The 144,179-nt window shown below is 45.1% G+C and overlaps 4 protein-coding genes and 2 non-coding genes across 9 annotated transcripts; 4 read left to right on the forward strand and 2 right to left on the reverse strand.

The window, feature by feature from the left end:
- The first annotated feature begins 11,639 nt into the window (after window positions 1-11,639).
- Window positions 11,640-45,239, forward strand: LOC130291101 (putative defense protein 3). The gene is made up of 6 exons (XM_056539507.1): window positions 11,640-11,741; window positions 25,815-26,055; window positions 38,036-38,148; window positions 39,398-39,513; window positions 42,821-42,885; window positions 44,787-45,239. The coding sequence occupies exons 2-6, from the start codon at window positions 25,857-25,859 to the stop codon at window positions 44,894-44,896; spliced, it is 603 nt and encodes a 200-aa protein (XP_056395482.1). The 5' UTR covers window positions 11,640-11,741; window positions 25,815-25,856; the 3' UTR covers window positions 44,897-45,239.
- A 6,821-nt stretch (window positions 45,240-52,060) lies between these two features.
- On the reverse strand, window positions 52,061-60,384 carry NDUFA1 (NADH:ubiquinone oxidoreductase subunit A1). Its single transcript, XM_056538271.1, has 3 exons — window positions 60,172-60,384; window positions 53,966-54,055; window positions 52,061-52,177 (listed from the first exon to the last, which is right to left on the reverse strand). Exons 1-3 carry the CDS (start codon window positions 60,271-60,273, stop codon window positions 52,157-52,159), a joined length of 213 nt encoding a protein of 70 aa, XP_056394246.1. The 5' UTR covers window positions 60,274-60,384; the 3' UTR covers window positions 52,061-52,156.
- A 239-nt stretch (window positions 60,385-60,623) lies between these two features.
- On the forward strand, window positions 60,624-92,989 carry UPF3B (UPF3B regulator of nonsense mediated mRNA decay). 4 transcript variants are annotated; one of them, XM_056538267.1, is made up of 11 exons: window positions 60,624-61,173; window positions 68,645-68,751; window positions 68,857-68,963; window positions 69,509-69,607; window positions 70,278-70,388; window positions 71,210-71,253; window positions 72,279-72,467; window positions 75,444-75,589; window positions 88,891-89,206; window positions 91,881-91,910; window positions 92,058-92,989. In XM_056538267.1, the coding sequence occupies exons 1-11, from the start codon at window positions 61,060-61,062 to the stop codon at window positions 92,202-92,204; spliced, it is 1,410 nt and encodes a 469-aa protein (XP_056394242.1). In that variant the 5' UTR covers window positions 60,624-61,059; the 3' UTR covers window positions 92,205-92,989. The 4 variants fall into 4 exon arrangements, with proteins under 4 accessions (XP_056394242.1, XP_056394244.1, XP_056394245.1 ...); XM_056538269.1 differs by having other exon boundaries at window positions 88,891-89,110; XM_056538270.1 differs by lacking the exon at window positions 91,881-91,910 and having other exon boundaries at window positions 60,625-61,173; window positions 88,891-89,110.
- On the reverse strand, window positions 77,817-78,008 carry LOC130292120 (U2 spliceosomal RNA). Its single transcript, XR_008848083.1, has one exon. It is a non-coding gene; the product is annotated as a U2 spliceosomal RNA (small nuclear RNA).
- A 14,661-nt stretch (window positions 92,990-107,650) lies between the features above and the next one.
- RPL39 (ribosomal protein L39) lies at window positions 107,651-117,601 on the forward strand. The gene is made up of 3 exons (XM_056540024.1): window positions 107,651-107,784; window positions 116,296-116,399; window positions 117,427-117,601. Exons 1-3 carry the CDS (start codon window positions 107,782-107,784, stop codon window positions 117,473-117,475), a joined length of 156 nt encoding a protein of 51 aa, XP_056395999.1. The 5' UTR covers window positions 107,651-107,781; the 3' UTR covers window positions 117,476-117,601.
- Window positions 117,221-117,350, forward strand: LOC130292201 (small nucleolar RNA SNORA69). The gene has a single exon (XR_008848109.1). It is a non-coding gene; the product is annotated as a small nucleolar RNA SNORA69 (small nucleolar RNA).
- Window positions 117,602-144,179: the final 26,578 nt, after the last annotated feature.

The following is a 144,179-nucleotide window of genomic DNA, read 5'->3' on the forward strand; positions in this document are numbered from 1 at the left end:
TTCCACCTTTTAGAGGTCTTTGCATCACATCAATACAGTGCATAGTGAAAGTATTCTGCCCCCTTGAACTTTTCGACCTTTTGCCACATTTCAGGCTTCAAACATAAAGATATAATACTGTAATTTTTTGTGAAGAATCAACAACAAGTGGGACACAATCATGAAGTGGAACAAAATTTATTGGATATTTCAAACTTTGTTAACAAATAAAAAACTGAAAAATTGGGCATGCAAAATTATTCAGCCCCTTTACTTTCAGTGCAGCAAACTCTCTCCAGAAGTTCAGTGAGAATCTCTGAATAATCCAATGTTGACCTAAATGACTAATGAGGATAAATAGAATCCACCTGTGTGTAATCAAGTCTCCGTATAAATGCACCTTCACTGTGATAGTCTCAGAGGTCCGTTTAAAGCACAGAGAGCATCATGAAGAACAAGGAACACACCAGGTAGGTCCGAGATAATGTTGTGGAGAAGTTTAAAGCCGGATTTGGATACAAAAAGATTTACCAAGCTTTAAACATCCCAAGGAGCACTGTGCAAGCGATAATATTGAAATGGAAGGAGTATCAGACCACTGCAAATCTACGAAGACCTGGCCGTCCCTCTAAACTTTCAGCTCCTACAAGGAGACTGATCAGAGATGCAGCCAAGAGGCCCATGATCACTCTGGATGAACTGCAGAGATCTACAGCTGAGGTGGGAGACTGTCTATAGGACAACAGTCGTATACTGCACAAATCTGGCCTTTATGGAAGAGTGGCAAGAAGAAAGCTATTTCTTAAAGATATCCATAAAAAGTGTTGTTTAAAGTTTGCCACAAGCCACCTGGGAGACACACCAAACATGTGGAAGAAGGTGCTCTGGTCAGATGAAACCAAAATCGACCTTTTTGGCAACAATGCAAAACGTTATGTTTGGCGTAAAAGCAATACAGCTCATCACCCTGAACACACCATCCCCACTGTCAAACATGGTGGTGGCAGCATCATGGGTTGAGCCTGCTTTTCTTCGGCAGGGACAGGGAAGATGGTTAAAATTGATGGGAAGATGGATGGAGCCAAATACAGGACCATTCTGGAAGAAAACCTGATGGAGTCTGCAAAAGACCTGAGACTGGGACGGAGATTTGTCTTCCAACAAGACAATAATCCAAAACATAAAGCAAAATCTACAATGGAATGGTTCACAAATAAACATATCCAGGTGTTAGAATGGCCAAGTCAAAGTCCAGACCTGAATCCAATCGAGAATCTGTGGAAAGAACTGAAAACTGCTGTTCACAAACGCTCTCAATCCAACCTCACTGAGCTCCAGCTGTTTTGCAAGGAGGAATGGGCAAAAATTTCAGTCTCTCGGTGTGCAAAACTGATAGAGACATACCCCAAGTGACTTACAGCTGTAATCACAGCAAAAGGTGGTGCTACAAAGTATTAACTTAAGGGGGCTGAATAATTTTGCACGTCCAATTTTTCAGTTTTTTATTTGTTAAAAAAGTTTGAAATTTCCAAAAAATGTCGTTCCACTTCATGATTGTGTCCCACTTGTTGTTGATTCTTTACAAAAAATTACAGTTTTATATCTTTATGTTTGAAGCCAGAAATGTGGCAAAAGGTCGAAAAGTTCAAGGGGGCCGAATACTTTCGCTATGCACTGTACTTGGTGTAGGTGGCACATTGAGTTTTTTGCACACCATTCATTTTGTTTGATTAAAAAAAAATTTGGGGTACACTTATTTTATCCTAAGCATATTATTAACCCCTTAAGGACCAGAGCATTTTTTGCACATCAGACCACTGTCACTTTAAGCATTAATAACTCTGGGATGCTTTTACTTTTCATTCTGATTCCGAGACTGTTTTTTCGTTACATATTCTACTTTATGTTAGTGGTAAATTTTCGACGATACTTGCATAATTTCTTGGTAAAAATTCCAAAATTTTATGAAAAAAATTGAAAATTTTACATTTTATTTTACTTTGAAGCTCTCTGCTTAGGAAAGCAGAGCTCTCTGATAAGGAAAATGGACATTCCAAATAAATTATAAATTGATTCACATATACAACATGTTTACTTTATGATTGCATCATAAAGTTGATATGTTTTTACTTTTGGAAGACATCAGAGGGCTTCAAAGTTCAGCAGCAATTCTCCAATTTTTCACAAAATTTTAAAAATCGGAATTTTTCAGGGACCAGTTCAGATTTGAAGTGGATTTGAAGGGCCTTCATATTAGAAATACCCCACAAATTACCCTATTATAAAAACTGCACCCCTCAAAGTATTCAAAATGACATTCAGTAAGTGTGTTAACCCTTTAGGTGTTTCACAGGAATAGCAGCAAAGTGAAGGAGAAAATTCAAAATCTTCATTTTTTACACTCGCATGTTCTTGTAGACCCAGTTTTTTTTATTTTTACAAGGGGTAAAAGGAGAAAAATTTCTCTCGAGTAAGGAAATACCTCATATGTGTATGTCAAGTGTTCAGTGGGCGCAGTAGAGGTGTTACGCCAAGCGCTCCGGGTCCCTGCTCCTCCCCGGAGCGCTGCACTGTTACTGCCGGCGGGGATGCGATTCGCATAGCGGGACGCGCCCGCTCATGGGTCGCATCCCAATCTACTTACCTGTCCCGTTCCCCGGCTGTCACGCTCCACTCTCTAGGGCACGCGCGCGCCAGCTCTCTAAGATTTAAAGGGCCAGTGCACCACTAATTGGTGCCTGGCCCAATCAGTGTAATTGCTCCCATCTGCTCCATACCTATAATACCTCACTTCCCCTTCCCAGCATTGCCGGATCTTGTTGCCTTGTGCCTAGTGAAAGCGTTTCTGTGTTTGCCTTACCAGTGTTATTAGACCTTCTGCCTTTGACCTTGACTACGGACCTTGCCGCCTGCCTTGACCTTCTGCTACGTCTGATCTCGCCTCTGTCTAGTCCTCCTGTCCCACGCCACTCTCAGCAGTCAGTGAGGTTGAGCCGTTACTGGTGGACACGACCTGGTTGCTACCGCCGCAGCAAGACCATCCCGCTTTGCGGCAGGCTCTGGTGAATACCAGTAGCAACTTAGAACCGGTCCACCGGTACGGTCCACGCCAATCCCTCTCTGACATCATGCCGAATCCTACAAGAGGGCTAAGAAGGGAAGGAGGGACAATGGGATTTTGGAGAGTGAGTTTTTCTGAAATGGTTTTTGGGGGGCATGTCACATTTAGGAAGCCCCTATGGTGCTAAAACAGAAGAAACCCCCCCACATGGCGTACCATTTTGGAAACTACACCCCTCAAGGCACGTAACAAGGGGTCCAGTGAGCCTCAACACCCCACCGGTGTTTAACGACTTTTCGTTAAAGTCGGATGTGTAAACAAAAAAAAAAATTGGGGGGCTTTTTTCCTATTTTCCCTTGTGAAAATGAAAAATTTAGGATAACACCAGCATTTTAGTGACATTTTTTTTTTTTTTCATTTTCCCATCCAACTTTAAAGAAAATTCTTCAAACACCTGTGGGGCGTTACGGTTCACTATACCCCTTGTTACGTTCCGTGAGGGGTGTAGTTTCCAAAATGGGGTCACATGTGAGTATTAATTTTTTTGCGTTTATGTCAGAACCGCTGTAAAATCAGCCACCCCTGTGCAAATCACCAACTTAGGCCTCAAATGTACATAGTGCGCTCTCATTCCTGAACCTCGTTGTGCGCCCGCAGAGCATTTTACACCCACATATGGGGTATTTTCGTACTCAGGAGAAATTTTGGGGGTCTTTTTTTCCTTTTACTGCTTGTGAAAATAAAAAGTATGGGACAACACCCGCATGTTAGTGTAAAATGTTTTATTTTTTTTACACTAACAGGCTGGTGTAGCCCCCAACTTTTCCTTTTCATAAGGGGTAAAAGAGAAAAAGACCTCCCCCCCCCCCCAAAAAAAAAAAAAATTGTAGTGCAATTTCTCCCGAGTACGGAAATACCCCATATGTGGCCCTAAACTTTTTCCTTGAAATACGACAGGGCTCCGAAGTGAGAGAGTGCCATGCGCATTTTGAGGACTAAATTAGGGATTGCATTGGGGTGGACATAGGTGTATTCTATGCCAGTGATTCCCAAACAGGGTGCCTCCAGCTGTTTCTAAACTCCCAGCATGCCTGGACAGTCAGTGGCTGTCCAGAAATGCTGGGAGTTGTTGTTTTGCAACAGCTGGAGGCTCCGTTTTGGAAACACTGCCGTGCAAGACATTTTTCATTTTTATTTGGGGGGGGGGGACAGTGTAAGGGGGGTAAATTTAGTGTTTCACCCTTTATTATGCGTTAGTGTAGTGTAGTGTTTTTAGTGTACATTCACACGGGCGGAGGTTTACAGTGAGTTTCCCGCTAGCAGTTTGGGCTGCGGAAAATGTTTTCTCACAGCTCATATTTGAAGCAGCTAACTCACTGTATACCCGACCATGTGAATGTGCCCTGTACATTCACATGGGGGGGGGGGGGGCAAACCTCCAGCTTTTTCAAAACTACAACTCCCAGCATGTACTGACAGACCATCCATGCTGGGAGTTGTACTTTAGCAACAGCTGGAGGCACACTGGTTGGAAAACCTTCAGTTAGGTTCTGTTACCTAACTCAGTATTTTCCAACCAGTGTGCCTCCAGCTGTTGCAAAACTACAACTCCCAGCATGTACTGATCGCCAAAGGGCATGCTGGGAGATGTAGTTATGCAACAGCTGTAGGTACGCAACTAAAACTCCCAGCATGCTGTTTGGGCATGCTGGGATTTGCAGTTTTGCAACATCTGGAAGGCTACAGTTTAGAGACCACTGCACAGTGATCTCCAAACTGTAGCCCTCCAGCTGTTGCAAAACTGCAAATGCCAGCATGCCCAAACAGCTGTCTGAGCATGCTGGGAGTTGTAGTTTTGCAATATCTGGAGGGCTACAGTTTAGAGATAGTGGTCTGTCTCAAACTGTAGCCCTCCAGATGTTGCTAGGCAACTCACTGGCTTCCGTAGGATCCAGGGAGCAGCATCGTCATCCTCTTCTTCCGCTGATCGCTGCCGCCGCCGATGGGTAAGTGGACTTCGGTGTCGGTCCCCTTCGGTTTCCCTGTTCTACCCCGCCTATTGTGGGTGGGCAGAAAGGGGAAACCGAAAGATAACCACCACCCCCCCGTCCCGTCCCCGATCTGCTATTGGTCGTTACTTCTGGACGACCAATAGCAGGGATAGGAGGGGTAACACCCCTGCCACCTCATTCCTATCCATTCAGGTGGATCGTGGTTGTCTTGGACAACCCCGATCCCCCTTATTTTCCGGGTCATCGGGTCACCATAGACCCGTATGACCCGGGATCGGCGCAAATCGCTGGTGTGAATTCACACCCATGGTCCAGGGGTTAAAAGTTAAAGGGGTACTCCGGTGGAAAACATTTTCTTTTTTTAAATCAACTGGTGCCAGATAGTTAAACAGATTTGTAAATGACTTCTATTAAAAAATCTTCACCCTTCCAGTACTTTTTAGCAACTGTATATGTTACAGAGGAAATTCTTTTCTTTTTGATTTTCTTTTTTGTCTTGTCCCCAGTGCTCTCTGCTGACACCTCTGTCCCTGTCAGGAACTGTCCAGAGCAGCATAGGTTTGCAATGGGGGTTTTCTCCTGCTCTGGACAGTTCCTGATACAGGCATCAGAAAAAATATAAATTAAAAAAGAAAAGAATTTTCTCTGTAGTATACAGCTGCTAAAAAGTACTGGAAGGGTTTTTTAATAGAAGTCATTTACAAATCTGTTTAACTTTTCTGGCACCAGTTGATTTAAAAAAATATGTTTTCCACTGGAGAACCCCTTTAAAGGGGTTTTCCAGGAAAAAACTTTTTTTTAATATATCAACTGGCTACAGAAAGTTAAACAGATTTGTAAATTACTTCTATTAAAAAATCTTAATCCTTTCAGTACTTATGAGCTTCTGAAGTTAAGGTTGTTCTTTTCTGTCTAAGTGCTCTCTGATGACACGTGTCTCGGGAACCGCCCAGTTTAGAAGCAAATCCCCATAGCAAACCTCTTCTAAACTGGGCGGTTCCCGAGACATATGTGTCATCAGAGAGCACTTAGACAGAAAAAGAACAACATTAACTTCAGAAGCTCATAAGTACAGAAAGGATTAAGTTTTTTTAATAGAAGTAATTTACAAATCTGTTTAACTTTCTGGAGCTAGCTGATATATAAAAAATTTTTTTTTCCTGGATAACCCCTTTAAGTATTACGTAATGTATATCCTCAATACTTACTTGTGCGCACGAACACTTTTACAAAAGAGACCGTTTTCTTATGCCTACCTGCCTCAGCTACTATTCTGATCCTGCCACCTGCCTGATGCCACACATCTGATGCCAAGTTCTCAGTTTTTCACCTACCTTCGTCACCGGGTATTGGTATTGCCACCAACCACACCGGGTCACTTTCAGGACTCCTGATGCTGCTGCTGACACCTCCAGGCAGTCTCATTCTGCCACCATATATTCTCCTCGTGCTGATGCCACCTCCACGCTGTCTCATTCTGCCACCGTACGTTCTCCTCGTGCTGATGCCACCTCCAGGCTGTGTCATTCTGCCACCATATATTTTCCTCATGCTGATGCCAGCTCCAGGCTGTCTTATTCTGCCACCATATGTTCTCCTCATGCTGATGCATGCTCCAAGCTGTCTCATTCAGCCATTGTATGGTCTCCTCATGCTGCTGCCACCTCCAGGCTTTTTGATTCAGCCACTATATGTTCCCCTTATGCTGCCGCCACCTCCACGCTGGGTCATTCAGCCACTATATGGTCTCCTAATGCTGCAGCCAACTCCAGGCTGTGTCATTCAGCCACTATATGGTCTCCTCATGCTGCCGCCAACTACAGGCTTTGTCATTCAGCCACTATATGGTCTCCTCATGCTTCCGCCACCTCCAGGCTGTGTCATTCAACCACTATATGTTTTCCTCATGCTGCCACCACCTCAACACTTTGTCATTCAGGCACTATATGTTCTACTCATGCTGCCACCACCTCCACTCTGTGTCATTCAGCTACTATGTGGTCTCCTCATGCTGTCACCACCTCCATGCTGTGTCATTCAGCCACTATATGTTCTCCTCATGCTGCCGCCAACTCCAGGCTGTGTCATTAAGCCACTATATGGTCTCCTCAGGCTCCTGCCACCTCCAGGCTGTGTCATTCAGCCACTATATGGTCTCATCATGTTGCCACCACCACCACGCTGTGTCATTCAGCCACTATATGTTCTCCTCATGCTGCCGCCAACTCCAGGCTGTGTCATTAAGCCACTATATGGTCTCCGCAGGCTCCTGCCACCTCCAGGCTGTGTCATTCAGCCACTATATGGTCTCATCATGTTGCCACCACCACCACCACGCTGTGTCATTAAGACACTATATGGTCTCCTTATGCCTCCAGGCTCTGTCATTGTGCAGCTCTGCAACAGTGATTCTAATAGCGACACCTCTGATCTGCATGTCATACTGAATAACAGTATTATTTCACTAACCCAGCACACACCCTATGCGTGTTACAGCAAGGCAACGTGTTCTACACCCCTATTGAGCCTTTCTGTAGTCCAGAAATGGCCATTTTTAATAGCAGTTCGTCACAAATAAATTCGTAGCTAAACAAATTTTGGGGGGAAATTCGGTTAATCGACTTGTACAAAAATTTGCTCATTTCTAATTATTATTAGTACATGATCACTGTGTTTATTGTTATTACTATCATTATTATTATTACCATACGCCAAACAACAGGCGCAATTACAATGATAAATTTGCTCCTAAGGCTAGGTTCACGGTGCCGTTGGGCTCTGAATAATTCGGGGTCTTTTTTTTTATTTTTTTTATTTTTTTAGCTGAACGGGTTGGAGCACGACAGACACCTCAGGGTCCTTACTGAATGCATTGAATCCATTGACTGAATCCATTTTAACCTCTTAAGGACCCAGGACGTACGGGGACGTCCCCGAACCCTGGGCTTTAAGGACCCAGGACGTCCCCTTACGTCCTGGCGTTTTCCGGTCCCTGCCGTGCGCCGGGCAGAGATCGGAAGCGGATGCCTGCTGAAATGCTTCAGCAGGCATCCAGGGCAAATGCCGAGGGGGGCCATGTAGGGAGGGGAATCGCCCTTGCGATCTGCGGCGATACCGGGCTGATCGGGTCTCTGGGACCCGACTGCCCGGTAATTTTGCATGATCCCGGTTGTCACAGACAGCCAGGTCCATGCTGAAGTACAGGAGCGAGGTGGCAAGCCTGCCACCTCCTCCTATCCCCTGCGATCCGTTGGTTAGCTAACTGGCTAACCGACCAAACGCAGGGTGGGGGCGGTTACTTCCTCCCGCCCTGCCCTGCCCCTGGAAGTCCGGAGAGGACGGGAGGCAGACCGGAGGATGCGGCGGGGGACGGGGGAGTGCTGGGGCCCGGCCCCGGTACTTACCTCGTCCCTGAAGACCCGGATCCCGGCGATGAAGACAGCGGCGGCGACAAGTGAGTTCCTCTTCAGCCGCGGTCGGGCCCTTTACAGCAATGCACGTTTCCGTAAAGCGACATGCATTGCTGTATTGGGACCCTGTATACTACAACTCCCAGCATGCCCAGACAGCCCTTGGTGTCTGGGCATGCTGGGAGTTGCAGTTTTGCAACTTCTGGAGGTCCACAGTTTTGGGACCACTGTGCCCTTCCAGATGTTGCAAAACTACACATCCTCAGCATGCCCTTACTTTCCAGGCATGCTGGGAGTTGTAGTTCTGTAACATCTGGCCCTTCAGATGTTGCAGAACTACAACTCCCAGCATGCCTGGACAGTTTTGGCATACTGGGAGTTGTAGTTTTGCAACATCTGGAAGGGCACAGATTGAAAACCACTGTATTAGTGGTCTGCAAACTGTAGTCCTCCAGATGTTGCAAAACTACAACTCCAAGCATGCTGGGAGTTGGATTTCGGCAACATCTGGCTCTAAAGATGTTGCCAAACTACTACTTCCAGCATGCCTGAGAATGTTTGGGAGTTGTGGTTTTGCAACAACTGGAGGCACACTGGTTGGGAAACATTGTCTGTTTCCTAACTCAGTGTTTCCCAACCAGTGTGCCTCCAGCTGTTGCAAAACTATAACTACCAGCATGCACTGATAGACTTTGCATGCAGGGAGTTGTAGTTTTGCAACAGCTGGAGGTCCCCCCCCCCCCCCCCTGTGAATGTACAGGGTACATTCACATGGTCAGGGGGCTTACAGTGAGTATCAGGCTGCAAGTTTGCAATGCAGCAAATTTTGCGCGGCAGCTCAAACTCGCAGCGGGAAACTCGCTGTAATCCCCCGCCCGTGTGACTGTACCCTAAAAATACTACACTACACTACACTAACACAAGATAAAATAAAAAGTAAAAAACACTACATATACACATACCCCTACACAGCCCCCTCCCCAATAAAAAAATGTCTGGTACGCCACTCTTTCCAAAATGGAGCCTCCAGCTGTTGCAAAACAACAACTTGCCGTTGACTGTCCAAGCATGCTAGGAGTTTTGCAACAGCTGGAGGCACCCTGTTTGGGAATCACTGGCGTAGAATACCCCTATGTTCACCCCTATGCAAATCCCTAATTCAGGCCTCAAATGCACATGGCGCTCTCACTTCGGAGCCCTGTCGTATTTCAAGGCAACAGTTTAGGGCCACATATGGGGTATTGCCGAACTCGGGAGAAATTGCCTAACAAACTTTGGGGGTCTTTTTCTCCTTCCACCCCTTATGAAAAGGTGAAGTTGGGGTCTAGACCAGCATGTTAGTGTAAAAAAATTAATTTTTTACACTAACATGCTGGTGTTGCCCTATACTTTTCATTTTGACAAGAGGTAAAAGGGAAAAAAGCCCCCCAAAATTTGTACTGCAATTTCTCCCGACTACGGAGATACTCCATATGTGGGCACAAAGTGCTCTGGGGGCGCACAACAAGGCCTAGAAGGGAGAGTGCACCATGTACATTTGAGGTGATTTGCACAGGGGTGGCTGATTTTTACAGCGGTTTTGACAAACGCAAAAAAAAAAAAACCCCACATGTGACCCCATTTCGGAAACTACACCCCTCACGGAATGTAATGAGGGGTGCAGTGAGAATTTACACCCCACTGGTGTCTGACAGATCTCTGGCTGTGCAAATTAAAAATTTTGTACAGCCCACTGTTCCAAAGATCTGACAGACACCAGTGAGGGGTAAATGCTCACTTTACGCCTTGTTACGTTCCACATGGGGTCTAGTTTCCAAAATGGTATGCCGTGTGGGGGTTATTTTGCTGTCCTGGCACCATAGGGACTTCCTAAATGCGACATGCCCCCCGAGCAAAATTTGCTCTCAAAAAGCCAAATATGACTCCTTCTCTTCTGAGCATTGTAGTTTGCCCGTAGTACACTTCAGGTCAACTTATGGGGTACCTTCATACTCAGAAAAGATGGGGTTACAAATTTTGGGGGGTATTTTCTGCTATTAACCATTGCAAAAATGTGAAATTTGGGGGGGCTTCCTAAATGCAACATGCCCCCCAAAAACCATTTCAGAAAAACGTACTCTCCAAAATCCCCCTGTCGCTCCTTCGCTTCTGAGCCCTCTACTGCGCCCACCGAACACTTTACATAGACATATGAGGTATGTGCTTACTCGAGAGAAATTGGGCTACAAATATAAGTATAAATTTTACCCCTTGTAAAAATGCAAAAATTGGGTCTACAAGAACATGCGAGTGTAAAAAATGGAGATCGTGAATTTTCTCCTTCACTTTGCTGCTATTCCTGTGAAACACCTAAAGGGTTAAAATGCTGACTGAATGTCATTTTGAATACTTTGGGGGGGTGCAGTTTTTATAATGGGGTCATTTGTGGGGTATTTCTAATATGAAGACCCTTCAAATCCACTTCAAACCTGAACTGGTCCCTGAAAAATTGTGAGTTTGGAAATTTTGTGAAAAATTGGAAAATAGCTGCTGAACTTTGAAGCCCTCTGATGTCTTCCAAAAGTAAAAACATATCAATTTTATGATGCAAACATAAAGTAGACATATTGTATATGTGAATAAAAAAAACATTATTTGGAATATCCATTTTCCTTACAAGCAGAGAGCTTCAAAGTTAGAAAAATGCTAAATTTTCAAATTTTTCATCAAATTTTGGGATTTTTCACCAAGAAAGGATGCAAGATACCACAAAATTTTACCACTATGTTAAAGTAGAATATGTCACGAAAAAACCATCTCGGAATCAGAATGATAACTAAAAGCATTCCAGAGTTATTAATGTTTAAAGTGACAGTGGTCAGATGTGCAAAAAATGGCCGGGTCCTAAGGTGTAAAATGGCTGGGTCCTTAAGGGGTTAAAGAATTTGAGCGGAGAATAAAAAAATAGGACATTGTTTTTTCTCTGGTCAACTACCGTCCTTCCGATGGACTCACTGATGCATCTCCTTTTACCATAGCACAGCTGCTGTGTGAATGAGCACTATGGGAGAGATTTATCAAAACCTGTCCAGAGGAAAAGTTGCCCATAGCAACCAATCAGATCACTTCTTTTATTTTGCAGAGGCCTTGTTAAAAATGAAAGAATCAATCTGATTGGTTGCTATGGGCAACTCAGCAACTTTTCCTCTGGACAGGTTTTGATAAATCTCTCCCTTAGTCCCCAGTATGATAAATATACTGGTGAAGTCAATGGCCCTCATTTACTTAGAAAATCGGGTTGTAAGTCTATCTTGCTTCCTTACCCAACTGCTTTTTTCCCCTGGTATTTATTATTATGTCGCATCCTGTTTGTCGCACTGGGTTTTGTTGGTTTTGGTTTCCAACGCCTCTGAGTTGTCGGGAAAAAATCCACAACAATTCAACAAATTCGGGTTGGAAACCTTTATAAATACGTGGGAAAGCTCAGAAATGTCGGGTTACGCCCCTTTTTCGGGTTTGGGAGAATCCACATCGGGTCTGTCGGGAAAAAATGTCGCATCGTGTCGCAGACTGGCGCACGATGTCTGCGACATGTCGCAGACAAAGATGCGCCAAAAAAACCTGACAAAAGAAGTCGGGTTTAGAATAGTAAATGAGCGCCAATCTGTTACCAGGTTTATGATGTCCTATCTAAGTAGTTTAGACCCTTATGCTTATACATATGCACACACAGTTTAGGCGAGCATGCATGTACGCGGGGTTCGCTGCCCTCCTTAGTACACCACATGGTTCTACGATGTCCCCCTTCACCAGTACCTTAAACTAAACACCAAGTCCCTTAACTCAGTATTTGTGTCCCCTTTGTGTTCCCCCCACTTAGGAAAGGTACATTCTTAATGTCAACATTTAGGTATGGTGTCCCCAGTCTCTATTGTTGCTTCTTTGTGCCCCCCCCCCCCCCAGTTAGTAGTGCTGCCCTGAGTGCTCTTCTGTGTTGCTGCCCCATTAGTGTCCCACAGTCAGTAGTGCTGCCATGTTTAGTGCCCCATTCTGTAGTGCTGTTGCCATTCAGTATTCTGGTACCAAAGTGCCCCTCAGTCAGTAGTTGGGCCCACTCAGTACTTCACAGTCAGTTGTGCTCCACAAATTTATAGTTATGAGCCTTTAGTGCCCCCAATCAGTAGTGCTGTCCCACAAGCGCCCCCATTTGGTATTGGCGACCACAATCAGTGGTGCTTCCCCCTTAATGTCCCCAGTCACTAGTGCTGCCTGTTAGTGCCCATAGTCTGTAGTGCTGCCCCTTAGTGCCCCCATTCAGTAGTGGTAACCCCAGTCTGTAGTGCTCTTCCCATGTAGTGCTGCTACCTTAGTGCCCCCAGACAGTAGGGCTGTCCCCTTATTGCCCCCAGTCAGTAGTACTGCTGTTATTGCTTTCCAGTTCAGTAGTGCTGTGCCTTTAGCACCCCCCAAGTCTGTAGTTCTTCCACCATATTGCTCCAGTCAGAAGTGCGGCCAATTGGGGATCACAATCAATAGTGCTACCACCTGTGTCCCCAGTCTATACTCGTCCCTCCATAGTGCAGTGCGGCGCACTATGCTCAGCCAGATCAGAGGGTAACTGAGTGAATACAACTTAAAATAGTACTCTAAAAAGATGCCCAAAGAATCTTTCAGTGCAGAGAAAAATTGTCCAGCCTAATGGTCCTGCGGGATTTGTGCCAAAATAGTGTGGGCTTTATGGGGGGAGATTTATGAAAACCTATGAAAAGGAAAAGTTGCCCAAAGCAACTAATCAGATCCCTTCTTATATTTTTTTAAAAGGCCTCTGCAAAATGAAAGAAGGGATCTGATTCTGTAACTTTTCCTCTGGACAGGTTTTGATAAATCTCCCCCATATGTCTTTTCTCATAGAAACACAGTAGAGAAGGAGCAGCTCCACCTTACAAATAGTAAATCCTTCAAATGTGCTCTAGTTGTAACAAACTGTCTCAAAACTGAAAAAGTCGCCTCTAATTTCTAAATCTACGCCAAAGTGTCCCGAGACAGAGTCACAGCATGTTTCTTAAGTTTTGAGGTCAGAGCAATGATGTTAATGAAGACACTTAGCCCTAATTCTCAATAAAATATTGGTCAAGGCAAAGCTGTACAGATCATTTAGTCTCCAATGACATGTCGGATTGGAGACAAGAATTAAGAAATGGAGGCTTTAAGAGGGCATATGACCACTACACAAACATATGAGTGTGATGAGCTTGTGACAGGAAAGATACCAACGTCTATGATTGATTATAACAGCTTCAGAGCATTCATAGACTATGTCTTATATTGTTTAGTCACACACTAGAGAAGTCTGTCTGCTGATAGCATTAGATAAGTGAGGGGTTAACCCCTTAAGGACCCGGGCTTTTTCCGTTTTTTCATTTTCAATTTTTCCTCCTTAACTTTAAAAAATCTTAACTCTTTAAAATTTTCACCTAAAATTCTATATGATGGCTTATTTTTTGTGTCACTAATTCTACTTTGTAATGACATTAGTCATTTTACCCAAAAATCTACGGTGAAACGGGAAAAAAAATCAATGTGTGACAAAATTGATGAAAAAACACTATTTTGTACGTTTTGGGGGGCTTCCATTTTTACGCAGTACATTTTTCGGCAAAAATGATACCTTATCTTTATTCTGTAGGTCCATACAGTTAAAATGATACCCTACTTGTATAGGTTTGATTTTGTATTTTGTTCAGAAAAAAATCATGAATACATGCAGGAAAATGTATACGTTTAAAATGGTCATCTTCTGACCCCCTTTTTTATTTTTCTGTGTTCAGGGCGCTATGAAGCGAATTTTTTTGCGCCGTGATCTGAATTTTTTAGCGGTACCATTTTTGTTCTGAGCAGACTTTTTGATCACTTTTTATTCACTTTTTTGTGGTATAAAAAGTGATCAAAAATGCGCTATTTTGGACTTTGGAATTTTTTTTGCACATACGCCATTGAACGTGCGGTTTAAAAAGCAGTATATTTTTATAATTCAGACATTTCCGCACGCGGGGATACCACATTTGTTTATTTTTATTTTTATTTACACTGTTTTTTTTTAATTCTTGGAAATGCCGGGTGATTCAAACTTTTATTAGGGGAAGGGATAATTGAAAGGGTTAATGATTTTTTTACACTTTTTTAATGCAATATTATAGCTCCTATAGGGGGCTATAACATTGCATTAACTGATCTTTTACACTGATTGATTCATCACCATAGGACTGGATCAATCAGTGTTTTCGGCGATTGAATGCTCAAGCCTGGATCTCAGGCTTGAAGCATTCAATCGGCGATCGGACTGCAGGAAGGAAGGTAAGAGACCTCCTCCTGTGCTACAGCTGTTCGGGATGCCGCGATTATACCGCGGTGATCCCGAACAGCTCCCTGAGCTAACCGGCACTTTTAGGGTTAATAGCTCGCGGCACCGCGATCAGTGCCGCGCGCTATTAGAGGCGGGTCCCGGCGTCACTATGACGCCGGGCCCGCCGCGATATGATGCGGGGTACCGTGTGACCCCACGTTATATCGCAGGACCGGGATCCAGGATGTACTCATACGTCCTGGGTCCTTAAGAGGTTAAAGCAGGTTTATCATACCTTGGTGGATGGCCCTGCTATTTCCAGAAAAAAAACAAGTTTCAAGGTCAACACTGCCAGCAGACCTCATTTAATAATACTGTAGATCAGAGGTGTACATATGCTTTGGCGAAAATGGCCACCACCCAATGGGGGAGGTTCGCAGACTGCCAAATGTAGACGTTTGCTCGCTAATGGGGATTCAGGACACTTGTCCCAGACCCCCAGATGAGCAAGTGCCACTTTCAGCTGTATGCGCACATCTACCTTAGGATGTATTTACCTACCTGCCAATATACCTGCCTATCAGGTAGGGGGCTACCTAATAAGGGAACTAACTGCTGTGTGACATACCTACCTGCCTACATAGTAACATAGTTCATAAGGTTGAAAAAAGACCAAAGTCCATCAAGTTCAACCTATACCATCAAGTTCAACCTCCCTCACCTACTGTGAGGGAGATATACTTACTTAAAGGGGTTGTGCACTGCCCTGACTTTCGGAGCTCCGCTCGCAGCGTCCGGAAGTTCATTACTCCAAACGCTGTGTGCAAATATATATACTATACTATACTGCCAACCTAATGTGGGGGAACTATACAGCCAAACTAATGTGGGGGTAACTGTGCTGCCAACTTAATATGGGGGGGAACTATGCTGCGTACTTAAAGGGGTAGTCCACTGCCCCAGTGTTCGGAACATTTTCAGCAGGCCAGGGGCGGGCGAGGCAGAGGAAAGGGGTGGCAACAGCTGGAGGCACAAAATGGGTCGGGTCACCGGCGGATCCACAGATGTTTCCAGCATGGAAATTCCATTTTCTGTGTCCGCACAGAATGCATGGCTGTCTATGAGACGCTGCATTCCTGTGCAGTCCTAGTACCAGCATATTATGTCGGTGTCCTGCAGTTTACGGAATATCTGCACAGAGATTCTCCATGTGGACATTCTGTCTGTGAACTTAGCCTTATAGTATGTGTGGATGCTATTACTGATAGGTAGCATTGAGATCACTGTTTATCTTTGTGCGGTGACTATTACTGTATAAAGAACAAGGTTACAATATAAGGTTAGGGCTACATGGCAAAAATGGGTCGCACAGTCAAAGATCGCCATGTTGTTCTCCTTGAATTGTGCTTAATCTCAACTAATGTAAGTAAATGTGGTGACACATAGAGAAATCCAGCACAAATCACTTCTTGCTCTTTAGGTGGTTTATTAAACACATAAAACAGCATCATAAAATGTATGGCTTTCTGTGACCCTGCGGTTTCCTGTGACCATACATTTTACAATGCTGTTTTGCACTGGATTTCTTGTCCTTACAAGTTGCTGTTGCTCTACAGCTGTCCGTGCACTTCGCTCTTGCAAAGGGGGGAGCTGAGCTGATCTGCACTAAATGGGGTCACATTGCGACCCCAAATTACCACAGCCACAAATTCATCCTGGATGGAATTATTAAGTTTCTCATGTTGTAGTCACAGCCATTTGTGGTTTGCAGCACAGTCTCATTTACTCGCATTAGCCGAGATGCAGCACAATTCAGGGAGCGCAACATAGTGATCTTTGATCACGCAATCGGGGGGCCCCATTTTTCATTTTTGCCCAGAGCCACACTTAGTCTAAAACCGGTCCTGCTAGGAGGTACCAGTGACTTATGGCCTAAGAGTGACCTATGGGCTCCCTGCTAGTCTACCCCATATGAGCCCTGGGTGGAGCTATCTTCTCTCTTCTTGCTCTCTTGGGGGGACATTTATCAATGTTTGCTTATGTATTCCTTTTTTTAGTAATTTTTTTCTTACAATTTTTTTGCTTATGTGCGACGAATTTATCAACTGGTTTCAGCCTGTTGATAAATTTCTTTCACATAAGCATTTTTTTTTTTTTTGCTTTGGTAGTGGCTTTTTCTGCTCCATGTCTTAGCTGGAGTAAATTTAGTACGTTTTTTCATGACATGCGACTTTTTTGCGACTTTCGCACTTGATAAATCTCTGACCACTGCAAGTCAAAAATCCCTTTTTGCTTTGGTAAGCAACATTTACATTTTTTGCTTAGGACACTGCACAATCAAAAAGTCGCAGAAAAAAGAGTGTAGTCGCACTTGCAACTTTTTGGCGACAATTTTAAGCAAAAAAAATCTACTAAATGCTTTGATAAATCTCCCCCCTTGAGCTTTGCTCTTGCTTCCTGCTGAGGTCTAGTGCAGTAGTGTGTGTGTGTCCACAGTTTTGAGCACCTCAAAGTCAAGTCCTGCAGCCACCATCAATTCAAGTAAGCTAAAGTCACAGCTTTATGAGTCAGTGTGGTCTGCATTCAATTGTCCAGTCCTACTACAAGTCCCAGCAAGCCTTTAAGGTCTCTGCATCACTGGTCACCTCCTTGGGCCCTGGCTGAACTGTATAGACTTTACCAACTGTCTACCCTGATTAAAGCTACCGATATCCGTAACTTGGTGTTGGAGTCTTTATTGCCTCCGTGCCTAGCCCAGGATCCTGCGGTATACCTTTGGGTGGTTTTAGGCCAAACCACACCCTGGCATCATGAATACAAGGGGTTAATGCCATCTGCCCCTGGGGTAACAACATCTGCCCTCATCCCCCCCCTGCTACCACAACTTTTGGTATCCTACGAACAGGATACGGATGTGCGCCTTATACTACAAGTACTGGAGATCTGTAATAAAACAGTCCACTGTTCTACAGGGTACACCTCTTTCTACTTAATGATGTGGCAACATGGACAGCTGCCTAAAGACCGAACATTTGGGCTCCAAGTCCCGTTCAACAACTCTCCACAAGCCTCCCTGGAGTGGGTCTCTGACTACTAGAGAAGAATCCAAGAAGCCAAAGAAATCATCCTCAAGAAGATGGGCGAGGCTCAGCAAAGACAATGACAGGACTATAATCGTTATGCCTCTGCCAAAGCACTTCAATTGGCGACAAATTGTGGCTGCGGAAGTTTCCAAGAACCTATAAGTTAGACTATATCTGGGAGACAGAACCGTACACAGTGACTGCCATACCCTATCCAGATTCTGATGTGTACGAAGTACAAAAGCATGGGTATGAGCCGCAAGTTGTTCACCGGAACCGGATTAAGTTGTGTCTAAAAGAAGATCTGCCAGTGCTCCCAGCACCATCTCTTCCAGCCGTCAGACCTATGAGAGAGTCTCAGGCAAAGGGATCCATCCATCTATGGATTTCCCCATGTTTTCTCTGAGTCAGCCTGCAATCTTCTTTGTCTCACCAACCCCAGGGCCGATCCAACCGACACTAATCTCCACACCAGTCCCAGTCTTGTCACCGTTGACTCCAGCTTATGCCCCCATCTCTAGAGTTCCGACCCTGTCACCAGTCTCTCCACCACTGTTACCAGTGACTCCGAATCCAACTAGTCCTGGACTTATACCAGCTCAAGAGTTCGCTGAGGAAGAGCCAGCTGCCATTCCAGAGGTTCCCACAGGGTCAACACAAGGACAAATTCCCGCAAGGTACAAAGATTAACTCACAATATAGTGTACAAGGTTATGTACCACACATAGTCAGTTCATATGTAAACACTTAAGTTAGGACTGTAACATTACTTGTAGTCCCAGTCCACAAATGTCCAATGCATATATCTGTCTAACATTTTTCTGTCATCGTGTACAGGGTACTCTACTGGTCAGGGTTCCCCTGAAACTAAAAGTAAGACACGTGTAGAGGCAGAGTACATTATGCAGAGGTAAAATTGTTATACAGTATAGTATCACACTACTTGTTGAGTTCTGGGGAGAAGTGTTAAGAACTGAGGGGCCCCAGCAGCCAAAGCATTGGGTAGATGCTCCTCCGGAAGCCCAATCTGCAAACCTGTGTGTATTATGGTCTAAAATGTGTTCCTAGAGCAGTTACAAAGCTCATTAAACCCACATGTTTACCAAAGAGCATGTATGAACATTTACAATGGTACATGGACTCGTTTCTACCTAGTTCTTTAACCAGACTTGTGAAGGACATTTTGCATAATGCCCCAGGAATTGTCACTAGGCCCCAGTGGCCACTTCAGTCCTTCGCCCTCCAGGATTGGGCATAGAGGACAACTGTATTTAAGAGGGGAAGTTTGTGGTGGCCCAGTATGGTAGATGTTGCCCTGTACCCTTGCTGCCCTGTTAGGCAGCCTCCTTCAGTGTCCCCAGGGCCCCTTGCACCTGTTTCCCCCCTGTACATATATTCTGCAGTCTATTGTATTATAAAATGTGTTTTATATTTAAGAGTTATGTCATGTGATTGTTACCCAGGAGGTACCATTGACCAGGTGATACCAAGAGTGACCTATGGGCTCCCTGCTAGTCTCCCCCATACAAGCCCTGGGTAGAGCAAGCTGTGTCCAGAGTGTTGGAGGCCTCAAAGTCCTTGTCACGATGCCGGCTGGCAGGTAGTGGATCCTCTGTGCCAGAGAGGGATTGGCGTGGACCGTGCTAGTGGACCGGTTCTAAGCCACTACTGGTTTTCACCAGAGCCCGCCGCAAAGCGGGATGGTCTTGCTGCGGCGGTAGTGACCAGGTCGTATCCACTAGCAACGGCTCACCTCTCTGGCTGCTGAAGATAGGCGCGGTACAAGGGAGTAGGCAGAAGCAAGGTCGGACGTAGCAGAAGGTCGGGGCAGGCAGCAAGGATCGTAGTCAGGGGCAACGGCAGAAGGTCTGGAACACAGGCTAGGAACACACAAGGAACGCTTTCACTGGCACAATGGCAACAAGATCCGGCAAGGGAGTGCAGGGGAAGTGAGGTGATATAGGGAAGTGCACAGGTGAACACACTAATTGGAACCACTGCGCCAATCAGCGGCGCAGTGGCCCTTTAAATCGCAGAGACCCGGCGCGCGCGCGCCCTAGGGAGCGGGGCCGCGCGCGCCGGGACAGGACAGACGGAGAGCGAGTCAGGTACGGGAGCCGGGGTGCGCATCGCGAGCGGGCGCTACCCGCATCGCGAATCGCATCCCGGCTGGCAGCGGAATCGCAGCGCCCCGGGTCAGAGGATGTGACCGGAGCGCTGCAGCGGGGAGAGTGAAGCGAGCGCTCCGGGGAGGAGCGGGGACCCGGAGCGCTCGGCGTAACAGTACCCCCCCCCCTTGGGTCTCCCCCTCTTCTTAGAGCCTGAGAACCTGAGGAGCAGACTTTTGTCTAGGATGTTGTCCTCAGGTTCCCAGGATCTCTCTTCAGGACCACAACCCTCCCAGTCCACTAAAAAAAAAGTTTTCCCTCTGACCTTTTTGGAAGCTAGGATTTCTTTGACAGAGAAGATGTCCGAGGAGCCGGAAACAGGAGTGGGAGGAACAGATTTGGGAGAAAAACGGTTGAGGATGAGTGGTTTGAGAAGAGAGACGTGAAAGGCATTAGGGATACGAAGAGAAGGAGGAAGAAGAAGTTTATAAGAGACAGGATTAATTTGACACAAAATTTTGAAAGGACCAAGATAGCGTGGTCCCAACTTGTAGCTAGGGACACGGAAGCGGACATATTTAGCGGAGAGCCATACCTTGTCTCCAGGGGAAAAAACGGGAGGAGCTCTTCTTTTCTTATCCGCGAACTTCTTCATGCGTGATGAAGCCTGTAAGAGAGAATTTTGGGTCTCTCTCCATATGATGGAAAGGTCACGAGAAATTTCATCCACAGCGGGCAGACCAGAGGGCAAGGGAGTAGGGAGGGGGGGAAGAGGGTGACGGCCGTACACCACGAAAAATGGGGATTTGGAGGAAGATTCAGAGACCCTAAAGTTATACGAGAATTCGGCCCATGGGAGGAGATCTGCCCAGTCATCCTGGCGGGAGGAAACAAAATGTCGCAAATAATCACCCAAGATCTGGTTAATTCTTTCTACTTGTCCATTGGACTGGGGATGATATGCAGAAGAAAAATTTAATTTAATCTTGAGTTGTTTACAGAGAGCCCTCCAGAATTTAGACACGAATTGGACGCCTCTATCCGAGACAATCTGCGTAGGCAACCCGTGAAGACGAAAAATGTGTACAAAAAATTGTTTAGCCAACTGAGGTGCAGAAGGAAGACCAGGAAGAGGGATAAAATGTGCCATTTTGGAGAATCGATCAACGACCACCCAAATAACAGTGTTGCCACGGGAAGGGGGTAAATCAGTAATAAAATCCATACCAATCAGAGACCAAGGCTGTTCGGGGACAGGCAGAGGATGAAGAAAACCAGCGGGCTTCTGGCGAGGAGTCTTATCCCGGGCACAGATAGTGCAGGCTCGCACAAAGTCCACAACATCCGTCTCCAGAGTCGGCCACCAATAGAAGCGGGAGATGAGTTGCACAGATTTCTTGATGCCCGCATGACCTGCGAGATGGGAGGAGTGACCCCATTTGAGGATTCCGAGGCGTTGGCGTGGAGAAACAAAGGTCTTTCCTGGAGGAGTCTGCCTGATGGAGGCAGGAGAAGTGGAGATCAGGCAGTCAGGTGGAATGATGTGTTGCGGAGAGAGTTCAACTTCTGAGGCATCCGAGGAACGAGAGAGAGCATCGGCCCTAATGTTCTTATCGGCAGGACGAAAGTGAATCTCAAAATTAAATCGGGCAAAGAACAGAGACCACCGGGCCTGGCGAGGATTCAGCCGTTGGGCAGACTGGAGGTAGGAGAGGTTCTTGTGGTCGGTGTAGATAATAACAGGAAAACTTGATCCCTCCAGCAGATGCCTCCATTCCTCAAGTGCTAATTTAATGGCTAGAAGCTCTCGATCCCCGATGGAGTAGTTCCTCTCCGCTGGAGAGAAGGTCCTAGAGAAAAAACCACAAGTGACAGCATGCCCGGAAGAATTTTTTTGTAGAAGAACAGCTCCAGCTCCCACTGAGGAGGCATCAACCTCCAATAGGAAGGGTTTGGAAGGGTCAGGTCTGGAGAGGACGGGAGCCGAAGAAAAGGCAGACTTGAGTCGTTTAAAGGCGTCTTCTGCTTGAGGAGGCCAGGACTTGGGATCAGCATTTTTTTTGGTTAAAGCCACGATAGGAGCCACAATGGTAGAAAAATGTGGAATAAATTGCCTGTAATAATTGGCGAACCCCAAAAAGCGTTGGATAGCACGGAGTCCGGAGGGGCGTGGCCAATCTAAGACGGCAGAGAGTTTGTCTGGATCCATCTGTAGTCCCTGGCCAGAGACCAAATATCCTAGAAAAGGAAGAGATTGGCATTCAAACAGACATTTCTCAATTTTGGCATAGAGTTGATTGTCACGAAGTCTCTGAAGAACCATACGGACATGCTGGCGGTGTTCTTCTAGATTGGCAGAAAAAATTAGGATATCGTCCAGATATACAACAACACAGGAGTATAACAGATCACGAAAAATTTCATTGACAAAGTCTTGGAAGACGGCAGGGGCGTTGCACAGGCCAAAGGGCATGACCAGATACTCAAAGTGTCCATCTCTGGTGTTAAATGCCGTTTTCCACTCATCCCCCTCTCTGATGCGGATGAGGTTATAGGCGCCTCTTAAGTCCAATTTAGTAAAGATGTGGGCACCTTGGAGGCGATCAAAGAGTTCAGAGATGAGGGGTAAGGGGTAGCGGTTCTTAACCGTGATTTTATTAAGACCGCGGTAGTCAATGCAAGGACGTAGGGAGCCATCTTTTTTGGACACAAAGAAAAATCCGGCTCCGGCAGGAGAGGAGGATTTACGGATAAAGCCCTTTTTTAGATTCTCCTGGACGTATTCAGACATGGCAAGAGTCTCTGGGGCAGAGAGAGGATAAATTCTGCCCCGGGGTGGAGTAGTGCCCGGGAGGAGGTCGATAGGACAATCATAAGGCCTGTGAGGAGGTAGAGTCTCAGCTTGTTTTTTGCAGAAAACATCCGCGAAGTCCATATAGGCCTTAGGAAGACCGGTTACTGGAGGAACCACAGAGTTACGGCAAGGGTTACTGGGAACCGGTTTTAGACAGTTCTTGGAACAAGAGGACCCCCAACTCTTGATCTCCCCAGTGGACCAATCCAGGGTTGGGGAATGAAGTTGAAGCCAGGGAAGTCCAAGGAGAATTTCCGAGGTGCAATTGGGGAGGACCAAAAGTTCAATCCTCTCGTGATGAGATCCGATGCTCATAAGAAGGGGCTCCGTGCGGAAACGTATGGTACAGTCCAATCTTTCATTATTTACACAATTGATGTAGAGGGGTCTGGCGAGACTGGTCACCGGGATGTTGAACCTGTTGACGAGAGAGGCCAAAATAAAATCTCCTGCAGATCCAGAGTCCAAGAAGGCCACAGTAGAGAAGGAGAAGGCAGAGGCAGACATCCGCACAGGCACAGTAAGACGTGGAGAAGCAGAGTAGACATCAAGGACTGTCTCACCTTTGTGCGGAGTCAGCGTACGTCTTTCCAGGCGGGGAGGACGGATAGGACAATCCCTCAGGAAGTGTTCGGTACTAGCACAGTACAGGCAGAGGTTCTCCATACGGCGTCGTGTCCTCTCTTGAGGTGTCAGGCGAGACCGGTCGACCTGCATAGCCTCCACGGCGGGAGGCACAGGAACAGATTGCAGGGGACCAGAGGAGAGAGGAGCCGAGGAGAAGAAACGCCTCGTGCGAACAGAGTCCATATCTTGGCGGAGTTCCTGACGCCTTTCGGAAAAACGCATGTCAATGCGAGTGGCTAGGTGAATAAGTTCATGTAGATTAGCAGGAATTTCTCGTGCGGCCAGAACATCTTTAATGTTGCTGGATAGGCCTTTTTTGAAGGTCGCGCAGAGGGCCTCATTATTCCAGGACAATTCTGAAGCAAGAGTACGGAATTGTACGGCATACTCGCCAACGGAAGAATTACCCTGGACCAGGTTCAACAGGGCAGTCTCAGCAGAAGAGGCTCGGGCAGGTTCCTCAAAGACACTTCGGATTTCCGAGAAGAAGGAGTGTACAGAGGCAGTGACAGGGTCATTGCGGTCCCAGAGCGGTGTGGCCCATGACAGGGCTTTTCCGGACAGAAGGCTGACTACGAAAGCCACCTTAGACCTTTCAGTGAGAAACAGGTCCGACATCATCTCCAGATGCAGGGAACATTGGGAAAGAAAGCCACGGCAAAACTTAGAGTCCCCATCAAATTTATCCGGCAAGGATAGGCGTAGCCCAGGAGCGGCCACTCGCTGCGGAGGAGGTGCAGGAGCTGGCGGAGGAGATGACTGCTGAAGCTGTGGTAGTAACTGTTGTAGCATAACGGTCAGTTGAGACAGCTGTTGGCCTTGTTGCGCTATCTGTTGTGACTGCTGGGCGACCACCGTGGTGAGGTCAGCGACAACTGGCAGAGGAACTTCAGCGGGATCCATGGCCGGATCTACTGTCACGATGCCGGCTGGCAGGTAGTGGATCCTCTGTGCCAGAGAGGGATTGGCGTGGACCGTGCTAGTGGACCGGTTCTAAGCCACTACTGGTTTTCACCAGAGCCCGCCGCAAAGCGGGATGGTCTTGCTGCGGCGGTAGTGACCAGGTCGTATCCACTAGCAACGGCTCACCTCTCTGGCTGCTGAAGATAGGCGCGGTACAAGGGAGTAGGCAGAAGCAAGGTCGGACGTAGCAGAAGGTCGGGGCAGGCAGCAAGGATCGTAGTCAGGGGCAACGGCAGAAGGTCTGGAACACAGGCTAGGAACACACAAGGAACGCTTTCACTGGCACAATGGCAACAAGATCCGGCAAGGGAGTGCAGGGGAAGTGAGGTGATATAGGGAAGTGCACAGGTGAACACACTAATTGGAACCACTGCGCCAATCAGCGGCGCAGTGGCCCTTTAAATCGCAGAGACCCGGCGCGCGCGCGCCCTAGGGAGCGGGGCCGCGCGCGCCGGGACAGGACAGACGGAGAGCGAGTCAGGTACGGGAGCCGGGGTGCGCATCGCGAGCGGGCGCTACCCGCATCGCGAATCGCATCCCGGCTGGCAGCGGAATCGCAGCGCCCCGGGTCAGAGGATGTGACCGGAGCGCTGCAGCGGGGAGAGTGAAGCGAGCGCTCCGGGGAGGAGCGGGGACCCGGAGCGCTCGGCGTAACAGTCCTGCAGCCACCATCAATTCAAGTAAGCTAAAGTCACAGCTTTATGAGTCAAGTCAAGTCGGTCCCTGTCCTCTGTCAAGTCAGCATGGTCTGCATTCAATTGTCCTGTCCTACGACGAGTCCCAGCAAGCCATTAAGGTATCTGCATCACTGGTCACCTCCTTGGGCCCTGGCTGAACTGTATAAACTTAACCAACTGTCTACCATCAGTAAAGCTACCGTTGTCCGTAACTTGGTGTCGGAGTCTTTATTGCCCCCGTGCCTAGCTCAGGATCCAGCGGTATACCTACAGGTAGTTTCAGGCTAAACCATGCCCTGGGTAACAACATCTGCCCTCATCACACCCCGCTACCACAGTAATATAGCCAGTTCTCCCATACATTGCTTGCTGATTTGTAGTGCTTATAAAGAGCTGGAGGCAAGACATCCTTCTAATAAACAATAGTGGACCTGCTGTCAACTTGGAAGCCGAGTAATATTGTTCCACAATTTTACATGCATTTCCCACCAGAGGAAAATAACAGAATCTGGAGCAGAATGTATTTACTTTGGATTCATCAGCTGTTATCAGTAAATCTGGCCAACAAATCAGCAAATTATCATTTCATGGTATAGAATGAACTTTACAGCAGATAAAAACCCTGTTATATATCCGCAACAAATTGGTGAATTGTGACTATTACAGCCATATGTCTTGAAAGTCTCAGGGTGTGGTTATTAAAACGTTGTATTTCCAGCCTCCCAGAATCTGTAGACAGATTACCCTCTGATCCGACAAGATGATACAACCAAAACTATCCGCACTGCTGGTGCTTATGACCTGCAACGCAATTACATTCTCCTATCCAACTGGGGCACCAACATCTGCTTGTGAAACAATGATGCCTCGCCATGGTAGTATTGTTCCACAGCCAAATCCTTCACCTTACATCATGAAGATCAACTCTAGTTCCTACCAAAGTGGCAGATCCATACAAGGTAAGAGTACAAACTATAAGACATAAGTATGCTGAAGAAAAGTAATGTGTGAGACCAACCAAGATATCAGATGTATGGGGCAGCCCAGCCACACAGCCCAGGTTCTCACACTGAGGTATTAGATGATCAGGGAATACTTGAACTGTGTTTTATATATTTTTAGAACTGAGGATGATTATTTCCTTTTGTGTAATTTATCTGTGTAGGAAAATATTAAGAAACACTGACATTGGAGAACTATGAGTGTTATAAATTATGTAAATTCATATAAAAGTGTATCCTTTTGTTATATATTAAGCGCAGTTGAAAAAAAAACCTGATATCTATTAAGTTCAATGAAGGAGGGGAGAAGATGGATGAAGGGAAAGGGTATGGGTAGATGAAGGGGAAGGGATATGATACTAGATTCTACATATGCATTAATATTACTTTGTTCTAAAAAATATTTATAAGCACCTTTATACTGTAACCAGGTCAATCAATTCTTATATCCCTTTCTTCAGTTCCTTTTTCAGTCAAGTACACATGTAAGCTACCACTATACAAACACCAATGTACTCCATAATACAGTCATATAGTGGCCACAAACCAGTTTTACGCAGGCACTCCCGAAATTGTATCATCACAGGTTACAATAGCAGCTCTATACGAGTTACTGTCCCGGGATGGCTGTTGTGTGGGGGGCTCCTTTATCCACACAACAGCCATCCAGGGACAGCTACTCATGTAAACCTCTTTGAAGCCATGAGAAGTGCTTTTCTCTTGCTCAGGTCAAGCTTTGGCTTTTGACCACAGCCACTTCTGTGTGCAGATGCTTTACCGGTCTCTGCAGTCTGTAATGTGATCAAAGAAACATCAAACCTTTACGCACACATCAAGTCAGCAACTCGGGTCACAGGCACCCCTACTAGGCATATGGTAACAATTGCTCCCTTTTGGAACTCTATCATAATATTAAGTAGTAAAGAGCAATATATCTATGTTACTGTCACGATGCCGGCTGGCAGGTAGTGGACCCTCTGTGCCAGAGAGGGATTGGCGTGGACCGTGCTAGTGGACCGGTTCTAAGCCACTACTGGTTTTCACCAGAGCCCGCCGCAAAGCGGGATGGTCTTGCTGCGGCGGTAGTGACCAGGTCGTATCCACTAGCAACGGCTCACCTCTCTGGCTGCTGAAGATAGGCGCGGTACAAGGGAGTAGGCAGAAGCAAGGTCGGACGTAGCAGAAGGTCGGGGCAGGCAGCAAGGATCGTAGTCAGGGGCAACGGCAGAAGGTCTGGAAACACTGGCAAGGGACACACAAGGAACGCTTTCACTGGCACTAAGGCAACAAGATCCGGCAAGGGAGTGCAAGGGAAGTGAGGTAATATAGGGAGTGCACAGGTGATAACTCTAATTGGAACCACTGCGCCAATCAGCGGCGCAGTGGCCCTTTAAATCGCAGAGACCCGGCGCGCGCGCGCCCTAGGGAGCGGGGCCGCGCGCGCCGGGACAGAACAGACGGGGAGCGAGTCAGGTAGGAGAGCCGGGGTGCGCATCGCGAGCGGGCGCTACCCGCATCGCGAATCGCATCCCGGCTAGCAGCAGGATCGCAGCGCCCCGGGTCAGAGGACGTGACCGGGGCGCTGCAGCGGAGGAGGTGAAGCGAGCGCTCCGGGGAGGAGCGGGAACCCGGAGCGCTCGGCGTAACAGTACCCCCCCCCTTGGGTCTCCCCCTCTTCTTGGAGCCTGAGAACCTGAGGAGCAGACTTTTGTCAAGGATGTTGTCCTCAGGTTCCCAGGATCTCTCTTCAGGACCACAACCCTCCCAGTCTACTAAAAAAAAATTTTTTCCTCTAACCTTTTTGGCAGCCAAAATCTCCTTGACCGAGAAGACGTCCGAGGAGCCGGAAACAGGAGTGGGAGGAACAGATTTGGGAGAAAAACGGTTGAGGATGAGTGGTTTGAGAAGAGAGACGTGAAAGGCATTAGGGATACGAAGAGAAGGAGGAAGAAGAAGTTTATAAGAGACAGGATTAATTTGACACAGAATTTTGAAAGGACCAAGATAGCGTGGTCCCAACTTGTAGCTAGGGACACGGAAGCGGACATATTTAGCGGAGAGCCATACCTTGTCTCCAGGGGAAAAAACGGGGGGAGCTCTTCTTTTCTTATCCGCGAACCTCTTCATGCGTGAAGAAGCCTGTAAGAGAGAATTTTGGGTCTCTCTCCATATAATGGAAAGGTCACGAGAAATTTCATCCACAGCGGGCAGACCAGAGGGCAAGGGGGTAGGGAGGGGGGGAAGAGGGTGACGGCCGTACACCACGAAAAATGGGGATTTGGAGGAAGATTCAGAGACCCTGAAGTTATACGAGAATTCGGCCCATGGAAGGAGATCTGCCCAGTCATCCTGGCGGGAGGAAACAAAATGTCGCAAATAATCACCCAGGATCTGGTTAATTCTTTCTACTTGTCCATTGGACTGGGGATGATATGCAGAGGAAAAATTTAATTTAATCTTGAGTTGTTTACAGAGAGCTCTCCAGAATTTAGACACGAATTGGACCCCTCTATCCGAGACAATCTGCGTAGGCAACCCGTGAAGACGAAAAATGTGTACAAAAAATTGTTTAGCCAACTGAGGCGCAGAAGGAAGACCAGGAAGAGGAATGAAATGTGCCATTTTGGAGAATCGATCAACGACCACCCAAATAACGGTGTTGCCACGGGAAGGGGGTAAATCAGTAATAAAATCCATACCAATCAGAGACCAAGGCTGTTCGGGGACAGGCAGAGGATGAAGAAAACCAGCGGGCTTCTGGCGAGGAGTCTTATCCCGGGCACAGATAGTGCAGGCTCGCACAAAGTCCCCAACATCCGTCTCCAGAGTTGGCCACCAATAGAAGCGGGAGATGAGTTGCACAGATTTCTTGATGCCCGCATGACCTGCGAGATGGGAGGAGTGACCCCATTTGAGGATTCCGAGGCGTTGGCGTGGAGAAACAAAGGTCTTTCCTGGAGGAGTCTGTCTGATGGAGGCAGGAGAAGTGGAGATCAGGCAGTCAGGTGGAATGATGTGTTGCGGAGGGAGATCAACTTCTGAGGCATCCGAGGAACGAGAGAGAGCATCGGCTCTAATGTTCTTATCGGCAGGACGAAAGTGAATCTCAAAATTAAATCGGGCAAAGAACAGAGACCACCGGGCCTGGCGAGGATTCAGCCGTTGGGCCGACTGGAGGTAGGAGAGGTTCTTGTGGTCGGTGTAGATAATAACAGGAAATCTTGATCCCTCCAGCAGATGCCTCCATTCCTCAAGTGCTAATTTAATGGCTAGAAGTTCTCGATCCCCGATGGAGTAGTTCCTCTCCGCTGGAGAGAAGGTCCTAGAGAAAAAACCACAAGTGACAGCATGCCCGGAAGGATTTTTTTGTAGAAGAACAGCTCCAGCTCCTACTGAGGAGGCATCAACCTCCAATAGGAAGGGTTTGGAAGGGTCAGGTCTGGAGAGCACGGGAGCCGAAGAAAAGGCAGACTTGAGTTGTTTAAAGGAGTCTTCTGCTTGAGGAGGCCAGGACTTGGGATCAGCATTTTTCTTGGTTAAAGCCACGATAGGAGCCACAATGGTAGAAAAATGTGGAATAAATTGCCTGTAATAATTGGCGAACCCCAAAAAGCGTTGGATAGCACGGAGTCCGGAGGGGCGTGGCCAATTTAAGACGGCAGAGAGTTTGTCTGGATCCATCTGTAGTCCCTGGCCAGAGACCAAATATCCTAGAAAAGGAAGAGATTGGCATTCAAACAGACATTTCTCAATTTTGGCATAGAGTTGGTTGTCACGAAGTCTCTGAAGAACCATACGGACATGCCGGCGGTGTTCCTCTAGATTGGCAGAAAAAATTAGGATATCGTCCAGATATACCACAACACAGGAGTATAATAGATCACGAAAAATTTCATTGACAAAGTCTTGGAAGACGGCAGGGGCATTGCACAGTCCAAAGGGCATGACCAGATACTCAAAGTGTCCATCTCTGGTGTTAAATGCCGTTTTCCACTCGTCCCCCTCTCTGATGCGGATGAGGTTATAGGCGCCTCTTAAGTCCAATTTAGTGAAGATGTGGGCACCTTGGAGGCGATCAAAGAGTTCAGAGATGAGGGGTAAGGGGTAGCGGTTCTTAACCGTGATTTTATTAAGACCGCGGTAGTCAATGCAAGGACGTAGGGAGCCATCTTTTTTGGAGACAAAGAAAAATCCGGCTCCGGCAGGAGAGGAGGATTTACGGATAAAGCCCCTTTTTAGATTCTCCTGGACGTATTCGGACATGGCAAGAGTCTCTGGGGCAGAGAGAGGATAAATTCTGCCCCGGGGTGGAGTAGTACCCGGGAGGAGGTCGATAGGGCAATCATAAGGCCTGTGAGGAGGTAGAGTCTCAGCTTGTTTTTTGCAGAAAACATCCGCGAAGTCCATATAGGCCTTGGGGAGACCGGTTACTGGAGGAACCACAGAGTTACGGCAAGGGTTACTGGGAACCGGTTTTAGACAGTTCTTGGAACAAGAGGACCCCCAACTCTTGATCTCCCCAGTGGACCAATCCAGGGTTGGGGAATGAAGTTGAAGCCAGGGAAGTCCAAGGAGAATCTCCGAGGTGCAATTGGGGAGGACCAAAAGTTCAATCCTCTCATGATGAGATCCGATGCTCATAAGAAGGGGCTCCGTGCGGAAACGTATGGTACAGTCCAATCTTTCATTATTTACACAATTGATGTAGAGGGGTCTGGCGAGACTGGTCACTGGGATGTTGAACCTGTTGACGAGAGAGGCCAAAATAAAATTTCCTGCAGAACCAGAGTCCAAGAAGGCCACTGTAGAGAAGGAGAAGGCAGAAGCAGACATCCGCACAGGCACAGTAAGACGTGGAGAAGCAGAGTAGACATCAAGGACTGTCTCACCTTTGTGCGGAGTCAGCGTACGTCTTTCCAGGCGGGGAGGACGGATAGGACAATCCCTCAGGAAGTGTTCGGTACTAGCACAGTACAGGCAGAGGTTCTCCATACGGCGTCGTGTCCTCTCTTGAGGTGTCAGGCGAGACCGGTCGACCTGCATAGCCTCCACGGCGGGAGGCACAGGAACAGATTGCAGGGGACCGGAGGAGAGAGGAGCCGAGGAGACGAAACGCCTCGTGCGAACAGAGTCCATATCTTGGCGGAGTTCCTGACGCCTTTCAGAAAAACGCATGTCAATGCGAGTGGCTAGGTGAATAAGTTCATGTAGATTAGCAGGAATTTCTCGTGCGGCCAGAACATCTTTAATGTTGCTGGATAGGCCTTTTTTGAAGGTCGCGCAGAGGGCCTCATTATTCCAGGACAATTCTGAAGCAAGTGTACGGAATTGTACGGCATACTCGCCAACGGAAGAATTACCCTGGACCAGGTTCAACAGGGCAGTCTCAGCAGAAGAGGCTCGGGCAGGTTCCTCAAAGACACTTCGGATTTCCGAGAAGAAGGAGTGTACTGAGGCAGTGACGGGGTCATTGCGGTCCCAGAGCGGTGTGGCCCATGACAGGGCTTTTCCGGACAGAAGACTGACTACGAACGCCACCTTAGACCTTTCAGTGGGAAACAGGTCCGACATCATCTCCAGATGCAGGGAACATTGGGAAAGGAAGCCACGGCAAAACTTAGAGTCCCCATCAAACTTATCCGGCAAGGATAAGCGTATCCCAGGAGCGGCCACTCGCTGCGGAGGAGGTGCAGGAGCTGGCGGAGGAGATGACTGCTGAAGCTGTGGTAGCAACTGTTGTAGCATAACGGTCAGTTGAGACAGCTGTTGGCCTTGTTGCGCAATCTGTTGTGACTGCTGGGCGACCACCGTGGTGAGGTCAGCGACAACTGGCAGAGGAACTTCAGCGGGATCCATGGCCGGATCTACTGTCACGATGCCGGCTGGCAGGTAGTGGACCCTCTGTGCCAGAGAGGGATTGGCGTGGACCGTGCTAGTGGACCGGTTCTAAGCCACTACTGGTTTTCACCAGAGCCCGCCGCAAAGCGGGATGGTCTTGCTGCGGCGGTAGTGACCAGGTCGTATCCACTAGCAACGGCTCACCTCTCTGGCTGCTGAAGATAGGCGCGGTACAAGGGAGTAGGCAGAAGCAAGGTCGGACGTAGCAGAAGGTCGGGGCAGGCAGCAAGGATCGTAGTCAGGGGCAACGGCAGAAGGTCTGGAAACACTGGCAAGGGACACACAAGGAACGCTTTCACTGGCACTAAGGCAACAAGATCCGGCAAGGGAGTGCAAGGGAAGTGAGGTAATATAGGGAGTGCACAGGTGATAACTCTAATTGGAACCACTGCGCCAATCAGCGGCGCAGTGGCCCTTTAAATCGCAGAGACCCGGCGCGCGCGCGCCCTAGGGAGCGGGGCCGCGCGCGCCGGGACAGAACAGACGGGGAGCGAGTCAGGTAGGAGAGCCGGGGTGCGCATCGCGAGCGGGCGCTACCCGCATCGCGAATCGCATCCCGGCTAGCAGCAGGATCGCAGCGCCCCGGGTCAGAGGACGTGACCGGGGCGCTGCAGCGGAGGAGGTGAAGCGAGCGCTCCGGGGAGGAGCGGGAACCCGGAGCGCTCGGCGTAACAGTTACTAAGAAAAAAAAAGGGGATCAGTGATAAGCAGATGTGCCAGGAAGAGATCAACTTCACTATGTAAAAATAGGGGTGTTCTGGTTGTTATGTTCAACCCCTGTATATAGACACACTTATAAATACACACACTTACCACTTACACCAGGGGTCTCAAACTCAAATTAACTGGGGGCCACTGGAGGCAGCGGCTGGGCCGCATGCGCCCCTCACATATAATACCCCCATCATGCTTCCCTCACATATGGATGATGGGGGTGCTACTGCTGGAGGAGGGGAAGTATTAGGTAGGCAGCAGTTTCCCCACATTAGGTAGCATAGTTTCCCCACATTAGGTAGCCATAGCACAGTTTCCCCACATTAGGCAGCCGTAGCACAGATTCCCCACATTAGGTAGCCATAGAACAGATTCCCCACATTAGGTAGCCTTAGCACAGATTCCCCACATTAGGTAGACTTAGCACAGATTCCCCACATTAGGTAGACTTAGCACAGATTCCCCACATTAGGTAGCCATAGAACAGATTCCCCACATTAGGTAGCCTTAGCACAGATTCCCCACATTAGGTAGCGTTAGCATAGATTCACCACATTAGGTAGCCTTAGCACAGTTTCCCCGCATAAGGTAGCCGTAGCACAGATTCGCTACATCAGGTAGCCATAGCACAGATTCCCCACATTAGGTAGCCTTAGCACTGATTCCCCACATTAGGTAGCCTTAGCTTAGATTCCCTACATTAGGTGTCGTAGCACAGTTTCCCCACATTAGGTAGCACAGCACAGTTTTCCCACATTAGGTAGCGCAGCACAGTTTCCCCACATTAGGTAGCTTTAGCACAGATTCCCCACATTAGGTAGCCTTAGCACAGATTCCCCATATTATGTAGCCTTAGCACAGATTCCCCACATTAGGTAGTTGTAGCACAGATTCCCCACCTGGACAGCGCTACTTACATCTGCCTGTGGGGACTTCCTGGCAGAGGTGCACACTATAAGTGACATCATCGCATGTACTGCTCAGGACCTTGTCGTCCCTGCATGGCGCTTGCGATGACATCACTCACCACGTGCACCTCTGCCAGGAAGGCCCCGCAGGCAGATGTAAGTAGCAAGAAAACTAATGTGTGCAGCTCACAACCAACGTCCGAGGTATAAGTGGTTAAAATGATCAGTCCCCACTGATTGACAATAGTGAAAAATAACAATTGTAATAAATTAACCACACCTCAAGGATGATACACAATGAACAAAAATTGTAGACAGTTAGATTGATAGAAATGCAAAACAATTTATTATACAATGTTTATCACAATATAAAATCAATTAAAAATTTATTTGATAAAACATAAATAAAAATAAGACTGATAGAGCAATAATATATATAATGTTTTATCATTGGGCCCTAATGGTATATGGAATTGAGTATAGCACTGCTATTTATGTGGTTGTTATTCTTCATATTCTTTGCCTACTGAAGAAGGGGTCTATTTAAGTGCCCTGAAACGCATCTAGATCTAGATACAGTCTGAATAGAGCATTAGAAATATGCACTGCTCCTCCAGAAGCCGGAACATCGATTGAAACAAACCGTTTATCCATCTATTGCATCAGCTGGGAGTCTCACCTACCTGCCGCACAGACTTACTTCATATGTTGTTATATGCACAACTATCCCGTTCTGGCTTGTCAAGTAGAGGTCCGATACCAACACAGCCGCACACCGCCGCTACGGACCTCCAACGTGGGAGTCTCTTGCCATAGCCCCTGCCGCTAGACGGATTCTAACCATCGCCTACAACACAGCAATTTTACCATCATTGGCCCGTCGCAGTACGGAGACCAGCGGACAGGGTGAGAGACAACCAATTCCTAATAATCTGAACAGCTTAGTCTGTTAACCAAAGACCGTTTCACACTATAGCCACATATTTGCCGGACTAACAGTTTATTCCGGACAATCGGCCGATAACAACCCCATAAATAGCAGTGCTATACTCAATTCCATATACCTTTAGGGCCCAATGGTAAAACATTATATATATTATTGCTCTATCAGTCTTATTTTTATTTATGTTTTATCAAATTAATGTTTTTATTGATTTTATATTGTGATAAACATTGTATAATAAATTTTTTGCATTTCTATCAATCTAACTGTCTACAATTTTTGTTTATTGTGTATCATCCTTGAGGTGTGGTTAATATATTACTATTGTTAGATGTAAGTAGCAGTTTCGTGACGGGGCAAGACTGGTTGCCCCGTCATATATGCACCGGGTCACATGTAGAAGTGTTTGCCGAAGTGTGTGAAGTCTTCCGGAATTTAGCCCTGCTTGCCCGAAGCAGGGCCAGGTGCCTGAAGAAATCCCCTGCCCGGCGCCCGGAACTGCATGTCCAGGGTGTCGAGCGATACAAATTCCAGATCCCTGTTGCAGGCCGCAAAATTTTGTTCCGCAAGCTGCAAATGGCCCGCGGGGCGGGAGTTTGAGACCCCTGACTAACATAGACACCTTAATACATACACACTCACCTCCTTCTTCTTCAATTACCTGCAGATTTGATCGCACATAGATGCTGCAAGCAACTTTTTTGTCCAGTCAAATCCGGCTAAATAAACACACCAGATGGACCCCATTGAAATCAATGGGATCTCCCAGGATTTGTTGCGTCTGTCTCTATTTTTTGGTATTGAACGGAATCTGAAACTGAGACCCAGGATGGAGCCCCTAATGCAGATGGAAATGTAGCCTTGGGCTAAGTTTCCACTTGGTTTTTTTCTGGCAGTTTTTGGATATCGGCCACTGCAGTTTTTGAGCCAAAGCCAGAAGCGTATTCAAAAGGAATAGGACATATAAAGGAAGGACTTACACTTCTCCTCCCTTCTGACTTTGGCATAAAAACTGCAGTGGCAATTTTCCAGAAACTGCCAGAAAAAAAAGTGGAAACTTAGCCTCACCTTGACAACATTTATCAGGCTAAGTTTCCACTTGTTTTTTTTTCCTGCATTTTTTTGGGTGTGAAAAAAACGCCAGAAAAAAACACCAGTGCAATTTTCTGCATCTGATGTTTTTTCTGGCATTTTAGCATTTGAGAGGAAATTGCATTTTTGGCCCCTTTGGCATTTTATTTTATTTTTATTTTTTTAATTTGTTGGGTACCAAAAAAAAAAAAAAGATGCAGTAGGGATGGGAAAAAATGTATTTAATTAAATATTTATTTTTTATAATGCCATTTTTATAAATTTTTAATGAAGTGTGTGTTTCACTTTTTTTTTCTTATTTATTTATTTTTTTACATTTTTTAGGTAGTACTACTACTCCCAGCATGGAACAGACTGTTCCATGATGGGAGTAGTACCTGTACTAATAGACATATCGCCCCGGTGTCACTCCTGACACCCAATGCGATCGTCTTATCTATTGCAGAGCGGAGCGGCTCTATACAGCGCTCGCATCTTTGGCCTTTACTCCGGGCCGGCCAGTGATGTGAATAGAAATTCACATCACTCATTCATATTTTCCGCCCAGAGTGGGGATTGGTCAGATGGTTGCAGCCAATCACAGCTCTCAGGGGGAAATATGAATGAGTGATATTCTTTTCATATCAGTCAAGAGATGGGGAGCGCAGGAGATAGGACGATAGGACGATAGATAGGAAGATCACATCGGGTGTCAGGAGTGACACCCACTGTGATCTGTCCCTAACTGCAGGTACTACTACTCCCAACATGGAGCTCCATGCTGGGAGCTGTAGTGCCTGCATTAACAGACAGTTCACAGTGAGTGTAACTTCTGACATCTGTTGCGATCTGTCTATTAATGCAGGTACTACTGCTCCCAGCATTGAGCAGAGTGTGCTCCATGTTGGGAGCAGTAGTATCTGCAGTTAATGCAGTTAAAGGGGTACTCCGGTGCTTAGATGTCTTATCCCCTATCCAAAGGATAGGGGATAAGATGCCTGATCGCGGTAGTCCCGCCGCTGGGAACCCCCGGGATCATGCACGCGGCACCCCGTTTGTAATCATTCCCCGGAGCGTGTTTGCTCCGGGACTGATTGCCGGCAACTACAGGGCGGGCGGCGTGTGACGTCACGCCCCCACTCCCGTGTGATATCACGCTCCGCCCCTCAATGCAAGCCCTGTAGTCGCCGGTAATCAGTCCCGGAGCGAACACGCTCCGGGGACTGATTACAAACGGGGTGCCGCGTGCATGATCCCGGGGGTCCCCAGCGGCGGGACTCCCGCGATCAGGCATCTTATCCCCTATCCTTTGGATAGGGGATAAGATGTCTAAGCACCGGAGTACCCCTTTAAGGAAAGATCACAGCAGAGGTCACTCCTGACACCCGCTGTGATCCTCCTGTATAACGTATAGATGTGGCCGGCCGCTCTTTTATGGTCCCCTGCACTGATGTACATAAACACCTATTCATATTTCCCGCAGAGAGTTGTGATTGGCTGGAACCATCTGGCCAATCACAGCTCTCTGCGGGAAATATGAATAGGTGTATATTTACAGCAGTGCAGGGGACCATAGAAGAGCGGCTGGCTGCATCTATACATTATACAGAAGGATCCCAACGGACCCGGGGCGATCTGTCAATTAGTACAGGTACTACTACTCCCATCATGGAACAGTCTGTTCCATGCTGGGAGTAGTAGTACTACCTAAAAAATGTAAAAAAAAATAAAGGAAAAAAAGTGAAAAACACACACACTACATTTTTATTATTGTCAGCTACATTTTTAGTGCCCTACTCGCACACATATATTGATTAATGTATAAAAATTCATAAAAATGTAGTTATTAAAAAGATACATTTTGTTAAATAAAAAATTTTCCATCACTATTATATCTTTTTTATTTTATTTTTTTAATGGTACCCTACGAAATTTTATTAAAAAAGGTATCGCTAAAGTCCAAAAAAGAGAATACAAACTGCCTGCAAAAACGCCAAAGTTAAAACCCACATGGCATTTTTCTTGGCGTTTTTTAACTCCAATAAACTATCACGCCCCCTCCCGTAGGCTTGCATTGAGAGGCGGAGCGTGACGTCACACGGGGGCGGAGGCGTGACATCACACGCCGCCGGCCCTGCGGTCGCCCGTAATCAGACCCGGAGCGAACACGCTCCGGGGACTGATTAGAAACGGGGTGCCGCGTGCATGATCATGCACGTCCCCAGCTGCGGGACTCCCGCGATCAGGCATCTTATCCCCTATCCTTTGGATAGGGGATAAGATGTGTAAGCACCGGAGTACCCCTTTAAGAGATCTTCACAGGTTTACATAGACACTTGTGTCATTTGTAGCTCATCTGTGGATGGTCAATTGTCTTATTATGAAAATACTTCTTTTTTTGTAGTTCAAATAATGGGCCCTCCATATAAAGGACTCTTGCTGCAAGCCCGAACACAATCAAACACTGTCCTGTATGGGACATGGCTTCAACCTCCTCAAAACACCAAGATATTGGCGGTAAAGTAATGTTTGTCAAGTACTAACAGCTTTAATACCTTGAGGGAAATGAACCAAAGCTAAAACATTGTACTTTCTTCTTATCTACTTGCAAAACTGACAGATATGTAACATGTCACAATGTACTCCTGTTCCGTGAGTGCCTTCCATGTCTACCAGCATTAGAGTCGTAGTGTTATAATGATTTGTTACCAAGAGAAGCAAAACAATGGACACTTATATTGTATTTTTTATTTACGCAGTAGTAAAATCTCTGGCCTATGGCAAGACAAATCCCAACCAATGCTGTTACAATCTTAAAAACTGAAATTTTGCTGCTTTTTTATCCATAGGGAACCACTGCAGCTTCACATTTCTTCTAGCACTGAATGTTGTCTACTATGAAATTTCAACATAATAGTGTATAGGAATAATCATACAATTTTAATAAAAGAGCACAGATTGTTATCAGGATTGCAAGGATAGGTACAATCCATAATTGGAGAGGATGGCGATTGCTAGGCAATTACAGAAGTAACCAAGATAAATACATATAAAAAAAAAACTGTACCGTGCAAACTAATAATATTCTCACTGAAGCATAGGAAATAAAACTTAACCTTCAATTATCAACTTAACACTACCCCTCGTGATATAAAATGCATAATATGCAGCAATCATAATGAAGATGGGTTTAAAACGATACCATAGGAGCACTATATTCAATATAGGTATATCTTAGTAGGAAGGTCAAGGTTCTTGTAAATCTTATACCCACTAAAAGCCAGCTAGAAACAATTATTATACAACAGCCCAGCTAAACAGAAAACAAAACATTAGATATCCTTAATCACATTTATTTTCATGCCCAACGCATTTCACCCAGCTAGTAATCAGGATCCTCAGGAGACATGCTGGGACAAAAAGACATATTCTGAACCCAAGACAAAAATATTAATGCTGGACCAAATGATAGGGATATACCTTTCAGATATAAAACATAATAGAATGGGCCAGCAAATAAATGAAATAAAGCAGAAACTCCCTGTGGGAGCACTTACAGCACCCTGTGCCCGATTGCTAGGCACAATTACATTGTGGACAGGTTTTACATAGCACCAATTTTGTCATGTCATTGCAAGCCATTTCATATATATATATATATATATATATATATATATATATATATATATATACTTACCATTCTTTTTACATACTATTGATAGCTGATATCTTATACTGAAAGTTAAGCCTATTTATTTTGTTTCAGTGTCCTGGAAATACTTTAGGTGCTATTACACATTCTAACGCCAACTTGAAGGACCAGTCCACTACATATATCTGGATGCCGCCTAAATCAGATTGTCCAAATGTCCTGTACTTCGTGTAAGTAAAAAAAAACTATGGAGGATAAAATTAGACTGGAAACTCCCTGAAAATGTCTCCTTGTTAAGCATGATACCATGGTCAGATATATCAAATCCTGTCCAGAGGAAAAGGTGCCCAGTTGCCCATAGCAACCAGTCAGATTGCCTCTTTCATTTTTAACAAGGCCTCTGAAAAAGGAAAGAAGCGAACTGATTGGTTGCTATGGGCAACTGGGAAACTTTTCCTCTGGACAGGTTTTGATAAATCTCCCCCAAAATGATCAAGTTTTTTACGTGTTGTTGAAGTCCTTTTGAGAAAAATCGCAGACTCCTCATAACCAAAGCATGTTCGGGGGAGATTTATCAAAACCTGTGCAGAGGAAAAGTTGCTGAGTTGCCCATAGGAACCAATCAGATTGCTTCTTTCCTTTTTAACAAGGCCTCTGCAAAATGAATGAAGCGATCTGATTGGTTGCTATGGGCAACTCAGCAACTTTTCCTCTGGACAGGTTTTGATAATTCTCCCCGTTGCATTTTGAAATGCAAATGAAAGCCATCAAAAGAAAGATGCCATCAAAAAGGAGCATTGTTTGTTGTTGTTTTTTTTTTTAGTTTCCTATAGACTATAAATTAAACATCTGGTTGCAAAAAAAGACAAAAAAAAAAAGACAAAAAAAATGTTTAACTCTTAGGCAATGTAAACAGACTAGACAGTCTAAGAACGAGCCTAATTTATCACAATGGTTCAGGCTGTTTAAAAATCTAAGTCTAAGTTTAGATCATATTTCTTTTTAACTTTAAATATTTATTGAAGGTTTTTGTCATTTTTTTTTGTACAATACTAACAAAATAAAGGGAACACAAACAAATATACTTGACAACCAGAGGGAAGGACCAATGAAAAGGTACAAATCAAAGGCAAACAATCAGAGCAATATCATATGATAGCATAGAACGGTAACATTAAATAACCCTCATGCCGCACACCCCACTCCATAAGGGGCATGCTCAATTACAGCAAAAACTAAAAATATAAGTATACATGCAAATAAAAGGGCCCTTGAGGCAACCAGCAATAAGGGGAAGACACAGACCACCACAAAGACATAGAAAAACAAAAAAAAGATCGGAAAGAAAACAACAAACAAAAAGGAGGGTAGGGATGGGGAGAGAGAAGAAAAGGAAAAAGGAGGATAACAGAAGTTAGTGAAAGAAGAGAGGGACAGAAAGGTCAAGGAGGTTGTCAATCAGAGAATCATTCTCACGGCTCCCACACAGAGAGAAAAAGAGGCACAAAGTTATTAAGAGAGGCAGTGGGGGATTCAAGGGAAGGGATCTCACGTATCTAGGCCAAATGATCCGTTTCAGAAGGGGAAAGTGCCTTTCCCAGCATTTTGCTATAAGGGTCAGATGCAAGAGGTAAACTAAGGGATCCAGGAGAACGGAGACCCCCAAGATATTGTAAACCAGACGGCCCACCATCCTCCAATAAGCGGACACCACCAGAAGATGTGAAAGACAGTCCCAAGTCCCACCACACAACGCCAACATTGGGGAGGAATATTAGGGTTCAGCCTTTACAACAATTCAAGCGTATGGTACAGCCCATAATCATCATGAATTGGGTCTCCTTATATGCCATACATAGAGAAGCCTTGAAAGCCCGCTCCCAAATTATCCTCCACTGAGGGAGGGTGATAATAGTGTTCGAAACCTCCTCCCAACGGCTCATGTAATGATGGAAGGGGGCACCCCCATCAGGAGGAACATTAAGAATAGAGTAGATATGTGAAAGAAGTCCCTTAGTCTGCGCCCCAGTCACTCAAAAACCATAGTCAAGGAAACCACAGCAGACCCCAGCTTAGAAGACATAAAATGACTGAACTGCAGATAATGGAGCCGGAGGAGGGAAAACCATATCGGTAAACTAGCTGCTCAAAAGGTAATAAAGAACGAGAGAGAGGGGATCCACCACATCAGCCCAACAGAAGAGCCCCCTAGAGCCCCATTACCTAACCATACAGGAAGTTAAGCGGGTAGAAAAGTCAGGGTGGTAGAGAAAAGATTGTAAAGGAGAGGCAGAAGAAAACAGCCCAAATTTCCTAGAGCAGTAGCTCCAGAAATAGCGGGAGAGAGACACGGGTCCCAACAGAGGGCCTAAAGAAATATGAGAGGAAGAGGGACTCCAGAGGAGGGTTTTTTGGTGAATCGGGGCCAGCCACGACTTCTCCAACTCCATCTAGCGGCTATAGGCATGATAGGCAGACCATGCAGCCAGATGACTCAAATGAGCAGCCCAATAATATTTGGCTACATCTGGGATGGATAACCCTCCCATGGACCTACTAGCCATCATCACAGACATTGGCAGACAGTGTCTCCTACCATCCCAAATAAAGCGAAAGATGGCAGTTTGAAAGGAGCGGAGGGCAGACAAGGGAACACGTATCAGCAAAGTTTCAAAAAAGTAAAGCAGCTTAGGGAGGATCGTCATCTTAACTGCTGCTATGCGTCCAAAGAAAGAAATATTTTGGGACCGTCACTTCTCCATAAGAGTCCGGAGATCACAGAAAAGAGGGTGAAAATTAGCAGCATAAAGGGATGACTAACTGGGAGTAAGAAGAACCCCAAGATATTGAATTGCAGGAGGAGACAACTTAAACTAATAATTGGCACGCAAAAGAGTAGATAAAGAGAAGGGAAGATTCAAAGTAGGACCTCAGTCTTAGAAAGATTGACTTTGTAGCCAGAAACAACCCTATAGGTATGCAGGACCATATAGAGATTAGGGAGAGAAAGCAATGGTCGTGTAAGAGTTAGCAGAACACCGTCCCAGAGATGTCCGGGTCCCCCCGGATCATGGCAGCAAGAGGTTTAGATAATATTCCTGTCGTCTTGCACTGCATTACATTTTAGTGGCACTCCCTTTAAATGACATAACATCCGCTTTCTATTTAGTTACACCCCCCCCCTCCCCTCCCCCGTATTCGGCAAGGCTTAAAAGTGTCTAAAATAAATTAAAAGAGTGGGGGCGGCAAGAATCACTTTGTTTTATCTCCATAACCTCCAACATAGCAAACCCATACATTGTTTTAATCCCTGGACAACCCTTTAAGATGTATTCACACACACAGAGGATTCAAAGTAATAAAATGTGTGTGCTGTCCATGGGACCAGTGTGGACAGATCTAATCTCTTTGCTGTCCACATAGGTTATGTTGATATATATCTATCAACATCTTGCATTGTATGGGGTACATTAATTTCTATATAAATGACCATAGTTGTAGAATTTATGGCTAATTTTATGGCTCATGTTTACTTAGAGCTACAGTTGTGGAGGCGTTTGATGTCTACTGGCTTGGAGTTAGGTCTGCTCTTATCACCAAAGGTATGTGCAATGAATTGTAAGATTATATATATAGATATATATATAAGTCCCCTTGGGAAGCTTTGCTGGGTCATGAGATTCTGAATGTCCCTAAGCCTACCTACAGGTGGATACGAATGGGCTTTCTGCTGCAAAGATCGCTATTGCTCAATTCTGGAAAAAGCCCTTTGTGAGTTGATTTAGTAAAATTAAAATTTTTGTGCATTAAGTAAATAAAAAATTGTGGCATCTATCCTAGAAGACAAGCTTCATTTTTGAATAAAATGTGGTCTTCTTGGCAGCAGTACTCTCTCACTATGAGACTGCTGAACATAGGCTCCCTGTCCCTGAGAGATATGTCTGTACATTGAGATCCTAAAGACTGATTCCATTATTTTGTCTCTATGGTGTCCCTGGCTTCTGTAGCATGGAGTTCTATGGCGGCCAGCCACTTCCCCACACCCTTACCTTTGTCTACCTGCCTTGTCTTTTTTTTTTGTTAGAATTTTTGGATGGTACTGGTATCTTCCGCTAAAAGGATGATGGGGAGCTCAGTACAACTACCCACATGATTCCAAGGTTTTACATTACCTAGGGGTCTCTCCATCTTTGTTTTTTTATGCCTACTATACAACAATCTTCGGTGCCATTGCTTTTGGTTGATATACAGTGGTCCCTCAACATATGATGGGCTTTGAGAGTTCTTCGTATATTGAATACAGCATTGACTTGAAATGGCTGTAAATGTCAGGCCTAACATGCAAGATGAAGCTGCAGCAGAGCCGTTTAATCTGCCCCGTTACACCACACACACTTGCGTCACTCACATGTCCTCAGTTGCTCAGATTCCCCGTCCTTGTGCCAACTCTGTCATATCCAATAAGCCTGTAGCTCCTTGCTGCAGGCGTCCAATAAGCGCTGCCCTCTTATTCCCTCACAAACTAGAGGTCCCACTGTGCCTCTAGTGTACGCAGCAGCTCCTGAATATCCCCGGCAGTGAGAACAATATTGTACACAACATGTGCTGCAAAATAAAAGCATTTAAAGTATTTCCCCTATATCCCCTGCCCTTTATTCAATACTGTACAGTATATATGAGGCAGAGGTCAGTACTGTATATGTACATTATATACAGTATACTATACTGTACTGTACTGACCTCACCCTTTCCCTCTAATATATACAGTATATATATATATATATATATATATATATATATATATATATATATATATATATATATAAAACAAGAGTGTGAAACAGCACCGGGCATCGACCTCTGTGCCCGTGAATACCCAGGCAGCCAGCCCAGGGTCAATGTAGTCAAAGTCCCGAAATCACAGCCCCAGCCAGGTCATTGATCTTGAAAAACTGGATTACTTTATTCTCCCCAGAACAAATGCAACGTTTTGGCAGTAGTAGCCTTTATCAAGCATGCTTGATAAAGGCTACTACTGCCGAAACGTTGCAATTGTTCTTGGGAGAATAAATTAATCCAGTTTTTCAAGATCCATGACCTGGCTGGGGCTGTGATTTTGGGACTTTGACTATGTATATATATATATATATATATATATATATATCTATATACATATATATATATATATATATGTGCGTGTGTGTGTGTATGCCAACTCTTTACTGACCTCACACTCTGCCCTCATATATATGCCCCCTTAATACTGACCTCATCTTTAGCCACCTGCTAGGAACCATCCATGAGAGGGCGTATCATGTTGGGGACATCAACCCAATAGACATTTTCTAGCTCTCATTATTTGTGTGCTGTTTATCCTTGCCAACTTAGACACTATAACCATCATTTTGTATTTTTTTTCTTTACGAATGCCACCCCCATAAAAGACTCAAAGAGATTTCATTGTATATGTTACTTATGTCTCATCTTTTTGTTTCTTTAACAGCTCCAGGAGAAACGTGCAGCAGTCAAATTGGCCTTGCCAGTGATGGAATGGCCTTGCAACCTGTCATTTACTTTATCTTGTGTCTTCAACTTGTATTTTTCGTGGTATAATGTCAAATTTTGCTATGAACAATGACTATATCATTGAATGAAGAAATACAGTTGGTTACTTCACAATCACACAAATAAAGAAAAAGTTAAAGAAGGAGATTTATCAAGCTCCGTAGATTTTTTTTGCGTAAAAAAATCGCTCGTACATTTCTGAAATCACGTTTTTTTTTTTACTTTGCAGTGGTCATGTATTTATCAAATGTGATAGTCGCTATCTATGAATAAAAAAAATTGCATCTCCATTTAAAAGTCGCATATGTATTCCAGGTCCAACCTGGCTTACAGAAAGTGCATACATCCGCAGAAAAGGAAATTAACACCCACTTTAACAACTGTTCGTGTTCTGCATCATGAAACAAAGCTACTTCATTAATGTTAATTATAGAAAAATTTATTATATAACTAATAATAATGATTTTAAGGTTGAGAATACACACTGCACACCTTGTTAATTTTAGGACACCTACATGCTGGTGTACCCACAACATTTTTAAATGAATGTTGTGTTAAAATAGAATAAGGCACAAAATAATTGTGTAAGAATTTTTACAGGTTACGTAAATGACCCATATGTGGCACTAACATTTTGCCTTAAAAAAAAAAAAAGAAACATCCATAGTAATACAGCTTCATGCAGATTTTGGGGTGGGTAACGTACCAAGCCTTTTTTTTTTTTTTTGTGTGGCTTCCCTATTGTTTATGTGCCTGTTGGTGCTGCGCTGTCTTCCTTCCTGATGTAAACTCCGGCCTCAGCGCAGCGAGACTCCGTCCACCAATGTCACAAATGTGGGATCAAAATTAAGTACGGATATTCATGGTGTGGCATAGTATATTTTTTATATTTTTTTATTTCTGAGGTGGTACGCCCCCCTCCCCGTCACTCTCTAGCAACGCTACTGGTAATAAAGGGTAGATAAAGAACTTTGGCTATTAACATAAGGGAAAACTTTTCTGCTTTAAAAATGCTTTTGTAAGCGGGTTTCCCAGGTTTTGCTTACGTGTGATTTATTTATCAAGGTCATGTGACTATTTGATAAATAGGTCGCATGAAAGCAAAAGTAAGATAAAAAAAAAATATTGTCATATAAAAGCCATACGTTTGAAAAGAATGATAAATCTCCTTCAAGGTGTTTTGTCATTTGGTATTTTAGGGGTATATTACATCTATTACATATTTATTCTGTAAAGCATCAATCTGTTAAATGGTTAACACCTGACATTTCTATAGAGCCCATATATTTCAATAGAGTGGTGGCTGCATGTCCATCTACCCACTAAAACGTGTACTGGGGTTAGTGTGTGTTTTTTTTAATTAGTGGGATCTCAGCTGCAGAATGGCCACTAATTAATTCTGATGGACACATTGTAAAAGTTGTTCTAGCTACCAGTTTGGATCAGAAGACTCCCACAGATCAGTCATTGGAGGCATGCTGTATATTAGCCTCATTTCACAATGCTTTTATAGTGCACATGTACTGGGAAAAGTCCTGATGTATGCAGTAAACCCACCCATTACCCAATGGAGGCCAAAAGTGTGCCATTTTGGCCTCTGTTTGGGTTGTATGTGTTTGAGTTTGCTGGACAGAATGGTGCAGACTAGGGATACACTGAGATTTCGTCAACCAAAAATTATTGGGTGAAAATGGTGCTTTCTGCATTTTGCCTAAAGGAAAATATGTGCAAGTCTGGTATTTCCCGGAAGTCTGGTGATTTAAAGATGACATGCAGAAGCACTGCAGGAGACATTAGAGAAGTGAATGAGAAAAGGCATGTTCTCCCCGACTGATTGACATCTTCAGATGGCTCCACCCACACAAGAGGCGGATCACAGGGCCAGACTTTATTAGAGGTCCTATAGCCCACTAGGAAATAGCATCTACTGCTCCAGGATACTCGTCACATGACTTTTAGCATGAAATCAGGATGTTCCTTACCAGAAGCGCTGGTGGCATGCAATGTGTGCCCCGGATGAAAGTGAAATGGGGGAGATTTTTCCAAACCTGTGCAGAGGAAAAGTTGACCAGTTGCTCATAGCAACCAATCAGATCACTTTATTTTTAACCCCTTAAGGACCCAGCCCATTTTCACCTTAAGGACCCAGGCATTTTTTGCACATCTGACCACTGTCACTTCAAGCATTAATAACTCTGGGATGCTTTTACTTTTCATTCTGATTCTGAGACTGTTTTTTCGTGACATATTCTACTTTATGTCAGTGGTAAATTTTTGTCGATACTTGCATCATTTCTTGGTGAAAAATTCCCAAATTTTGTGAAAAATTTGAAAATGTATATATTTTTTAAAAATTTGAAACTCTGTTCCAAAATCCTGTCAACACCTGTGGGGTGTAAATACTAACTGCACCCCTTATTAAATTCTGTGAGGGGTGTAGTTTCCAAAATGGGGTCACATGTGGGGGGGGGGGGTGTCCACTGTTCTGGCACCATGGGGGCTTTGTAAACACACATGGCCTTCAATTTTGGATACATTCGCTCTCCAAAAGCCCAAGGTGCTCCTCCTCTTCTAAGCATTGTAGTTCATTTGCGGAGCACTTTATGTCCACATATGGGGTATGTACTCAGAAGAAATTACAAATTTTGGGGGGCTTTTTTTTTTTTACTATTCTCCCTTGTGAAAATGAAAAATGTAGCATTTTAGTGAAAAAAAATACTGTGGGGTGTTAAGACTCATTATACCCCTTGTTACATTCCGTGAGGGGTGTAGTTTCCAAAATGGGGTCACATCTGGGTATTTATTGTTTTGCGTTTATGTCAGAACCGCTGTAAAATCAGCCACCCCTGTGCAAATCTCCAATTTAGACCTCAAATGTACATGGTGCGCTTTCACTTCTGAGCCTTGTTGTGCGTCTGCAGATCACTTTACACCCACATATAAGGTATTTCCGTACTCAGGAGAAATAGCATTACAAATTTTAGGGGTCTTTTTTTTCCTTTTACCGCTTGTGAAAATTAAAAGTATGGGGCAACACCAGCATGTTAGTGTAAAAAATTTAAAAAAAATGTACACTAACATGCTGGTGTAGACCCCAACTTTACCTTTTCATAAGGGGTAAAAGGAGAAAAAGCCCCACAAAATTTGTAATGCAATTTCTCCCGAGTAAAGAAATATCCCATATGTGGCACTAAACTGTTGCCTTGAAATACAACAGGGCTACAAAGCGAGAGAGCGCCATGCGCATTCAAGGCCTATTTTGGGGATTTCCATCCGCCACCAAAATACCCTACAGCAGTGTTTCCCAATCAGGGTGCCTTCAGCTGTGCAAAACTATCAGCATGCCTTGACAGTCAGTGGCTGTCCGGCAATACTGTGAGTTGTTGTTTTGGAGCTGGAGGCTCCGTTTTGGAAACAATGCCGTACAAGACTTTTTTTGGGGGGAGGGGGGATGGGAGTGGAGGGGGGATGGGACTGTGTAAGGGTGTATGTATATGTAGTGTTTTACTTTTTATTTTGTGCAGAGTAGTGTAGTTTTTAGGGTACATTCACATGGGTGGGGGTTTACAGTGAGTTTCTCGCTGGGAGTTTGAGCTGAAAACTTGCTGCATCTCAAACTTGCAGCAGAATACTCGCTGTAAACCCCCGCCCGTGTTACTTAACTCAGTGTGTCGCATCCAGTGTGCCTCCAGCTGTTGCAAAACTAGAACTCCCAGCATGTACAGTCTCTCAGTGCATGCTGGGAGTTGTAGTTTTGCAACAGCTGGAGGCACACTGCTACAACTCCCAGCATGCCCTTTGATAGTCTGTGCATGCTGGGAGTTGTAGGTATGCAACAGCTGGATGCAGTTTCATAGAAAAAATGTGCCTCCAGATGTTGCATAACTACAACCAGAGCATGCACAGACTACCAAAGGTCATGCTGGGAGTTGTAGTTGGAACGTCAGCTGTTGTAAAACTACAACTCCCAGCATGCCCTTCGGCTGTGCATGCTGAGAGTTGTTGCTAAGCAACAGCAGGAGGTGAACAGGTCTCAGCTCCTGCTGTATCCTGCCATCGCTACTGCCACAGCTCCTGCCGCCGGTTCTGAGAGGACCCCTGCCAGACCAGGGAGAGGTAGGAGACCTCCGTCGGCCCCTATTGCCGCCCCGATCACCACCCAGCAGGGCAGTGATTGGTCGGTCGTTCCGACCAGTCAAGTGATCATGAGGTGGCACCCGTGCCACCTCACTCCTGCTAAGTAAGGGTGAATGAGGCTGTCTTGGAGACCCAATTGACCTGGAATCGCCGCAAATCCTCGGTCTGAATTGACGATCACCGACATGGGGGTGCCTCAGGACCCCCCAGGGGTTTGCATGGGGAGCGAAATTCCCACGGGCATACAGGTACGCCCTGGGCCCTTAAGTACCAGGGCGTCGGGGCATACCTGTTCACCCTGGGTCCCTAAGTGGTTAAGGACCAAGCCCATTTTAACCTTAAGGACCAGGCCAATTTCATTTTTTCCTCCTCACCTTAACGCTTTTATGTTTTCATCTACAGACCTAAGGGCTTGTTTTTGCGTGACCAATTGTACTTTGTAATGAAACCTCTCATTTTACCATAAAATGTACGGTGGACCCAAAAAATAATTTTTTTAGGGAGGAAATTTAAATGAAAACCACAATTTTGCATATTTTGGAGGGTTTTGTTTTCACACTTTATGGTAAAAATGATGTGTTCTTTATTCTGTGGGACAATACAATTAAAATGATACCCATGGCTAGATACTTTTATATATTTGTACCACTTAAAAAAAAAACAAAAAAAAAAAACTTTGTACAAAATCAGTAATCTAAAAATCACCCTATTTTGACCACCTATAACTTTTTCAATTTTCCATATATAGGGCGGTATGAGGGCTAATTTTTTGCGCCGTTTTCTGTACTTTTTATCGATACCACATTTCCATATATAAAACTTTAACATCATTTTTTTATAAATTTTTTTGGGAATAAAATGTGAGTAAAAAGCAGCATTTTTGGAAGTTTTTATTTTTTACATTTACGCTGTTCACCACACGGGATAATTAACATTTTGATAGTTCAAACATTTACGCACATGGCGATACCAAATATGTTTATAAAAAAAACTAAAATGTTACGTTTTTTTGGGGTAAAATGGGAAAAACTGAATTTTCATTTTTATTAGGGGAGGGGATTTTTAAACTTTTTATTTTTACATTTTTCAACTTCATTTTTTTATTTTACACTTATGTCCCCATAGGGGACTATCGCAATCATTTGATTGCCAATACAGTTCAGTGCTATGCATAGGGCATAGAACTGATGAGTGTTATTGGCGATCTTCTGCACTGGTCTGCTCGATCTCAGACCATAGTAGGAGATGCCAGGAGACGGACGCAGGTAAGGGGACCTCCGTCCGCCATTACAGATGATCGGATCCCCTCGGCAGCACTGCTGGCGATCCGATCATCGATTTTAATACGCGCACAGCCGCAGATGCCGTGATCTGTACTGATCACGGCATCTGGAGGGGTTAATGGCAGACATCCACGCGATCGCGGATGTCGGCCTTTACCGGCGGGTCCCCAACTGCTGATAGCAGCCGGAACCTGCCGTGTATGACGCGAGCACCGCTCCGATGCTTGCGGTCATATACAGGACGTAAATGTACATTTACGTCCGTGGTCATTAAGGTGTTAAAAAGGCCTCTGAAAAACAAAAGAACCAATCTGATTGGTTGCTATGGCCAACTAGTTAACTTTTCCTCTGCACAGGTTTTGATGAAGCTCCCTGTGTGTTCTGCAACACTGGGTGTGTGTTCATGTATATAGAGGTCTAGGACTATGAGAGGAGACATGTCAGAGACAGAAATGATCTCAGGGAGGTCCAGAACTAGTGCCCCGTTGTGTACTGCCCCTCCCTACTGTCCATGTAGAAATGGTATCTTGTGTTATGTACAAAGACAGAAGATATAGTCTGTCAGGGCATGCTGTGAGTTGTAGTTCTGCACCAGCTGCAGAGCCACAGGCTGTATAGTGCAGCTGACCCAAAACTAGTACAGCTTCCAGCATGCTCTGATACAGACTACGGCCCTGCAGCAGTCCAGCATGTTGCACTATATAGTATTATAGTATAAGCAATAGTGCAACATGCTGGGAGTTGTAGTTTTGGTTTGGGACAGCTGCAGAGCTTTAGGCTGAGTAAGAGCATGCTGGGATATTTAATTAGTAACTAAGTGCAACTCCCAGCATTCCCTGACACGCATCTCCCAGCATTCCCTGACACTGCATATGGCTCTGCAGCTGACCCAAAACCAGTACTACATTTATTTATTTTTTTAAGTGGGCAGTGCGAGTCATTTTCAGTTTCGTTTTTTAGCCAAATCACATCCTAAATTTTCGGTTTCGGGCCAAATTTTTCATTTTGGTGCACCATTATTGCAGACTATTTAACCAACTAGATTCATAAAAAAAAAAAAAAAAAAACATATAGTATAGTAACATTGTTTGTATAGATGTAACATGGTACTGATGCCACTAAATGCTGACATAAATACGTATATGTTGGGGAGTCGACTCAATGTATACCTTTCACAGACACTGGAATTTTTGCATCCACATTACAGATCTAGCCAACATGTAGGTCCAATGACCTGGACTACCGCCATCATATACACACCCCTGTAAATCACTGACAGACTCTACTCTGTGATTTTGGGGGGGGGGGTTCAGACTGTCTTTATTCCTCTGTCAGTTATTTTATCATGAAATGCTATAATGAAAGGACCGTTTCGAACGATGCACTTTCCACCCCTTTATGTCTTTCTCTGTTAGGCCACAAAAGAGCCAAAGAAGTAGGATGTACCAGGAGCTGAGCCTGATATGACAAAGTCCCATTCTAGTGAATAGAGTGGGCCCACAATACCAGATACGTTCCACTGACAGTGGTGCTGGTCTTAAGAAAGGAACAATAACTTTTTTCTTTGGAATGTCAAGCATTTCCTTTGAACAGTGCTTTCCTATTGACCTCCTTATTAGACATGAATCCTACCACATTTCTCACACTTTTATTCTACTGTTGTAGCTCTGAGGATTACAAGCAAAACATCCAGGACTGCCAAGTCCAGGAGTACTGAAAGGAAGGCATGGCGGGAGCATTCACCTAAAAAGGTCATTGAGTTACCAACATGAAGTCACTTTTAAACAAAGTGTAATGAATACAGGCCCAGAAGGATTTATTGTTTCTTTTACATACATTTTATTGAAAGCAAACATATGGGAAAGATATTCACGGTTTACAACTCATCTTAATTGATATTTTCCAAGCCCTGAAAAACAAAAATTGGAAAACAAAAAGTTAAACAGAATTCAATTTCAATAGATGTATAAAACGTATTTCTGTACATGTATATATTTTAAACTAAGATTCAAATTAGTTTAAGATGGGGGGTTCCTGTATATGTATTAATACCTTTCCCAACAATCTCCATATAAAATCTCTCTTTGTAAAAACCAATGATTTGGAATAGCGTAACAAAGATTAATACGCATAATGATATGCATAGCATTTTGTACCTATGCAAACATCACTTGTTTCATTGAAGAGTTGTACCTGAATGGTCAGCATTTCTAAGGACTTGTCTGATGTAGACAGTGTTGGTCACTCTGACATGCCAGCTTCGCACAATGGAGGCAAGATCCGGCATACTCCGCTTCCTTGCCTCCATTGTGCAATGTAGTCATTTACTTATTAGCAACGTCTGACTGCTAGTTTCACTTTAAAAAGGATACACAATTAATCAAATCATAGAAAAGTGTCACATGAGAACTTCTAATGCAAGAGATGAGGATCCTGAATGGAGGATTATTATCTCAGAATTCAGGGTTTCCTAAACTAGACAACCCTCTTAAAGTTACATGAGGTGCTCTCAATGGACTGTAACCAGTAGGAGAAAGTTTATATATTTGCAGTTGATTTGAAATACAAAAAAAATTCCGATAGACTTTGTTGTGCTATATTCTTAAATAAAAACATGCATGCTAAGAGAAGAAAAAAAAATAAAAAAATTTAAAAAAAAGAGAACACATATGTAAGAGAAGTCACTGTTGTATTTTTTTACCCTGGAAGATATGTCATGAGAAAAAGCAATCGGTCAGCAGATTTTGATGCCTCAAAAACTGCTGACAGTGCTAGATCGGTCCCTTCTGCTCTTCAGTGGTGGCTTCAGTGGTCTCCTGTATAGATGCTAGAGATGAGCGAACTTACAGTAAATTCGATTCGTCACGAACTTCTCGGCTCTGCAGTTGATGACTTTTCCTGCATAAATTAGTTCAGCTTTCCGGTGCTCCGGTGGGCTGGAAAAGGTGGATACAGTCCTAGGAGACTCTTTCCTAGGACTGTATCCACCTTTTCCAGCCCACCGGACCACCTGAAGGCTGAACTCATTTACGCAGGATAAGTCATCAACTGCCGACCCGAGAAGTTCGTGACGAATCGAATTTACTGTAAGTTCGCTCATCTCTAATAGATGCTATAGGGGTCAATCAAGAATAAAATATTGGGGTTGGGGAATGTTTACTACAAAGAACCCAGGACATAACACAGGCTATGTTCACATAGCGGAATTTCTGAGAGGAATTCCGCGGGAATAGTGCGCTCAGAAATTCCGCTGCAGCAGAGTAGATTGATTTCATTGCGATTCGGCTGAACTGTGCACAAATTCTGCAGAAGATGTTTCTGCCACAGAAGTCCCGATTCAGGGGTCTGCAGAAACAATGAACTGGTTTAATGTTTCTGCGGATTGCCATCTATGAAGACAGCACATCTGAGCCAGGAGCTGAATGTCCACCCAGTTGTCAGCCCAGTTTTCTGGGTGGACATTCCGCACAAATAGTGCCGTGTGAACATAGCCTAAAGGAACACCAAGGGTAAACTTGGGATTTTGGCATAAAATAGATTGAAACATTTTCTTACTAATACATCTAGTATGAGCAGAACATAGGAATGTTTTTCTTTACTGGTTCGCCCATCACCTCTCCAGCACTATCAGCAGTTTGAGGGGGGGGGTCAAAGCTCCTAACAGACTCCCTCCGAGCCACATTACAATATTACTTACTTTTGATTTATAGTAGAGCTGCTCCCCAGAAACCCTTTTGTCTCTTTGTAAAAGGTACCACTGGTAGGGCAAACGGGCAACCCTCTTGTCCTATAAAAGAGAACAAAGGTTTTATATCAAACAGGAAATACAAAAAAGGAGAAGAGTGTCACATGCGGCTAAAGTGAAGGAATAAAAATATTTAATCCTTGGCTTATTTTATGTATTTACCCACTGACAAATGAATGATCAGTCTATCATTTTAATAGTAGATATTAGGGATCGACCGATATCAGTTTTTTAGGGCCGATACAGATACTGATAATCGGTGGAGGTTAGGGCCGATAGCCGATAACTTATACCGATATTTCGGTATAAGTTATCGGCTATTTATCCCCCTGCGACACCGCTGCAGATCATTGATTTAAAGTGGGCACTTTAAATCAATGCACTGCAGCGGCTTTTGCGGTGCCATAGGCCGCCGCCGCCACCCGCTTCTCTCCCCCTGCCTGTCCGGGGGTCCTGAGACCTATCACCGCCACCGCTCCCCCCGCCGCACCTAGGGGTGCCTCCAGCTGTTGCAAAACTACTACTCCCAGCCTGCCCGGACAGCCGTTGGCTGTCCGGGTATGCTGGGAGTTGTAGTTTTGCAACAGCTGGAGGGCCTACTGTAGGTATAGTATATTATACAGATCCCTGTCCATCCCAGATCACGGTGCGGTGGGGGCGGTGTGGGGGGCGGGGCATTATCGGCAAGGTAATTGCCGATACCGATAATGCCCAAAATCGTGATTATCGGCCGATTATATCGGCCATACCGATAATCGGTCGATCCCTAGTAGATATAGCTGAACGGTGAGAGACAGAGTAACAACAAAATAATCAAGAAAAATGCATTTCAAATAAGGTATAAATTGATTTGTATTTTACTCAAAATAAGACTTTGAACTTGGTGGCAATCAGAGGTCAGACATTTCTTGTAGTTGGCCTCCAAGTTTGCAAACATCTCAAGAAGGATTCTGTCCCACCCCTGTTTGCAGATCCTCTTTATGTCATTGAGGTATCGAGGCTGATGTTTGGTAATTTCAACCTTCAGCTACTGCCACAGATTTTCTATGGGATTAAGGGGGTACTCCAGTATTTGACACCTTATCCTCAATCCACAGGATCCCAGTGGTTACATAGTTAGTATGGTTGAAAAAAGACATATGTCCATCAAGTCCAACCAGGGGTTAACCACTGGGACCCCCGATCACCAGAATAGTGCTCCTATTCTCAGTTTGTTACCAGTATAGATCAAATTCCTATTTCTATGAGTAAAATGCAGATTGATTCATAACTTATTTGAAATATGTTTTTCTGGATTTTTTGGGTTGTTATTCTGTCTGTCAAAAAAAATTTGCATTAAAATTAAAGCCTTATTTCTTTGTTAGTGGCCAAACATACAAAATCAGCACTGTATAATATGGGAAATATCTGAATGCACCCTTAAATTGATGAATTATAGTATTTTTTTGAAAAATGAACAAACAGAAACCACATGTGTAATGAGAGTCCTTGTTATACAACACGATCCAGATCATAGTATATTAAAGAAACTTTCCAGGTGGAGTTACAAGTACATTGATATGGATGCAAGGCTTTGTACCCCTATATATCTCTATAGCAAATGCCATTTGTTCCATCATTAACTGCTGTTCAGCATCTCTGAGCTAACAGGCAGTTAATTTCAGGCCTTTAACTTTGATCTTGGCATCTAAAGGGTTAATGCCAGACATCACCGCAATCGGTGATGTTCAACATTAGCCACAGGTCCTGGCTATGACGTGCACTACATAGCAAAGGGCACTTACGTGATACCTACCGATGGGGGCCTTGCTGGAAGGTATCAGTAAAAGTATCAGGGACATTCCTACGAGTACAAGTATCGGTCCCGATACAATACCAGTATCGGTATCAGGACATCCCCATCCATTGGATAGGGGATAAGTATCTGATCATGGGGTGGGGTCTGACTGCTGAGACACCCTGCGATCTCCATAAGAGGGCCCCAGTTCTCGCTGAGTGTGTGTTGTAGATGGCATGCACTCTCTTAATTTCTATGGGAGCTCCAAAAAATACCAGAGTACAGCACTCCGGCATTTCCTGCGCTCCCATTGAAATAAATGGAGCACGTGCAGTCTACAACACACTCCTCTCTAAGTGCTAGGGTCCTGTTCTGGAGTATGCAGTGGTCCCAGCAGTAAGACCCTCCTGATACTTTACAATATTGTGTTTGCTTTTATTACCTCTGGGTACTGGTTTGTCCCGTTATAATGCATCTGAAGTGCAAGTCTTTTTATTTAACTGTTGTCTCAAACCTTTCCCAGCATTCCATGCTGCCAGAGACAATATGTCATAAGTCACATGGTCTTTAGGGGGCATGACTATACTACACTGCAGTTGCAGGTGGATAGCAGGGTGGGAGGGAGACCATGTAACCTCTGACATATTGTAAATCCCTTCCACCATGCTTTCCACCAACCCACTGCAGCATAGCCACACTTCCCTGGAGACCAAGTGACTTATGACATTATCTCTGTCCGCATGGAATGCTAGGAAGGTCAACATTAAAATAGAAAGCACAAAGAAGAGTACACTGTCGGCACGGCTTATTCACCCCCTGCCACAAGCTTAGGCTGCTCTGGGAACCCAACTAGGCAAACACCATCCGTTTTGCTTGCATCTATGCGGTGCTCAGTGGTCAATGGTATAGTACTAAGCAAAACACTCACTGTAAGATGAACAGAACTCCGCAGCACTCGCTGGCTGATGCTTGAAAGAACCTTTATTCCAAAATGCTTGACACACAGGAGGGGGCAGAAAGTGACGGGACTACGGCCGTTTCACGGCCGTAGTCCCGTCACTTTCTGCCCTCTCCTGTGTGTCAAGCATTTTGGAATAAAGGTTCTTTCAAGCATCAGCCAGCGAGTGCCGCGGAGTTCTGCTCGTCTTACAGTGATTAAAATAAAAAGACTAGCACTACAGCACTTCTGGCTTTTCGATCCTGTACATGAAAACGGGACAAAGCGGCTCATGGAGGTAATAGAAGTATATTACACAGTATTATAACTTTGCATCATGGGCTTAATGGCTCATGAAATAAAAATTCTGGAGTGCCCCTTTAATTTAAGTGTCTGTCAAGTAATACTATATTTCCCCTGCAATGTCAGTGAGGGCTCTTTAGAAGACCATTTAAAATAAAAAATAAAAATATAAAAATAAAAAACACTTGCCATGTCAAAACTTTTAAAGGTTTGGGTCCACATGTTCAGACATCCCTCGTATACTAGATAGAGCCAGGAAAAGTGTGTTCTTGCTCTGTCTGTTTAGGTAAAATCTGATGCAGTGAAATGGAAAAGATCCTTGCCCACCAAAACGATCGGGATCACTGCGGTGAAATCACGGTGTCCGATCAGATGAGAGAACGGACGAGGTCCCTTACTGTGCTCTGTGGCACCCGATCGTTGCTCCTATACTGCAGCCAGCCGTAGCAGGGAGTAGTAAAGGAATACCGATAACACTGATCAATGCTGTGCCAAGGCAGAGCATTGATCAGTGTATACAGTCTACAGATTGCATGTAATGTAAATGTCCGAACTATTACATATAACTTTAATTAAACCGCATGGTCAAAGGCGTAAATGTAAAAAAAAATACCAAAGTCAAGAATATGCGTATTTTTGGTCACTTCATATACCATACAAAAAAAAATATAGAAGCAATGAAAAGGTCCAATCAACACAAAAATAGCAACGATAAAAACTACAGATCGTGTTCCCAAAAAATGATCCCTCACACATTCCTGTATACAGGAAAATTAAAAAGAGAGGTCAGAAGAGGAACATTTTAAGCATACTATTCTATACTAATTTTTGTTCAAATAGTAATAATTTTTTAAAAGTAGTAAACCCATCACAGTTTAGCTCTGGTAACATGAAAGCTGAGCTGTGATTGGTTGTTGTAGAAAAATCCCTCTATTTTTTCTTCTTTCACACTGTTTGATAAATCTGGGCCATTGTGTCATTTTTACCAAAAAGTGCACTGCGTAGAAACGGAAGCCCCCAAAAGTTACCAAAAAAGTCAATTTTGTCCCACAAATCATTTTTTATTTTGGTTTTGCTGCAGATTTTGTGGTTAAATAATGGCTGTCATTAGAAAGTACAATTGGTGGTGCAAAAAATAAGCCCTCATATGAGTTTGCAGGTGGAAATTGAAAATGTTATGAATATTAGAATGGGGTGGAGGAAAAAACAAAAGTGCAAAATTGAAAAATCGCTGTGTCCTTAAGGGGTTTAAAAAGTGTCTGGTTGTCTGAGCCACCTACTCTCTAATCCGCTCGCTAGTCGCAGGACAATGGTCACGGATCACCCGGCCAGCGAGTGTTCCTGATGTAGGCTGCAGCTTCAGGCCTGCACCAGAGCAGAGAACACAGGATGCAGAAAGTGAGAAAGTGCTTTTTGTTTCAGTTTGGGGCGGGGGATACCTTCTCCCTGTCCTCCAGCTTTCCCAGTCTCCAGTAGAGGCTATATATCAGGAGATTGGGAAAGCTTGGTGACAGGCAGTACACAGTACCTTGTGGGGAGTCAAAAAGTTTAACTGTGTATACTCGTCCATGTGCTGTTAACTGGGTATGGTGCGGGCTCCCGACTCGAGTCCGCGTCATACCGGCCGGCCCCCAGCTGATTCTTGTAGCTGAGGGCTGGTGTTAATAGCAGACATGTGGCGATCGCCGCAGCTGGCTATTAACCCCTTAGATCGCCGCTGTCAAAGTGGCTTTATCCCCCCCCCCCCCCCCACAGCACGATTGCTGGGGGTGTGATCCATCCACTTCTGAAGTAGCCTGAGGGCTTACCTCACCTGTAGTGCTGGCTGCTGTGCTGTGAATGATAAAGCCTGGCAGGACAGATCGATGTGGTTTTATGGAACCACATTGATCTGTATGAGGAATCAAATGATTCCTCCTAAAAGTCCCTAAGGGGACTAAATGTGTAAAAAGTTTAACACACACACACACACATTAACCTCTTCCTTATTAAAAGTTTAAATCACCCCCCTTTTCCCAAATTCCATATAAAAATAAACATATGTGGTATCACCGCGTGCGTAAATGTCCAAACTATAAAAATATATCGTTAATTAAACCGCAAGGTTAATGGTGTACGTGCAAATAAATTGCAAAGTCCGAAATAGTGTGTTTTTGGTCACTTTTTATACTATAAAAAAAAAAAAAAAGCGATCAAAAAGTCAGTTCAAAACAAAAATGGTACCGATAAAAACTTCAGATCACGGCGCAAAATATGAGCCCTCAGGCTCATATTTTGCGCCGTGATCTGAAGTTTTTATCGGTACCATTTTTGTTTTGAACTGACTTTTTGATCGTTTTTTTATTTATTTATTTATTTTTTTAATGGTATAAAAAGTGACCAAAAATACGCTATTTTGGACTTTGCAATTTATTTGCACATACAGCCCTGTACGCAAAAAAAAGTTATAGGGGTCAGAAGAGGACAATTTTAAATGTATACATTTTCATGCATGTAGTTATGATTTTTTCCAGAAGTGCGACAAAATCAAACCTATAAGTAGGGTATCCTTTTAACCGTATGGACCTACAGAATAATGATAAGGTGTCATTTTTACTGAAAAATTTTCTGCGTAGAAACGGAAGCCCCCAAAATTTACAAAATGGCGTTTTTTCTTCCGATTTTTTCCGTTTCACCGTAGATTTTAGGATAACATGACTCATGTCACCACAAAGTGGGATCGGTGGGGCAAAAAAAAAAAAAAGGGTGCAAAATTTTAAGGGTTATGATTTTTTAAAGGTAAAAAAAAAGTTGGCTTGGTACTACCTACTTGATATGTCAGGGAGCCCAAGCAATCAGATAGTTGTTCTGCAACATCAGGATAGGCCATCACTATTAGATTGGTGGGTGTACTTACAAGCTGGAGTTACAGACACTCTTGCAGTGCCATATTAGAATGCAATACCCTGAAACAGGGTTTCCTAAACTGGGTGCCCCCAGATGTTGCACAACTACTACTCCTAGTATGCTCGGACAGAGTGGTAGTTTGGTAACAGTTGGAGACACCCTAGTTGGGAAACGCTGCCCTGAGACATAGAAGAGTGCCCCAGTCACAGTGCAGAGCTGAAGGCAGGGCACAGAGCAATAGAACCAGACACTTACCTTGCCCCCGTTGGTTAAGCGGTTCAGGTATATGGTGGATAATCCGGGGACCATAAGGCATACGGTCATAATAGCAAACCCGGGCAGGATTTCATACCACATGTCTCCGCTGGTCCGGTCTCCCCGGTAGATCTACTCAAGAGAACACCACCCCAGGAGCTGCTCAGGGTCACCGTGCTAGACCAGCATGCACTGCGCACTAGAAATGTCACACAAATCCGCCATATTTAGTAGTGGCAAACCAGCTCACCCAGTAAATAATGAACTATTCAATGAAAATTATAAGTACGATATATTTTATTCACTATATTCATATTTAATGTTTATTTGTCGATACAAATTTCGTTTAGTACAAAAGGAGGAAATACATTCTTTGCCCATATCAGCCATGGCGTCAGCCTGCCGGAAGTAAAGGAGTAGTAAACGGAAGTCTCGAGATTTCCAAGGAAAAAAGATCTCGCGACAGTTTATGTTTCCCGAGGAAAAAAAAAACCAGGTGGACGCACAGCAACAGATGACGTCAGTGCCGCGGCCATGTTGTGAAGGGAAAAGTTTCCACAGTGACAGCTGCTTCAGTTTAAAGCATAGAAACAAGTTCGTTTACGGTTCTGTATCAGGCTTTTTACACAGAAACAAAGCACAAGCCTGTGCACATCGGAGAGGGATACGTTTTGTTTACTATACGGAAGGCTAGAGGGATCTGTTAGTATTTGTCAGGTGAATTTCCCCGCCCAATGTGGCGGCTGTTTTGTGCCGCTGGTAGTCACGTGACGCTGCGCTCGTCTAATCACAGAGCGGGGCAGGAGATCACTGAGGAGAAGTGGAGCCTGGAGTCAGTGAGTGGTTTTGGTCGTCAAGCCCAGGTATCCGCCTCCCCCATAGAAAGCCATGAAGGAGGACAAGGAGAACACCAAGCCCAAGGAGAAGAGATGGGAGCAGCTGGGTGCGGAGGATGGAGAGAAACCCGAGAGGGTGAAGGAGAAGAAGGAAGTCATGAGCAAGGTGAGGAGGGGCAGGCCTGCACACACATGGGGTCCTGGGGGCACAGGCCATCTCTGCCTTTCAGTACTGTCACAGATCCTGTTCTAGATATCATCTCTCTGCAAAACTACAACTCCCAGCATGTCCTGGCTGTCAGTGCATGGCAGGAGTTGTAGTTTTGCCACCAGGAGAGAGCCAATGTTTGCAGATCAGTGGAGTACATGACCCTTGGGCTTGCATTGCCACAATCGGTTGTGTAGGTATGACATGTGTACCCCATCTATGAACACTGACAAAATCAAAGCAGAGGGTATATATTGTGTCAGGCGTAGTAGCAGAGGGCATATATTGTGTCGGGCGTAGTAGCAGAGGGTATATATTGTGTCGGGCGTAGTAGCAGAGGGTATATATTGTGTCGGGCGTAGTAGCAGAGGGCATATATTGTGTCGGGCGTAGTAGCAGAGGGTATATATTGTGTCGGGCGTAGTAGCAGAGGGCATATATTGTGTCAGGCGTAGTAGCAGAGGGCATATATTGTGTCGGGCGTAGTAGCAGAGGGCATATATTGTGTCGGGCGTAGTAGCAGAGGGCATATATTGTGTCGGGCGTAGTAGCAGAGGGTATATATTGTGTCGGGCGTAGTAGCAGAGGGTATATATTGTGTCGGGCGTAGTAGCAGAGGGCATATATTGTGTCGGGCGTAGTAGCAGAGGGTATATATTGTGTCGGGCGTAGTAGCAGAGGGCATATATTGTGTCGGGCGTAGTAGCAGAGGGCATATATTGTGTCGGGCGTAGTAGCAGAGGGCATATATTGTGTCGGGCGTAGTAGCAGAGGGCATATGTTGTGTCGGGCGTAGTAGCAGAGGGCATATGTTGTGTCGGGCGTAGTAGCAGAGGGCATATGTTGTGTCGGGCGTAGTAGCAGAGGGCATATGTTGTGTCGGGCGTAGTAGCAGAGGGCATATGTTGTGTCGGGCGTAGTAGCAGAGGGCATATGTTGTGTCGGGCGTAGTAGCAGAGGGCATATGTTGTGTCGGGCGTAGTAGCAGAGGGCATATGTTGTGTCGGGCGTAGTAGCAGAGGGCATATGTTGTGTCGGGCGTAGTAGCAGAGGGCATATGTTGTGTCGGGCGTAGTAGCAGAGGGCATATGTTGTGTCGGGCGTGGTAGCAGAGGGCATATGTTGTGTCGGGCGTGGTAGCAGAGGGCATATGTTGTGTCGGGCGTAGTAGCAGAGGGCATATGTTGTGTCGGGCGTAGTAGCAGAGGGCATATGTTGTGTCGGGCGTAGTAGCAGAGGGCATATGTTGTGTCGGGCGTAGTAGCAGAGGGCATATGTTGTGTCGGGCGTAGTAGCAGAGGGCATATGTTGTGTCGGGCGTAGTAGCAGAGGGCATATGTTGTGTCGGGCGTAGTAGCAGAGGGCATATGTTGTGTCGGGCGTAGTAGCAGAGGGCATATGTTGTGTCGGGCGTAGTAGCAGAGGGCATATGTTGTGTCGGGCGTAGTAGCAGAGGGCATATGTTGTGTCGGGCGTAGTAGCAGAGGGCATATGTTGTGTCGGGCGTAGTAGAAGAGGGCATATGTTGTGTCGGGCGTAGTAGCAGAGGGCATATGTTGTGTCGGGCGTAGTAGCAGAGGGCATATGTTGTGTCGGGCGTAGTAGCAGAGGGCATATGTTGTGTCGGGAATTCCTATCGCCCGACGTCCGGGACTAGCAGTTTTGGGCGCCGGGCAGGTGAATTTGTCCGGCCCTTAGCCCGGCTTCGGGCAAGCATGGCCGGACCTGACAAGTGCGGTGGAGATCTGCAGTCTGTATGGAGCGGGCTCCCGACTCCTGCCCCCTCCATACTCTGCCGCCTCCGACAATAAAAAACTGTATCCTCGGAAGCAGAGCAGGGGAGATGAGAAGCTGTGTACAGTATGTGTCTTCTCTCCCCTGCTCTGCAGACGTGCGGGGGGAGATGAGGGGGCGTGGCTTCTTGCTCCCCGTGCAGACCTGCGTCCTCTGCCTTCACTCCCCCCAGCTGTAGCTTCGGAGAGCTGAGGGGAAGAGGCGCGTCTGCATGGGGAGATGCATGCGGCGCTCTGCAGTATGTATGGAGCGGGCTCGGGATTCCTGCCCGCTCCATACTCTGCAGCCCCCGGCTGTTCTCAGTAGCCGGGGGCCGCCGCTAATAGCCAGCATGCGGCGATCGCCGCGGCTGGCTATTAACCCTTTAGATCGCCGATGTCAAAGCTGACAGCAGCGTCTAAAGGGAGATGTGAATGCTCCCTGGTGGGCTAGTGGGGTGGATCGCCCCCCCGCAGCGCGATCGCAGGGGGGCGATCCACTATGGAGGTAGCCGGAGGACTTACCTCTGCTTCCTCCTGTCCCGGCTCTGTCATTGATAGATCCTGTCTGGACCAGGCTCTATCAATGGATCACAGAGCACACAGATTAATAGAGTTCAATAGAATCTATTCATCTGTATGAGGAATCTAATGATTCCTCATAAGTCTAATAAAGTGTAAAAAAAAATAAAAAAGTTTTAATAAAAGTTTGAAAGACACACATTAACCTAGTGGTCTTCAAACTGTGCCCCTCCAGATGTTACAAAACTATAATTCCCAGCATGCCAGGACAGCCGTTGGCTGTCCGGGCATGCTGGGAGTTGTAGTTTTGCAACATCTGGAGGGCCACAGTTTGAAGACCGCTGCATTAACCCCTTCCATGTTAAAAGTTCAAATCACCCCCTTTTCCTATATAAAAACATGCAAACATAGTAAAAATAAACATATTTGGTATCGCTTCGTGCGTAATTGTACAACCTATTAAAATATAACATTATGTATCCTGTACGGTAAATGTAAAAAAATACCAAACCACAGATTTGCAATTTTTATAATATCCCATAAAAAAAAGTTAAAAAGCGATTAAAAAGTCAGATCAATGCCAAAATGGTACCGATACAAAAAACTGATTATGGCGCAAAACATGAGCCCTCATACAGCCTGGTATGAGGAAAAATAATAAAGCTACAGGGGTTAAAAAATGGCAATTAAAAAAATTAGAGAACGTTCAGAATGAGTAAAACATGACGTAAACGATACAAATCTGGTATCGCTGTAATCAGGCGCCTAAAGTATAAAACTAACATGTTACCTCAACCACAAGGTAAATGGCGCAGAAAAGAAAACCACCAAATCTGCAAAATTATATTTTACTATTTCAATTTCACTTCCCCAAATATATACCGTATTTATCGGCGTATAACACGCACTTTTTAGGCTAAAATTTTTAGCCTAAAGTCTGTGTGCGTGTTATACGCCGATACATCCCCAGGAAAGGGAGGGGGAGAGAGGCCGTCGCTGCCCGCTTCTCTCCCCCTGCCTTTCCTGGGGTCTAGAGCGCTGCTGTCGGCCCTTTTCACCCCCTGGTTATCGGCGCCGCTGCCCGTTCTGTCCCCCTGACTATCGGTGCCGGCGCCGATTGCCAGGGAGAGAGAAGCGGCGCCGACAGCCAGGGGGAGAGAAGGGGCAGCGGCACCCATTGCCGGCGCTGCTGCCCCGTTGCCTCCCCCCATCCCCGGTGGCATAATTACCTGAGTCCGGTCCGCGCTGCTCCGCTGCTCCAGGCCTCCGTCGTGCGTCCCCGGCGTCATTGCTATGTGCTGAACGGCGCGGCGCATGACGTCAGTGCGCCGCGCATAGCAACGACTCCGGGGACGCACGACGGAGGCCTGGAGCAGCGGAGCAGCGCGGACCGGACTCAGGTAATTATGCCACCGGGGATGGGGGGAGGCAACGGGGCAGCGGCGCCGGCAATGGGTGCCGCTGCCCCTTCTCTCCCCCTGGCTGTCGGCGCCGCTTCTCTCTCCCTGGCAATCGGCGCCGGCACCGATAGTCAGGGGGACAGAACGGGCAGCGGCGCCGATAACCAGGGGGTGAAAAAGGCCGACAGCAGCGCTCTAGACCCCAGGAAAGGCAGGGGGAGAGAAGCGGGCAGCGACGGCCTCTCTCCCCCTGCCTTTCCTGGGGGTATATCGGGGTATACACGCGCACACACGCACCCTCATTTTTTCATGGATATTTGGGTAAAAAACTTTTTTTACCCAAATATCCGTGGTAAAATGAGGGTGCGTGTTATAGGCCGGTGCGTGGTATACCCCGATAAATACGGTATATATTTTTTGGTTCAGAGAATATGTTATTGAAAAATTAAAAGGTGTCATTATAGTAGGTAGTTATGGCTATTATAGGGCGAGGAGGAAAAAAATGAGAGCGTAAAAGCGAAAATTGGCCCGGACAAGTGGATCGTCATGAGGGACAAGTAGATTTTTCTCCATTTTAGTCCCGTGGACAAGTAGTTTTTTATAAAATTTCCACACCCCTGGTATATGCTCTTGCCACTAGGAAGCTCTGACATTAGGAAAAAAAAGTAGTCTCCTCCCTGGCAGGATATACCCGCCCACTGGAAGTGAGGTAATCAGTTTTAGTGTCAGTAGGAGGAAAGACGCATGTCAGGGAGCTCCCCAGACCTGGTCTATTATTTTCTAGTTAAGTATGTCTAGTTAGGTTCTTTTTTTCTTTATTTTTCTAAGTTGGGTGACTGGAGCATGGCGCTACCTGATTGTCCACATGCGACAAAGGGGCGTGGTGCATAAGAGTATGGGCCCGTCAAACCCTTATCGCCAGCGGTAGTACGTTCGGTCCGGGTCCCCCACTTGCTCCTGCCCGTCTCGCTATGGCAGCCTGGCGTGGCCTAATGCTGGCTGAAGACATCAGGGTGGGTATGAGAAGATGGAGCCATGGGTGAGTATGTACTACAACCCCCTCCCCCTTGCTCATCCGGGGTCCCCTTTCTCTGATGTGCCCAGCTCCTCCGGCGCCATTCTGGAGGGGACAGTCCGGTGGGCCTGCCCTCCCCCCTCTTCGGGCCCCACATGTCCACATATATTGTTGCCAGGCACACTGCCCTGGCCACGTTCCCTTCTCATTCGGCCAGGTATTTTTTTGTACTCCCCGTAAAATCTCTTTCTCGTAGCCTTCATTGGGGGACACAGCACCCACCCATTTCTTCATTTTCTTTTGTCCGGATTATCCGTTTTTTTTTTTAGGTGTAGCCGGAGGGCTTACTTCTGTTCCCTGGTGTTCGTGGCTCTGTCATTGATTGAGCCTGGCTGGACTAGGCTCTATCAATGGGTCGCAGAGCACACAAATCAATGGAGTTTAATACAACTCTATTGATCTGTATGAGGAATCTAATGATTCCTCCTAAAAGTCTAATAAAGTGTAAATAAATAAATAAATAAAAAGTTTTAATAAAAGTTTAAAAGATACACATTAACCACTTCCATGTTTTCCATGTTAAAAGTTAAAATCACCCCCTTTTCCTATATAAAAACATATAAACATAAATAATAAACATATTTAGTATCGCTGCGTGCGTAATTGTACGAACTATTAAAATATAACATTATGTATCCCATACTGTAAATGACGTAAAAAAATTACCAAACCACAGAATTGCAATTTTTATAATATTCCAGAAAAGAAAAGTTAAAAAGTCAGATCAATACCAAAATGGTACCAATACAAAAAACTGATTATGTCGCAAAAAATGAGCCCTCATACAGCCTGGTATGCGAAATTTTATTTATTTATTTATTTATTTATTTATTGTTTTAACTACAGGGGTCAAAAAATGGCAATTAAAAAAAATTGAAAAAGTTCAGAATTTTTTAAAAATGAGTAAAACATGACAGAAACTATACAAATCTGGTATTGCTGTAATCAGGCCGGCCTAAAATACCAAAATGACATGTAAGCTCAACCACAAGGTAAATAGTGAAGAAAAGGAAAACCAGAGGGTGTATGTGTATGTATGTGTGTGTGTGTGTATATGTATATATATATATATATGTGTGCGTGTGTCGGGTGTAGTAGCAGAGGGTGTATATTAGGGATCGACCAATATAGTTTTTTTAGGGCCCATACTGATAATCTGTGGCCTTTCAGGCCGATAGCCGATAACTTATACCGATATTCCGGTATAAGTTATCTGCTATTTCTCCACCCCCCAAGAAGTCGCTGCAGATCATTGATTTAAAGTGGGCGCTTTAAATCAATGAACTGCAGCGGCTTTGGCTGAATCAGAGACCACCGCCGCCACCTGCTTCTCTCCCCCTGCCTGTCCGGGGGTCTTCCCAACCACCGCCGCTGCCCCCCAGCCATCCCCCCTACCCCTGCACCACACACCGCCGCTGCCCCCCAGCCATTACCCCCGCACTGCACACCGCCGCTGCCCCATTGCCTCCCCTATCCCCGGTTTTATAATTACCTGTTCCCGGGGTCCGCGTTACTTCTGGCTCCTGAGCTGTCACTGACGGTGACGTCACGTTGAGGACGTCACTGCGCTGCGCAGCGCACAGCGTAACGCAGGACGCAGCAGGAGCCAGAAGTGGTGCGGGCCCCAGACCCCGGGAACAGGTAATTTAAAAACCGGGCAGGGCGGGGGGGGGCTTTACATTATCGGATTATCGGCAAGGTAATTGCCGATAACTTCAAAAATCGTGAATATCGGCCAAACCTATAATCGGTCGATCCCTAATAAATATATATATATATATATATAGTGTGTTGAACAGTCTCCAGGTGTGTCGTGGTACCGTTACTTTTGGCAGCAGCAGCTGTCCCTGGTCTTATAGGAGATATATCATGCCAAAAAACTATAAAAGTTTTAGATTGTGGGGGGTCCAACCGCTGGGCCCCCCTGCGATCTCCTGAACGGGACCCCGGCTCTCCTTGGAAAAGGGGGTGTGCCTACACGCCTCTCCATATATCTTTATGGGAGAGCCGTTCGGCAATCTCCGGATTTCCAAACTCTTCAATGGCACAAGACGTGATAATATAATTCATTGGTCTCCCAACTTTGGACCTCCAGATATTGCAAAAATACAACTCCCAAATATTCATCTTCTGCTTTCCAGCACAACGCTGATATGTTCTTTATGCTTGTCATCATGTACAGCCCCAGACTACAAGCGTTCATGCGCTGTTAACCCCCCTTGTGCTGGAGAGCAGAAGATGAACATTTAAAAGCAGCTGAATTATAGGGACCAGCCTGGCAGAGAGGTGCACCAGGGGGCTGGAAGCGCTTTCAGTGCACCAAGATCAGCATTTCGATTTATCTATTTTTCTCTGGAATGGCGCAACATAATTCTTAAGGGTAACCTGCAGGTAATTCATCATCACCCGCACTAACCTATTTATACAGGGTGAAGCTGCTGACAGATTGACTTGTGGCCTGTGAAGGCCCCTGAACATCTGCTGAGTAGAGAAATGTAGCTGAGCCCTATTCACTTCAGTGGGCTTGTGCTGCAGCTCCACACAATTTATATTGTAAAACCCCTTTATCTTGTGCACTTATGCTGCAGCATCCGTGCACAGTGCATCAGTAACATTTCTTGTTTTATTGAATACAATAGAAATAATTCTCGTTTTAATAGGTTGTGATTCGTCGCCTGCCTCCAAGTCTTACCAAAGAACAGCTGGAAGAGCATCTTCAGCCCTTACCAGAACACGATTATTTTGAGTTTTTTGCAAATGACACCAGGTAATAACAATTGATACAGTGAGAATCTTTTTGGCCCATCTGTATATTTTAACCATCACGCGGTTTTGTCTTATGCTGGTATTTCATCTCGTTTTTATCCCACAGCTTATTTCCTCATATGTTTTCACGGGCATATATCAATTTCAAATGTCCAGATGACATCATGTTATTCAGAGATCGCTTTGATGGCTATGTGTTTATTGACCAGAAAGGTAAATCGTATTATAGCTGTTGACTTTATTTTTGCTAAAAAACATATTTACATGTCTTAATGTACATTTACAGGGCACCTCAATGTCCCATTTCTCCTCACTATTCTGTCCATCATGATTAGGAGTTGTGTGGAGCTGATTTTAGGCATACATGCTGCTGCTGAAATGCAGTTTTCTGAATGACAAGAGACTGCTGTTTAGGGTATAAACGCTGTAGGGGATGCAGTGCAAAACTAACGCTATGTTAGTCAGGACTCCCACACATCTAAAATTATGGCATATCCAATCATTTTGAGATGGAAATAACACTTTAATCAGATATATGAATTTCAATATATTTGCAACAAGGTTAATCAGTTTGATTATTTAAAGGTTTCCCTCAAGCATTAAACAAATCCTTTTAGTAATGGAAACAATGTTGCTGCTGTCGTGATATTGGGACATCCTGTGTCACAGACTGGACGTTTCACTCTGCATGATTGCTTTTTGATAAAATATATGTTGCGTTGATGTCAGAATGATATTTTTATACCCATTTTATTCAGGTCAAGAATATTCAGCCGTTGTGGAATTTGCTCCATTTCAAAAAGTGGCAAAAAAGAAAAGCAAGAAGAAGGATTCAAAGACTGGGACCATTGATGATGGTAAAACATGAGTTATATAAAGCCATTATAAAAACAGTTTCTGCCAATGTAGGGTGTATTAGCCTCCTTTGCTAATATGTAAATGTTGTCCTTTCCGTGATGGAGATGGGACCCGGCATACCCAGCTTCCCTGCCTCCATCCTCTGCTCTATACCAGCCCAATATGCCCGGCTCCTAAACACTTCCTGGTTTCCTGTTTACACAATAGGTGGCCGCAGCAGTGAGACACTTCAGCCTGAAATTGACTGAGAGGACACCTTGTGTTGAGAAGAGAATAACTGTGTTATGGTGAAGCTGTTATCAGCAAGTAAATTTTAGTTTCATGGAATTCTAAGCAACAAAGGATTCTGCTTATATACAGTGACCTACCTCAATAGGAATTTACTGTATAGAGAGCTCATTTCCATTATAGGAAGGACAGAATGATCCAAGCTGAAGGAAAGTAAGAAGAAAAACACAGGATATAACCTGTTATGAACAGGTTTAGAATAAATGCTTTCTAGTTAGAGGAGAGAACTGTGATCCTTGCTGTTTTTGCAGGTTTTGGTCATGTGAGATTTAACACTATTATGTTGTACCTGACTATTAGATGTCATTTGTTAGGTACTGTATTTTACTGCACTCGTAAGATATATTGTAGTGGTAGCTTATCCATTATCCTCTCTTTTAGATCCAGAATACAGAAAGTTCTTGGATTCGTACAGCATGGATGAAGAGAAGCTTACTTCTACCCCGGAGACGTTGTTGGAAGAAATAGAGGCAAAAAACAAAGAAATGATTGGTAAACCAAGATAAAAGACTAATCTCCTGGGTTAATGCAGAAATTCAACTGAAGGCAATGTTCACATGGCAAAATTTCTCCTATTCTGTTCAAATTCCAATCAGAAAAGAAGACTGCGGAATTTCAGTGGAGTTCGAGCAAAATTTCTGTGCTTTTAAACCACACATTCCACTCGCATTCAAAAGGCCCATCAACTTTAATGGGGCTCTAACAATATTCTGCAAAATTTAAAGGCATGTCTTATAATTTTGCAGAATGTCCACCATGGAAATTCTGCTATGTGAGTGGGACAGTGGAATTCCCATTGAAGATAATGTGCTCTAAAATTTGTGGAATTTGCAAGCTGAACTTTTCGGCGAAATTCCGCTCAGAAATTCTACTGTGTTAACGTAGCCTAAAACTGCATGGTTTGTCTGCATATTTATTCAAAGCAGACCTGTCAGCAGAAAAAACATGGGTGTGAATAAGCACGTGGCTATATAGGGCTAGTGATCAGGAGTCTGGCTATTTATTTTTTTTAATCTTCATAGTCCTTTTTCAGTACTGAGAAATTGTACTGAGCATTGTTGTTATTATGTAAATGAGACTCAAAAGCCCAGGTGCCGTCCTCCAGCACTACAGGAACCTAGATAAATCTAGCCCATGTCCTCTAGACCATGGCACTCTGGGCACTTTTTAATGTCAGTTATCATCTTGAATTAACTCTTAAAAAATGAATCTTCAAGTGAAGCAAATAAACCCATTACACGTTGATTTGGTTTACCAGACTGTCATATGAGAACCCTTTTTGACAACTAATAACTTTTTCCTTTGTTATATAGCTAAGAAGACAACTCCTTTGTTAAGCTTCTTAAAAAATAGACAGGTAAGAATTTCATCTTATTTTGTTTAATAGGGGTTATGATTTCACAGTCATTTAGGGCCCAAGCACACAACAAAATTTCCGCCTGTAGAAACTCTAGAGGGCGATTCCAATGCAGCAGCCTTCCATTTTTTTCAATGGGATTTTGTTGCACAGTGCACAAGTTTAATTCTGGACATGTTCATTCTTTCAGCAGAGCTGCAGTGCCATTAATGGGGACAATGCATGTATGTGCTCTCATCACGCCAATTTGTTTGGATGGCTCCTGCTGTGCACGTTATCTCTGCCCAGAATTTCTCCAGGTGGAAATTCCGTAGTATGCATGGGCCCTTAGTGTGTATGTGAGTAGTTTTTACTTGGATTTATGATCTTAGGTTGTGTAGGTACCAGCACATTGCTCCGAGATTGTGCTGACAAGATAGTGGGACTTATACTTAGAGAGCAGTACAGAGATATATGTATTTGGTTGATGCCTTCACATGAAACAATTTGCCTTTGCCATCCATTGTGTGTACTTTTTTGTGAGATAAAATAGCATAGTATAGTACACTCTTCTGTCCTTTATGTAAAACATACCAAAAGTATTCAATCTTTTTTTTAAGGGAATCGGTCATCAGTGTCACTCGCACTAACTTGTTGCTACAGGCTTGTAATGCAGGTAACACTAATGATACTTATCCCTGATCTGTGGTCCTGCTAGCCTGTTATTCTCTTTCCGGCGGCAGGCATGGTGCATGAGTGCCACTCTAGCAGCAGGCTGATGTCACCGATGCAGCTTCCTCACTCAGCCTGGCTGCGAGCAGGCTTGAAGAACTGCAGTGGTGATGTCAGCCTGCTCCTGCAGCTCTGTCTGTGCACCAGCCTGCACCTACACTTAACACCTGTACCAACAGGCTAATGCAGGTGACACTGATGACCATTTAAAATCGAAAAGCATAGAGTGCAGACTAGTCCCCCTAGTCCATTTTCTGATGTTCAAATAGAATAAACAGGCTTACCCATGATGACCTGTATGCATAATTTTGCAGAGAATAAGAGATGAAAAGCGTGAGGAGAGAAGGAGGCGAGAACTTGAACGTAAAAGACTGCGTGAAGAAGAAAGAAGGAAGTGGAAAGAGGATGAGAGAAGGAAAAGGAAAGAAGCAGAAAAACAAAAGAAGTATGAAAGGACTCCAGAGAAAGAAACGGAAAGGGTAAAGGATGAGCCCAAAGTTAAGGTACACATACATGGAAATGTTTTACACATTATTTGGTGACTTTGGAAAGAGTCTGCACAATTTGTTTCTGACAACCTACAAAATGCAGAAACCCACAATCAAATATATCACATCAATCATTATTCATGATGTATAATACTAAAGACAGGAAAAGGGGAAAAAAAATGCAGAACATTGCCCAGAGCATCAATTAGCCAGACTTAGCAGCTGTTATATATCTACCCAACATTTGGCTACTTGTCTCCCCAGCGGTGGCATAAGTGGCTTGCCTGAAGCAAGATTGCAGCAGTCTGTGCCTGTGCCAAACACAGGAGCCTTAGAGATAATCCGTAAATAGGTTCCTCTCAAGAAGGCGCTGGTACCCGGGGATAGAGGTAAAGTTCTTTTATTTGCAACGCGTTTCGATCCCGAACCGGGATCTTCGTCAGGCATCGACGAAGATCCCGGTTCGGGATCGAAACGCGTTGCAAATAAAAGAACTTTACCTCTATCCCCGGGTACCAGCGCCTTCTTGAGAGGAACCTATTTACGGATTATCTCTATTGCTACTTACCGGACTGACGAGCGTCTCACCGGGCTTGTTCCTCGTGGCAGCGGTTTCCCTTTACCTTCCACACACTGATGCTACTGCAGGTGTTGTGCTCTGAGCGCAACACCAAGGGGTAAGAACCCATCTTTATGTCAACTCCTATCATTGTTAAACGGTCCTCACTAGGGGCGCACCTCCTGTGTTTTTTTTTTCGTTTGTATTAAACACAGGAGCCTGAGCATACATACATACATAGAAGTACAGGGTGGGCCATTTATATGGATACACCTTAATAAAATGGGAATGGTTGGTGATATTAACTTCCTGTTTGTGGCACATTAGTATATGTGAGGGGGGAAACTTTTCAAGATGGGTGGTGACCATGGTGGCCATTTTGAAGTCGGCCATTTTGAATCCAACTTTTGTTTTTTCAATAGGAAGAGGGTCATGTGACACATCAAACTTATTGGGCATTTCACAAGAAAAACAATGTTGTGCTTGGTTTTAATGTAACTTTATTCTTTCATGAGTTATTTACAAGTTTCTGACCACTTATAAAATGTGTTCAACATGCTGCACATTGTGTTGGATTGTCAATGCAACCATCTTCTCCCACTCTTCACACACTGATAGCAACACCGCAGGAGAAATGCTAGCACAGGCTTCCAGTATCCGTAGTTTCAAGTGCTGCAGAATGAGCAAAACAAAAATTGGAACAGGACCCTCAGTTTACGCAGAAGATTTTGTTCATTGAGGAAACTTTTATGTGAATGGTGAAGTTAACAAACAAAACCACCGCTATTGGTCTGACACTAACCCACATTGGATAGATCCCTCCAAGACTGTTGGAACACAAAAATTGATGGTATGGTGTGGTATATGGGGTACAAAGATAGTGGGGCCATTCTTCACCAATGGAAACCTCAAGGCCACTGAATATGTGAAATTGCTACATGATGTGTTTCCCTCTTTATACACTGAAGCTGGCACGTTCCCTGTGTTTTTCCAGCAAGGTGGTGCACCACCACATTATGGGTATCAGGTCCAAGCATTCCTAGATGAACAGTTTCCTGGAAAGTGGATTGGTCGTCAAGGGACAGTTGAATGGCCCCCAAGGTCTCCCGATCTGACCCCCTTAGACTTTTATCTTTGGGGTCATCTGAAGGCAATTGTCTATGCTGTGAAGATACGAGATGTGTAGCACCTGAAACTACGGATACTGGAAGCCTGTGCTAGCATTTCTCCTGCCATGTTGCTATCAGTGTGTGAAGAGTGGAAGAAGAGGGTTGCATTGACAATCCAACACAATGGGCAGCACATTGAACACATTTTATAAGTGGTCAGAAACTTGTAAATATCTCATGAAAGAATAAAGTTAAGTTAAAACCAAGCACATCATTGTTTTTCTTGTGAAATGCCCAATAAGTTTGATGTGTCACATGACCCTCTTCCTATTGAAAAAACAAAAGTTGGATTCAAAATGGCCGACTTCAAAATGGCCACCATGGTCACCACCCATCTTGAAAAGTCCCCCCCCCCTCACATATACTAATGTGCCACAAACAGGAAGTTCATATCACCAACCATTCCCATTTTATTAAGGTGCATCCATATAAATTGCCCACCCTGTATATTCATGTTGGCAGCACCATGAATGAACAGCCGAATGATGGGGAAATAAATAACGGGCCCTGACGCTGGCTAGTAGTCACTGCACAGCCAGGAACATCCCCTATGTGTTCAGCTCTGTTTTGTAGAAGAGCTAGTCAACTTAACTTGTGAAAGGTTATATATATATATATATATATATATATATATATATATATATAATATATATATAATATATATATTTACCTGCAAGAGAGCTGTACGCAAATGTTAAGAACATTTTATGCAGACTCTTTGCAAAATGGCCTTATTTTAAAATTTAAGATTCAAATCTGAGCAATAAAAAGAAATGAATATGCACTCTGAGGGAGATTTATCAAATATTTGTAGAGAAAAAGTGGAGATTTCACACTGTTCATTTTTCATGACTTTTTTTATCTATCATTAAAGCTGAATTTGGTTGCTATGGGTAACATTTGATAAATCTCCCTCATAGTCTTTAAAGATAACACCATTAGACTGTAAAGGCACATAAACACTGAACTGGAGATGGAAAAATATATTAAGGACAAAGAAGCATTTAGTCTGTGATGGTGTTAAATTCTGTAGTTTACACATTTCAGTGTTGTGAAGTGTGAATGTGCCCACAGTCGTATACATCATCAGTCATATTCAGCCACTATTCAGATATCTCTTAAGTTTTTAGTATCTGATTTTAGGAGGTGCCAGAAATCTGTTCTTGTTACGAACACAGCCTGCTGTAATGCCACTGGTTTTGCTTGGTGTTAACCCTTTTGTAGCAGATGTTAGTCACTGTACAACATTTGGTGTCCCCATAGCTTCTTAGGAAGCCTGAGAAAGATGATGAAAGAGAGACTGAAAAGAAGTTTAAACCCAGAAAGCTGGAAAAAGAGAATGTGAGAGAAGAGCGCGTCTCAGTAACTAAAAGGTCAGATGGAGAAACTGGAGAGGAAAAGCTGAAACGGTAAGTTATCCTCCTCTTGATATTTTTTGTCAACCTATACTAAACTATCATTAGCAAAACATTTATGTACAGGGCTTTATATCTGTTTACATTTGGTTTCTGACTGCCTTAAAAATGGGTAGAAATGTATAATTTCTCAGTCACTGTTCATTGGGGGACACCTATACTGATGGGTATAACCACTATCCCCTTCCCGCCAACGGCCAGCGCCTGGGGTTGCACCTTGGGTCCAAGTCCCCCTATTTCCCCTGTTCGTCCTGCTGTTGCAGCCTGACGTGATGTAGGTAACTAAAAAGCTGTCTGAAGACATCTCTAGGTGAGTATGTGAAGACAGGTGAGTTTATGAAGATGGAGACTGCAGGTGAGTATGTTTCTCCCCCCTCTTCCGGCAAAGGAATTATGGGGTTAATATGTTCCTTTGTGTCTTTTAGGGCAGTCACTGATGGACTGACACTTGTGGGGGCAGGTTTAAGGGGTCATTGGCCCGATCTTTAATGGGGTCTGGGCTCTCACTGTTAGTCTCACCTGTCTGTTATGTCTCAGGGCAGCCACCAGCTTTTGCGGCAGCTCCCTGGACTCCTTGCACCACAGTTGCGGCTCCCAGCTCCTCCGACGGGAACCATAATCCCTGCAGGTAGCTCCGCCCCCTTCTTCCCAAGTTCAAAGCAGGAACCTAGGGTTCAGCTGTGGGGAGACTCTCTCCCTGCTCTACCGGCACTGTCTTCAGAACGCCCGACGGAGCGTTCTGTGCCTCTACTTAAAGAAGATATCCCATGCAGCAAAGAAAAAAAAAATACCTAGCCATTCCATAGTATATTCACCTACCACCTCTCTGACATGTTTGTGATTTTTTTTCCGGCCCCCATTCACTGGCTATTCAGCTCATAAATTGCAGTTACTTCCTGGTTATGGTGGCTATGCCTGTGATCTCAAAGACTACATTTCCCTGCATGCACTGCTCACATTTCCTGCTCTCAGCTGCCTGAGCAGAGAACTTGTTACCACCCCTAACTTATGTTAGTCACTCCCACATAACACTGAGCTCCAATCATAGCCCTATACAGCAGGGTGGCCACGAGGAAACAAAATGTTATCTCAGTGCTCAGAGAGAGGGACCCTGGAGTTGAAGCTGCAGTTTTACACTGTAAAATCACTCCCTCCCCCTCCTCCTCTCAATGAAACAGCTTTACAGTGGCACAATCACCTCCCCCCTCCTCTGCCCTGCACTCCTCTCTCCCCAGTGCTCAGTGTGACAGGTCTATGCTGGCAGCTCCCTCCCCTCCCCCCTCTCTTCCGTTCTCAGTGTAAAAACATTAGCAAGGAGAGGGGAGAGAACTATGATGTGAATCAGCCGACATATAGGCAGTGCTGCTCAGCCAATCACTGCAGAACAGAGGGAGGACAGTGTGAATATTCATCAGATGGGAGGGGCTAAGGCCTAGCTCAGGGAGCTCTCTGCAGCACAGGGGTTTTCTGGGTAATTGTCACGTCACGGCCCCGGGATGCTGCTGATAACAGCCTGAATAGGGTGTCGAAAGTCATGAAAACCTGGAACAGCTGAATTTCCTGTCAGACAGAAGAATGCAGATAAAGCTGGTTTCTAAGCAGCATTGGTAATGGAAGTGATTTACAAACCTATATAACTTTACCTTCTGCACTAAAAGCTGAACAATTGTTTACTGTGAGACTTGTCCTTTTAAGGAGCTTCGCTCCGCCCCTCTCCTCCCCACAACGAGCTCTCATGACTGGCGCACTGCAGAGGGCAGTAGTCTTCCAGCAGGTGGGGGATTAAGGGCGGCTGTCCCCTAACGGCGGTTGCGGTTCTGCGCGGGGCCCTCGCGCCGGGCACCGCTGCTCTCCCTCTACTGCCGGATGGACGGGGACTCAGAGCTTTGCTCCGCCGTCGTCCTTCTCCTTCAGAGCGGGACTTATCGTTTTTGTTTTGTCTTCTCTCATGCAGCCTTTCTAGTGTGGGGAAGACATGGCTCCGCCTTCCGTCTCCTCACAGGTGCCGGCGGCGTGTTGCTGGACGGGGACTGGTACATATCTCCGTCCTTACAGTAGTACAGTGGAGTTCTATATTCCCCACCCCAGCTGGTCGCTCCTTTGGAAGTGGGGGAGTGGGCATAGCTCCACCTTCCGGTGTCATGTCATAGGTCTTGTACAGAGTGATTGAGACAAGAAAGGGGCCTCCCGTACACAGTTCCAGAAAAAATAGAGCCCAGCAGATATTTTTTTTGTACCTGAAAATACTGCCATATCGGGTCAAAGCATAGGACGACGGAAACAAGCTTCGAAATCGGCCCACATGCTCAAAAATCCAATTAACATATGTTCCCCAGCAAGGGGACATATCGGATGTTAAATTGATGAGAATAGATGCTACACTTGATCTCAGCCCAAAAGGCAGAGAAGCAATAGATAGTACAGGCTAAGGCTATAATTTGTGTCACCAGAGGCCACAAGGGTGCATGGAGAATAAGGCACAATTTAATTATAAGCCACAAGAGGGTGCCAAACACCACTAAATGGTCTAAGAGACCAGCAGCAGATTCACTTATTTTTTTTTTTTTTTTTTATGTATTTTTTCCCCTCCCGGGGGGCGGGGGGGGGGGGGTAGGAGTGGTGGTTGAGGTGGAGCTATGCCCACTCCCACACCTCCAAAAGAGCAACCAGCCGGGGAGGGGAAATAGAACCCCACTTTTCTACCGGGGGGGAGACAGAGATATGCTCCGAGTCCCCGTACAGCAAAACGTCCGTCAACACCTGTGAGGGGAAGGATGCAGAGCTATCTTTCCCCCCCACCATAACGGCTGCTGGGTTAGGTAGATAAAATAACTGACAGGTCCTGCTCTGAAGGAGAGAGGACAGGGGCAGAGCCAATCTCAGAGACCCCATCCCTCCAACGGCAGGGGAGGGAGAGCATCGGTGCACGGCTGGGAAGGGTCCCGCCGGGCTGGAGGAGACTACGGCCCTGAACCAGGGAGTCGGAGGAGATACAGCCTCTGACATCCCTGATGGCGCTAATGACCCCGGTCCGGAGGACTTGCTGCGGGGAAGAGAGGGGCGGAGCTAAGCTCCGGAAATAGAGTTACAGATCCTTCCCTGCTGGGCGCTCCGAAGGTAGGTCTGAGAGAGAGTCTCCTCACAGTCATACCCCAGAGTCCCACTCAGAACTCAGGGAGAGGGCGGAGCTACCTGCCGCCATTATGGCTCCCACGTGGCCATGGTTCCCATGCCAGATAGCCACTGTGTCTTCTTGGCTTTTTACTTCTACAGGTCTCCTCCCCCATTTTTGCCGTTCCAGCGAATGCAATCCGGTGACTCACTTCCATGTGAAGCTCCACGTAGGGTCTTTCTGTATGGAAATGTCTGTGTCCCTTCGTCTGCTAAGTCCCCCCCGCACGTGTATAGCCCACCTTCCCTTCTGTCGGTGGGGTGTGCCTTGGGCCTTCCTGTGATCTTGTTTCTGCAGGTCTGCAACGGTTGAGCACCTTTGTGCTGGCATGGGCCTGAAGGGTTGACTCCGTTGGCGTCCATCTGGTCCAGGGTTTCACCCTGATAAGGTGTTCCTCTCAATGCTTTGGTTGCTTTGTAACTGTGCGTGCTCCTTACTTGCATTTGCAGTCACGTATTTGTATCTTTGCCCAGCACCAGGGTCCAGGATTCTGATCCCTCTGAGGATGCACATTGGCTCCTCCATACCTCATTGTGTTGTAGCAGAGTTCCTGGGGGCTCTGCTCACTCAGTACTTTGTTCCATTGCCGTGGGGTGGCATTTCTCTGCTCCTCTAGTTCCTGCCACACTTTTTCATCTCCCTTCCTCAGGGGGTACGGGGGTCAGGGAGCTTGGCAGGTCAGGGCATGGGTTTCCTCTCAACCACCCCTCGTTTTCCCCTCATCTAGGGGGACTATTTTGCTGAGCGCTTTGTACTACTAAGATCCTTCTAAGAGCCTTCTCTCTCTTCCCACCATATAGGTGGGGTATCGGGCTGGGCCCTTGTATTTTGGCTGTGAGCAGTCAGATGAGCTTTTTGCTGTCCATACTTGTGTGCTTTTGCCCACTATTGCAGCCTGGCTCTCTTCCGGTTTCTTGGTTGTCTACTGCTGCTCATGCTGCCTTGACACTCTCCTCTGTTGGCAGAGTTTATGCACTCGTGTATGGCTCGATGACAGCCACCGTCTGTGGTTGGGGTCCTTCCATTGCTCTCCTCCTTCCCTGGCGCAATCTCCCTGGAGGGTGTGTTAATTCTCCCCTTTGACAGTGTCAGTTGCACTACACTGACACCACCGTCTCTGGAATAACCTTCCTGTGCCCTGCTGGGTTCCCTGTTTTTCCCCTCCGTTCCCATCCTTGCTGGATGTTGCTTCGGAGTGCTCTGGTCCGCTCGGACTACTGGGGTTCAAGGCCGGTTAGTCTCCTTGTCTTGGACACTATCCCAGGATGCTGTGCTGTGCCGCCTTTTCTAGGTCTGCCCTCCTGGTTCTTGGGCCTTAGTGATGGTTAAGGTCTCGGGCATGTGTAGCAATCCTTCCCAGACTTCTTTACGATCCCATTTGTGGGGCGGTTTTACTGTTCCGGACTTCTTCTGTCTCGTCATGGAAGTTTGTCTCCCGGAGCATTTTGTGAACCTTGGGTTTACTTACCCTCCGGGTGGAAGTCTTTCAGGAGACTCGGGACCTCCACTTCCCATGTCTGTCGCTCTGGTGTTCCAGGATGCCCTTTTCAGGGCGTTCTGCAACTTTTTTGTCCGTTCTTCCTTCTGTCTCCTCCTTCGGGGTCCATTTACTCCCGAAATGAAAGGCGTTCCGGTCATCCGGATTCTGCCAGTCAAGCTCATTTCGCCTCCCGGATGCTCGCGTCGGGCCCCTGGGATAGGGGTTTTTGGGTCTGCGGACGTTCATGGGGGTTCTGGCCCATCTGGCTTCCTACGCAACCTTTTCTTGTCTCTCCATATTGATGTAGGTTTAGAGTCTCTGCGTAGCACGGTCTCTTCCTTGGTGTCCTAGTTCATATCCATGGATGGGGGATCTCTGGGAGCTCAGTTTCTGGGCCTCTGTTGTCTCTGGCCTGGGGTCTTGTCCGCAGACCTTACGGACGAGTGGGTTCAGTCTCGGGACTGCTCGCCTTTCGCTAGTGGTTTGTTTTTCCCACCCCAGGGGACTGCTTTGGTAAGTCCCATCAGTATAGGTGTCACCCAATGAAGAGCGACCGAGCAAAGGAGACTTTTTTTTTTGTTTTGTTTTTTTGTACTCTTTCTCTCTCTCTCATAGCCTTCATTGGGGGATACTGCACCCACCCATTTTTGCAATTTTTGTCCGGATAGTCTTTTTCGGTTATTGGGGTATTATCTGGGATTCTTTTCAAGGGTCCTTTGGACGTATTTCTTGGCTTCTCCTACTGCTTTGTGACAAAACTGATTTACCTTACTTCCAGTGAGCGGGTATATCCTGCCAGGGAGGAGCCGATTTTTTTTTTTTTTTTTTTGGTGGCAAGAGCATATACCCATCAGTATAGGTGTCCCACCAATGAAGGCTGCGAGAAAGAGATTTTACGGTACAAAAAATCTCCTTTTTACTCACGCCACGTATGTTGCTGGAATACTGTTTTTGTTTTATTTTCTGCTCATAAAGCAATTTATTCAAATAAAATTTGAGAATTTTTAGTTCTGCTGTTCCCCCAACATTAAAAAGATTTTCCTGGGTAAAAGTGTTATAAGTAATTTTGCTCAAGCTGCTGTCAAACTGAAAAAAGCACACATATATATATATACATAACCAGATCTGACTTACCGTATTTATCGGGGTATACCACGCACCGGCCTATAACACGCACCCTCATTTTACCAAGGATATTTGGGTAAAAAAAGTTTTTTAACCAAATATCCATGGTAAAATGAGGGTGCGTGTGTGCGCGTGTATACCCCGATATACCCCCAGGAAAGGCAGGGGGAGAGAGGCAGTCACTGCCCGCTTCTCTCCCCCTGCCTTTCCTGGGGTCTAGAGCGCTGCTGTCGGCCCTTCTCACCCCCTGGCTAGACAGCCAGGGGGAGAGAAGGGGCAGCGGCACCCATTGCCGGCGCCGCTGCCCCGTTGCCTCCCCCCATCCCCGGTGGCATAATTACCTGCGTCGGGTCCGCGCTGCTCCAGGCCTCCGGTGTGCGTCCCCTGCGTCGTTGCTATGCACGGCGCGGCGCACTGACGTCATGCGCCGCGCCGTTCAGCGCATAGCAACGACGCCGGGGACGCACGCCGGAGGCCTGCAGCAGCGCGGACCCGACTCAGGTAATTATGCCACCGGGGATGGGGGGAGGCAACGGGGCAGCGGCGCCGGCAATGGGTGCCGCTGCCCCTTCTCTCCCCCTGGCTGTCGGCGCCGCTTCTCTCCCCCTGGCTATCGGCGCTGGCACCGATAGTCAGGGGGACAGAACGGGCAGCGGTGCTGATAGCCAGGGGGTGAGAAGGGCCGACAGCAGCGCTCTAGACCCCAGGGAAGGCAGGGGGGGAGAAGCGGGCAGCGACTGCCTCTCTCCCCCTGCCTTTCCTGGGGCGGTATCGGCGTATAACACGCACACAGACTTTAGGCTAAAAATTTTAGCCTTAAAAGTGCGTGTTATACGCCGATAAATACGGTATTTACTGTATAGACTGATGCTATAAAAAAAAAAAAAAATGATGATAATTATAATCTCCCCCAAAATTCCCCTTTCTCAATCGGCTCCATTGGGGGACACAGGCCATGGGTGTATGCTGCTGTCACTAGGAGGCTTGACACTATGGCAACAAGAGAAGTCAGCTCCTCCCAGCAGGGTATACCTGCCCACAGGCACCTGAGGAAATCAGTTTTAGCTTAGTGTCTTAAGGAGGTGGACATGGTCTGGAGTTCTCTCCAGACCAGGTCTTATGTTCTATTATTTTCCTAGTTAGGGATGTGTTAGTTTTTTATTCCTTTTTCTTTCATGTTTTCAGGTGGGGATTCAGGAACTGCGGCTCACTGTCTCCCCATTGCGATTGAGGAGGCACAGACATTGCGTATATCTGCTGTTAACCCCCTCTCGCCAACGGTCAGCGCCTGGCCACTTTTTCTCAGGGGCTGGCCTGGACAGGGTTTTTTTCTATATTTATTGAAAAAACTGGGGTGAGCAGGAGCATTTTTGGACTGGGGCACAGCTTTATTCATAGGGCACTTTTACTTTTCACTTAAAAAATGTAGAAGATGAATAAAGTCGTCAACTCACCGATGCTTCTCAGGCTTCTTTTATTGAAGATTATACTCACATAACAGCAACAGCGGGGAGGGACACAATGGGGGGGGGGGTTATGTGAAAGGCGATGTTTCGCACGAGTTTCGTGCTTCGTCAAACTCATGCGAAACTTTGGCTGTTGTCGCCTTTCACATACCCCCCCCCCCCCATTGTGTTCCTCCCCGCTGTTGCTGTTATGTGAGTATAATCTTCAATAAAAGAAGCCTGAGAAGCATCGGTGAGTTGCCGAATTTATTCATCTTCTACATTCTTGCTGTTAATTACTGTGCCTTGCCACAGCACCACCGCTACTCTTTATGCAACTTACCTGATGTTACCCGCACACCTAGATCCCGTCATACAGTGAAAAACAGTGCCGGCCTGAACTTTTTCTTTTGCTTGCTGTGTTGTGGACATACTTTTCACTTTCCTGAACAATATGTGTGTGTGGTGTGTGTGTTTCTTTAAGCGGCTGACAGCCACAGCGTTTTTACTATGCGGGCGCATGAAGCGCCAGCCTACTTTCGCCAGCAGCCGGCTGCCAGCGGCATCTCGCTCGCTTCCCCGCAAGCGCATATGCGAATGACATGTGCGCCCGGGGAGAGGAGCGAGCGATGGCACCATTACTGACCTTCTTATCAGAAGCTGAGGGTGCTTTAGCTCCGCCCCCTCTGTTGTCGGGGCTTCTGAGAGGCGCGAATTAGCCTCCAGTCAACGATGTGCGCGTGTTGTGAGAGGCAGGGGCCAATCAGCAGTGCCCCTGCTCCTGGCCTTCCCCTCTTTTGCTATTGGCTGGCATTTCTCCCTTCTTTGTCTACACTAGAACGGAGTTCTCCTCACAGCAGCTGCCCTGGGGTCACAGACTTGGGCTGCACAGACAACTGGAGCTTTAGTTCATCATTTTGTCTGTAAAAGCTGTAATTCCAAAATGCCTGGTTCTGCTGAACCCATTTGCTCCCTCTAAACAGTTAACTGGAGTGTAAGCCACTCATTACATCTGTAAAAGCTGTATCTAAAAAATGTCTGGTTCTGCTGAACCACTTTTTCTGCCTGTTCCACTGTTACCCCAGACCACCCTGCTATTCTACCCCGGTTGTCTACCAGACCCGGTGGGTTAAAAAAAAGAAAAAGGCCGCTTCTCCAGCCTGGGTTCTCCCCCTCCCCCAGTCTATATTCGACTTGGATCAGGTCTCCCGTTATGTGGTGAATGCATTGGAGAGGCCCTCCCCGCCCTCCGGAGGGTCCCACTCTCCTCCTATACTGATGCTCTCGCAGCATCATGGGGGTGTTTTTCATCTGACTAGTCCTCCGAGTCTTCTGGCAGGCACGGGCGCTCCCCTCACAGGCATCGCTCCGTTACTCCGCCCTGTAGCAAGCGTCGCTCCCCTAGAGGACGCTCCCATGGTCACCGCTCTGGCTCTCCAGACCTGCATACCTGGTCAGTCTCCCCCTCTTCCAGGGCCACCTCACACTTTCCCATTCACCTGGAGAACTTGTGGATGCAGTTTCCGATTCGGCCTCTGATTCAGAGGACCACACGGATATGTCGGACATGGTGCACTCATTGGGCTCGGCCACAAGAGACACCTTCCATCTAGAGGACCCAGGAACTTCGGACGTGGCTCCAGAAGTTTCCTTTAATCGTGCCCAACCTCCAGGGCTGCCTCACCTCGTTCCCATTCTCCTGGAGAACTTGTGGATAAGGTTTCTGATTCGGCCTCCGACTCAGAGGACCCACACGGATATGCCTGATGTGGTGTACTCATTGGTTTCGGCCATAAGAGAGAGACACCTTCCAGCTAAGGACCCAGGAACTTCAGACGTGGTCCAGAAGTTTCCTCTCATCGTGCCCGAACTCTTCCAGGGCTGCCTCACCTCGTTCCCATTCACCTGGAGAACTTGCAGATGAGGTTTCTGATTCGGCCTCCGACTTAAAGGAACGCACGGATGCCTGATGTGCTGTACTCATTGGTTTCGGCCATAAGATACACCTTCCATCTAAAGGACCCAGGAACTTCGGACGTGGCTCCAGAAGTCTCCTTTTCTTCGTGCCCGACCGGCACCCAAGACCTTCAGTTCTCACGCTGAATTTTACACCCTGCTGGTATCCGCCTGGAGGCACCCTGACAAGAAGTTTCAGGAAACTTAGAAGGTTCAAGCGCGGTATCCCTTCGCCAAGGACCTCATTGCTCGGTGGACCTCCTCTCCAACTGTGGATCTGCCAATCTCCCGCCTCTCTAAGGCGCCTACCGGGCCTTTGGCTGATGCGGCTGCCTTCAGGACATGAAGGTGGAGACTTTGGCAAACTTTGCCTTGAGACAGCAGGATCTTCCTGCTTTTGCTTCGGCCTGGGGGTCAAGGGCCCTTTCAGTATGGTCTCCCAAATCCGCCAGGGTAGTCTTCAAGATCCCTCTGGAGGATTTATTTAATCTAGCTCCTGATGCTCCGCAGCTGGAGACTTTCTGTTCCATGCGCAGCCACTGTGCTGCCTTTGCCACAAGCTACCTGGTAGCCACCGTCCCTCCATGTGGCTTAAAGCCTGGAATGTGGACGCCGCCTTCAGGAAGTGAGGCGTCAGGCGGAAAAGAGTTCTTTGTTACCTCTGGATACGGCTCACAGAACCGCTTTCCGATGTAAGTCCTCCTTCGAGTTCTGCGGACCTTTGGTGCCACCACAGGGTACCAACAAAGGGTCCAGCCGGGCGCCTTCACGGGAAGAGGGCTTCCTCATTCCGGACCTGTCCCTCCCGGAGGTCTGCTATCCGTTCAGGCCGTTTTGCGGCCCCATCAGGCACCCGTAGGCCTTCCTCGATCTGATGGGTCGCCCCCATCCGCCGACCTTTCTCGGGTGGTTGGTCGCCTCTTACTCTTCCCGGATGCCTGGACTATGCACATTCATTGTCTCGGTTCCTTCAGGTGAACGTTTTCGAGGTTTATTCCAACCTCTTTGTGGTCCCCAAGAAAGGTGTTTCTGTTTGCCCAATCTTGGTTCTTGAGTATCTCAGCCAGCATCTTCTGCTTCCCATCCCGAATGGAGTCTCTCCGTTCAGTGCTGGCGTCCCTGGTTCATGGGGAATTTTCGTGCCTCGGTGGACATCAAGGATGCCTGCCTCTACATCTCATTGTGCCGGTCATCAGCAGTACCTCCGCTTTGCAGTTCCTGACGGTCATTTTCTATTGTGGCTCTCCATTTCGGTCTGGCCGCTTCTCCACGGACCTTTAACAAAGTCCCGGCGCCTGTGATAGCCCCTTTTACGGACAACAGTTGTTTCCGTGATTCCTTACTTGGATGACCTTCTGATCAGAGTTCCAGCCAGGGCCCAGATCCTGGAGAGTCTTAGTCTCAACCTCCAGACCTTGTCTCTCTTCGGTTGGATGGTCATTTGGGACAAGTCCAACCGCCTTCCTGGGGTTCCAATCGGCTGACTCTCTTATCAAGAGTTCGATGACTTTGGCACCCTGCTTCAGTTTCCACTGCTTTTGCATGGATGTCCTGGGTCGATTAGCGGCGGCCGTGAAGGCCGTGCCATTTGCCCAGTTTCATCACCGACCTCTTCAATTGGTTGTCGGTCTGGGGAGGTGTTTTCAAGGACCGGCCGGTCTGGGGCCTTGGTCCCTCGAGAAGCCCTTTTCCCCTTCAACATGTTGGGGCCTTGGACAATCCTTTCTTTACTTGCTTCTTGGGAAATTCCCTTCTGGGCGGAACTCAGGTTTCCGGCCATCTCAGCGCTTTTCATTCCGGGCGTTTCTGGGATTTGGTCTTTCTCAGACGATCCTCAGCCGTCCAAGGCGAGTGGTCCCTACATCCGGAGATGTTTGCAGTGATCTGTAACCTCTGGGGCGCTCCAGGCGGGGACCTTTGCACATCCCGCCACTACCAAGCGTTTCTCTTTCTTGTTTGGGCTTTGCCCTACCTTAACTGTTTCCTCCCCTTCCTCTTTTTTCGGGGTCCTGAGGAAGCTCTCACAGCAGAGGGCGTTCCCGCCATTTTCGTGGCCCAGACTGGCCTCGGCGGGCGTGGTACGTCGTCGTGGTCAGGCTCCTATACTACTTACCTCTGCACCTTCCCTATCGTCCAGACCTCCTATATCAGGTCTCCTGTGCCACCCCTATTTACCGTCTCTGCTTTTGATGGCGTGGCGGTTGAGACAGCAGTTCTGAGGACCCGCTGTTTCTCTTCCCAAGTGGTTCACACCATGCTGAGGGCTCACAAGCCTTCCTCTGCAAAGATTTACCACCATACCTGCGGTCTTATTTCTGTTGGTGTGAAACTCAGCCTTTTTCTCCGGTCTTGGTTGGCTTTCGGCCGTTTCCATTCTTTTTCAACGTTCTTTGGCGTTCAGTTATCATGTCCAAACCTAGTTCAGGTAGTGGCACAAGCTGCCCCTCCTTATCAGTCCCCTTTTTTCCCTTGGGACTTACGCTTGGTCTTAGGTGCTCTGCAAGACGCCCCTTTTGACCCTCTCAGGGACATTTCTCTTCGCCTCCTTCCCCGGAAGGTGGTGTTCCTTATTGCTCTTTCCTCTGTTAGGAGGCTGTCAGAGCTGCTAGCTCTCTCCTGCCGTTCTCCCTTCCTGGTGGTATACCAGGACAACCTGTTTTCCGTCCAGGTCCGTCCTTCTTACCTGAGATGGTTTTTTACTTTTTCATCTCAATGAGAACATCGTCCTACCGTCTTCTTGTCCAGCCCCTTCTCATCCCTGGAAGCGTTTGTTCCACAACCTGGTTGTGGTGAGGGCTGATCGGACTTATCTCTCAGTCACTCTTTCCTTTCGGCAGTGTGACCCCCTTTGTTTTTCCGGAAGGTTGTTGTATAGGACAACCTGTTTCTACGACCACCATTTTTCGGTGGATCCAGTCTGCTCTTTTTGGGAGCTTACCGCTGCAAGGGGAAAATCCCACCCTTCAGGAGTTTGACTCATTCCACCCGTTTTTCGGGGCATCCTGGGCCCTCCACTACGTGGCTTCGGCCTTGCAATTCTGTAAGGCGTCCGCCTGGTCGTCTTTGTACACTTTCTCAAAGTTCTACCAGATTCATTCCTTCGCATCGGTTTATGTTACTCTGGGCTGTAAGATGTTGCAGACGGCGGTGGTCCAACCGTCCACCTGTCTGATTCCTTACCCACCTTTGGTACGTCCCATGGTCTGTGTCCCCCAATGGAGCCGATAGAGAAAAGGATACCGTAAAATCTCTTTCTCAAAGGATCCATTGGTGGACACAGCTCCCACCCTTTTTTTCTGGTGTTCCTATTTCAGTTATCTGTCCAAAGGTGTATTCAGTTGCCTTTTCTTCTGATTGCTCGGACAGTTTCTTCTCCTATTGCTCTGGGACTAAAACTGATTACCTCAGGTGCCTGTGGGTGGGTATACCCTGCTGGGAGAAGCCGACTTCTCTTGTTGCTATAGTGTCGAGCCTCCTAGTGACAGCAGCATACACCCATGGTCTGTGTCCCCCAATGGATCCTTCGAGAAAGATTTTACGGTAAGCATAAAAAAAATCTTTTTATTATATGGTCTCCCAAGGTGAGCGTTTTGCAAGAATATTTTTTTTTATTTTTTTTTACCCTCCGTCAAAAGCATAAAAGGGTATTCCAGGATTTTTTCTTTGAGCCCATGATACCAAGTTATACTACTGTGTAATATGCTTCTATTACCTCCGTGTGCCATTTTGTTCCATTTTCATGCACTGAACCCACACCTGGAAGTGCTTGGTCTTTTTGTTTTACTGTTTTCTCTTCCCAGCATTCCATGTGGCTGGAGACAATGTGTCTGTCTCCGGGGGGGGGGGGGGGGGGGGTGACTACGCTACAGTAGAGGAGTGGTTGGCATTACTTCAGTAAATCCCTTCCACCCACGCTCTGCACTGCAGCATTTCCGGGTGTGGGTCTCGTGCATGGAAATGAAACAAAGCGGTGCACAGAGGTAACAGAAAGATATAATACAGTAACTTGGTATCATAGGCTCAAAGGCTAAAGGAAAAACAATCCTGCAATACTCCGTTAATAGTAACAAAGTGTTGTCTGTAAGAAATTACAATTTGTGTGCTCCTCTAATTGCAGATGTGAAGATGACTATATGAAGGATTACAGAGATAAAGATTACAGAGAAAAAGATTATGATCTAGAGCGACGTGCAAGGGAAAAGGAAAAACAGAGATATCATGAAGATGAACGGCGTAAACAGAGGGACCGATATGAGAAAGACCGATCTTTCAGAAGACGTGAAGATGACTTTAGGAAGGATCGGGAAGTTGTAAGAGAGAGAGTGAGGAAGCAAGAGGTTAGTGAATCTCAGTCGACAATTGATAAAGCTGAGCGTCCATCCCGAGAAGAAAAGAAAGAAGATATGATCAAGAGAGATCGAATAAGAAACAAGGTGGGACTCCTCATCTTATCTTTAAGCAAAGTCCTATATATATATATATATATAGTCTTCTATAGTTAATAAGGGCTGAAAAAAATAAAATAAATGTTAATAGACATGCTAAATTCTTTGATACTAATGTAGGGAGTGGGAAAAGAAGGAAGCCTGCGTCAAAAGCTGCAGAGCAGACATTGACTTCCGAAGGGGACGTTATACTTGCAATTTTTGCTGCACAGTCTAGTAATATGCATTGGTGTACAGATCATCTTGAAGATTTGCATTGGGGGGGGGGGGGGGGTGGAGTGAAATGATGTACAGATTTACAGTACTGGTATGTTACACCACCTTAGTAGGTGCATTTTTACTAATTACAATACTAAAGTTTTTGGTCAAGATTTATTAAATGGGGCAGAGAAAAAATTGTTGCAGTTGCCCATAGTAACTATACAGACTGCTTATTTTATTATTAAACATAAGCAATTTGGTTTCTTTGGACAACTGCACCACTCTTCCTCTACACAGGTTCTGATAAATCTCCCCATGTGAGAGAAAAACTGGAGTTATTTTTCCCACAGCAACCATTCAAGCTCAGCTTTTACTGTACCTATGCTATTAAGATAGGAAAGCTGTGATTGGCTACTGGGGGAAAATCACTTTCTCCCACACAGTTTGATAAATCCGGGCCTTAATTTTCCCTTTTTGCTTTGTACAAGAGCTTTTTTACATGGCCATGTTTTGGTTCTATAAATCATGTACATACAGCAACAAACATAACTGAATTATGTACTATTTAAGCGTTTTCTATTGCATAATGTGATCCAATCCGTATTCTTTGCTCACATTCTAGTAAAGTGAGAGTGAAGAATAATAAATATGAATGATAGGCGGCATAACTAGGCATCAAGGACAGAGGCAGGAAAGTTCAGGAAGCCGCCTCTATTGTGCACGGAACAAAATTAGCATTCTAGCAACGGGAGCCATATCTTTAAAATGTTTAGTAAGTTATCTCATTTTACTCCTATTCACTCACACTAATCCCAATATACTGGGTTATAGTGTGGATGAACAGCCTGTCAGTTTCCCTTTAAAGAGATGTCCCATCTGTGATATGCGCCATATTCATAAATAGGAGCTACACCCTTCACCAGTTATTAAAGTATTGATCTTTAAACCCTTTGCGACCTCTACAGCAGATGTGCACTGGGCAAATATGGAGTGAGCTCAATTAAAAAAAAAAAAAATTATATATATATATATATATATCACTCATTTTGACTCACTCTTTTTTTCCATCCACGGAACTGTGTGAGGACGTATTTTTTGGCACTATGATCTGAAGTTATTGGTCCCATTATGTGGTAGACAAACCAGACTTTTTGATCATTTTTTTTAAATTACTGTGATTTGACCAAAAATCATCAATTCTGACATTATTATAGTATTCTTTTTTTTAAATTTATTTATACAATTCTTTATGCGGGATATTTTAATGGCTTGTTACTTTTTTTATTTTATTTTTTTATTAGGGGAGTGATTTTTCTTTCCTTTACAATCTTTAAGTTTCTCTAGGGGATTTTTATTAATTGATTCGTTATACAGCTTTTTGCAGAGCTGTTGGATTGAGCAATGAAATTGACAATATAATACAGCCTTTCTAAGGGTACGTTCACACGTGCAGATTTTTTAGCGGGTTTTTCGCTGCGGATTTGAAAGTGAGCGGGCTCTTCTCGGCTGTCCGCAGCAGATTTTCCGCAACGGAATTTACACTGCGGAAAAATCCGCCACAGTCCCTACTGACTTCAATGGGGCTTGCGGCGGATTTTCCGCAGTGTACATTCCGCCATGGAAAATCGGCTGCGGACCACTGAGAAGAGCCCGCTCGTGTGAACGTACCCTAAGGGTCTATTCACACGGGCGGAATTTCCGCACCAATTCCGCTTCCTTGGCTGGTTTCTGGCTTGTGAGGATTTTGTGTGGAATTTGTGCGGAAACACCTCATGCGGAAATGCAGAAGTGTGGAATCCCATAGAAGTCTTTTGGGCTTTCATTTGAGGCGAAAAATTCCACCCGTGTGAATAGACCCTAACGCAGACTTAATTTGTAGAATTAACCTGGCAGGCACAGAGGCCATCCAAGGTCTGACAGGATGGAGACTTGTCAGACAGCCTCCTAAATGCTGTGATTGCTATTGATCGTGGTATTTGGGGGCTTAAATGACTGGCATTAGTGTCATTATTGGCAGGTATTAGCTGCACATAGTCCCCCATCCAACTACCAGTGTATGTAGCCATATGGTGGTCAAAAAGGGGTACTCCACTGGTCAGCGTTCAGAAGTAAATGTTCCGAACACTGTTTTCGTGCTGTGGGGGTCGGCCACGCCCCTTGACATCACGGCCACACATCCTCAATGCCAGTCTATGGGAGGGGGCGTGACTGCAGTCACACCCCCTCCCATTGACTTGCATTGAGGGGGCATGGTTGTGACATGAGGGGCGTTGCTGAACTCTGCAGCGCGAAAACAGCGTTCGGAGCATTTACTTCTGAACGCTGGCCAGTGGAGTACCCCTTTTAAAGTTTAAGAATAATAGTGTGGTGTAGTGATTTGTCAAAAGTGCTTGAGACTCCCACCGATTGCTGAAATGAATTGGCCTGTGTCTGTCCTTTTTGTCTTTTTCTTTCCACTCAGCAATGCTTGGCTCTCCTTGGAAAACAAAAGGTGCGCTGGACAGATTTATGGGGAATCTTCATAAATCTTTTTTTATAATTACCCTTTTTAGGCATTGATAAGATTTTACCTTGTTAAAAAAAGATTTATTTATATTATAATATATATTTTTGTTTATTTATTTTTATATATATGAAGGATCGCCCCGCCATGCAGTTATACCAACCTGGGGCAAGAAGCAGGAGCAGGTTAACACAGTGTGATGAGAGCCCAGCTAAATCCAGTGATCAGATAACTGAGAACAAGCAGGAGAGTGAGACCAATGATACACGAAAAGGCGAGTAAGGAAATGGAAGATATGGAGTGTCCTGCCCGTTGTGACAACCAAAGAAAACAAACTCTGCAATCCAGAAGTGCCTTCACAGAGAAGGAATCGGGAACAGTGTCCAGAGGAAAGGCAAAGAGGCGCCTATGGGGTGTAGAACGTGCAGAGTTTGGCTGAGAATCCACAAAGGATTCGCATAGACTGGTGGAACGTTCAGTATATAGTACTATAGTGGAAATGTTGCGAGGAGAGAGTTAAAATCTCAAGTTTACAAAATCTTGTCTTGTGGCCTTAATAAACACGAGTCCTCCATTCCGGTATTGGCAGAGGGTTATGACAGAAGAATATTTTTGAATGTTCCGGCCCAGTATTACATGGGCTATTTCATAGAGCTTGCCCTGTATTTCACTTTTGTTGTGTAAGTGTTAATAAAGATTTTTCTTTTTATTCCTTTCTCTTACATTGGACATTCTGGAGATAAGAATGATCGCTGCTGTAAAATGCTGTCAAAACTAAGAATAATGCTGTAATTTTTGGTTTTCCTAATTATTTTCATACAGATCTTTATTACTTGCTATGAGAGAAGTCTACTTTGGCTTATTTAAAAGCATGTGACGGCTTACTTTACCAAGCCTGGATCTTACATATATATATATCTTAAGTAAATGTAACCCACATGATTTCTTAACATTTTTCTAGGAAAAAATAAAAAGAGATTTTTGAATCTAAAAAGATGCTTATATAATTTCTGTATTCTGCATAAGGTATCTCAAAGCACAAAAGAACAAGAATGTAACATGTTAATATATCTAGGCATAATATGATAGATATAATAAAGATGTTTTTGTTCCAAATGATCACAATTTTCTTTTGGATAAAAACTATTAAATTATGGTATATACACAGGTGAATTAAGGCTAAAGGTTTCTAAAGAGCCCAAATAGGCCACCGATAGAAGTGTAGTGAGGCTTTCTGTACTATTTTTTATGCCTCTTCATGCAAATTTCACAGGGGAAAAAGTGTAGCATTCTCCTATATGGACAGAAGTATTTGGACGCACCTAATCAGTCCCATTGGCACAAGTGTATAAAATCCACCACCTACCAATGCAGCCTGCCTTTACAGATATTTGTGAAAGAATAGGTTGCTCTGAAAAACTTGCTGAATTCCAATGTTTTACTGTAATAGGATTCCACCAATGCAACAAGTCAGTTTGTGAAATTTTCATGCTCAACTGTTAGTGGGGTTGCTGAGGCGCATAGTGCATAAAAGCTGCAAACACTCTGCTGATTTAATAACTGCAGAGATCCAAACCTCATGTGACATTAAAATCAGCACAAAAAAAATTTCTGCCAGGAACTTCTAGGCATCAGTTTCCATAGCCGATTAGCCAACCTCTACAAGTGTCAGATTAAATGTAAAGGTCTCTGCCACAGGACTCTGGAGTGGTGAATCACTCTTTATCTGGCATCTGTTGGAGGTGTCTGTGTTTGGTAAATGTCAGAAGAACATTGGTGGAGATTTATCAAAACCTGTGCAAAGAAAAAGTTGTCCAGTTACCGATAGCAACCAATCAGATTGCGTCTTTCAATTTTCACTTCCTAAAAATGCAAGAAGCGCACTGATTGGTTGTTCTGGGCAAGTTTTCCTCTGCACAGGTTTTGATAAATCTCCCCCACAACCTCTATGACTGTATTGGGCCAACTGTAATATTTGGAGGAGGGATAATGCTATGGGGTGGTTTTTAGGAGTTGACCTAGGCCCCTTAGTTTGAGTGAAGGGAAATCTTAATGCTTCAGCATACCATGTCAGTGGCCCTGAATTACTAAGAATGTTGGATTTTTATTAGTGTGGAATGTTGTTTCAGACTATTTTACTATTGATATTCACAAGTCCGTTTCCAGCTATTTATTCACAGGATTTTGTGTGCATTCAGTAGTTGAATGGTCGATGGTTTGATTTGCCGCATTACACCACACATTCTGGTGCAGACAAATTAGGCACATCTACACTATCCACCTGTTCAGATGCAGTGCTTATGCTAGTGCAACCACGGACTCGTATTATACAGAGTTCACAGATGCAGCTGGTGCTCATAATAGAGACTAACATAACAGCACTTTATCCACCTGATGGTGATTGGTGTTATGTTATTCCCTATTATGGATATATACAAAAACAAAAGTACATTTTGAAGGCTGCCAGCAGACTTGCTCTGGAATCTATTGGGAATATTTTTCAAAACCTATGCATAGGAAAAGTTGACCAGTTGCCCATAGCAACCAATCAGATTGCTTCTTTAATTTTTTAAAAGGCATCTGAAATGTGACACAGGTACACAGGTTTTGGTAAATATGCCCATATTAGTGTAAATTTAGCAAATTTGTCTACATCTGCCACACCTGATAAAAGATTGCAATATCCATCTAGTGCATTTCAAAAGTGGGGTGTTTCAAAAAGTCAGAAATTTGCACCAAATGAAGCAAAAAAAAGGATGCAGGACCTTTTATAAAGCAGTATACAGGTAGAGCTATAGTGACTTTTTGTAGCACTATTGATAGATTTTTTTTTTTATGCGCCAACAGGTGGTTATTGGGGGAGATATAGTAAAACCTGTGCAGAGGCAAAGTTGCCCATAGCAACCAGATTGCTTCTTTCATTTTTCAGAGGCATTAAGAATGCAAGAAGTAAGCGGATTTGTTGCTATGGTCAACTTTGCCTCTGCACAGGTTTTGATAAATCTCCCCCATTGTTTTTAAACTGTAGCTGTTGCTTAATAGAAGAAAAATTAGTAGCTCTAGCCTTAAAGTGGTACTCCGTCTTTAGACATCTTATCCTCTATCCAAAGGATAAGATGTCTGATTGCAGGGGGTTCAGCCGCTTGGATCACCTGTGATCTCCAAGCCACCAACGCGGTGCTGTAAACACTGAAGCTTGGAGTTTCCATGTTCGTGACGCCATGTCCCTTCCATTCAGGTCTAGTACACAGCCGTCACACCTCCTCCCATAGACATGAATGGAGGGGGCGTAACAGCGGTGGTCACCTGTCATCCACCACGGAGCAGAGTTCGCTCCATGTACTAGATGACTGGGGTGCCGTGCCAGAGATTGAGGGGGATCCCAGCGGTTGCGCTGCTGCGATCAGACCTCTTATCACATATCCTTTGGATAGGGGATAAGATGTTTAGGGGTGTAGTACCCCTTTAAACCTATTTTCCTCTGTCGGTTCCATCGGGGGACACAGAGACCGTGGGTATATCTTGCTGCCACTAGGCATACAAAAGAAAGTCTGCCCCTCCTGGCAGGATATACCCCACCTACTGACCTGAGCTAATCAGTTTTTAGCTTAGTGTCAGTAGGAGGCAGACACAGGTCTGGAGTTCTCCGGAACCTGGTCTTTTTTTATTTTATAGCTAAGGCCTGTTTTTAGGTTCTTTTCTCCTTTTTATTTTCTTGTTTTTAGGTGGAGGTTCAGAAGCATGACACTACCTGTTCCCCCATATACGGCTAAGGGTCACGGGGCATAAAGTATGCACTGTTAACCCCTTCCCGCCAATGGCAAGCACCTGGAATTGCACCTTGGGTCAAGGGACCCCCTATCTTCCCTGCTCGTCTTGCTGTCTCAGCCTGACGTGATGCTGGCTGAAGACATCTTAGGTGAGAGTGGCTGTATACAGGGTGAGTATATCCCCACTCTCCCACCACCGCTTTCTATCTATTTATGCTTGGGTCTTTGCTTGGGGGAGCACCTTATCCATGGGGCACCTCGCGCAAATGCCCAGGGGGACATCAGACCCAACACGGACAGGTTTACAGTAAATTTCCTGCTTCAAGTTTGGGCTGCGGCAAATTTTTGCCGCAGCGCAAACTCCTAGCGGGAAATTCACCATAACACGCCAGTGCGAATGTACCCTAAAAACACTACACTACACTAACACAAAATAAAGGGTAAGACACTACATATACACCCCCATACACTGTCTCTTCTCCCCCCCCCTCCCCCCCAATAAAAATTAAAAACTTCTTGTACGGCAGTGTTTCCAAAACGGAGCCTCCAGCTGTTTCAAAACAACAACTCCCAGCATTTCTGGACAGCCACTGACTGTCCAGGCATGCTGGGAGTTTAGCAACAGCTGGAGGCACCCTGTTTGGGAATCACTGTTGTAGAATACCCCTATGTTCACCCCTATGCAATCCCTAATTTAGTCCTCAAATGCGCATGGCGCTCTCTCACTTCGGAACCCTGTCGTATTTCAAGGAAACAGTTTAGGGCCACATATGGGGAATCGCCGTACTTGGGAGAAATTGCACTACAAATTTTGGGGGTCTTTTTTCCTTTTACCGCTTGTGAAAAGGAAAAGTTGGGAGCTACACCAGCCTGTTAGTGTAAATTTTTTTTGTTTTTTACACTAACATGCTGGTGTTGCCCCATACTTTTTATTTCCACAAGCGGTAAAAGGAAAAAAAAGACCCCCAAAATTTGTAGTGCAATTTCTCCTGAGTACGGAAATACCCCAGATGTAGGCGTAAAATGCTCTGCGGACGCTCAACAAGGCTCAGGAATGAGAGCACACCATGTACATTTGAGGCCTTAATTGGTGATTTGCACAGGGGTGGCTGATTTTACAGCGGCTCTGACAAACGCAAAAAAAATAAATACCCACATGTGACCCCATTTTGGAAACTACACCCCCTCATGGAACGTGACAAGGGGTATAGTGAGCCTGAACACCCCACAGGTGTTTGACGAATTTTCATTAAAGTTGGATGGGAAAATGAAAAAAATTATATTTTTTCACTAAAATGCTGGTGTTACCCAAAATTTTTCATTTTCACAAGGGAAAATAGGAAAAAAGCCCCCCCAAATTTTGTAACCCCATCTCTTCTGAGTAAGAACATACCTCATGTGAATTTAAAGTGCTCTGAACTACAATGCTCAGAAGAGAAGGAGAGCCATTGGGATTTTGAAGAGAAAATTTGTCTGGAATTGAAGGCCACATGTGTTTACAAAGCCCCCATAGTGCCAGAACAATAAACCCCCGACACATGTGAACCCATTTTGGAAACTACACCCCTCATGTAATGTAATAAGGGGTACATTAAGAATTTACGCCCCACAGGTGACAGATTTTTGGAACAGTGGTCCGTAAAAATGAAAAATAAAATTTTTCATTTGCACAGCCCACTGTTCCAAAGATCTGTGGGGTGTAAATACTCACTGCACCCCTTATTAAATTCTGTGAGGGTGTAGTTTCCAAAATGGGGTCACATGTGGGAGAGTCCACTGTTCTGGCACCACGGGGGGCTTTGTAAACGCACATGGCCCCTGACTATCATTCCAAACGAATTCTCTTTCCAAAAGCTCAATGGCGCTCCTCCCCTTCTGAGCATTGTAGTTCGCCAGCAGAGCATTTTACGTCCTAACATGGGGTATTTCCATACTCAGAAGAAATGGGGTTACAAATTTTGGGGGTCATTTTCTCCCATTACCCTTTGTAAAAATGGTAAATTTGCGGGGAAAACTGCACTTTAGTGTGATATTTTTTTTCCCATTTACACATCCGATTTTAAGGAAAAGTTGTCAAACACCTGTGGGGTGTTAAGGCTAACTGGACCCCTGGTTACATGCCTTGAGGGGTGTAGTTTCCAAAATGGTATGCCATGTGGGGTTTTCTGCTGTTCTGGCACCATAGGGGCTTCCTAAATGTGACATGCCCCCCAAAAACCATTTCAGAAAAATTCACTCTCCAAAATCCCATTGTCGCTCCTTCCCTTCTGTGCCCTCTACTGCGCCCGCCGAACACTTGACATACACATGAAGTATTTCCTTACTCGAGAGAAATTGGGTTACAAATTTTGGGGGCTTTTTCTCCTATTACCACTTGTAAAAATTCAAAAACTGGGTCTACAAGAACATGCGAATGTAAAAAATTAAGATTTTGAATTTTCTCCTTCACTTTGCTGCTATTCCTGTGAACCTAAATGGTTAACAAACTTACTGAATGTCATTTTGAATACTTTGAGGGGTGCAGTTTTTATGATGGGGTCATTTGTGGGGTATTTCTAATATGAAGACCCTTCAAATCCACTTCAAACCTGAACTGGTCCCTGAAAAATTCCGATTTTGAAAATTTTGTGAAAAATTTGAAAATTGCTGCTGAACTTTGAAGCCCTCTGATGTCTTCCAAAAGTAAAAACATGTAAACTTTATGATGCAAACATAAATTAGACATATTGTATATGTGAATCAATGTATAATTTATTTGGAATATCCATTTCCCTTATAAGCAGAGAGCTTCAAATTAAAAAAAAATGCAAAATTTTCAATTTTTTCATCAAATTTTGGAATTTTTCACCAAGAAATGATGCAAGTATCGACAAAATTTTACCACTAATATAAAGTAGTATATGTCACGAAAAAACAATCTCGGAATCAGAATGAAAGGTAAAAGCATCCCAGAGATATTAATGCTTGAAGTGACAGTGGTCAGATGTTAAAAAAATGGCCGGGTCCTTAAGATATACTTGGGCTGGGTCCTTAAGGGGTTAAGGGTGATGTGTGTTTTTGCAGTGCCAGGGATTGCGGGCTCAGCAGCTCTTTCGTCTATCCGGGAAGTTGGCTGCAGCTGTGTGGCCGTCGTGCGTTTTTCTTTCTTTTGTTTTCGCCTGCACTCAGGCAGGTGCGCGGGGAGCGTTGATTAATTAAGACCGCGGCTATGGCCGTGTCCTGATCTCTACTCCTCCCGCATTCGAGCTTGCTGGCGGAGCTCCCACCCCCATTCTGCTGCTGGCCAATGCTTGCCTTGCGCCTGCTCCAGGGGTCACTGATTTACCTATTAGCTCGGTGCGCGCGCTTTAGGGGTCATTTGCTTACTTCTCCAATTGGGTCCATTCTGGGGCGGAGGCGTTCTCTGGGACGTGCTGCTAGCTCCTCCTCTTCTCCTCTGCTCTGTGGACCATATCGTTTCAGCTGCTCCTTCCCTCTTCAACTCCTGCTTCAGAGCACCTACAGCCTGCTTTTCAGCTCCAGCGGTGGGACACAGGACCTTGGTGAGATTGCTCCATTTAAATTTTCCTGACTACATTTACTAGCATCTATGTCCGACCCCAGACTCAACCCAGACAGGCGACTGTAGCCCTAGTCACCGACTATACTTGTGTGGGCTGCAAAACCAAATTGCCTGGTGGTTCCACTGAATCCACCTGTTCCGCCTATTCCACCAAGCATGCCATTTCATCTGTTTCTGTGTCTCAGGATGTTCCCCTGGAATGAGTGGGGTCCGCCCCTCCCCCAGAGTGGGTTTCTTCCCTTTCCCAGTCAATTTTAGAACTGGCTAGGGTGTTTAGATCAGTGGCCTCTGCCTTGGAGCAGTCTTCCCTGCGTACTTCCCCCAGGGAGTCCCGTTTAGTCTCTCCTTACCCCCTATTCCAGCTCACTCTCAAGTGCTCTAAGGTGTTAGAGATATCTTTGAAGCAGCATCTGCATCCCATGCCTTCAGCCCCATGGAGTGACGAATGGCAACCAAAGGTGATGCATCGGGTGGACTTCAAGGCTGCTGAGCAGAGAAAGTCCCCTTCCTCAGAGAGTTGGCGAGTGATATCCGCCAAGTCCTCTCGGGGTGGGCCTGACAAGATGCCCTGACGTAGTTGAGAAGCCTAAACAGAAACAGCCTTGGCCACCCAAGTGGATGCAAAGGTGGGTAGCAGGGATAGACCTGCCGCTTCAAAGGCAAATTTCACCAAGTTCTCAATCTTTTTGTCTGCAGGATCCTTAAATGATGCTGCGTCCGCTAGAGGCAGAGTAGTAGATTTTGACAGGCAAGAAATCGGATTATCAACTGTAGGTGGCGCTGTCCACTTGAAACCCAGGTCCAGAGGAAAGGGAAACTGAGCTTGAATCTTCTTGGTTCTCTGGAATTGTTTGTCCGGATGCTTCCAAGCTGCGTCCAACAAGGCGTCAAATTCTGCATAAGAACTGAAAGCCTTGGAAAAACGCCAAGAGCGGCGAAAGGAAACTTTTGGATCAGGATCCGAAGTTCTTGCGTCCTCCAGCTAAAAAGTGTCCCTGATGTCTGACACCAACCTGTCCACCATATCAGACACTGCAAAGTGGTCTTTATGATCCGAGGTGGATTCTGACCCGTCATCCGCTACTTCCCCTGGAGAGTGGGAACATGCGGTGGAAGCCCGGTAGCCCGAGACTGAGGAGTGTGAGACCTGGAACAAGGAGTCGGGGACCTGGGACGATCACCGGGAAGTGTCTCTATCCAGAGTACGCGACTCTGGAGAAGAGCCAGATGAAAACAGAGTTACCTTTCTCCAGTTCCCGTCTCTTTGGGAAACGACTAGATTAAATTATTTCCGAAGCTACTGGGGGGTAAAAGTTCTCCCGCAGAACAAACATCACCACTCCGATCCCCGTTGGAAGGTGGCTTTTTTTGACCTCAAGTCACTCAACCGCCATTTGCGGCTCTGTCATTTTTGCATGGAGTCCCTCCGCTCCGTGGTGGCTTCCAGGGACCAAAGGGGAGTTTCTTTTGTCAGTGGACATCCGGGATGCTTATCTCCACATCCCCATTTTCCCCGCCCATCAGCATTTCCTCCACTTCGCTGTTCCTGCGGTCATTTTCAATTCGTGGCTCTTCCTTTGGGCCTTGCTACCGCGCCCAGGGTTTTCACCAAGGTCATGGAGAGCCTTCATCTCACGATACAGACTCTGTCCGCCTTCGGTTGGGTGATCAACTGGGAAAAGTCCAACCTGTCTCCCTCCCAGTCTCTGGTGTTTCTGGGTCTCCTTTTTGACACAGCAGCTTCTTCCATTGGATAAGCGGCACTCCCTGCAGAAGGGTGCCCATCGCCTTTGGCACCCTTCTCTGGTTCCGATTTGCTTCTGCATGGAGGTGCTGGGCCGGATGGTGGCGGCCATGGAGGTGGTTCCATATGCTCAGTTTCGCTATCGCTCCAGCTGGGACAAGTCCCCGTCAACTCTGGATCGCCGGATTCTTCTGCCCCATTGGTTCGGTGGTCTCTTCGGTGGTGGCTCCATTCTCCCCTCCTCCAGGGGCAGTCTTTTCTTCCCCTCCACTGGCAGGTAGTCATGACAGATGAGAGTTTCCAGCGTTGGGGGTGTGTGTTTCTGGACCTGACAGTCCAGGGTCGCTGGTCTCCTCTGGAGGCTCGCCTTCCCATCAATCTTCTGCAACTTCGGGCCATCTTTCTTTGCCTCCTCCACTGGGAGGTCCTCCTTCAGGGTTGACCGGTCCGTGTCCAGTTGGACAATGCCACGGCGGTGGCATATATCAATCGCCAGGGCGGCACGCGCAGTTGCTTGGCGATGGAGTAGTGTTGAGCGGCATAGGCCATATTCGAATTCGCGAATATTCGCGAATATATGGACGAATATTCGTCACATATTCGCGGATATTCGCATATTCGTAATATTTGCGTTTTATTTTCGCATATGCGAAAATGCGCATATGCGAAAATTTTCATTTGCGAAAACTAGTATATACGAAAATTAGCATAAACGGAAATTCGCATATGCAAAAATTAGCATATGCAAATTTTCGTATATGCGAAAATGTGCACACCAGTCTCATACAGTAGTATTAGAGCCTTCTTTACACCACACAAGCTGGAAGCAGAGAGGGGTGATCACTGTGATGTGTACAGTGAAAAGAAAAAAAAATCATTTAAAAAAAAAAACTAATATTCGTAATTACGTATATATAGCGCTATATTCGCGAATATTCGCGAATTCGCGAATATGCGATATTCGCGAATAAAATTCGTATTGCGAATATTCGCGAGCAACACTACGATGGAGGAGGTTTCCAAGATTCTGCTCGGGCCGAGACTCGAGTTCCTGCTCTCTCCACAATTTACATTTCGGGTATAGAGAATTGAGAAGTGGACTTTCTCAGACACTCTTCCGCGGATCCGGAGGAGTGGTCTCTCCACCTGGAGGTGTTTGCGCAGATCTGCGATCTCTGGCGGACCCCAGACGTGGATCTCTTTACATCTCGCCACAACAGGCAGGTTCCTTGCTTTGTCGCGAAGTCGCGAGACCCTCTGGCTCTGGCGGTGGGTGCCTTGGTTATCCCATGGTCGTCCTTCCGTCTCCCTTACCTCTTTCCACCTCTCTCTCTCCGGCCCAGGGTTCAGTGGATACTTAAGGCGGAAGTCTTTCCCGCCTTTCAAGTGGCTCCAGATTGGCCCAGGCGCGCCTGGTACACCGACATCATTTGGCTGGTACTTTTCTTCAGGGCGTGGCCCATGCGGCGCCGCCTTTCTGGTCTCCCATCCCTCCTTGGCATCTCAACCTGGTGCTTGTCACTGAGGGAGGCTCCATTCGAACCTCTCTTTGCATTCTTTCGTGGAAGGTCGCCTTTCTCATCGCAATTACCTCCATTAGGAGGGTCTCTGAGCTGGTGGCTCTTTCCTGTCGCTCCCCCCTTTTGATCCTTCATCAGGACAAGGTTTTTTTCATCCACCTCCCTCTGTATTGCACCAGGTGGTTTCCCCCTTTCACATGAACAAAATCGTTCTTCCTTCTTTTGTTCTAATGCTAAGGAGCGTTCCCTACATAGTCTGAACGTTGTTCAGGCTGTCCGAATATATCTTTCAGTCACCTCCTCTTTTCGGCAGGGGTACTCGTTCTTCGTGATTTCAGAGGGTAGTCGCAAGGGTCTTTCGGCTTCCAAGGCAACCATTTCCCAGTGGATCCGTTCTGCCATCTTGGAATTGTATTGTCGCAAAGGGAAGGTCCCACCTTTCGGGTGACTGCGCATTCCATGCGTTCAGTTGGGGCTTCTTGGGCGCTCTGCAATAGGGCTTCGGCCCTGCAAGTTTGTAAGGTGGCCACCTGGTCGTCCTTGCACACTTTCACAAAATGTTACCAAGTGCACACATTTGCGTCAGCTGACACCAGTCTGTGTCGCAAGGTGTTGCAGGCGGCAGTGGCTCAGTCTTCAGTCTGATTCTGTGTTGGGTATATTTTCCCACCCTGGGGACTGCTTTGGTACGTCTCACGGTCTCTGTGTCCCCCAATGGAACCGACCGAGGAAAGTAGATTTTTTTTTATGCTTATCGTAAAATCTCTTTGTCGGAGGATCCATTGGCGGACACAGCAACCACCCATTGTTTGTTGCTAAGATTCGGTTGTTTTTGTCCGAATGGTGTTCTTCAGTTCCTTTTTTTGTCTAGTGCCCTTGGACACCTGCTGGTTCATTTTCCTCCTACTGCTTTGGGACTAAGCTGATTAGCTCAGGGTCAGTAGGTGGCGTATATCCTCTCAGGAGGGGCCGACTTTCTTTTGTAGGCCTAGTGTCAGCCTCCTAGTGGCAGCAAGATATACCCACGGTCTCTGTGTCCCCCAAAGGATCCTTCGAGAGAGATTTTACGGTAAGCAAGAAAAATCTACTTTTGTCCAGACAAGCTTTGGTGTCCTTTTTTGAATAACTGTAGTAGGTTTCTTAGAGACAAACAAGTTTCAGGATGTCCAAAACTCATAAAAATTATCTAGGTGTTGTAGGTGTGGCATCTAGCTGCTGGCAGTGTTTGACTAAATAACTTTGTTAAAGGGCTTCCCCAACAAAGTTATCCTCTATGGGAGCTGCGAAAAAGCATTCGGCTGTCTCTGTGGCTCCCAAAGAAATTGTATGGAGCAGTGCACATGCACAACCTGCTGCTTCCTTCTAACAGACGACTGTGGTCACCATTCTCAAGATTGCAGAGGTCCCAGTGGTAGGACCCCTCCAGTGTGTACCACATGCTAATTACCAGCTACTGGTCATTGGTGTAGAGACCTCGGCTCAACTAGGCAGGGAGTTTTATACATTGTTCTCTAGAACAGTGTTTCCCAACTCAGTCCTCAAAGCACACCAACAGCCCAGGATTTTAATTTTTCCCTGTTCTATTTCAATGGAGTAACTGAAAAAAACAAGAATGTTGGTGTGCCTTCAGGACTGGGTTGGGAAACACTGCTCTAGAATTACCTATGATAGATACTGCAATAATAACTGCTTATCAGCAAGACCTGCACTATGATAACACCCAGTCATCTAGCTATCAGTTGGCCATTGTCAAAGTCGAGACCACAGAATTGGGCCATAGGGCCCTGAACAGGCATGTACTAAGATTCTTGGCAGTTGCAAAATGCACCAAATCACAAAAAACGAAATTTCTAAAGTCTCATTCCCCAAGTTGCTATGGTTATATATATATATATATATATATATATATATATATATATATATATATATATATATCTGTATTGGTTTAGCCGGATAGAGATGTGCAAATGGCATAAAACAAAAGTCAGAGACAGTGGCACAGTTCAAATGCAGGGCTTTTCATGCAGTTTAGTGTCCAAAAACAAAATACAGTCGTATTCACATTGGTACAATCCTAAATGAAACCTTGTTTGCCCAGCATTGAATAAACACTATGAGTGACCACACTATACAAATGGCTTACTACAATCGACAAAAATTATTTTAAAGGTGTTACCTCACACCACTGGCACTTGTCACAAAGTCAGCTTTTTGAGGCTGTCCCTTTCACAGTACAATTCCCATCTGAGGGTCAGGTTCTGCTCAGCCTCTCTAGCAGACTAGCTGAATTCAGCACCTCTGCTGATCTAGGTTAGTTTGAAAACCTGGTGTAGCCAATAAAGTGCAAAAAAGCCCCACTGCCAATCCTGCTTTTCATTCTATAAAAATCCAGGCCCAAACATAGGACTTACCAAAAGTCCCTAGCAAGCTGAAAAACATTTTGGAAAAAATAAGACCTCAAGAAAGAGGCAAATAATTATTCACAGCACTGTTAGCGTAGGCTCACACGTAACGGATCTGCAGAGTATTTTACGCTGCGGATTCGCTGGTGACCCGACCCATAGTGTGCCTCCAGCTATGACCAAAAGCTCCCCCTGCCTCCTGGCCTGCTCACAGCTGCAATCCACCACTCCGAGCAGCCGCACAGAGGCCTGTGAGTCGCAGCACGCATGCGCAGTGTACTCAGACACTGCGAGTGAGCTTTTGGTCACAGCTGGAGGCACACTATAGGTCGGGTCACCGGCAGCGGAACTGTTACTTGTGACCCTACCCTTAGACAGGTACCTTGGGGAAATATAGGAAGGGACTTATCACTGCATTTAGAGTTTTTTTTGCTTACGTCGGGCACACACAAAATGTACGTCGCCTAAGCACTTTTTGTTGCAACTTTTGTATGTACGCAGAAAGTACCAAACATCCTTACATTTCAGTTTGCACTTTGCAGCGGTCACAAATTTATGAAGTGCTAATATCACACAAAAACATAATAAAAGTTGCAACCCCCCCCCCAAAATTTCCAAACCTAAGCCAGGCCAGACCTGGCTTACAAAACTGCCATTGAAGAGCACTTTTTTTTTTTGTGTCAACTGCAACTATTTTGTGCAGGAAAGAGACAGAAAAAAGGAGGAATCATACAAAATGATGTTCTGAAGGGATTTATAGCTTTTTGCTTATGTGCGCCAAATTTATCAAGCCCGCTTGATAAATGTGTCGCACATAAGCAAAACCAAAGCAAGAAAAAGTTACTTTAAAACTAATTTTTCAAAGACAAAAATGATAAATGTCACCCACAGCAATGACTGACCATTATTTCCATCACTATCTCACTAAATATATATATATATATATATATATATATATATATATATATATATATATATATATATATATCTCATGTAGTGATGACCCATTTTGGTTCTGAAGCTCCCAAAAATGTCAACCCGAAATAAAAACTAATGAATAAGTAAAAATAAGCAGAAAACTAACACAGATGCAGCAAGAACTTAGATATAAAACATATAAACTGTAATTTTTTTTTAAAATATCTATGTAGAGGACAGGAGCCAGATTGTACCAGAAAATAAAATGAAGATGCCTTCACCTGGTATCCAAAGGATCTGATCTTCCTGGCACAGATAAAGGACAACACAGGACATGTAGAGAGGCGCTACTACACAGCCATTCAGTGGAATAAATATATATATATTGAACGAGTACCCGGCGTTACCCGTTTTTTCTACCTAATCCTTGTGGGGGAGGAAAAGCAACATAGGAGGAAGTACTTGTCCTCATATCCCTTTCCTCATATCCCTACTTCATATGCCGACCTCATGTCCCGTCCACATGTCCGGATCTCATGTCCCGTCCTCGTATCCCGACCTCATATCCTGTCCTCATATCTCCTCCTCATATCACCTCCTCATATCCTGTCCTCATATCACCTCCTCATATCCTGCCCTCATATCCCCTCCTCATATCCTGTCCTCATATCACCTCCTCATATCCTGCCCTCATATCCCCTCCTCTTATTCCGACCTCATATCCTGTCCTCATATACCCTCCTCATATTCCGACCTCATATCCCCTCCTGATATTCCGACCTCATATGCCGACCTCATGTCCCGTCCACATGTCCGGACCTCATGTCCCGTCCTCGTATCCCGACCTCATATCCTGTCCTCATATCCTGTCCTCATATCTCCTCCTCATATCACCTCCTCATATCCTGTCCTCATATCTCCTCCTCATATTCTGACCTCATATCCCCTCCTCTTATTCCGACCTCATATCCTGTCCTCATATACCCTCCTCATATTCCGACCTCATATCCCCTCCTGATATTCCGACCTCATATGCTGTCCTCATATCCCCTCCTCATATTCCGACCTCATATCCTGTCCTCATATCCCCTCCTCATATTCCGACCTCATATCCTGTCCTCATATCCCCTCCTCATATTCCGACCTCATATCCTGTCCTCATATACCCTCCTCATATTCCGACCTCATATCCCCTCCTGATATTCCGACCTCATATGCTGTCCTCAAAGCCCAACCTCATATTCTGACCTCATATCACCTCCTCATATCCTGTCCTCATATCCCGACCTCATGTACCATCCTAATATCCTGTCCTCATATCTCATCCTCATATCTCGTCCTCAGGTGGGGCTGAATTGTGATGAAGCGATTGTAGGCTGAAAATAGAAGGAGGTGTGGTTTTGTGGAAGTGGGACTGGAAGTCCCATATACTTGCATGGGACTTCAGACAAAAACTCCATCCTTCACGTAAAGGGGTAGATTAGGGTTAATTTAACTATGATATATTTTTATTTGTCATAAAAGTAACATGTGTACTAAGTTTCATCAAAATTTCCCATAGACTTGCATGGGACTTTAAACAAAAAACCCTACCCTTGCAAATGGGGGTGGGTTAGGGTTAACTTATCTATGTTTAGGCACTTTTCATTTATTGAAAGTAAGAATTTAGGAACCTTGTTGGATGTAACTAACAGTACTAAACATGTTGGGGGAAAAAAAACTAAAAATATTACTTCATTTTATGCTATTACAAAGAAACTGCTCAGAACCAGAGTACAGCTGCAATTTGTCCTCCGACCGATAGGTGGAGCTCTTGTTATACTACGTTTGTTTGGAAAGCGTCTTCCCCTCTCTATTGTTCCTCGTCTCTAACCTCTGCCCTCTGCCTTCCGCCTTCCTCTTTCTCACCCGCCATTGTGGTGACAGGATTGCAGCTATTCATCATGGTGAGTGAATCCAGTGTAATCCTTCACAGTGGCGCCTTATATCGGAGCCGGCTGTGTGCTGTACAGTGGGGGAGGCGGTGTGCGGGCGTGTGGTGTGTGTATTGTGCAGGAGGACGGGGTGGGGGTCCTGAGGCGCCGGGGTCTTGTGTTCCCCTCTTTCTGATCCTGGCTGTTGTGGAGGGTGATGGGGCTCTATTCTCTGCGGGCTGTGAGGAGTCTACGGTGTTGGTTATTTCTCATACATGTACAGCTGGAACTACAAAGCCCATGATGCCCTCATAGTGTCAGTCTGCCGTGGAGTCACGTGATGGCATACTAAGTTATGTTGCTGTGACTGTAGACCCGTGTTCACCTCCAGATGTTGCAAGACTACAACTCCCAGCATGCCCGGACAGCCAACGGCTGTCCGGGCATGCTGGGAGTTGTAGTTTTGCAACATCTGGAGGTCCGCAGGTTGAAGATCACTGTAGACTATTCAAATGCCCCAGTCTCCAAACTGTGGTCTGCCAGATGTTGCAAAAATACAAATCCCAGCATGCCCTGACAATTAATGGCTGTCTGGGCATGCTGGGGATTGTAGTATTGCAACATTTGGCGGCCCCACAGGACATCAATGGACTGTACTCCTGTATTTGAGTTGGGGAGGTAGAGATGGAGGAGCCATTATATTGTAGGCGATCTCCAGTTGTCAAATGCCTTCTAGGCTTCTGTATGAGTGTTTACACTGTATTTCTCCATCTAAAACCTGCATATGGATTTGGTGTCCTATCCTTTACTGGGAAGGGTCTGCACAACATCCATGTCAAGAATTGAAGTCAGTGGGACATGCCATGTGGATATTGACAAAGGTGAAACCTTTGAAAGGGGGAAATTTATCAAAACCTGTGCAGTGAATTTGACTGGTTACCCATAGCAACAATCAGATTGCTGCTTACAGAAGGCCTCTAAAGAAGTGTTCTGGTTGCTATAGGCAACTGCTACATTTTCCTCTGCACAAGTTTAAGTATACCTCCATTAGTGTGTATGTACTGATTTAAATGGGCACTGTCATGAAATCTAAAAATTGATATGTTGTACTACTTAAGTACTACAACATATCTCTAATATACTTTAATTAAAAAAAGGTGATTTTAAACAAGTTTAAAATCACTTTTAAATTCGGCCACTAGGGGTCGCCCTCCTAGTGGCTGAATGCATTCTGCAATGACATCACTACTGGATTTCGACTCATTTCAGCCTGGCAATGAGTCGAAATCCAGTCACTGCGGTGCTCGCTCCCGCCTGTCAATCAGAAAGGCGAGAGCGAGCCCGCCCGCTCGCCCCCGTTACCCTGTCCAGAGGCAGCTCATTGATCCTCCGGTAAGTCTTCACCACTGGAGGAATGGGGTGGTGGAAGCGGGGTTCGGGGGAGCGCCGCCGCTCAGCACTAGAGGTATGGGGGTGGTGAGCGGGGTTCGGGAGAGCGCCGCTGCTGCTCCCGCTCCCGAAGTAGCACTGCTGCGCTAATAAAGTTATTGTTTTCACCACATGGTGCCTCCAGCTGTTTCAATACTATAACTCCCAGCATGCCCTGACAGCCAGTAGATGTCAGGGCAAGCTGGAAGTTGTAGTGGTGAAACAGCTGGAGGCACCCTGTATAGTGAGCTAAGGGCGGAGGTGCCGGCCCCAGCAGGCATCAGTGACGTGGTGCCTGCTGGGGAAGTCTGCCTGGTAGTGAGCACACTACCAGGCAGACAAAAAGGGATTTTAATATAGTAAAAAAAAAATGTAAAGGGAGGGGGAGGGGGGGGGGGGTTAGGGAGAGATGGGCAATAGGCAGGGACAAAAAGACACACACACTCTGCTCAAAAAATAAAGGGAACGCTTAAGGTAATACATCCTAGATCTGAATGAACTAATCAAACTAAATTAAATACTTTCGCCTTTACATAGTTGAATGTGCTGACGACAAAATCACACAAATTATCAATGGAAATCAAATTTATCAACCCATGGAGGTCTGGATATGGAGTCACACTCAAAATCAAAGTGGAAAACCGCACTACAGGCTGATCCAACTTTATGTCCTTAAAACAAGTTACAATGAGGCTCAGTAGTGTGTGTGGCCTCCACGTGCCCGTATGACCTCCCTACAATGCCTGGGCAGGCTCCTGATGAGGTGGGGTATGGTCTCCTGAGGGATGTCCTCCCAGACCTGGACTAAAGCATCCGCCAACTCCTGGACAGTCTGTGGTGCATTGTGGCATTGGTGGATTGAGCGAGACATGATGTCCCAGATGTGCTAAATCGGATTCAGGTCTGGGGAACGGGCGGGCCAGTCCATAGCATCAATGCCTTCCTCTTGCAGGAACTGCTGACACACTCCAGCCACATGAGATCTAGCATTGTCTTGCATTAGGGGGAACCCAGGACCAACCGCACCAACATATGGTCTCACAAGGGGTCTGAGGATCTCATCTCAGTACCTAATGGCAGTCAGACTATCTCTGGGAAGCACATGGAGGGCTGTGCGGCCCCCAAAGAAATGCCACCCCACACCATTACTGACCCACCGCCAAACCAGTCATGCTGGAGGATGCACGCAGCAGAATGTTCTCCACCGCGTCTCCAGACTGTCACGTACTCAGTGTAAACCTGCTTTAACCCCTTAACGACGCAGGATGTATATTTACGTCCTGTGCCGACTCCCGCGATATGAAGTGGGATAGCGCCGCGATCCCGCATCATATCGCGTCGGTCCTGGCGCTCAACGGCCGGGACCTGCGGCTAATACCACACATCGCCGATCGCGGCGATGTGCGGTATTAACCCTTTAGAAGCGGCGGTCAAAGCTGACCGCCGCTTCTAAAGTGAAAGTGATCCGGCTGCTCAGTCGGGCTGTTCAGGACCGCCGCGGTGAAATCGCGGCGTCCCGGACAGCTGACCGGACACCGGGAGGGCCCTTACCTGCCTCCTCGGTGTCCGATCGGCGAATGACTGCTCCGTGCCTGAGATCCAGGCAGGAGCAGTCAAGCGCCGATAACACTGATCACAGGCGTGTTAATACACGCCTGTGATCTGTGTAAAAGATCAGTGTGTGCAGTGTTATAGGTCCCTATGGGACCTATAACACTGCAAAAAATTTATTTTAAAAAAGTGTTAATAAAGGTCATTTAACCCCTTTCCTAATAAGTTTGAATCACCCCCATCACTTCCCATAAAAAATAAAACAGTGTAAAAATAAATAAACATATGTGGTATCGTCACGTGCGCAAATGTCCGAACTATAAAATATATAATTAATTAAACTGCACGGTCAATGGCGTGCACGCAAAAAAATTCAAGTCCAAAAAAGCGTGTTTTGGTCACTTCTTATACCATTAAAAAGTGATCAAAAAGTCTGATCAAAACAAAAATCATACTGATAAAAACTTCAGATCACGGCGCAAAAAATGAGTCCTCATACCGCCCTTTGCGTGGAAAAATAAGTTATAGGGGTCAGAAGATGAAATTTTTAAACGTATAAATTTTCCTTCATGTAGTTATGATTTTTTCCAGAAGTGCGACAAAATCAAACCTATATAAGTAGGGTATCATTTTAACCGTATGGACCTACAGAATAAAGATAAGGTGTAATTTTTACCCAAATATGCACTGCGTAGAAACAGAAGTCCCCAAAAGTTACAAAATGGTGTTTTTTCTTCGATTTTGTCGCACAATGATTTCTTTTCCGTTTTGCCATACATTTTTGGGTAAAATGACTGTCACTGCAATGTAGAATTGGCGACACAAAAAATAAGCCATAATATGGATTTTTAGGTGGAAAATTGAAAGGGTTATGATTTTTAAAAGGTAAGGAGGAAAAAACGAAAGTGCAAAAACGGAAAAACCCTGAGTCCTTAAGGGGTTAATCTGTGAAGAACAAAGGGCGCCAGTGGCGAATTTGCTAATCTTGGTGTTCTCTGGCAAATGCCAAACGTCCTGCATGGTGTTGGGCTGTAAGCACAACCCCCACCTGTGGATGTCGGCCCTCATGGAGTCTGTTTCTGACCATTAGAGTGGACACATGCACATTTGTGGCCTGCTGGAGGTCATTTTGCAGGGCTCTTGCAGTGCTCCTCCTTGCACAATGGCAAAGGTAGCGGTCCTGCTGCTGGGTTGTTGCCCTCCATGTCTCCTGATGTACTGGCCTGTCTCCTGGTAGCGCCTCCATGCTCTGGTCACTACGCTAACAGACACGGCAAACCTTCTTGCCACAGCTCACATTGTTGTGCAATCCTGGATGAGTTGCACTACCTGAGCCACTTGTATGGGTTGTAGACTCTGTCTCATGCTACCACTAGAATGAAAGCACCGCCAGCATTCAAAAATGACCATAGGAACTGAAGTGGTCTGTGGTCACCACCTGCAGAACCGCTGTTTGTGTTCCCTTCCTTTTTTTGTATTTTATTTATTTTTTTTTTTTTTTTTTAAGGTGTGTGTGTATACATTTTATTTTGTTTAACTTTATTTTGGAAAAATTCAATAATGTAATTTCCTGGTGTGCAATGTCTTGACAGTTGATGACATGTAGCCATTGTCACTATGCTCTAAACATCACTGTAGCATAGTGGTCACACCAGAGTAACAAAAGCAGATTGGGGATAGAAGAATGTATATTGAATAGTTTCCCTCCATTGCCTTCCATGTTTGTGAACAGCTGACGGTTCTTAGTGGTTTTATAGTAAACCTTTCCAAACTGTGCGGTGACACCTTAGTGTTAGCAATACAAACGTACATGTATTTTTATGGCTCCCCCTTCTGTCATATTCACACTATGGTCGAGGGATCATATGCAGTTGGGGAGACTTATCAAAACAATGTGTAGAGAAAAGCTGACCAGTTGCCCAAAACAACCAATCAGATAGCTTTTTTTTTTTTTTTTTTTTTTTTTTTTTGAGGCTTTTTAATCCCTTAAGGACACAGCTCTTTTTTGGTAATCTGACCACTGTCACTTTATATATTTCTCTTTATATATTAACTCTGGGATGCTTTTACCTTTTCATTCTGATTCTAAATGTTTTTTTGTGACACATTCTACTTAACATAGTGGTAAATGTTCGTTACTTGCATCGTTTCTTGGTGAAAAATCCCAAAATGTCATGAAAATTTAGACAATTTAGCATTTTTCTAGCTTTGAAACTCTGCTTGTAAGGAAAATGGACATTCCAAATTATATATTCACAAATACTATATCTACTTTATGTTGGCATCATAAAGTTGACCTGTTTTTACTGTGTGCAGACATTAGAGGGCTTCAAAGTATAGCAGCAACTATGCAACTAATGTTCACGAAAAATTCATAATCTGAAATTTTCAGGGACCAGTTAAGTTTGAAGTGGATTTGAGGGTCCTTTCTGTGTAGAATACCCTGCAAATTACCCCATTATAGAAACTGCACCCCTCAAAGTAGTCAATGACATTCAGAAAGTTTAACCCTTTAGGTGTTTCACAGGAACAGCAGCAAAGTGGAGGAGAAAAATAAAATCTCCATTTATTTTTTTTTATTTTTTTTACACTAACCTGTTCATGTAGCCCAATTTTTTTAATTTTTTTTAAATTTTTTATTTTTTTTACAAGGGTTATAAGGAGAAAAAGTACCACAAAATTTGTAGCCCAATTTCTCTCGAGTAAGGAAATAACTCATATGTTGACGTAAAGTGCACTGCGGGCTCTCAACGGTGCTGAATTGGTTTTTGCGCGGCATGTAGCATTTAGGAAGCCCTCATGGTTCCAAACAGCAAAAAAACACATGGCATACTATTTGGGGAAACTACACCCCTCAAGGAACGTAACAAGGGGTATAGTGAGCCCTAACACCTCACAAGTTTACGTTGAAGTTGGACGTAAAAATGAGAAAGTGATTTTTAACCCTAAGATGATGGTGTTACTCGAAATTTTTCATTTTCACATGGGGTAATAGGAGAAAATGGACCTCAAAATTTGTAGCCCAATTTCTCCTGAGTAAGGAAATACATGGGGCTTTTGGAGAGAGAATTTGGTTGGAATAGAAGTCGGGGGTCATGTGCGTTTACAAAGCCCCACATTGGACCCTACTTTGGAAACTACACCCCTCAAGGAATGTAATAAGGGGTGCAGTGAGCATTTATACACCACTGGCATTTAACAGATCTATGGAACAGTAGGCTGTGCAAATGAAAAATTTAATTCATTTTCATGGACCACCGTTCAAGAAAAATGACACCTGTCGGGTGTAAATACTCACTGCACCCCTTATTACATTACCTGAAGGGTGTAGTTTCCAAAATGGGGTCACACGTGGGGGAGGTCCACTGTTCTGGTACCATGGGGGCTTTGTAAACGCACATGGCCTTCAATTCCAGCCAAATTCTCTCTCCAAAAGCCCAATGGTGCTGCTTCTCTTCTGAGCATTGTAGTGCGCCCGCAGAGCCCTTAAAGTCCACATATGTGGTATTTATGTACTCAGAAGAAATGGTGTTACAATGGTGAAATGGTTTAATGTTCGTTATTTCTCCTATTACCCCTTGTGGAAAAAAAAAAAAATTTGGTAACACCAACATTTTAGTAAGAAAAATAAAATTTTTCATTTTCACGTCCAACCTCTGAAAATTTGTCAAACACCGGTGGGGTGTTAAGGCTCACTATACTCCTTGTTACTTTCTGTGAGGGGTGTAGTTTGCAAAATGGGGTTACATTTTTTTTTTTTTGCGTTTTTCACCAATTTAGGCCTCAAATGTACATGGTGCATGATGATCCCTGTTGTGCGTCCGTAGTTCACTTTATACCTACATATGGGGTATTTCCGTACTCAGGAGAAATTGCATTACAAATTTTGGGAGTCGTTTTTTCCTTTTTCTTGTGAAAGTGAAAAGTATGGGGCAACACCAGCATGTTAGTGTTTAAAAAAAAAAAAAAAAAAATGTATACTAACATACTGCTGTATACCCAAACTTTTCCATTTCATAAGGGGTAAAACGAGAAAGTGCCCCAGAATTTGTAACACAATTTCTCCTGAGTTTGGAAATACCCCACATGTGGCCCTAAACTGTTGCCTTGAAATAAGACAGGGCTCTGAAGGGAGAGCGCCAAGCGCATTTGAGGCCTACATTAGCACAGGGGCGGACCTGGATGCAAGCATTACAATTGCATCCGCCACCACAAATACCCTACAGCAGTGTTTCCCAAACAGGTTGCCTCCAGCTGTTGCGAAACTCCCAGCATGCCTGGACAGTCAATGGCTTTCCGGCAATGCAGGTAGTTGTTTTGCAACAGCTGGAGGCACACTGGTGAGGAAACTGAGAGGTTCTGTTATCTAACTTTGTGTTTCCTCACTAGTGTGCCTCCAGCTGTGGCAAAACTACAACTCTCAGCATGCACTGAGAGGCACACAGCTGGAGGCATGCAACTACAACTCCCAGCGTGCAGAGACAGCAGTTTTTAGTTATGCAACATCTGGAGGGCCACAGTTTAGAGATCACTGCAGAGTGATCTCCAAACTGTGGCCCTCCAGATGTTGCAAAACTACAGATCTCAGCATGCCCACACAGCCATTTGCCATCTAGGCATGCTGGGATTTGTAGTTTTGCAAGATCTGAAGGGCAACAGCTTAGGCTCTAAACTGTGGTCCTCTAGGCCACTTACCCAGATTGCTGTCGCCATGACATCAGGATCGCTGCCGGATTACGTCATTGCAGCCGCCGCCAGGACCTGGATGGGTGGGCAGAGCGGAGGAACTGAACTTAAACGTGATTTTCCCACCCCCTGCCCTCCTTCTGCAATTGGTCGGTCACTTCTGACTGATCAATCATAGGGTTAGGAGGAGTGGCACCCCTGCCACCCCACTCCTATGCCTTCAGGGGGACCTGGGCTGTCGTACAGCTCCAATCCCCCTTATTTTCCAGGTCACCGGAGACACGTATGAAAATCACTTTAAATCACAGCAGGCAGGAGTAAGTCATTCTTATGCACGTTCCTATGACTGAATTACTGTCGCAAAATAATGCATTTCTAAAAACTGTCACAAATTAAAAAAATATTTTGGAAAGCTCTTTGTTGCAGTATAGTTATAGAGAGCAGCATGTTTGCCTGTTTGCATCCTACCTAGTTCCATCCATGTACACCTAAGAGTATATTCACACAGACACAAAATTCTGGGATTTCAACATCAAAAATATCATGGTGTCACTTCTCGAAACTGCTCATAGTGATTTGAATGGGTGGAAACGCACTAAAGTGACATTTTACTGCTCGTCAGTACAATTAAGCACTGAAGTGCTCCTCACGAATCAAAGTTGTGGCACTTCACATCGGTGGGTTTTATGCCCATGTGAATGTACCCTTGGTCATATCCTGGTATACAAGGATTACTCTTATGTAGGAGTACAGGGACCTCTGTAGAACTTGAAGGACCACACTGCTGTAGGCCATGAGCTTTGATCTAGAAGCACTCTTGCTGTCATAACCACGTATGTGTGTATATTATAAATATATATTATTTTATTTTCCCATCAGTCGTCCCACAAGACGTTCAGAATCAAAAGGTTTCTTGCCAAGAAGCAGAAACAGAATAGGCCAATCCCACAGTGGATCCGAATGAAGACTGGCAATAAGATCAGGTATGTATAAAGCTTAGTACACCCCCCATCTACACAAAGGGGTGACCACTGGACCACCAGGGATGGAATAAAGGCACCTTTAGACGCCACTGTCAGCGGCAATCTAAAGGGTTAATAGGCTGCATGTCGGCTATTAACGCCGGCCCTCAGCTACAGGAATCAGCTGGGGGCTGGCCGGTATGACGCTGGCTTGAGTCGGGAGCCCGAGTCATACCATCTTAACGGCACATGGACGAGTGTACACGTCCATGTTCGTTAAGGGGTTAAAGCAGTATCCTGTCCCTAGACATCTTATCTCTATCCTCTATCCAGCGGCTGGACGGGCCAACACTTATGTTCAGATTGCCATGGTTTTGACGATACACCACACACCTTCCCTTCATGTCTATGGGAGTGGGTGTGACGAGCGACCACAGACGTCACAAACACAGCCGGCCGAAGCAGTCATTGTAAACATGAGTGTTCAGAAAGCCAGGATACTGGCCCGGAGAGCACAAAGGGAGTATCCCAGTGATCAGATCCTTAGGATAGCAGATAAAATGTCTAGGGCCCCCCTTTAAGCAGTTTAAAAGTCTTGTTATAAACAGTGAATACAAGGCACACCCTTAAAATCAGTCACTTAGTATCATTATTTGTTGCCCATAGCAACCAATTAAAGCCCTGCTTCCACTTTATCAAAGCCATATGAGGAAAGAAAGAGCTGTGATTAGTTGCTATGGGCAAAACAATCTAGTTGGCTTGATAAATCTTCCTATAAATATTTACAATTCTCAACTCTTTCCATGGTGTTGGACTGTTTTTTATATTGTACTTGTGGTTCCAATGCAGGTTGCAATTACAGTGCTTCATTCCAGTGGGAGTGCTGTCATTATCCTGCAGAAAGTAAAGATGTCGGCTTGTTTGGTTTTACCTTCATTCTTGGAGAATCCTTTTATGCTGACAGCTACAGAAAACTGCTGTGTATTTACTATAAATGACATTTGAGCAGTCAAGTTGCAAGGTAGTAAAATATGCATTGTATTTGCAGGTATAACTCCAAGAGGAGACACTGGAGAAGGACCAAGCTCGGCCTGTAAAGAAGCTGGAAGATGGCAGACCAGTTCTATGTTGGTTCCAAACAAAAACCTGATCATCTTGTTATACAGTTTATTTTATAGCAGTATCTGCTATTTGCTTATGGAATAAAAGAAAACATACCATCAGTGTTTGTCTCTGTCCATTGTATTAAAAGAAAAGCAGGCAGGATACTTATGAGCTCTGGCTGAAACTGTCTATAATGTGAAATCAGATCAGTCTCTGCAGAAGTTTCCCAAACAGTGTGCCTCCAGCTGTTGTAAAACTCTCAGCATGTCTGGACAGCCAGCTTTAATTGTAATGGTCGTATGAGACTGTTCAGGCATGCTGAGAGTTGTAGTTTTTCAATACAATGGCCCTGATCTACTATTGTAAACCTGACTTGGTTTGTCGGGTTGTCAGAATTTGTCACATTGCAACAATTTGTCTGCGACAGAATTTGCAGCAAAAACAAGAAAAATCAACCAACTCTCCATTTTACTGAGCGAACACGAAAAAGGCCAAGGCTGTAAAGTAAAAGAAAAACTCCAAGGTGGCGCTGTTCCAGCAAAAACATGAACTTCTGGTATTTTGCTTAAAAAATTTTATTGATAAATATTTATTTTTATCAATAAATATGTTTTTTTTTTTTTTTTTTTTTTAAGCGAAATACCAGAAGTTCATGTTTTTGCTGGAACAGCGCCACCTTGGAGTTTTTTCTTTTATTTTGTCTGATTACTGGACCCAAAGCCACAGTATCCAGTCAAGCTCCTACGGCCTGCAGTTCCACTGATACCACAATAGCTGGGGTGATCTGCTAAACACCAAGAGGTTCAGCAGGTGAGAGTCCATATACCAGACCCTCGCCTTTTTACTGAAGCCTGCAGGATTACACGAGGCGCTGCCCTCTATTTTTTTTTTTCCTCTTTATCTTTATAAGGCTGTAAAGTGGGTGTGATCACAGGAAAGTAGGCGTGGTCCCATTTTCAAAAAATCCCAACATATTTATAGAACATGTAGAGGATTTTAGCTCTGGAACACCCCACAACTCAGAGCAGGTGTTAAAAAAAGAGCAAAATGTAGGCAAAATACTGTGGGAAAAAAATCTTTGGGGGGGAAAATCCTACAAAGAAAACTCTAATCAACTCTTCAGGGCCAATGTATGTGTGTCTGCCCATTCACCTGTGACAGCACTCCCTGGAGAGCATCTGAAAAGATAAAAAGGAACACTCCTCTCTTTTATGATGAGAACTAATATCTTACCTAGGAAGTACATTGTAAAATCAAAAGGTATATAAAGAATTTATAAAATAAAAGAATTATAACTATTCCCACATCCAGATCCCCTAATATCATTTATGTATCTCTATAACAATATTACTACTTTTTGCTATATGTAAATCCCTTTTCATAAGTCATTCCATTACATATTTGCCTTATTTATCTGTTCATTAAACCTCTTTACTATAGTTTGCTTATTACTTTTTTGTTTCAATACTATTCTGACACCAAATACTTTCAGATCGTCTCTATTTACCCAGAGCCTTTAGTCTTGACATTTTGCGCTTCTTTTTACACTCTCTACATGAACCAGTATTGCAGGGGTTGACTGTATGTGGACCAATGGACGGGTGTGCATCCATGCGCCTGCGCACTTGTTTAATCAGGTCCGCGGATAGTCAGCTCCATACAATTTCCCCCGTATTCCTATTGAACATTTCGGATACGAACCGACACTGCAGGGGTTAACTGGGAGTGAAATCCTGGACCAACGTACAGCTATGCGCCTGCGCATTCCGCGCAATCAGGGCCGTGGACATATTACTCACTGGAACATAGTCGTGCACGTGACTACAGTGATGGCGGTGAGTCATGTGAACAGTGTATCACATGACAGACCGGCCGGATGTAAACAGCCTGTAAGGGCTGTCAATCAAGCGTCCGGCTCATAGATTGGCCCGGAGGACATCAAGGCAAAATGGACAGTCACAACTTGGCGTGTGACGTGTCACAGATTCTCGACCTAGGACTGGTTAATAAACACTCCTGTGTATAACAAAGAGGGCTATTGGTTTTATCTACTGGACGTTTCAGATGTGGATTGGCTTGCAGTCTAAAGTTCTCTGATTGGCTGTAAGCACCCTACATACACAGGGACACCATATAAATAGGCTCATTCTACCCTGACACTTAATGCTGTCAGCTGTCTCTTTGATAAAGCCACACTAAGTGGCGAAACATGTATTGTATTTTAACTCTTCCAAATGCACTGCTGTCTATACCTAATCACAGCCAATAAATAAGGTCCTGACTGAATACTCGCACCTGCGGTGTGAGATACCAGGTGGTCATAACACCTTGATTTACAGTATATGTCGAAATATTGACTCAGGGATGTGGAAATCCTATCGCCCGAGACAAGTAGTTGACAAGTAGCTGGGCAGGTGAATTATTATTTTTTTTTTTTAAATAGATTTAGCCCTGTATCGGGCAAGCAGGGTCAGACAGACTTCCCCCGTATTTTTCTTTAATGCCGGTGTGAGGCGCAGGAGCGGATGCAAGTCTGCACCTCACATCGGCGCTCAGGGTGTATGTAAGGGGCGGCATCCCCCAGCTGACTACAGAGCCCCCTTATCTCCCCCCCCCCCCCCCCCCCCGGAGGATGGAGGACGCAGCTCTACATTACACAAGAAGCAGGGGGAGAGCGAGGATGTTCATCTCCTCCCCTCCCCCTGCTCTGTCCCTACAGGACCTGATCTACCACGGGGAGGTTAAAAGTTTGCACGGGGAAAACACCGGGTGAGGGGAGATTTTCAAACCCATGCAATCTCACACTGGCCGGCGGGTCTTTATTGTGCTGGGGCTACAGCTCTGATGTCCACTCATGGCCAGCTCAGGTGAGGAGGCAGAGAATGCAGACGGCGGCAGGAAGGGTGGTTGTATATGTATGGTGTGAGTGGATGTGTGTGTGTATGTATGGAATGTATTGATTGGGGGGGGGGGGCAGTGGTGGGTGTATGTATGATGTGTGCATATGTATGGTGTGAGTGTATGTGTGATGTGTGTATGTAATGTAGGATGTGAAGGGGGGCAGCGGTGGGTGTATGTATGATGTGTGCGTATGTATGGTGTGGGTGGATGTGTGTATGATGTATGTGTGTATGATGTGTGTGTATGATGTCTGATGTGTGTATGTATGTAATGTATGATGTGGGGGGCAGCAGTGGATGTATGATGTGTGCATATGTATGGTGTGGGTGGATGTGTGTATGATGTCTGATGTGTGTGTGTATGTAATGTATGATGTGGGGGGCAGCAGTGGGTGTATGTATGATGTGTGCATATGTATGGTGTGGGTGGATGTGTGTATGATGTGTGTGTGTATGATGTATGTATATGATGGATGTATGTATGTAATGTATGATGTGAAGGGGGGGCAGCAGTGGGTGTATGTATGATGTGTGCATATGTATGGTGTGGGTGGATGTGTGTATGATGTCTGTGTGTATGTATGTAATGTATGATGTGGGGGGCAGCAGTGGGTGTTTGTATGATGTGTGCATATGTATGGTGTGGGTGGATGTGTGTATGATGTGTGTGTGTATGATGTATGTATATGATGTCTGATGTGTGTATGTATGATGTGAAGGGGGGCAGCGGTGGGTGTATGTATGATGTGTGCATATGTATGGTGTGGGTGGATGTATGTATGTGTGTATGATGTCTGATGTGTGTATGTATGTAATGTATGATGTGGGGGGGCAGCGGTGGGTGTATGTATGGTGTGAGTGTATGATGTATTTGCGATGTTTGTATGTAATGTATGATGTGGGGGGACAGTGGCGGGGGTGTGTGTGTATGTATGATATGGGGGCAGTGGCCAGTGTATGCATGAATGTTTTGTACAGGGGAGGACTGACACGTCGGGCATTAGGGCAGTGCCCAAGGGCCTGTGTCTTTATTTTCAGTGGCTTCTGGCCACCTGCACTAAATTGCACCCCCAGAATCCCACCCCCTTCATACTCACCCGCCAACCAAGAGCCCCACGGATGCACGCAAACACGCCTGAACCAAAACTACAACTCCCAGCATGTTGCACCATAACCTGAACTGTAGAACTATAAAGTGTAACATGCTGGGAGTTGTAGTTTTGGTTCGGGTCAGCTGCAGAGCTATAGGCTGCATCAGGGCATGCTGGGTGTTGTAGTTACTAACTGCAATTCCCAGTATTCCTTGACACAGACTATGGCTCTGCAGCTGACACAAACCAAAACTACAACTCCCAGCATGTTACACAATAACCTTAACTGTACTACTATACAGTGCAACATGCTGCAACACCCACACAACCATAGGCTGTATCAGGGCATGCTGGGAGTTGTAGTTATCTAGTAACTAAATGCAACTTCCAGCATTTTCTAAAAATTATAAATTAGAGTAAATAAAATGCACCAAACAAACTGGAGAAGCAGAACACCCCCCCCCCCTCCCCCCCAGTAACACAGCGGCGTTCACTGTTATCCAACCAAAAGACTCCATATATAAGTCCCTATGAAGACTGAAAAATAGTGATTAGAATATTTTAAAAAGTGCGTATATATGTGAATAAGCCCCTTTCCTAATAAAAGTTTCCAATTATCTTTAAATAAAAATAATGTACAAAAATAAACATAAGTGTTATCGCTGCATGTGGAAATGTCCAGACTATTAAAATATAATGTTAATTAAACCGTATGGTGAACGGTGTAAATGTAAAGAATAGTCCAGAATTGCTCATTTTTGGTCACTTCATATGAGAAATTTTTTATGGTGATCAAAAAGTTACATCTAGACTTTTCTGCACTTGCCTCGGGCGTAAAAGGAGCTACAGCCCTCCCTCCGCTAATAGCCTGGCATGCTGCGATCACCGGGGCCGCTATTAAACCATTAGATCACCGCTGTCTAAGTTGACAGCAGTGTCTAAAGGAATCTTATAACCATCCCTGGTGGTCTAGTGGGGTGAATCGTACTATTTTGCTAGAAATTATTTTATCTACCAGGACAAGTGGATTTTCTTGAGGGACAAGTAGATTGTGTTCCGCTTTAGTCCCTTGGACAAGTAGTTTTTTTTTATTTGCACATCCCTGTGACTAGAAGCCACTTGTATAAGTGGCCGTGGAGTAGGGAGTACATCCAGCCTCTCAGAACCTCTAAATGAACTCCCTACCCATTCACTCTAGATAGGAGATGTCAGTCCAAGTGTACTGACTCTTCAGCAGGGCATGACCAACCTAGGACCTCGGCTCAGCTGTATACGTGCATGACAGCAGTGGAATTGTAATTTTAATACTTTAGTTTCCTCACTTTTCATATTATTTGATCACAATAAAAGTTAAGTTTTAGCATTAGTGTGACACATGCAATATACAGTGGTCCCTCAAGTTACAATATTAATCGGTTCCAGGACGACCATTGTATGTTGAAACCATTGTATGTTGAGACCAGAACTCTATGGAAACCTGGTAATTGGTTCTGAAGCCACCAAAATGTCATCCAAAAATAGGAAAAAGTGAGGATTAAACAAAAATAAGTAGATAACTAATATAGATAAAGCAAATCCTTACATATAAAAGTAAGAAAAATCTGCTGGGAGCTGTAAATCACTGTCTATGTCAGTGTTTCCCAAGCAGGAAGCCTCCAGCTGTTGCAAAACTACAAGTTGTTGGAGTTGTAGTTTTGCAACAGCTGGGGCCACCCTGCTTGGGAAACACTGGTCTATGTAGAGGACTGGAGCTTCTTCAGGGTCCTGTACAGTACACAATGTCCTAAAAAAGTAATTGTGTCGCCCTCACCTGGTGCCCAAAGGAGCAGGTAACCCTGGTACAGGTAAAGTGTACAGAACATGTAATACCTCCCTGTACTGTAGGGGGCGCTACCAGACACCAGTCAGTGCATACGCTTCAGTAATACACGGATTTTACCAGTGAATGCCCATTCCGATTGGTCGGTTCTTCCAGCCATTGACACGTTTCACAGATCTGGACTGTCTCTACATTGTATGTTGAGTCTGGTTTCAACTTACGATGGTCCAGAAAAGACCATTGTATGTTGAAACTATTGTATGTTGAGACCATTGTAAGTTGAGGGATCACTGTAGAGGTTTTTCATAACCCTTTGGGTTAAATTGTTGTAGCACTCCTCTCTACAACAGTTTAGGCTACGGTCACACGTCTGTTTACTTCTGTCCCGCTTTTCTCCCGTTACTGCCTCCCAAACGGACCATACTACTAAGGGATGCAAACGCATGACAATCTGTGGCATCCTTTTGCATCTGTTTTTCATCAGTTAGTAAGAAAAGTCAACCACCTACAGACTCCTACAGCCAGGACTACTACTACTATCATGGAACAGACTTGTTTTCATGATGGGAGTAGTAGTTCCTGTAAGTGGGCAACTGTGGAGGCTACAACTGTGGAGGCCATAGCTTTGCACGGATCAGTGAGATAGGGGCTCAATTGCTTAAGCCTGTAGCTCAGGCTTGGAGTAATCAATCGCCGATCGGACGCCGTGGAGACAGGTAAGGAGACCTCCGCTTGGGTCCCAGCTGATCGGGACATCGCGATTTTATCGCCGCATCTGAAGGGTTAAAAGCGCGCGGCACAATGATCAATGCTGCGCGCTGTTAGCCCAGGGTCTCGGCGTGACCCCGTTTTAAACACCGGGACCGGGCGTAGGGCGTACATGTACGCCCTACGTCCTTAAGAGGTTAAACTAAGCTGGGGCAAGTAACAGGTGTGGGCAATATAAAAATCACACCTGAAAGCAGATAAAAAGGAGAGAAGTTCTCTTAGTCTTTGCATTGTGTGTCTGTGTGTGCCACACTAAGCATGGACAACAGAAAGAGGAGAAGAGAACTGTCTGAGGACTGGAGAACCAAAATTGTGGAAAAATATCAACAATCTCAAGTTTACAAGTCCATCTCCAGAGATCTTGATTTGCCTTTGTCCACAGTGTGCAACATAAAGAAGTTTGCAACCCATGGCACTGTATCTAATCTCCCTGGGAATGAACGGAAGAGAAAATTGATGAAAGGTGTCAATGCAAGATACTTCGGATGGTGGATAAGCAGCCCCAAACAAGTTCCAAATATATTCGTGCTGTCCTGCAGGCTCAGGGAGCATCCGTGTCAGCACGAACTGTCGACATTTAAATGAAATGCTATGGCAGGAGGACCCCACTGCTGACAGACATAAAAAAGCAAGACTACATTTTGCCAAAATGAACTTGAGTAAGGCAAAATCCTTCTGGGAAAAAGTCTTGTGGACAGATGAGACCAAGATAGAGCTTTTTGGTAAAGCATATCATTCTACTGTTTACCGAAAATGGAATGAGGCCTACAAAGAAAAGAACACAGTACCTACAGTGAAATATGGTGGAGGTTCAATCATGTTTTGGGGTTGTTTTGCTGCCTCTGGCACTGTTTGCCTTGAATGCGTGCAAGGCATCAGGAAATCGCAGTATTAACGGATTTTGGGTTGCACTGTACAGCCCAGTGTCAGAAAGCTGGGTTTGCATCTGAGATCTTGGGTCTTCCAGCAGGACAATGATCCCAAACATAGTTAAAAAGCACACAGAAATGGATGGCAACAAAGCGTTGGAGAGATCAAGTGGCCAGCAATGAGTCCAGATCTAAATCCCAGTTAACACCTGTGGAAATATCTTAAAATTGCTGTTGGGAAAAGGTGCCCTTCAAAAAAGAGACCTGTAGCAGTTTGCAAAGGGAGAGGTCCAACATTCCGGCTGAGAGGTGTAAGAAGCTTATTGGTGGTTATAGGAAGCGACTCATTTCAGTTATTCTTTCCAAAGGGTGTGCAACCAAATATTAAGTTAAGGGTGCCAATAATTTTGTCCAGCCCATTTTTGGAGTTTGGTGTGACAATATGTCCAATTTGCTTTTTTTCCTCCCTTTTTTGGTTTAGTTCCAATACACACAAAGGGAATAAACATGTGTATAGCAAAACATGTTAATGCTTTTCTGTGAGAAATACTTTATTTTCTAGAAAAAAATTCAGGGGTGCCAACATTTACGGCCATGACTACATACATTCCCATGCAGCGATATGTGTGAAAAGTATTCTTTTAGCAGCGCATCTGCTGACCGGTTTCCCTGGCAGATGTGCTGCTGTTATAATACTTTACCTGGTGCTCATGACAGCACCCTTGGAGACGACCTCCCACCGCAGGACAGGAAACCTGGGAACATAAAAAGTGACACTCCTCTCCACACGTCAGTTCAGGTTTCCTGTCCTCCGGTGGGAGACCTGTGGAGCTATCTCGACATACCTCTCCATGGGGCTGCAGGTCCTCTGGTAGTTGGGCTCCCTGGCCGGCAGAAGTGTCCTCCAGGGAGCACACTAGACAGGTGGGTAAGAAATCTCATACATAAATTAACAAATAAAAGAATTATTTAATTGCTTGTGCCAATGTATCTTATAGCTACCTAATTGCCTAAACACTATGAGGGAGATTTATCAAAACCTGTGCAGAGGAAAGGAAGGTTCCCCAGTTCCCCATAACAACCAATCAGATCCCTTCCAATATTTTTAACAAGGCCTTTGCAAAATGAAAGAAGCTATCTGGTTGCTATGGACATCTAGGCAACACTTCCTATCAACAGGTTTTCATAAATCTTCTCTTATCTCTTCACTTCTAGAGTTTACCCTTAAAATAGCTTATCTCCTATAGCTATGGCCCCCCTATTTACTTAAATTGTCCTCTGGGAAAACCCACAATTTGAGCCTCCAACATGTCCTTTCTAAATAGTCCCACATTCATTCTGCTCTAAAGTTGCAAAATAACCTGATGACCTGAACCTCTAAATTATAAAGAAGGCAGCATAAGAGAAAATTACAAATTTTTAACCCAAAAACCCATTTGAGTTTTACAGTTCAAAATAGAGGCCTGCATCCATCCCTTCAGCCTGCCTGTCCATCTCCAAAAATAGCCTTTTTTAGGGTCTATTCACACGTACAGTGTTTTGGGTAGATATTATGTGCAGGATTTTCTGCTGCAGATTTCAATGTTATCTCAATGACTGAACACAGCGTCAAATCCTGTGCATCAGAACTACGCAAAATACTGTACGTGTGAATAGACCCTTAACAAGTATACATTTTGTTTTGAAAAAAAGCAAACAAGTTTCCATATGCTGCCATCCTTTCATCCATTCGTCCTCTCACCCATTTTCCCAAACCATCCTACACTCATACTGTTCTCATGTCGCCAAGTTACCGGACTACCTGGCCCAAAAATAATGGATTATAAAAGGGTAGCAGCATAAGACAAAAATACACATTTTGAGCCCAAAAAACCCATTTGAGTTTTTATGTTCAAAATACAGGCCTACCTCCTCATTTTAAAGGGGTACTCCGCTGCCCTGTGTCAGAAGCTCCGCTCCCCAGCGTTCATCAGTTTATTGTTCAGAACGCTGTGTGCGGGCTTCCGTGTTCAGGGCTGCCCCTCGTGATGTCATGCCCGCCCCATTCGTGACATCACGCCCGCCCCCTCAGCGAAATTCTATGCGAAGGGGGCGTGATGGCCGGCGGGCGTGACGTCACGAGGGGCAGCCCTGAACATGGAAGCCCGCACACAGCGTTCGGAACAATAAACTTCCGGACGCTGGGGAGCGGAGCTTCCGACACAGGGCAGCAGAGTACCCCTTTAAGCCTTTCTGTCCATCTCCAAAAAATAGCCGTTTTAACAAGTATATGCTTAAAAAAAGCAAAAAGCAAAGTTGCCATATGCTGCCATCCTTTCATCCATTCATCCTTCTACACCAATTTTCCCAAACCATCCTACACTTATACTGTTCTCACATCGAAAAGTTATCAAACTACCTGTCCCAAAAATTATGGATTATAAAAGGGTAGCAGCATAAGGGAAAATTACACATTTTGAACCCAAAAACCCATGAGGGTTTTAACGTTAAAAATACAGGCCTCCTCCTCCCCTTCAGCCTTCCTATCCATCTCCAAAATTGGCCTTTTTTACCAATTTTACACTCCTGCTTTGCATTGAAAAAAGCAAACAGTACAGTTAATACATGCTGCCATCCTTTCATCCATTTGTCCTTATACATCTGTTTTCCCAAACAATCCTACACTCATACTGTTCTCACTTTGCCAAGTTATCGGACTACCTTGCCCAAAAATTATGGACTATAAAAGGGTAGCAGCATAAGGGAAAATTACACATTTTGAGCCCAAAAACCCATTTGAGTTTTTATGTTCAAAATACAGGCCTACCTCCTCTTCTCAAGCCTTGCTGTCCATCTACAAAAAATAGCCTTTTAAACAATTTTACGCTCCTCTTTTGATTTAAAAAAAGCTAACAGTAAAGTTGCCTATGCTGCCATCCTTTCATAAAATTTGTCCTTCTACACCTATTTTCCCAAACAATCCTACACTCCTAACTCCTAAAGTTCTCATGTCACCAAGTGATTGGACTACATGGCCCAAAAACTTTGGATTATAAAAAGGTAGCAGCCTATGGGAAAATTACACATTTTGAACCTAAAAACCCATGAGGGATGTCAGGTTCAAAATGCAGGCCTCCTCCTCCCCTTCAGGCTTCCTGTCCATCTCCAAAATTGGCCTTTTTACCAATTTTACACTCCTGCTTACTTTTGAAAAAATAAAACAGTAGTTTCCACATGCTGCCATCCTTTCATCCATTTGTCCTTATACACCTTTTTTCCCAAACAATCCTACACTCATACTGTTCTTAAATCCCAAGTTATCTGACTACCTGGCCTAAAAATTATGGATTATAAAAGGGTAGCAGCATAAGGGAAAATTGCACATTTTGAACCCAATAACACATGAGGGTTTTTAGGTTCAAAATGCAGGCCTCCTCCTTCCCTTCAGCCTTTCTGTCCATCTCCAAAATTGACATTTTTACCAATTTTACACTCCTGCTTTGTTATGAAAAAAGAAAACAGTAAAGTTGCCATATGCTGCCATCCTTTAATCCATTTGTCCTTCTACACCTATTTTCACAAACCATCCTACACTCATACTTTTCCTATGTCGCCAAGTTATAGGATTACCTGGTCCAAAAATTATGGATTATAAAAGAGTATCAGCATAAGGCAAAATTACACATATTGGACCCAAAAACCCATTTGAGTTTTTAAGTTCAAAATACAGGCCTACTTCTTCCCCTTCAGCATGCCGGTCCATCTTCACAAAATAGCCTTTTAAACAATTATACGCTCCTCTTTTGCTTTAAAAAAAGCAAACAGTAAAGTACCAGTATGCTGCCAACCTTTCATAACATTTGTCCTTCTACACCTATTTTCCCAAACAATCCTACACTCATACTGTTCTCATGTCGACAAGTTATTGAACTACCTGGCCCAATAATTTTGGATTATAAAAGAGTAGCAGCAAAAGGGAAAATTACACATTTTGAACCCAGAAACCCATGAGGGTTTTATGGTTAAAAATGCAGGCCTCCTCCTCCCCTTCAGCCTTCCTGTCCATCTCCATAAACAGCCTTTTTAACAATTATACAACTTTTCCAACAGGTCAACAGGTTTTGATAAATCTCCCTCTATCTCTTCACTTCTAGAGTTTACCCTTAAAGGGGTACTTCGGTGCTTACACATCTTCTCCCCTATCCAAAGGATAGGGGATAAGATGCCTGATCACGGGAGTCCCACAGCTGGGGATGCCCGTGATCATGCACGCGGCACCCCGTTTGCAATCAGTCCCCAGAGCGTGTTCGCTCCGGGACTGATTGCAGTCGACCGCAGGGCCGGCGGCGTGTGACGTCACGCTCCGCCCCTCAATGCAAGCCTACGAGAGGGGGCAGGATAGCTATCACGCCCCCTCCTGTAGGCTTGCATTGAGGGGCGAAGCCTGACGTCACACGGGGGGCGTGACGTCACACGCCGCCGGCCCTGCGGTCGACTGTAATCAGTCCTGGAGCGAACACGCTCCGGGGACTGATTACAAACGGGGTGCCGCGTGCATGATCACGGGCGTCCCCAGCTACGGGACTCCCGCGATCAGGCATCTTATCCCCTATCCTTTGGATAGGGGATAAGATGTGTAAGCACCGGAGTACCCCTTTAAAATAGCTTATCCTCTATAGCTATGGCCCCCCTGTTTACTTACATTGTCCTCTGGGAAAACCCATAATTTGAGCCTCCAGCATGTTATTTCGAAACTGTCCTACATTTATACTGCTCTAAAGTCACCAAATAACCTGATGACCTGAACCTAATAATTATAAAGATTGCCATGTCAAAAGTTTTAAAGATGGCCAAGTCATCGGACTACCTGGCCCAAAAATTATCGATTATAAAAGGATAGCAGCGTAACGGAAAATTACACATTTTGAACCCAATACTTATGTGGGTATTTGCATTTTTTAGTATATTGCTAAATAGTTTATCAACATAAGTTTAAAAAGTGAAGTATGTTATTCCTCGAGAGGCACTGGTTTATACTTTTGAAGACAAAGGGTATACAGGTACGCTCCCGTTCCCGGAAATGTACACTAGCTCCACAGACAATGATTAAAGCGATGGGTGCGCATGTAGGAAAAGCTCCATTCATTCCAGGAAAAAAACTTTCTACATTCCCCCAAGGTTGTCAATGGGACCTGGCTGGTTACCATGGCAACAGAAAGCCAGTGGATGGCTTCCTGTCTTCTCAGTACAGAAGCCTATAAGGTCCAGTCCTAGCCTGGATCGTACAGGCAAACTGTCAGAGTATATCAAAAGTTATACTATACTGCAGTAAAAATGTACTGCAGTATAGTATAGGTGAAAAGTGTGAAAATAAAATGTTTTTTTAATAAATAGTGTAAGAAATTATATAAATGCCCCTTTTCTAATAAAGCCCTATATTATAAAATAATATAATAAAAAAAACTATACATAATAGGTATTGCCACATTCATAATGACTTTTACTTTAAAATGATGTTATACCGCACAGTAAACACTATTTAAAAAAAAAACCTACATAAAAGCGCAAGATTAGCTTTTTTTGTTCCAAAAACTGGAATAAAAATGATCAAAAAGGCAACATGTGTCCCAACAATGATACCAATAAAAAGTATAGCTTGTCCATGCCCCCTTCCCATAGACTTTCATTGAGGGGGCGGGTGTGACGTCACGAGGGTGCGGCCTTGAACACGGAAGCCCGCACACAGCGCTCGGAGTAATGAACTTCTGGATGCTGCGAGCAGAGCTCCAGAAGGCAGGGCAGTGGACAACCCCTTTAAAAAGTCATGGCCACACAAACCGGGAAAAAGAAACTATATAAATTGTGTATCGCAATAATCGTACCAATACACAGAATAAAGATAACAATTGCTAATGCGGGCGACTATGTCATGCGGCTGGATCCTACGGAAGCTGGTGAGTTGCCTAGCAACATCTGGAGGGTACAGTTTGAGACCACTATACAGTGGTCTCTAACTGTAGCCCTCCAGATGTTGCAAAACTACAACTCCCAGCATGCCCAGACAGCTCTTTGGGCATGCTGGAATATGTAGTTTTGCAACAGCTGGCGGGCTACAGTTTGAGACCACTATACAGTGGCCTCTAAACTGTATCCCTCCAGATCTTGCAAAACTACAACTCCTAGCATGCCCAAACAGCGGTTTGCTGTCTGGGCATGCTGGGATTTGTAGTTTTGCAACATCTGGAGGGCCACAATTTGGAGATCACTTTGCAGTGTTCTCTAAAACTGTAGCCCTCCAGATGTTGCAAAACTGAAAATCCCAGCATGCCCAAGCAGCTGTCTCGGCATGCTGGGAGTTGTAGTTGCGTACCTCCAGCTGTTGCACAACTACATCTTTATTATGTGTTAGTGTAGTGTAGTGTTTTTTAAGGGTACATTCGCACTGGCGTGTTACGGTGAGTTTCCCGCTAGGAGTTTGCGCTGCTTACTGTAAACCTGCCTGTGTGAATGTATCCTGTACAGTGGTCCGTGAGAATGAAAAATGTAATTTTTCATTTGCACAGCCCACTGTTCCAAACATCTGTCAAACGCCAGCAAAATTTGCTTTTCAAAAGCCAAATGTGACTCCTTCTCTTCTGTGCATTGTAGTTCGCCCACAAAGCATTTTACGTCCTAACATGGGGTATTTCCATACTCAGAAGAGATGGGGTTACAAATTTTGGGGGGCATTTTGTGAAAAAAAATCATTTACACATCTAACTTTAACGAAAAGTTGTCAAACACCTGTGGGGTGTTAAGGCTCACTGGACCCCTTGTTACGAGCCTTGAGGGGTGTAGTTTCCAAAATGGTATGCCATGTGGTTTTTTTCTGTTCTGGCACCATAGGGGCTTTCTAAATGTGACATGCCCCCAAACACCATTTCAGAAAAACTCACTCTCAAAAATCCCACTGTCGCTCCTTCCCTTCTGAGCCCTCTACTGCGCCCGCCGAACTCTTAACATACACATATGAGGTATTTTCTTACTCGACAGAAATTGGGTTACACATTTTAGGAAGATTTCTCTCCTTATACCCCTTGTAAAAATTCAGTAACATGGTCTACAAGAACATGCAAGTGTAAAAAATAAAGATTTTGAATTCTCTCCTTCAATTTGCTGCTATTCATGTGAAACACCTAAAGGGTTAACAAACCTTTTGAATGTCATTTTGAATACTTTGAGGGGTGCAGTTTCTATAATGGGGTAAGTTGTGGGGTATTTCTAATAAGAAGGCCCTTCAAATCCACTTCAAAACAGAACTGGTCCCTGAAAAATTTCGATTTTGAAAAGTTTGTGAAAAATTGGAAAATTGCTGCTATACTTTGAAGCCCTCTGGTGTCTTCCAAAAGTAAAAACAGGTCAACTTTATGAGGAAAATATAAAGTAGACATATTGTATATGTGAATCAATATGTAATTTATTTGGAATATTCATTTTCCTTATAAGCAGAGAGCTTCAAAGTAAAAAAAAATAAATAAATTTGGAATTTTTCACCAAGAAATGATGCAAGTATTGACAAAATTTTACCACTAACATAAAGTAGAATATATCACAAAAAACAGTCTCCGATTTAGAATGAAAGGTAAAAAGCAGGGCATTCAGAAAGTTTGATAACCCTTTAGGTGTTTCATAAGAATAGCAGCAAAGTGGAGGAGAAAAATCTAAATCTGCATTTTTTTTACACTAACAAGTTCTTGTAGCCCCATTTTGTTCATTTTTAAAAGTGGTATAAGGAGAAAAAGGCCCCCAAAATGTGTAGCCCAATTTCTCTTGAGTATGGAAATACCTCATATGTTGACATAAAGTGCTCTGCGTGCTAACAACATGGCTCAAGAGGGAAAGAGAAACTGTGGATTTTGCTGTCATGGTTTTTGGGAGCCATGTTGCATTTAGGAAGCCCCCATGGTGCCAGAAAAGCAATATAACCCCCACATGGCATACTATTTTGGAAACTACACCCCTTAAGGAACGTAACAAGGAGTATTGTGAGCCTTAAGACCTCACCGGTGTTTGACGACTTTGCGTTGAAGTTGGACGTGAAAATGGAAAATTAAATTTTTAACACTAAAATTATGGTGTTACCCCAAATTTTTCTTTTTCACAAGGGATAATAGGTCCCTTGTGAAACACCCAATATGTGGATGTTAAGTGCTCTGCTGGTGCATTGCAGGTCTCAGAACAGAAGGAGTGCAGTTGGAGAGAGAATTTTGCTGAAATTGAAGTCGGGCCATGTGCACTTACAAACCTCCCATGGTGCCAGAACAGCAGAAACCCACAACATGTGACACCATTTTGGAAACTACACCCCTCACAAAATTTAATAAGGGGTGCAGTGAGCATTTACATCTCACTGGCGTTTGACAGATCTTTGGAACAGTGGGCTGTGCAAATGAAAACTTACATTTTTCATTTTCACGGACCACTGTTCAGGTGTCTGACAGATGTCTGACAGATGTCTGACAGATTTTTGTAGCAATGGTCCGTGAAAATGAAAAATGTTATTTTTCATTTGCACAGCCCACTGTTCCAAAGATGGCCAGTGGGGTGTAAATACTCACTGCACCCCTTATTACATTCCTTGAGGGGTGTAGCTTCCAAAATGGGGTCACATGTGGGAGGGGCACTGTTCTGGCACCACAGGGAGCTTTGTAATCACACATGTCCTTCAATTCCAGACACGTTCTCTCTCCAAAAGCCCAATGGCGCTCCTTCTCTTCTGAGCATTGTAGTTTGCCCGCAGAGCACTTTACATCCACATATGGGGCATATCCATACTCAGAAGAAATGGGGCTTTTTTCCTATAACCCCTTGTGAAAATAAAAAATTAGGGATAACACCAGCATTTTAGTGAAAAAAAAAAAAAAATCATTTTCACGTCCAACTTTAACAAAATTTCTTCAAACACCTGTGGGGTGTTAAGGCTCACTATACCCCTTGTTACATTTCGGGTGTAGTTTCCAAAATGGGGTCACATGTGGGTGTTTTTTTTTTTTGCGTTTATGTCAGAACCACTGTAACTATCAGCCACCCCTGTGCAAATCACCTCAAATGAACATGGTGCTTTCACTCCTGAGCTTTGTTGTGCGCCCACAGAGCATTTCAGTCCACAAAATGGGTATTTCCGTACTCAGAAGAAATTGCGTTACAAATTTTGGGGGTCTTTTTTTCCTTTTACTTCTTGTGAAAATGAAAAGTATGGAGCAACACTAGCATGTTAGTGTAAGAAATAAAATTTTCTTACAATAACATGCTGGAGTAGACCCCAAATTTACCTTTTCAAGGAGAAAAAGTCCCCCAAAATTTGTAACACAATTTCTCTGGAGTACAGAAATACCCCATATGTGGCCCTAAACTGTTGCCTTAAAATACGACAGGGCTCCGAAGTGAAAGAGCTCCATGCGCATTTGAGGCGTAAATTAGGGATTTGCATAGAAACGGACCCGGATGCAAGAACGACACTTGCCTCCGATACCAAAATTACCCTATGGCAGTGTTTCCCAAACAGAGTGCCTCCAGCTGCTGCAAAACTCCCAGCATGCCTGGACAGTCAATGGCTGTCCGGCAACACTGGGAGTTGTTGTTTTGCAATAGCTGGAGGCACCGTTTTAGAAACCGTGCCATACCAGACGTTTCTCATTTTTATTGGGGGGGGGGGGGGGGGGGACTGTGTAGGGGTATGTGTATATGTAGTGCCTTCAGCTGTTGCAAAAACTACAACTCTAAGCATGCAGTGACTTGTAGTTATGCAACAGCTGGAGTCATACTACTACAACTTCCAGCATGCCCTTTGGCTGTCCGTGCATGCTGGGGGTTGTAGTTATGCAACAGTTGGAGTCACACTGGATGCAAAACACTGAGAGTTTGTTACTTAACTCAAAGTTTCTCAACCTGTGTGCCTCCAGCTGTTGCAAAACTACAACTCCCAGCATGCATGGTCTGTCAGTGCATGCTGGGAGTTATAGTTTTGCAACAGCTGGAGGCACACGGGTTGGGAAACACTGAGCTAGGAAACAGACAATGTTTCCCAACCAGTGTGCCAGTTGTTGCAAAGCTACAGTTCCCAGCATACCCAGACAGCCAAAGGGCATGTTGTGAGTTGTAGTTATACAACAACTGGAAGAGAACAGCTTGGAGACCACTGTGTAGTGGTGTCCAAATTGTAGCCCTCCAGATGTTGCAAAACTACAACTCCAAGCATGCTCAGACTGCCCAGGCATGCTGTGAGTTGTAGTTGTAGTTGTACAACTCCCAGCATTCCTGGGCAGTCTTGTTGTAGTTTTGGAACATCTGGAGGGCTACAGCTTGGGCACCAGTGTATAGTGGTCTCCAAACTGTGGCCCTCCAGATGTTGCAAAACTACAACTCCCAGCAGTTGTAGTTTGGCAACTCCTAGAAGGAAGCAGTGAAGATCACTTACCATTGATCTTCACTGCTGCCTCCCCTACTGCTTCCGCCGCCACTTCCTTATTGCCGCCGATCCCACAGCTCCCCGCCGCGATCTCCGGTCCCGCCGTCTCCTCGTGGACTCCGGTACCCGCCGCCATCTTCTCCCCTCTCTGCCTCAACATCCAAGGGTGGGCAGAGCGGGGATTTAAACTTTAACCTGGCCGCCTCCAACTACTATTGGTCGGTTAGTCCTAATCGAACAATGACAGGGGATAGGAGAAGGTGGCACCACTGCCACCTCGTTCCTATCCTTCAGGATGATCGGGGCAGTCTCTGACATCCCCGATCATCCCTATTTTCCAGTCTATCGGGTCACCAGAGACCCGGTCAGCCCGGAATCGCATCAAATTGTCCATCTGAATTGATCGGCGATCTGCGGCGGTCCCTGTCATGGGGGGGTGTTGTCTCAGGACCCCCCTAGGCGTTGTCACGGGATGCCTGCTAAATGATTTTCAAAATTGGAATTTTTAGGGACCAGTTCAGTTTTGAAGTGGATTGAAGGTCCTTCATATTATGAATACCCCACAAATGACAAAATCATAAAGACTGCACCCCTCAAAGTATTCAAAATGACATTCAGTAAGTGTTAACCCTTTAGGTGTTTCACAGGAATAGCAGCGAAGTTAAGGAGAAAATTCAAAATCTTAATTTTTTACACTTGCATGTTCTTGTAGACCCAGTTTTTGATTTTTTACAAGTGGTAATAGGAGAAAAAGCCCCCCAAAATGTGTAACCCAATTTCTCTTGAGTAAGGAAATACCTCATATGTCTATGTAAAGTGTTCGGAGGGCGCAGTAGAGGGCTCAGAAGGGAAGGAGCAACAATGGTACTTTGGAGAGTGAATTTTGCTGAAATGGTTTTTGGTGTGCATGTCAAATTTAGGAAGCCCCTATGGTGCCAGAACAGCAGAAAACCCCACATGGCATACCATTTTGGAAACTACACCCCTCAAGGCACGTAACATGTGGTCCAGTGAGCCTTAAAGGGGTACTCCGCCCCTAGACATCTTATCCCCTATCCAAAGGATAGGGGATAAGATGTCAGATCGCCACGGTCCCGCTGCTGGGGAGCCCCGGGGATCGCTGCTGCAGCACCCCACTATCATTACTGCACAGAGCGAGTTCTCTCTGCACATAATGACGGGCAATACAGGGGCCGGAGCATCGTTACGTCACGGCCCCGCCCCTCGTGACATCACAGCATGCCCCCTCAATACATGTCTATGGGAGGGGGCGTGGCGGTCGTCACGCCCCCTGCCATAGACTTGCATTAAGGGGACGGGCCGTGATGTCACAAGGGGTGGAGCCATGACGTCACGCTGGTCCGTCCCCTGTATCGTCCGTCATTACGCACAGAGCAAACTCGCTCTGTGCAGTAATGATAGCGTGGTGCCACAGCAGGGATCCTGGGGCTCCCCAGCAGCGGGACCGCGGCGATCTGACATCTTATCCCCTATCCCTAGGGGATAAGATGTCTGGTGGCGGAGTACCCCTTTAACACCTCACAGGTGTTTGACGACTTTTCGTTAAAGTCGGATGTGTATTAAAAAATAAATTTTGGTTCACTAAAGTGGTTTTTTTCCCCCAAATTTACCATTTTTACATAGGGTAATGGGAGAAAATGCCTCCCCAAATTTGCAACCCCATCTCTTCTAAGTATGGAAATACCCCATGTTAGGACATAAAATGCTCGGCGGGTGAACTACAATGCTCAGAAGAGAAGGAGTCACATTTGGCTTTTGGAAAGCAAATTTTGCTGAAATGGTTTTTGGGGGGCATGTCACATTTAGGAAGCCCCTGTGGTTCCAGAACAGCAAAAAAAAAAAAAAATAAATAAACTAACACATGGCATACTATTTTGGAAATTACACCCCATAAGGAACATAACAAGGGCTACAGTGAGCCTTAACACCTCACAGGTGTTTGACAACTTTTTGTTAAAGTTGGATGTGTAAATGAAAAAAAAATTTTTTTTCACTAAAATGCGTTTTTTCCCACAAATTTTACATTTTTACAAGGGGTAATAGGAGTAAAATGACCCCCAAAATTTGTAACCCCATTTCTTCTGAGTATGGAATTACCCCATGTGTGGATGTCAACTGCTCTGCTGGCGAACTACAATGCTCAGAAGAGAAGGAGTGCCATTGAGCTTTCGGAAAGAGAATTTGTTTGCAATGGAAGTCAGGGGCCATGTGCGTTTACAAAGTCCCCTGTGGTGCCAGAACAGTGGACCCCCCACATGTGACCCCATTTTGGAAACTACACCCCTCACAGAAATTAATAAGGGGTGCAGGGAGTATTTACACCCCACTGGCCATCTTTGGAACAGTGGGCTGTGCAAATGAAAAATAAAATTTTTCATTTTCACGGACCATTGCTACAAAAATCTGTCAGACACTTGTGGGGCGTAAATGCTCACTGTACCCCTTATTATATTATCTGAGGGGTGTAGTTTCCAAAATGGGGTCCATTGTTCTGGCACACGTGGCCTTCAATTCCGGACAAATTTTCTCTTCAAAATCCCAATGGCGCTCCTCTTCTGAGCATTGTCGTGCACACGCAGAGCACTTCACATCCACATATGGGGTATGTTCTTACTCAGAAGAAATGGTATTGCAAATTTTGGGGGTCTTTTTTCTATTTTCCCTTGTGAAAATGAAAATTTTTGGGTAACACTAGCATTTTAGTGACAAATTTTTTTTTTCATTTTCCCATCCAACTTTAATGAAAATTCGTCAAACACCTGTGGGGTGTTAAGGCTCGCTATACCCCTTGTCACGTTCCGTGAGGGGTGTAGTTTCCAAAATGGGGTCACATGTAGGTATTTATTTTTTTGCGTTTATGTCAGAACTGCTGTAAAATCAGCCACCACTGTGCAAATCGCCAATTTAGGCCTCAAATGTACATAGTTCACTCTCACTCCTGAACCTTGTTGTGCGTCCGCAGAGCATTTTACACCCACATATGGGGTATTTCCGTACTCAGGAGAAATTGCGTTACAAATTTTGGGGGTCTTTTTTTTGCTTTTACCGCTTGTGAAAATAAAAAGTATGGGGCAACACCAGCAAGTTAGTGTAAAAATTTTACATTTCTGGAATTGCTGGGAGTTGTTGTTTTGCAACAGCTGGAGGCTCCGTTTTGGAAACACTGCCGTACAATACGTTTTAAATTCTTATTGGGGGGGGACAGTGTAGGGGGGTGTATATGTAGTGTTTTACTCTTTATTATGTGTTAGTGTAGTGTTTTTAGGGTACATTCGCACTGGCGGGTTGCGGTGAGCTTCCCTCTAGGAGTTTGCACTGCGGCGAAAAATTTGCCGCAGCCCAAACGTGAAGCAGGAAACTTACTGTAAACCTGTCCGTGTGAATGTACCCTGTACATTCACATGGGGGGCAAACCTCCAGCTGTTTCAAAGCTACAGCTCCCAGAATATACTGACAGACCGTGCATGCTGGGAGTTGTGCTTTTTCAACAGCTGGAGGCACACTGTTTGGAAAACCTTCAGTTAGGTTCTGCTACCTAACTCAGTATTTTCCAACCAGTGCGCCTCCATCTGTTGCAAAACTACAACTCCCAGCATGTACTGATCGCCGAAGGGCATGCCGGGAGATGTAGTTATGCAACAGCTGTAGGTACAACTCCCAGCATGCTGAGACAGCTGATTAGGTATGCTGGGATTTGCAGTTTTGCAACATCTGGAGGGCTACAGTTTAGAGACCACTGCACAGCTGTCTGGGCATGCTGGGAGTTGTAGTTTTGCAACATCTGGAGGGCTACAGTTTAGAGACCACTGTATAGTGGTCTCAGACTGTAGCCCTCCAGATGTTGCTAGGCAACTCACTGGCTTCCGTAGGATCCAGGGAGCCGCATTGCCGTCCTCTTCTTCCGCAGATCTCTGCCACTGATTGCCACCCGCAGCCTTCGTCGGTGGTTAAGTGGAATTTGGCGCCGGTCCTCCTCGGTTTCCCCGTTCTGCCCGGCCTATTGTGGGTGGGCAGAATGGGGAAACCGAAAGTTAACTCCCCCGCCCCCGATCTGCTATTGGTCGTCTCTCTAGACGACCAATAGCAGGGATAGGAGGGGTGGCACCCATGCCACCTCACTTCTATCCCTTCAGGGGGATCGTGGGTGTCTTGGACAACCGCGATCCCCCTTATATTCCAGGTCACCAGATCACCATAGAGCGGTATGACCCGGAATCGGCGCAAATCGCTGGTGTGAATTCACCGGCGATTTGTGCCGATCACCTACATGGGGGGGGGGGGGGGGGGGGGGGGTCTAATGACCCCCCTGGGCATTTGCATGGGTACCTGCTGATCGCTATCAGCAGTCACCCCGGTCCGGTCCCCGCCCGGCGTATGGATACGTCGTGGATCCTTAAGGGGTTAAGTGAAATGTTCTTATCACCAAATGATTAAACCAATATATAGAGGTCAGCTGGAGGGGCCTAGAGACTCAGTGGGGGAGATTCAATATCTAAATTTGTGCAGCTTAAGAGTGGAGCAATTGCCCATAGAACCGATCAAATAGCGTCTTTCATTTTTCAAAAGGCCTCTAAAAGATAAAATCTCTAAAGGATGAGAGATGATACTCTTCCTGTACAGAGGTTTTGATAAATCTCCCCCATGTGACTAGAAGTTCAGCACTGAGGCCAATTAAATGATTGTGTCCGTTATATAAATCTGTTGGTAATAGTGAGGAATGTATAGAAAAACATGTAGGTCCTACCTGTGCCGTCCATCACATGAATGTTGCTGGATCCTAGGAGTTTGTTAAAAAGGAATAGAAAACAGAGCTATTTATTTCCGAAAACAGCGCCATACCTGTCCTCATGTTGTATGTGGTATTACAAGTTTTCTCCATTCACTTTTCAAGAACTGAGTGGCGATATCACACACAACATTAGGACAGAGGTGGTGCAGTTTTTAGAAGAAATCAGCTCTGATTTTCTCAGCCTGGATTACCCCTTTCATCTTCTCTTTGCTGAATGTTTTCTGTATCCTGTCCTAGGTATTTTGTAGGTATCCTAGGAACCAATCCTCCTGGTTTGTTGGTTGTATTTGGCTGTTCCTCGCCATCCTCCCTCTGATCCATGAAATGTTACTCCTCATTCTCTTCTTCTTTCTTAAAGATTTCTTGTCTTCTTTGCTGCCTGATTATAAGAAAGGCAAAGATATAGATGATCCCTTGTGATGTCACATGTGTGATGTCACCAACCTCGTTTCACAGTTCTATGAGCGGGGAAAGAAATGTAAAAGCACACACACACACACACACACACACACACACACACACACACACACACACACACACACACACACACACACACACACACACACATATATATATATCACTATTGCTATGGAAAAGGGTAATTTTTGCATTTCCCCCTAATTTTCTTTTACATAACACTTCTATTCTGCCTGCCTTAATCTAATATATATATATATATATATATATATATATATAAAACTCAACATGTGTGTATGTATGTATGTATGTATGTTCCACAAAAACTTTCAAACGACTAAAGATATTAACATGAAACTTGGCACACATGTTACTTATATGTCCACTTAAAATATAGGATAGTTAATTTAACCCTTAACTACCCCCATTTGTGAGGGTCAGGTTTTTTTTTTTTTTTAAAGTCCCATGCAAATCAATGGGAAATGTATGTTCCCATCTAATTTCCGTTAGGCTGGAGCTATTTCATTACCTGGTACACATATTACGAGTCAGGATATGAGGACGGGATGGGAGGTCGGGATAGGAGGACGGGATATGAGGACGAGATAGGAGGTCGGGATAGGAGGTCGGGATAGGAGGTCGGGATAGGAGGTCGGGATAGGAGGTCGGGATAGGAGGTCGGGATTGGAGGACAAGATAGGAGGACGGGATATGAGGACGGGATATGAGGACGGGATAGGAGGACGGGATAGGAGGTCTGGATAGGAGGTCTGGATAGGAGGTTGGGATAGGAGGTCGAGATAGGAGGACAGGATAGGAGGTCGAGATATGAGGACAGGAAAGGAGGTCGGGATAGGAGGACAGGAAAGGAGGTCGGGATAGGAGGTCGGGATAGGAGGTCGGGATAGGAGGTCGGGATAGGAGGTCGGGATAGGAGGACAAGATAGGAGGACGGGATAGGAGGACGGGATAGGAGGTCTGGATAGGAAGTTGGGATAGGAGGTCGAGATAGGAGGACGGGATAAGAGGTCAAGATAGGAGGTCGAGATATGAGGATGGGAAAGGAGGTCGGGATAGGAGGACGGGATAGGAGGTCTGGATAGGAGGTCAGGATAGGAGGTCGAGGTAGGAGGATGGGATAGGAAGTCAAGATAGGAGGTCAAGATATGAGGTCGGGATAGGAGGTCACAGGAGATGTGTTGTGTACTGGATACAGGTATTTTGTTCTATTACTTTGAGGCTAGAAGTTTTTTTCTTCCCACCAGCAAACAAAAATGCCCAAAAAAATTGCCACAGCTTTTTACTGGGTTCTGGAAGTTTTTCTTGCGTTTTTTTTTTTTAGAAGATTTTGCTGGTATGTGGAAACTGTGGCAGTTTTTTCACTGCCTTCAGGTTACAACGAGTGGGATGCAGGGAGCCAGGCCCACAAAGTATAAGGCGGTAAGGAATGATGTATAGCATATACATATACAGGGAAACATTTATCATTAGGTGTCTATTGTAGACACAGATCTACCCCTCTACACTGCCTGTCTAATTTACACTCTTGCTCATAATTTACAAAAGTTGCGCACCTACTTTGATAAATTTAGCGAAAATATAGAAACGCCCCCTCGCTCTACCATGCACTCCTTCTCTACCTCACACTTCACAGAGCTGTGGCATTTTCCCGCGGTACACTGCTAGAAGTGCCGGAGCAGCAGTGTGTGCCGAACAAAAATCTGCACAATAGAAAAATCGTAAATCTTTATAAAGTACACAGAATGTCTAGGTTTAAAAAATATGTAATTTTGCTAAACAATCTGTCCCCTTAACTCGATATCAGTTTTACCAACCAGATTGCCTCCAAGTTTGACAAAACCTGGCATGCTGGGAGTTGCAGATTTGCAACACCTGGAGGCACCCTGGTTGTTAATGTCGATCACAGCATCTATAGGCAAAATGTAGGTATTGGTGGGTTCAGGTGGGCTCATCGGATTTAAAAGTTTAGTCAAAACAAAAATGGTACCACTAACTACAGATCCAGGTGCAAAAAATTTGCCTCATACAGCTCCTTATACAGAAAAATAAAAAAAAAAGCTATAGGGGTCAGAACGGGGCAATGTTTTACATTCTTTTTTTTTTCTTTTTAGCTAAAAAGTACAGTAATAGAAAAGCATGTGGAAGCATAGGAATCGTTGTAATCATACTGACCAACAGAATAGAGATAACATGTCAATTTTACTGTAAAAGTAAAAATAATAATGAAAACCCCAACAAATTGCAAAATTGCGTTTTTACTTTTCAATTTCACCCCGATAAAATTCCCCCGATTTTTTGCTTTACCAAAATGAAAGGTGTAATTGAAAAGTACAATTGGCTCCACAAAATACAAGCCCTCATATGGCTCCATGGACGGAAAAATAAGAGTCATGGTTCTTAAAAGGCAAGGTGGAAAAACAAAAATACAAAATTGAAAACTGGCTGTGTCCTCATGGCAGATATGTGCCCTTAAGAAGGTTACAAAAATTTGGTCACCTTAGCCTGGAGGACAACATGACATGGTACAAAAAGAAGATTTCACCTTATATAACATGTTGCCACCAGTTTTATAGGGTAAAATCTGATGAAAGGTTCACCTTAACACTGACTTCTCTTTTTAGAAAGAACAGCATCCATCTGAATCATGTTCTTAACACCTTAAGGACCAAGGGTGTACCCGTACGCCCTTGGTCTTTGGTGCTTAAGGACCGAGGGCGTACAGGTCCCGTTACCGGGGTTTGAAGCATGCTCATGAACCGGTTGCTATCAGCAGCCAAGACCCAGGGTTAATGCCGGGCATTGCCGATCGGGCCGGTGCCCGGCCTACACCCTTTAGATGCCGTGTTCAAAGTTGATTGTGGCATCTAAAATGCAGGAATAACGATCCAAGCAGCTCAGCAGAACTGATAGGCACCATGGCGGTGAAATCCTGATGTCCCAATCAGCTTAGTGGATGCCAGGAGGGCCCTTACCTGCCTCCTCACCATCCGATTGGTCCTCTACTGCTCCAGGAAGCCTTTAGCAGGCTGAAGCAGAAGAGCAGCTCTGATAACACTAATCAATGCTGAGCCAAAGCTTAGCCTTTAACAGTGTATGCAATCGAACGATTGCACGGTATAGCCCCCTATGGAAAAAAATATATTAAAAAAACAAGTTTGAATCCCCCCTTTATCATTTATTAAATGAAATAATGCAATAAAAAAAAACTGAAACATGTGTCATTGCCCTGTGTGTAAATGTCTGAACTATTAAAATATAAGGGTAGTTAAACCGTACGGTTGATGGCATACACGTAGAAAAAAAATACCAAATCCAAAATTGTGAATTTTTGGTTACTTCATATACCATAAAAAAATTATAAAAAGCCATCAAAAAGTCCCATCAAAATAAAAATGGTACAGATAAAAACTACAGATCACGCAATTATAAAAAAAGGTATAGGGGTCAGAAGATGACAATTTATGGGGTCAGAAGATGACAATTTTAAACATACTAATTTTAGTGCATCTAGTAAATTTTTTTAAAGTAGTAAAATACAATAAAACCTTCATAAATTGGGTATCCTTGTAACCGTAT

This window comes from Hyla sarda, chromosome 9 (genome assembly GCF_029499605.1).
Source record: "Hyla sarda isolate aHylSar1 chromosome 9, aHylSar1.hap1, whole genome shotgun sequence".
Classification (NCBI taxonomy): Eukaryota; Metazoa; Chordata; class Amphibia; order Anura; family Hylidae; genus Hyla; species Hyla sarda.

Coding starts and splice junctions, on each gene's coding strand:
- LOC130291101 (XM_056539507.1), top strand. CDS start 25,857: ATGATACAACCAAAACTATCCGCACTGCTGGTGCTTATGACCTGCAAC. Junction 26,056..38,035: donor AAGTGGCAGATCCATACAAG/GTAAGAGTACAA, acceptor CTTTTTTTGTAG/TTCAAATAATGGGCCCTCCA. Junction 42,886..44,786: donor GTCTGCTCTTATCACCAAAG/GTATGTGCAATG, acceptor TTTCTTTAACAG/CTCCAGGAGAAACGTGCAGC.
- NDUFA1 (XM_056538271.1), bottom strand. CDS start 60,273: ATGTGGTATGAAATCCTGCCCGGGTTTGCTATTATGACCGTATGCCTT. Junction 54,056..60,171: donor GCTTAACCAACGGGGGCAAG/GTAAGTGTCTGG, acceptor TCTCTTTTATAG/GACAAGAGGGTTGCCCGTTT. Junction 52,178..53,965: donor AGCTCTACTATAAATCAAAA/GTAAGTAATATT, acceptor TTTGTTTTTCAG/GGCTTGGAAAATATCAATTA.
- UPF3B (XM_056538267.1), top strand. CDS start 61,060: ATGAAGGAGGACAAGGAGAACACCAAGCCCAAGGAGAAGAGATGGGAG. Junction 89,207..91,880: donor GAGATCGAATAAGAAACAAG/GTGGGACTCCTC, acceptor CTTTCCACTCAG/CAATGCTTGGCTCTCCTTGG. Junction 91,911..92,057: donor CTCTCCTTGGAAAACAAAAG/GTGCGCTGGACA, acceptor ATATATATGAAG/GATCGCCCCGCCATGCAGTT.
- RPL39 (XM_056540024.1), top strand. Junction 116,400..117,426: donor AAGACTGGCAATAAGATCAG/GTATGTATAAAG, acceptor TTGTATTTGCAG/GTATAACTCCAAGAGGAGAC.